At 28.9% G+C, this 144,179-nt stretch overlaps 7 protein-coding genes, 2 long non-coding RNA genes and 1 other non-coding gene across 16 annotated transcripts; 4 read left to right on the forward strand and 6 right to left on the reverse strand.

Moving 5' to 3' along the window:
* Positions 1-4,309: 4,309 nt before the first annotated feature.
* On the reverse strand, positions 4,310-4,864 carry LOC136079238 (uncharacterized). The gene has a single exon (XM_065794963.1). The coding sequence runs from the start codon at positions 4,862-4,864 to the stop codon at positions 4,310-4,312; it is 555 nt and encodes a 184-aa protein (XP_065651035.1).
* A 7,685-nt stretch (positions 4,865-12,549) lies between these two features.
* Positions 12,550-14,690, forward strand: LOC105846575 (uncharacterized). 2 transcript variants are annotated; one of them, XM_065795669.1, is made up of 3 exons: positions 12,786-12,945; positions 13,073-13,301; positions 13,413-14,690. In XM_065795669.1, exons 1-3 carry the CDS (start codon positions 12,925-12,927, stop codon positions 14,486-14,488), a joined length of 1,326 nt encoding a protein of 441 aa, XP_065651741.1. In that variant the 5' UTR covers positions 12,786-12,924; the 3' UTR covers positions 14,489-14,690. The 2 variants fall into 2 exon arrangements, with proteins under 2 accessions (XP_065651740.1, XP_065651741.1); XM_065795668.1 differs by having other exon boundaries at positions 12,550-12,945; positions 13,073-14,690.
* Positions 14,691-29,179: 14,489 nt separating this feature from the next.
* Positions 29,180-31,740, reverse strand: LOC136079620 (uncharacterized). The gene is made up of 2 exons (XM_065795670.1): positions 31,276-31,740; positions 29,180-31,121 (listed from the first exon to the last, which is right to left on the reverse strand). Exon 2 carries the CDS (start codon positions 30,814-30,816, stop codon positions 30,172-30,174), a length of 645 nt encoding a protein of 214 aa, XP_065651742.1. The 5' UTR covers positions 30,817-31,121; positions 31,276-31,740; the 3' UTR covers positions 29,180-30,171.
* A 5,812-nt stretch (positions 31,741-37,552) lies between these two features.
* LOC136079239 (uncharacterized) lies at positions 37,553-38,207 on the reverse strand. Its single transcript, XM_065794964.1, has 2 exons — positions 37,958-38,207; positions 37,553-37,881 (listed from the first exon to the last, which is right to left on the reverse strand). The coding sequence occupies exons 1-2, from the start codon at positions 38,205-38,207 to the stop codon at positions 37,553-37,555; spliced, it is 579 nt and encodes a 192-aa protein (XP_065651036.1).
* Positions 38,208-46,423: 8,216 nt separating this feature from the next.
* Positions 46,424-53,762, forward strand: LOC136079621 (uncharacterized). The gene is made up of 8 exons (XR_010638088.1): positions 46,424-46,511; positions 48,196-51,912; positions 51,996-52,109; positions 52,195-52,393; positions 52,511-52,566; positions 52,800-53,009; positions 53,283-53,433; positions 53,573-53,762. It is a non-coding gene; the product is annotated as an uncharacterized LOC136079621 (long non-coding RNA).
* Positions 53,763-54,509: 747 nt separating this feature from the next.
* On the forward strand, positions 54,510-86,110 carry LOC100200828 (pumilio homolog 2). Of its 6 annotated transcripts, none has more exons than XM_065795672.1 (10): positions 54,510-54,978; positions 57,206-57,462; positions 68,186-68,509; positions 68,587-68,690; positions 69,748-70,598; positions 72,256-73,103; positions 73,742-73,879; positions 75,676-75,923; positions 77,218-77,301; positions 84,328-86,110. In XM_065795672.1, exons 2-10 carry the CDS (start codon positions 57,238-57,240, stop codon positions 84,575-84,577), a joined length of 3,072 nt encoding a protein of 1,023 aa, XP_065651744.1. In that variant the 5' UTR covers positions 54,510-54,978; positions 57,206-57,237; the 3' UTR covers positions 84,578-86,110. The 6 variants fall into 6 exon arrangements, with proteins under 6 accessions (XP_065651744.1, XP_065651746.1, XP_065651743.1 ...); XM_065795674.1 differs by having other exon boundaries at positions 54,726-54,978; positions 68,587-68,684; XM_065795671.1 differs by lacking the exon at positions 54,510-54,978 and adding an exon at positions 56,585-56,725.
* Positions 86,111-88,419: 2,309 nt separating this feature from the next.
* On the reverse strand, positions 88,420-88,734 carry LOC136079240 (general transcription factor II-I repeat domain-containing protein 2B-like). The gene has a single exon (XM_065794966.1). The coding sequence runs from the start codon at positions 88,732-88,734 to the stop codon at positions 88,420-88,422; it is 315 nt and encodes a 104-aa protein (XP_065651038.1).
* Positions 88,735-89,336: 602 nt separating this feature from the next.
* On the reverse strand, positions 89,337-90,215 carry LOC136079241 (general transcription factor II-I repeat domain-containing protein 2A-like). The gene has a single exon (XM_065794967.1). The coding sequence runs from the start codon at positions 90,213-90,215 to the stop codon at positions 89,337-89,339; it is 879 nt and encodes a 292-aa protein (XP_065651039.1).
* Positions 90,216-94,812: 4,597 nt separating this feature from the next.
* On the reverse strand, positions 94,813-95,910 carry LOC136079622 (uncharacterized). Its single transcript, XR_010638089.1, has 2 exons — positions 95,270-95,910; positions 94,813-95,133 (listed from the first exon to the last, which is right to left on the reverse strand). It is a non-coding gene; the product is annotated as an uncharacterized LOC136079622 (long non-coding RNA).
* A 22,869-nt stretch (positions 95,911-118,779) lies between these two features.
* trnal-caa (transfer RNA leucine (anticodon CAA)) lies at positions 118,780-118,892 on the forward strand. Its single transcript has 2 exons — positions 118,780-118,817; positions 118,847-118,892. It is a non-coding gene; the product is annotated as a tRNA-Leu (tRNA).
* The last annotated feature ends 25,287 nt before the right edge of the window (positions 118,893-144,179 follow it).

Below are 144,179 nucleotides of genomic sequence, written 5' to 3' on the forward strand. Positions count from 1 at the left end.
AACGGATAATATGATTATTACATGCGGTGTTCCCCAGGGATCAATTCTAGGGCCCCTTTTGTTTCTAATTTATGTCAATGACTTATATAAATTTTCAAATATTTTAAACACAACTTTATTCGCCGATGATACGAATTTGTTTTATTCTCATGAAGACATTAATATTTTATTTTTAACAGTTAACAAAGAACTTGATAACCTAACCCAATGGTTTAAAGCCAATAAATTATCTTTAAACATTACTAAAACTAAATACACATTATTCCATCGTGTTCATAAAAAAGAAAATGTTCCACTTGATCTTCCAAATCTTTTTATTGATAAAAATATAATAAAAAGGGAAATATCTTTAAAGTTTTTGGGCGTAATACTCGATGAAAATGTTACATAGAGAGAACATATAAGTGTTATTGAGAATAAGGTTTCTAAAAATATTGGTATATTGTATAAAGCTAAACAGTTCTTAAACCAATCTTGTCTTAAATACATATAATTTTCATTTATACATTGTTACCTAAACTATGCTAACATTGCTTAGTGCAGCACCAATGTTACAAAGCTAAATAAACTTCTATGTAAACAAAAACACGCCATTAGGATTATTACAAATGAAAATCGCTTCTCTCATTCAAAAATACTTTTTAGTAAACTTAATATTCTAAATGTTTATAAATTAAATCTCTATCATGTTCTTATATTTATGTTTAAACTTTATTAAAAAAATGGCACCATATTTATTCAACTCTTTTGTTTAAAAAAATAAATCGTATATACAGCACAAGATTTTCAAATAATAACTATACTCAATCCAAAACGTAGGTTTTGGATTCTGCCACTAAATACTCAATCACAAACCGAGGACCTAAACTCTGAAATACACTTTTAAATAATGATCTTAAAACACTTTCTTTACTTAATCAATTTAAAACTAAACTTAAGCAAAATCTTTTACTAAATGACAATGAACTAAATTTCTTCTGAAGCGTTTAAAATGAGAGTGCTATTATTAATAATTTAGTATTAATAATTGTTTATTACTAAGATTGTTTATTCAAATACATAAATATGATAAATAATCTTGTCTCTTGTCTTGTTTCTGTTTATTTTATTTTTTTTTGTTTTGTCTTTTTTTTGTTTTTTTGTTTTTTTGTATTTTTCTTCTTTATTGGTGGTCTTTTTAGTAAGTAAAGTAAACTTAAGTGTTAATAAAAAAAATAATTTATAGCATATGTAACTTTTACGGTTTTTATTAGCATTGTAATTTACGGTATATTTATTACGGGGCTTAGTGATAAGGCAATATAGTCTTCTTTTTGCCCCGGTCATATATTGATTTTATTCATGTACATTGTTATTGTAAATACTATTAACGACAAAATATATTTAAAAACAAAAATCATCATGTTGCTAATAAAAAGCAATAAAGTTACTATTAATTTTACTACAAATTTATCTTTCTTAAAAGAAGAAAAAATCAATGAAAAAATGTTATTTTTTACTGAGGCTCAACGTTTTTTTTTAATTAATTTCAAGATCAAGTTTTCTTTTTCTTGTCATGAAAATCTTATTTTACGCTCCATGTTTTTTCTTTTTTGACTGAGATTTTTTTTTATTTCCTGAAGCTTCTTCAGTTCTTTTTGAACAAGAGTGGCTGTGTGTATTCTGACGCTAATGTCTTTTAACGGACTTCTTTTATCCAGCTTTTAGAAATAGTTAGTTTTTTCTAGACTTACTTGATGAGAGATTTTAATAGAAACAGTGGATAGTTGAATTCCAAGGTTAGATATAAGCTGAATAGGCAGTACACTACAAGCTGAACCTGATGACAGACTTGGCGTCAATGATTGATTAAAAGCTGGGGCATGAACAATAGCAGAAACTCGATCAACAATACATGGAAATGGGTTAGCAGTAATAGACTCTGGATGGTCTGTTACATATGAAGCCATTAACTCATTAAAGGGTTCAATTCCTGCCACAGCAAATCCTGAAGAAATGTTAGACAAAGTAAAAGCTTGTGCGTAAGCTTTCCTTACAACTGCAGCTATATATATATATATTTTTTTTTTTTAAGTTTACATTTTTTGTCCTAGTAAATAAATTACTTTCACAAACACAAACAAAATTTATCATTAGAACCTTTGCATGTGTATATAAACTACTTATTATCAGAACCTTTGCATGTGTATATAAACTACATCAAAACATAATCAACAAAATAAAATGTAATTAACAATAAAAGTTATAAAGAAAATATAAAATTACAATTAAAAAAACCTGACTACATCATCCATTAGGATAATTACATTTTTTTAGTTTATATTTGAAAATGGGAAAAGCAAAATGCATGCCGAAATTGGGCAAAACAATTTTAATCCAAAGATAAGGTGCACGATATGCACGATATGCACGATATGCACGATATGCAATACGAAACTGATTAAACTTGGTTCGACAAAAGGGCTCATGTATAAAATTGTTGTTTCTAAGTGTATATTTATTTATTGGTTTCAAACAAAAGAGATCTTTAAAAACGGGTAAAGATATGTCATTTTTCCACATATACATAAAGCACAAAACATTAAAAACATTAAGCTCATAAATATTGAGAACATTCATTTCAATAAAGAGTAGTTTAGAATGAGTATATCGATCCGCAAAGTTTATTAAACGGATCGCATGTTTCTGACGGCGATAAAGGCATTTTAACTTTAACATTAGCATAATTTAGATAACTATGAATTAAAGAGTAGTAAAGTTAAGTTAGACTTTTTTTACATAAATATGTTCTGATTTTATACAAAATTCCAATATTTTAAGAAATTTTTGTACTAATATAGTCGATATGCGTTTTCCATGTGATGTTTTTATCAAAAAAAACACCTAAGAACTTTGTTACAATACGTCTTTTTATTTCAACATCATCAATAAAAATTGTTTACGGTTGGATAAATAACTTTTCAACCATTTTATAACTTTGCAATTTATTTTAAAATTTCATGATCGACAGTATCGAATGCTTTCGAAAGGTTGATGAATACACCTATGTATATTTAGACTTTTCAAAAGAATTAGAGATTTCACGTACAAATTGGATAACTGCATGTTCTGTGGAATTATTTCTTTTAAAGCCGAATCAGTAGTTGTATAAAAAATTATTAGAATGAAGAAAATTGTATAATCTATTGTACATAATACGCTCTAGTATTTTTGAAAATGTGGAGAGGACAGAGATAGGGCGATAATTACTGATATTTTTTTGATCACCTTCTTTTAAAATTGGAGTAACCTTGGCAATTTTTAGTTGTTCAGGAAAAACTCCTTGGCGTATAGATGCTCCAAAGACCTTAAATAGAATATCTTTTAAGTATTCAAAACATTCTATGACTATATTGCCGTTTATGTAATCTGCTCCGGTTGATTTATTTATTTTTAATAGTTTTGAAAGCTTTTTCAAACTTTTGAAAAGATAGTTCAGAAGATAATTCGTTGGAACTAGTGCAATTATCCACTTGTACTAAAAAATCTCTAAATGTAGCATTTGTATAAGGAATTTTGTTTGCTAGTTTGGGACCGATGTCAACAAAGAATTTATTAAATTCATGAGCTATAGCTCTTGATTCGTATATGTTTGTTATCAACTATAATTGTTTGGGGGAGGGAACCTGAGCATCTTTTTTGTCTACCACTAATTTCATTCATTATTTGCCAAGTGCGTTTTGAGTTATTTTTAAATTTATCTATGAGTCTTGAGTAGTAATTTTTTTTCAAGTTTTTACGAACTTTTTCAAATAGGTATTTGTATTCTTTATATATCTCTTTATTTGCAGATGATTTTGTTTTAAAATATTCTATATAAAGCTTCTGTTTTATTTTTGATGATTTTTTAAATCCCCTGGTCACCCATGGGTTGTTTATATTTTTTGGATTTAATGTTTTTACAATGATAGGAAAATTAGCGTCATACACGTAATAAAATGTTTCAAAAAAATTATCGCAAATTTTGTCTGCATTATCATTAAAGTAATTATCCTTCCAGTGTTGTGAATATTTCTTTGTTTTTAACTGACTAAGGAAGATTGACTCAACGCATTTTTTTGTAACTTGTTTTTATATATTCTTATTAAGAAAACAACGTTATTTATACTAAATCTGACATAGATAGCAACTATCATTTTCAATTATCAAACTAAATTTAAGATAATAATTACCAATTTTCTACCATATAATAATTACTGTAAAAATACGTGACGTCATTGTGTGGTTTAACAAATGTTTATGACACACTCCCCCAATTTGTAGAGAATATCTACAAATTCTCATCAAAATGTTCATCAAGTGCTGTTATTTTAATAAGTTCCTCAGCCTTTGATTTCGCCATTCGTGAAGGTCTTTGCTTCAGAGTTTGGGTTTGCTCTGCTGATATGTTTTCTCTAGGTTTAGAATCATTTAGGAATTCCTTGATCTCAGTAGGATCTTGGCAAATTTTCAACGGATAAAGCATCTGAATCGGTCTTTCCACTACTTGATTATTTCCCGTTCTTAATTTAGCACCGCGGATTATATTATCTTCTCCGCGTACAAGTTTCGTTACCATACCAATTTTCCACTCACCTCTATTCTTTTCTTCTCCTTTAAGTAAGAAAATCTCTTCCACTTCTATGTTCTTTTGGTTATAGCCTTTGCACTGGTGATTTTCTCGCAATGGTCTTAAGTACTCGTTTGTCCACCTTTTCCACGCTAAGTTCTTGCATTTCGTGATATACCGCATTGCTCGTGTAGTCGTTTTGTTGTTAAAATCTTCATCATCCTCATCTTCTGCATTTTCGGAAGGGATCGTAATATCTTTTCCATGTAAAATCATGTTTGGTGTTAATATATGGAAGTTGAATATCGTTCTCAATATATCCTAATGGTCGGTTATTCAACGTATTTTCAATATTAATGAAAACTTCTTTAAGTCGTTCGAAGGTTAAGTTCGACCTCCCCACCATGGGCTTCTTGCTAAATTAAACTTCCACTTTATGTTCATTTTACCTAAGTATTCGTTTATCAGCGGGTCTCTCTGCAATCGTCGGAGCCACCTTACAGTACTTACAAATGTTTTAGCAATGTCGCTTATTATGAGTGCAGGTGTGCCCCTTCTTGCAATCATTTCTTTTATACTTCTTCGAAAATCTTCATTTTCCATTGTTTTTAGTAGATCCAAATGGATTGCTCTTGAAGTTGCACATGTTTAAAGTACAATGTACGATTTTTTGTAACACTCTTTGCTTACTTTATATTCGATTGGGCCAGCGAAATCCAAACCAATAGTTTCAAAAGGATATTTACTTTTAGTTCGATACTTTGACAAATCGGCTGTTAATGGAGCTAATAATGGTTTGCACCTGAATCTTTTACACCAATTGCAATCGTACATTATTGTTTTTACTTAGCTACGTAAGGTATCTGTCCAATAATGCTCACGAAACTTGGACATTGTTAGACCAACCATCCCATGGTGAGTCTGTGCATGTGCTCTTTGAATAACCAATTTTGTAAAGAGATGTTTGCGAGGTAAAAATATTGGGTGCTCTTCTTGTATACGACCCATGCATACTAATAATTCATCGTGATTTCTATGTAATCGTAATCTTTCTGAAGTTTCTTTGTATTGTTCGGATTTTACAAATTCGTATTCAGCAGTTTTGATCAGCTTCTGCAATGCGTTGTTCCTTTCAGTAGCTGATAGCACACCTCGACATTTTCTTTTACTTTTGAGATTGATAATTATTCTTAAGATCCATTCCATTATTCTTATAACTTTTGGGAGTTGATACTTGTTCATAAATTCAAAGTAGTTAAACCTCTCGACTGTGGCAAGGTTATGTATTTTTGTTGGATTAGCTTCTTTCATTACTTCTTCCATTTGTGTATGAGCTATATTTGTTGGCCACTCGTTTTTTTTGGCAAGCCATGTTGGACCGTTGAACCATATTTGTGGAATTTTTCCATTTTTAATTCCTCTACTTCCAATATCCGCTGGGTTCTGATTGGTTGGGCAATGACGCCAGATAATCCAACTTCGTTTATTAATTTCTTTAACACGATTTTATACAAACTGCTTCCATTTACAATTGTCATTAAGGATCCAATGCAGTGCTACTGAACTATCAAGCCAGCCGTAAATCTCCATAACTGGGTGCCCTTCAAGTGCCAATTCAACGTTTGTAAGAGCATTAGCTACCATGTGTCCCGAAATCAATTCAAGTCTGGGAATAGAACAACCTCGCTTTGATATGCGTGATTTGGCTGTAAATAATCCTTGAGTTACTTTGTTTCCTTGATGTACTACTGCATATATTGCACTGCAGCAGCCATCTTTGCTTGCATTACCAAATCCATGGATTTCGATCTTTTTTATTTTATGATTCAAAACAGTTATACTTCTTGGTATTGGTGTAAGGTCTTGTAAAGTATTTTTCCAAAGCATCCATTCCTTTGTTAATTCAGGTGAAAGTTTTTTGTCCTAAGCAAACATTAAATCACAAGTTTTTCTATATATAGGTTTTTCTGTTAGTGTTATTGGGGAAATCACACCAAGCGGATCAAAAACTCTAACCAAACTTTCTAAAATTCCTCTTTTGGTTGTGATGTTTGTTTGGCGAGTTGGTCTACAATCCATTAATAAAGTCTCCTCATTTTTGTCCCACAACAAACCAAAAATTTTGAATAACGTTTATTTTGTTCATTAATGGTAACTTTATAATAGTTCTCTTTTGAATCATTGGTTTCCAATACAGGAAAGTTCGAGTGCCATTTGTGAAACTGGAATCCTCCCTTTTTGAACAAATGAAATGCTGTTTGTTTCAATTTTTTAACACATTCCAAGTAAACTCCCCCAGTGATTATATCATCAACATATATGCCCTTGTTGATTATCTGAATTTCATTCTTTTTATGCGGATAATGTTTTTCATATGTCAATAAATGTTGCTTGATTTCTCCTCCAAGAATAAAGGGACTAGATGCCCAACCAAACGGGATTCGAGTAAATCTTAGAGTTATTACATCTATACTTTTCAAGTCCGATTCCCAATAGAAACGGAAAACATCACGATCTTTATTATTAACTCTTATTTGTAGAAAGGCTTGTTTAATGTCTCCAGTAAGACAAACAGGTTGCAATCTGTTTTGTAAAATAATATTGAATAGTAAGGGTTGCAATGGAGAACCAATATGTAAAAAGTTAAGTGAGGGTGATCCGTACTCTTTAGCTGACGCATCAAAAACAATCCTTAGCTTGTTTGTTTCGGAGTCCTCTTTTATCACTGCTCGATGAGGCATGTAGAATATTCGCTTGCCAGTTGGTTTGTTTGGTGCATACTCAATTATCCCATCCTTGAGTTGTTCTTGAATAATAGCATTATATTTTATGAGATCATTTGGTTTCTTTTCCAGTTTCTTTAGTAAACTATGCAACCTTGAGATGCTCCCACCTGAATAAGATGCCAGTTTTGAACATTCCTCTTTCCATGGTAATCCAGTGTGATAAAAACCAGTTGAGTCTTGTTGTAGCTGCTCTTTAAATTCTTCATATACTTTATTTTGATTCCCTTTGCTTTGATCTTCTAGACCAAGAACATCCAAGCTTATATAGGTCTTTGTAACAGTTGTTGGTTGACTTATTCTTGCAATATCACCAGCACCAATTATAAGATGAATTTTATGATCATTGTAGTCATCTTCATTATGAAAATGAAATCTCTCTAAGTGTTTGAATTTCCTTTTTAGGACGGATATTCTTTGATTTTGTAGTACAGTAAGCAATTTCCTTTCTAACTTGTAGAGTTTAATATCAAGGCTGTTGCGTCCGTTTATTGAATATTGAGTTGTGTAGAACAACGGAAGGTTTTGATGCACTGATTCCAATAATTCAATTCCCAATTATTAGACTCTAACTTTAGATACTTGATTAGCGTAGATAAAGCATACGAACTACCAGCTCCCGTAACCAAGAGTGCTCTCACTTTATAGTTGCCAACGTTCACAACAACTGTGGAATAAATAGTTTGCCCTTCGTATCCAGTCATAAGGATACCCTTTTTTGATTCGTCTTAATTAACCCCAGTGCATATAGATGAATGATGCCCTCCTTGACAACAGTAGCAAGAACGTTTGCTACGACAGTTGAATACTGTGTGGTTTGTTAACGTGCAGCTGAAGCAGTGATGGTTTTCTTTAATATATTGCTTCCTTTGCTGTGTTGAATGAAGTTTCGTACAATCTTGACAGCGATGATTTTGCGAACTGCAGTAGATATAGCCAATATTTCTAGTTTCGTTATGTTGGAAGTGTTTTTCTATTTGATTTTTGTGCTCCCAATTAATGTCGGGTTTTGAATTTTCTTTTCTGATAGTATTTCTTGGGTGTCCAATAGATGATTCTGGGTTTCGTAACGTATATTCACGTAGGGCTTCAATTAGCTGTTCAAAACCGCATTCCTGCCAACTTGGATCTGTTCGAGTAATATCAGCTTTAACAGGGCCAAGTTTGTCGAGAGTTTCACGTACCAGTATTTCTTCTTTCTCTAATTTGTTTAAAGTTTTCAACGAGTTTATGCTTTCATTTAATTTTCATCAGTGCATCACAGTGGAAATCAATCGAGGGAGCAGTAGAAATTTTGGCACCACTTAAAGAAGCTACAGAAACGTGGTTGGCTGAGTCTATTCCGAAAATTAACACTGTCGCCGATTCTATTTATTTAATCCATGACAAAATTGATCAATTTATTGAGACGAATTGAAAAAATGGCTATGGTGTCTTGTATGCAAAAAACTTGAAAAGCTGCATTGAGAAAAGATTTCCTCTTTGTCACACTGGAAACTTATTGAGTGCTGCAGCAAACTACTTAAATCCTGCTTTAAAGGGACTTCACTTGAAGCTCTTCAAAAAACAATAAAAGAATGGTTAGCCTCACAGGTTAAGTATAATGTTGAGTGCCAATCTGTTGCCAGAGTCCTTTCAGCAGATTTGTCCCCTAATTCAAAACTGAAGCGCAAGTTAAACGTCAGACTTGAAACACAAGAGCCAACATCTGAACTGAATTCTATTTTGAGCGAAATGTGCCAGTATGAATATCTCCCTGATGCCAAAAAAGACTTTCCGTTTCTTGATTGGTAGAAATTGCATTCAAATACATTGCCAGAACTCTCTTCATTAGCAAGACAAATTTTATCTATTCCAGCAAGTTCAACTTAATCAGAGAGAAATCAGGTGGAAATGTCGTCCGATCATCCAGACACAACCAGAAAAAGTAGAACAAATCATTTTAACCAGAATAATAATAAAATGTCACGCCTAAATAATGATTTAAATTTATAAAATTGAGTACAGGACGCTTTAAATCAAATAATGCTTGTATTGTTTTGCGTTATTGTTAAGGTAATCTATTTAACTTTACTCCTAGAGTCACTTTAACAACTCATGTTGTTGTGTCGGCTCCGGTTATAGCTCAATAAGCGACATTAGTTAGGAAGGACGCGTGAACTCTCTAGTTAAATACTTTTCCCCAGTGCTTTGTGATCGAAAAGAGTTTTGTGAGCACCTTTAATAACCATAACAATTAAAAGTTCTAAGCCATAACAATTAAAAGTTCTTTTAATTTCGAGTTCTAACCCAGTAATATCGGGCAATCAGTCCGTATAAGGATATGATAGCTCGAAGTTTAATTCGCAGTTCTCTAGCAATCATCTATTTTTTCTATACAAGTTTTTGAATATGACTTATAAATATGTCAGATCAGAGCTGGATATGTCTTGTCTTGAGCTTTAATGCAGCCTAATGTGGTTTCTTTCAGGTTCGTTCAATTAGGCTCCTCCCTCATTTTAAACATGTGACATAAAACAACTAATAAACTTTTTTATTTCAATGCCTTTCTTCAGGGATTGATGAATGTCTCTCTTCAGGGATTGATGAATGTCTTTCTTCAGGGATTGATGAATGTCTTTCTTCAGGAATTAATGAATGTCTTTCTTCAGGGATTAGAAAGTAGCTTAAAAAAACATAACTTGCTTACTGTTCCACCTTGCTGAATGAGAACATATCACTTTTGTTAGCAGCTTGATTATATAAGTATTCGAGTAGTGTCTAAAACCAAAGCATAAGCTGGAAAAAGAAACAATAAACGCATATACAGTGCCAACGTTTTTTTTTTCATTAAAATTAAAAGTATCTTTATCTTAGCTTTTTTGTAGAGGTATCATGTGAGGTATCAGCTTTTGTGCACATGATGGTAATTGATATTGTCTTAAACCAAAAATAAAAATAGATAAAAATAAAAATAAAAAATTTTTAATAATACTTCTCAAAAAAATTATTTCGATAAGTATTGTTGCTTTTGATTTAACCTTTCTTTTGGATGGTTTGACCAAAGGCTGAAAATTATCAGTCAACATCATTTTGTGAGCCTGATTCTGCACATAAATGGTACCAACTACCTTTTAGCAGGATGCTCATCATCTGTTCGGCTGGTTGATACGCAGCCCTTTTTATCAGTCATTTAATGATCATAAACTATCTGTTCTTCATTTTATTTTTGTTAAGGATATCATTATATATCCTTGACAAAATAGTAATAATTTGTACTTCGTTTTTGTATTTTTGTCAAAGATATATTAATGACTGCAAGCTAAACTTTATACTCCAGACTTGCTTTAAATCTTTGGATATTATTTGCATAACAGTTCTTGGTGGCATTGCCGGGCGTGAGATGGTGATTGTAGCCGAGAATGTATTGAGCTTCTTGAATAGCTTGAAACTAGCCAAACTTTTTGTACGTAATCCTCGTAAAGCTAAAACTAGCTTCCTACATTTATTTGAACTTAGTGATCTGAAGTTGTTTGCTTTCTTCATTAATGCATAACACTTATGCGGGATATATTTATGGAAATTTATTTATATCCAAAATAAAAAATTGAATAACATTACTTTATTTCTACTTCACCAATGATAGTCGAGCTAATTTTATATTATATTAATAATTAACTTTAACTGATTTAAAGAACATCATGCTAATTCCCAAACTTTTAATAATAATTTCTATATAGTAACTTTTTTGTTTTGATCTTCTAAAATGTTAAATTTTTAAATTAATTTATATTAAATTACTCTTAATGTACAGTTATTCATATTATAGAAAAGGTTTCCAGGCAAAATAAAAAAGAGCATCACACAAGCAAACAGTCTGTCAATACTTTTGTTGATAATTTTTTCATAGAATCTCTTGTGACTAAAAATTATCGATAGTGTTTCAGCACGACTAATACATATTACTAATAACATTGAGATAGAATGTTATCAAACAATGCCGTCTCTAAGATACATTGATATCAAACAATGTATCGTGACAATGTATCGTAGTTATGCCTAATCTTAACATAAGTTTATACTTTTAATGAAAAATAACTAAAAATATTTTATTGAGCAGGAAGCGAAAATCAAACACGATTGTTAAGAAGAAAGTTGTTTAATAGTTACTACGACTCCAACTTGTTGCTATCTGCTGTACCAATGGGATGACGTCACTTATATAAAATTCTACAAACAAAATTATACAAATTTGTATGATTGTTGAAAGTTATAAAGGTAAAAAAACAAGGAACTGTTTTGAAAATTTGTTTTGTCATCTAAAGAAAAAAAAAGAACAAAAAGTGGTATGTTGCTAAAGATAACAAATTGACAAAATATCAAAGCACGTTTCAACAAAGAAAGAAAATTTTGAAAACCAACAAATCTGAAAGAAGTAAGATAAATTGGAATGCCAAAGGTTGTAAACATAAACAACCATGTTTGTTTATGTTAATTTGCAGTAGCTAGTTTATTTAAACAATTAAGTTTTGTTAACATAAAAACGAAATCCGCTATTTTTAAAAACAACAAAATATCTGTCATTCTTATATCACGTTGTTGTATTAGAAAAGTAAATCGAACATTTCTACTTTCAATTAACCCGCTCAATAATAAAACAGTTTCATTTATAGACAACAATTAAAATGTAAACTTTGTGTCCGCTAAGATTGTTACTTAGCGGACGCAACATATTTGAATATTTTCTCTCACCTTTGCTTAACTGTGAAAATGTCGAATTGTAGACCGGAAATACAAGTGCGATTTTTTTATATAAAAATATAAAGAGAGCTTTTTGCCTAATGTTATAAAATTGACCAATATTCATACCAAAATAAATTTTTGCGGCCATATCCTTTCAGTCACAATTTTGGATTTTAAGAAAACGAGCAGGGTTGAAACAATAAAATTTTTTTATCATCAAAAATCTTATTTCTTATTATATATTTTTATTATTATATATTTTTATTATTATTATTTTTACTACTATTATCATTATTATCATTATTATTGATAAAAATTTTATGTCTTTCTATATTTGATAAGAAAAAAGAAAAGAAAAGAATTTTGGTAGAGTGTGGGTGTGTATGTGTAAACGCTGTGAGTGTTGTTTAAGTGTGTGTTTGCGCGATTTTTTCAATTAACATCAAAAGTTGTAGCAATGCTTTTGAAATGATTTGCACTCAAACGCTGCTAAAAAAAACCGTTTGACGCTAACGCTCACCATTTTCAATCATGGGTAATAATCATTATTTCAAAAAATTTTAACTTAATTACTGTCGGGTTTTAATTGCTTTTTAAAATGTTATCCGGAAATCGTTCTAAACCACAATTAAATTGACGTCGTCAAACTTACAATCAGTAACATGATCCAATCAATAAATGGCATATATATATGCAATGACGGTTGAAATTTTCAATAATTGTAAAAAGTTTATGTAGCTTGCTCAGAAAATACAACCATTATTGCGCTTTTTTAAACTATGGTTTAACAACAAATTTAAAACTATTATAAATTTATTTTTAATATATTACATGAAGATTTCATTTGGGACGGTGAGAACTTTTTTTTTTTCTTTCACAAGCAAATATCAAAATAATTTAATTATAAAACCTGTTTTTATAGTTTATTTATGTTACATATAAAGTTTGATGAAAATTTACTCAATATTTTTTTTCCTAGACCATGAATCTGAATACGCGACATCATGAAAAGTGGTTAAAGAAGAGGAAACTCACGTTTATTGCGTTTTCTATTCAACTTATTATCATCGGAATGGAATACAGCCTTACAATTTTAACATTATGGTCATATATCAAAGAAATGATAACTACAGACACACCAAAGCTGTACTATGGAGTTGTATCTGTATCTTACATGGTGGCATCATCTATACTGACGCTGATAATCGGTAGATTAGCTGATAAAAAAAGAAACGTCAATCATTATTTTTTAATATGTAATATGCTAATGATAACTGGAAATGTACTCTACAGTTTACCATTTTCTCCTTTCTTTTTAGTGGGAGGAAGAGTGATAGCAGGTTTTGGCGGAGCGTTAGAATCGGTAATTTTTAGCGAAGCAATTCGTAGCTACCCAGCCTCAGAAACAAGTTCGAAGCTTTCAGTTTTATCAATCATGTACAATTTAGGATTTATACTCGGTCCAGGGGTAAACTTCTTTTTTAAAGACATAAGTTTTTTTATAGGAAACTGGCATATACGAGATGTAAATTTTCCTGGGCTTTTCATGGGTTTTGTATGTATCGCTATGGAAATTCTTACAATAACAATGGTGTATGATGTATCAAAAGAATTTGATTACAAAGCTTTAGCGGAGAATACTGCAATTACTGGTACAGGCGACGAAGTTTATACTGATTGTGACGTCAAAGACAATGAGAAACTACCTTTAGTGCAATATAAATATCCTAACGAAATAAAAACAAAAACTTTATCCCTAAATTCAAACAAATTTACAATAATCAAAATTTTAAAAGTTTTGTTTTTGCGTTTTGATTCAGCACTTGTAATGTTTTCTAACTTTTTTCTATCGTTTTTTGTTATTAATACAGATATATGGCTACCTTTATTAGTTATAGAAAAAATGCACCTTTCAATGATGGAAATGAACATTTGTTTTTTGGGGGCTAGTGGGTTCTGTGGTTTTAGTTTGTTACTGTTTATTTGGAGGCCGTTTTCGGACAAAAAAATGGTTTTGGTATTATTAATCTGCTTAGGTGGGTTCTGCACCGTCAGCACAAGTTTTATTATTCTTTCAAACTATTCTAACAATAAAGTATTAAATATTATCATATGCGTTGTATATATGTTTAGCTTTGGAGGAGCTCCAATAATAATCGATGTTTTTTTTGTAAGCACTTTAGCTAAAATGGTAAATTCAAGTATTCTTACATTTGTCGACAGTATTCGATACTCAATGTGCGCTGCTGGAGCATTTTTAGCGTTTATTTGCTCCCCATTTATGTTTGATTACGTTGAAATTTTTGGAACATTATATGCTGCCATTATGATAACGATTGGAATCCTCTTCGTTGTCAGAAAAAATAACTTTATATATCCAAAAATGTTGTTTTAATAAACAGTTGTTATGATAAACTATTTTTATAAGAAACTTAGTAACGTTACTTAGGAATGTTACTTTTTGAAAATTCCTTGTATAAAATATGATAATACTTGTTTGGTACGATTATGTTTACGCAAATTGTATAGGTATGTGCGCGCTACGTATGTGTATACAATTATTATTAAAATATTTTAGAAAACGCATTCGCTTGAAAGAATAAGTTTTCCTTTTAGGTTTAAAAGACTTGTTGCAACATCTGCTAGATTTATTAGAGTTGTTGCAATGATTTATGAGATTTTTTGCAATGCCGTAAATAAAATGCATGAAATAAAAATTATGTTTTCAGTTTTTGACAATAATCTTTACGTTTTATTAAAACGCTCTAAAGCCTAGTTATGCCAAAATATTGTGGGCAAAATGTTTTTATATTATCCGTGTATTTCAGAGTTTCTTATAGTGTTTTATAAGATTTATAAACCTTATTTTACCTTTCAAAATGCCACAAGAAAATCTGAAATTTCAAAATACCACAAAAAACTGTGAAGTGTTGTTTCCATTAAAATAAATCAAATAAACAAACTCAGTATGATATGATTTCTAAATATATATTTCAAAGCACAATATAGTTTTAAAACTTATGATATGGAGTTTTTATTCCGTGAATGAAAATATTTTAAACTTTATTTGAACATGATTGTGCACATACCAAACTTTTTAAATCTGCCAAAATAACCAATGTATTACTTGCATTGTCTGCTTTGAATCATTAAAACTTGCAAGCGTAGCATATTTACAACAAAAACAAAATACGTCATTGGATATTAAAATATTAGTATAACAATAAAAAGTAAAAATACTTCATGGCAATGTTACAGAATAACAGCTCCTTTTAAACATAAGCGGCGCCAGAAGATACATTTTTGCATAGGAGATAGTGCACTCATGTCTGCCGACAACAAATACCCGATACGAAAATAATATATATATACTTTCAAACCTTTTTGGAAAAAAAGCGTACAATTGTCACAGATAAAAAGTGCCGACGTCGCGAATGTTTATTTTGTAATTTGTTTGCTTTAAGTAATAGTTTAAAAGATAAATAAATACTTTTAAAAAAATTTTTACAAAAGGGTTTGTGTCATAAAACTATTTAAAAAATACAAAAAAATTTTGTATTAGTTGAGTATTAGATGAAATATTATTGACACTAATAGAAAAAATGTTTGTATTTTTCTTTTGTAAAATGTTTATATAAAAACAAGACTTCATACAAGACACACACACACACACACACACACACACACACACACACACACACACACACACACACACACACACACACACACACACCCACACACACACGCGCGCGCGCGCGCACACACAATGTTTTATAACATACATAAAAGTTAGACTGCGGTTCAAAGAAGTTGAAGATAACTATACGTCATTGAAATCTATTCATTGAGCATCCGTTTAAAAAAATATCGTAATTGTATGAAAAACCATTATAAAAATAATAAAATTTACTTCGTTAGTAAGCAAATCAAGCAAAAAAGTTTGAAAAACATGACTTCAGAGTAGCAAATGTTTCTCAAGTTTGAATTTTTTTTATTAGAAAAACTTGAATGAATATTAGAAACTTGTAAATGTCAATTACTTTTTAATGAAAGTCATAAAAAATTTACATTTGCAACTAAATTGCATACAAATACAATTTTCTTTTTATATGTAAAAGCTATTCATAAGAGTAATCTTACGTGAATATAAAGTTCAAAAAGTGAAAGGTTTACTAAAGTGTCAAAGTCTTTTATTCGTAAATGTAGTTCTTTAAAAAATACAGTTAACACAAAAGAAAATTGAAAAAAAAGTTAATTAACTTTGAAAAATAAGTTTATAAAGTATAGTTTTGAAAAGATAAAAAGTAAACTTATATACTTTAAATATTTTACTTTACTAAGTAAAATAACAAAGTTCACGTTGCTTAAATACGCAAGTTGTAAGAAAAGAAAGGGTATTTAAAAGCATAGCCTACGTTTGGGTAGCGTAGAGCAGGGCTAGTTGAGCATAGGGACAAGTTGGGCAATTAAAGTATTTCAAATGCTACGCATCACACGATAAAATCTAATGGATGAAAATTAGGGAATTAAAATTTTAACACAATGCGCAACAAAAGGTTGCTTAAAAGCAGTTAGGGTAGAGGGGGGCATTTTGGGACACTTAAGAAACAAATGTTTGGTTACGGATAAACTAATCATAGTTTTTGTGTACTGTTTTTTATAAATTTTCTAAAATTTATTGATATAAGAAAATGAAAAATCAAAAAAAAATATTTTTAATTAAGTTACGACAACCAAAGTAACAAAACTCTTGACTAGCAAAACTTTTACATTTTGCAAGTGGGTGGGGCAAAACGGGACAGTTAAAAAGCAGCAGTTATTCATCAATTGTACAGCTTTAAAAATGATGATAAATGAAGGCTATCTATCGTTTAAATATGTTCAGACATTAAACTCTCAAAAAGCATAGAAATAGAACGCCCTTACACCCATACACCACAAAAAAGAAATAACAGCTAAAATAAAATTTTATTTGTGTTTTATAATAAAATACCTCCACTCTACTGTAACCTATATATTATTAAATTTGTTACTACTACTAAATTTGAAATTAAACAAAAAAAAAAATTATGGATCACATAAATCACACAAAAAATATCCTGATACAATTTGGCAACATATTTGGTGAGCTGGCTTATTAACAATATGCCAATGTAGAGCAAACTTAAATATGTCGTATATATCAGCAGCTATTCTAGTTCCTTTTTACTCACAGCTAAAACCGCCTTTGAGCTCATTTTGGATGATTGATCTTTCTTATATAGTTTCTGACCGTCTTTTTTTACATTAAACAATATATTAATAATCAAATTTAAGTTATAAAAAAAAGAATTTCTTTAAATTTATTATTAAAATTGCTTTTCAAAATAAGAAAAATAATATTTAAGATTAAAAAAAAATTATTAAATTGTAAACAGCGTCATCAAATGGTAGTAATATACTCAATTATATGAATAGCTTGTTGTCCCGATATTGTCCTTGTTGCCCCACAAAAGTCATTTACTGAAAATAAAACTATTCAAAAAGCTCAATTCCGAACCATGAGCGGGATCTCGTCTCGTTCTTGTTTCTCGTGAGAAATGGGACTTCTCGTGAGAAACGAGAAATAGAAATTTCTCGCGAGAAATAGAACGAGACTTTAATATTATATTATTTTCTAAATTAAAAATTATTATAGTTTTCAAAATGCTTAATAATTTGTTTTTTTAATTAATATTTTCACTCCGTGATTTTAATAAATCTAATTAAAAATTTAATTTGTTTTTGACAAAAAAGATCAAAAATGTCACCAAGAAAAAACAAAATCTGGAGATATTTTCAAAAAACAAGTGACGGTGCTGAATGCAAGGCGTGCAAAAAGTCTTTGAAAACAAAAGATGGAAACACAAGTGGAATTCATCGTCACTTCAAAAAAAAACACAGCCAAGATTACGTTGAGTATTCTGAAAAAATTGACGACTCTCTTCTTCCTCCTACTAAGAAGAAACAACGAACCATGGTCGAAATGCTTGAAACAAAATCCAAATATGACAAAGACAATTCCATTCAAAAACAGTTTGACTCTGCAATGCTGGATTACTTTTGCACTGATCTGGCATCCTTTTCAGCAGTCGAAGGAAGAGGTTTCAAGAAATTGTTTGACATTGCAAACCCTAAACTGAGCCTTCGTCACAGTACAACATATCCAAGAAAGCTTTCAATTCGGTCAAGAGAAATTTAAGCTGGAATGAAGAACTTAATAACGGTGATTACGCCAAATCTAAAAAGTGCTGCATTTACTTCTGACCTTTGGACTTCTAGAGCTCAGGACAGCTACATCTCTTGGACTTTTCATGCTATTGACGAAAATTGGATACTGCATCACTGGACACCCCATGTCCAATAGTTCCCAGGCAGACACACAGGTATCTTATTTGAAGGAAAGCTGAATTCTTTTTTAGAAAAACTAACTTTGTCTGCTGATTTGCCAATGTACTGCGTGAACGACCAGGCAAGAAACATGAAACTTGCAGTCAAATTGTCAAAGCGCCTTGACCAATACTGTGCAACAATCAAATTTTGCAATGTGCAGTTCGAGACTCATTTGGAATGACTGCTGGAATAGATGATGCGTTGCAAACATGCAAAGATTTTGCTTCTTTAACTCACCAGTCAACAGTTGCGGCTGAGTTGCTTGAATCAGAATCAGACGCTCAAGGAATCAATTTTAGACAATTACGCCAATCTGTTGACACAAGATGGAATAGTGAACTGGATTGCATGGCTTCTGTCCTACATCTAAAGAGTGCAATTATCAGCTTATGTGCAAACGAAGATATTTTTTCTTCATCAGTGCATCACAGTGGAAATCAATCGAGGGAGCAGTAGAAATTTTGGCACCACTTAAAGAAGCTACAGAAACGTGGTCGGCTGAGTCTATTCCAACAATTAACACTGTCGTCGATTCTCTTTATTTAATCCATGACAAAATTGATCAATTTATTGAGACGGATGAAACAAATGGCTACGGTGTCTTGTATGCAAAAAACTTGAAAAGCTGCATTGAGAAAAGATTTCCTCTTTGTCACACTGGAAACTTATTGAGTGCTGCAGCAAACTACTTAAATCCTGCTTTAAAGGGACTTCACTTGAAGCTCTTCAAAAAATTTCAAACAACAAAAGAATGGTTAGCCTCACAGGTTAAGTATAATGTTGAGTGCCAACCTGTTGCCAGAGTTCTTTCAGCAGATTTGTCCCCTAATTCAAAATTGAAGCGCAAGTTAAACGTCAGACTTGAAACACAAGAGCCAACATCTGAACTGAATCCTATTTTGAGCGAAATGTGCCAGTATTAATATCTCCCTGATGCCAAAAAAGACTTTCCGATTCTTGATTGGTGGAAATTGCATTCAAATACATTGCCAGAACTCTCTTCATTAGCTAGACAAATTTTAGCTATTCTAGCAAGTTCAACTAAATCAGAGAGAGTTTATTAGCTCAGGTGGAAATGTCGTCCGATCATCCAGACACAACCAGAAAAAGTAGTACAAATCATCTTTATCAAAGAAAACATTGTCTTGTTGGAAAAGTTTGGCAAAAAAATTCTGAATTAATACTTGAAAAAGTTGTTTACATTTGACAAATGTCATTTGTGTCTATTTGTCAAAACCATGTTTACATTTTTTTTTTTTTTTACTTGGATTTTAATAAATTTGTTTTCAAAAATTGTTAAATTTCTCGTCTCGTCTTGTTCTCGGTCTTACGAGAAGTACTTCTCGTCTCGGTCTCGTCTTAGTTTTTTGTTGTTATTTTTTTAATTTTATTTTCGTCATTTTACACATTTTACAATGTTATCTATAAATTTAAACAAATATATATAATTACAAGCTGACTGGGGCAAGTAGAAGTCAAAATGACTTATCATCAAGCCCCTTCGTGAAATACAAAAAAATACAATTAAATTTTACATCTTCCAATATTATATAAAAGAGTGAAATTGATAAGTTTAAAAAAAAAAAAAAATTCGGTTCGAAATTTCAGAAGATTAAATAAGAACTTAAAGTTAATAAAAGAACTTAAAGTTAAAAAAGAAGAAATTTAAGATAAAGTTAAAATATAAAATAACAAATAAAAAATTGCAAATCTGTACATATTCGTATACATATTAAAGACAATAAACAAAAAAAAAAAAATTTCATTCGCTTCATATGCATATACATATTCAATACAATATTAAAATTAAATAAAGTACATAAAAAATTAAAAATACAAAATTATTTCGATTTTTTTTTAAAAATTGAGAGAATGTACGTAATGTTTAAATTTAGTAAGTATTTTTTTATAGTTCTTTTAAATGTAGCAATAGATTTTATTTTTTTCATATTTTCGTCAAGAACCGAATTCCACAAGCGTGGTCCCCGGCATATAGTCGAGAAGTCAGATTTTTTGAGTGATGTTAGTGGGATGTAGTAATTACTCATTGAATGTCTTGTTTCATATTTATGATTAATTCGAGTGAAACTTTTTAAAAAATATTTTGGAATCATTTCATTTTTAAGTTTAAACATAAATAACAAGTTATGGAATATATTTAGTTTGTATACATTTAGAGCATTTATTTCCTTGAGTAACGGCTCGGCACTTTCGTATCTACTTGCGCCCAAAACTAATCTACTTGCTTGCTTTTGTTTTGTATAAATATTTTTCAGGAAAGATAAATGATTGTTTGCCCAGGCAATATTACAATAGTTAATATGACTATGTATAAATGAAAAGTATAAATTTTTTAAACATAAATTATTTAAAAGATGTTTTGTCTTGTACATAAACCCCAGGGTCTTTGAAACTTTGTTCTCGACTAGCTTTATTTGGCTTTTCCAATTTAAATTCTCATCGAAAATTATTCCTAGTATTTTCATTGAAAAAACTCTTTTTATTTTAATATTGTTAATTGTTAGTTCCGGTAATTTGAGTGGAAGGTTCTCGGATTTAGATGACTTAGCAAACAAAATATATTTCGTTTTTTCAATATTTAATGAAAGTTTATTTGCTTCAAACCACTCATTAAGATATATTAATTCTGTGTTTACAATATAAAAAATATTTTTTAAATTTGAGTCAGAAAAGAAAACATTTGTGTCATCAGCAAAAATAATATAATTAAGTATTTTTGAAGACAAATAAATATCATTAATATAAATTAAAAACAGCAGGGGTCCAAGTATTGATCCTTGGGGAACTCCGCAATTTATTGATTCAAATGGGGAACATGTTAAGTCAATGGTACTCCTTGTTTACGATTTTGTAAATAACATTGCAGCCACTTTAAATTGGAGTGAACTACTCCATAATTGTGTAGTTTATAAATTAGAATCTTGTGGTTGACAGTATCAAATGCTTTTGATAGATCTAGAAAAATTCCGAGTGTGTAACTGTTGTTATCAAAACCATTTAAATTTTGGTTGGCAAGATTAATTAATGCATGTTCCGTGGAATGGTTGTTGCGAAATCCAAACTGTTTATGATAAAGAATGTTGTTTTTTTCAAGATAATTGTACAGTCTGTTGTGCATAATACGCTCTAGTATTTTGGAAAAACAAGAAAGTATGGAAATTGGTCTGTAGTTAGATTTTATTGAGTCATCACCGCCTTTGTATATCGGAATTATTTTTGCTAATTTTAGTTGGTCAGGAAAAATGCCGTTTTTTAGGGAAAGATTAAAAATTTTAAAAAGAGGTTTCTATATAATATCTGAGACCGCTTTTACAACATCAGGGTTAACTTCATCCGGACCCGCACTTTTATTTGTTTTCAGCATACTAATTGCTAGTCGAAGTTCATCAATTAAAAGCTCCGACTCCTCCATAAAGGAATCAGATTTTTTCAAAAAAGATTTAAATGATTTTTTTCCCTCAGGAATTGCACCGGCAAGCTTTTTTCCTATATTTATAAAAAAGATATTAAATGTTTCAGGAATTTCTTTATTTACAAAAGCATCTCCTCTATTATCATCTCTTTGCAATCTTTTTGGAAGGTTATCACTTTTTACAATTCCCACTCCTGTTATTTCTTTAATTACATTCCATGTTTTCCTTGCATTTCCAAATGTTTTATTAAGTAACGAAGAGTAGTAATTTTTTTTTGGATTGCTTTTTTAATTTTTCAAAAGAATTTTTATATATTTTGTATTTTATTTCATTTTTGTAGTTCTTTTTTTTTAAAAATTTTTGGAAAAGTTTTTGTTTCCTTTTTGACGACTTAATGAGCCCTCTCGTCATTCACAGACTTAACAAATTTTGAGAATTAACAATTTTTTTTATTTTTGGAAAGGTCTTTTCGTATTGTTTTGTAAACATGCGAATAAAAAATTGTAGCCATCATTAACGTCATTGCAATCAGTCAATAGTTCCCAGTTTACTTCATGTAAGAGATCACGAAACGTGGCAATTGATTCATTATTTATTTTCCTTACGTATACCGTTTTTGTTTTTATTTTATTCTCAAGGGTTGCAGAATTTATTATCAGAAAACTGGAAAGTGATCAGTTAAATCTGTTTGAAAAAACAGATTTTAAAGTTAAATCTGTTTGAAAAAACAGAAGGTTTGAAAAAACCTAGTCTCGCTCATGGTTATCAATTCCAAGTATTTTTTTAAAACCAGATTTTAAAAGAGGATAAATAATAGTGTCGGAAAAATATAAACTTTTTATAAATAAAGCAAATTCGCAATAGTTCAAAATAAATCTTTTGTTGTTGAAACACTTAAGAAAATACGCAAAATTTGTTTTTCGCAAACCTACTGATGTACTTTGGTATTTCTAAAATTAATTTTTTTTACAAAAATTGAGCACAATAATTTAAAATGTATCAATATCAAATAAAATTTGAAAAAAAAAAATTTTTTAGCTGAGATATAAGGCTTCAGGCATAACTGTCCTGTAATGCCCCACAGTCCCGATATGCCCCGGTCTACCCTAAGTAAGATACACAGGCACTTTTTCGATTTTAAATAAAAAAATATTTTTCACTTTTTTTCGCTCGGATACTTATAAATTCTGTTATCTGCCATCACTTATTTTAATATTTTTACGAATTTATCGGACTTTCGATTAAAATTACCCGGTTTTTCTTAAGTCTGACTGGTCTATTTAAATCCTAATTAATTTATCACCTTGTCTAGATGGGTAAGTAGAGCACCTTAAAAAAAACAAAAACTGAACTATTGAAAACAAAGAAACAAATTTGATGAGAAAAAAGTTTTGCAGTACATTTTATTTTTTTTTAAAATAGAAGTTTTTAAATTATGCTTCAAAGTTCGAGGAAGTTTTGAAGGACCTTTTTTTTTGTCTCTAGCTGGCAAAAAATACATACAACACCCCCCCCCCCCAAGTGACCTCAGGACGGCTCTGTATATGTATATATATATATATATATATATATATATATATATATATATATATATATATATATATATATATATATATATATACATATATATATATATAAATTATAAATTATGTTAGTGTATTCTACAAATAGAGTGCTCAATGTTCTAAAAGAACAGAGCAATAATAAATTAGTAAAAACAATTATCTAATTTTTGATTACTTCAACACTGTGTTTCACCATCAGTAGGTTCATCATAGGTAGGAAGAATTCTTCCTGATGAACCTACTGATGGTGAAACACAGTGTTGAAGTAATCAAAAATTAGATAAGTGTTTTTACTAATTTATATATATATATATATATATATATATATATATATATATATATATATATATATATATATATATATATATATATATATATATATATATATATATATACATCTATTTCATTAACTTTATTCTTGTTTCATTTAAATCTAATATGTTGTTTTTATTTGTTTTTTATAATTTTATTTATTGAGTTTTAACCTGCATAGTATTTATATTTAAAATTATTTCTTTGTTTTCTATTTTTCCATTTAGGTTAAAATTAAAATATTTACTTTATTAGGCATCCTATACTTTTTTATTATTTAAAATTTAAGTAACATTTAAAATGAGATTACTATCAGATGCAGTTTTGATGAAAAAAGAGCTCATTTGTTGCCCAAAACTGGATAGCAACTTTGAGCAGCCGTGGCGCAGTGGTTAGGTTCTGGCTCAGAACCCAGAGGTCCTAGGTTCGACGCCAGCTCTAGCCCAACAAGCGACATTGGTACGGAAGGAGGCGTGAACTTCCTGTTAAATGCTCTCCCGCGGTGCTCTGTGATAAGACCGTAAGGACTTCTGGGAGCACCTAAAATAACTGCAAAAAAAAAAAAAAAACTCTTTTTACACCACAATATTCCTAAACTTCTAGAAATCCTTACATAATTAATTACTTCAAATAAAATTACATTGTGTTTGTTATGAATTTTGTACTTTTTACGTAGGTTTAGCTATAGTCCTTTATTGCTCTGTAGGACAACGTTTTTTCTACACAGTCTATGTCACATGTCTAAAAAAAAAGGTAAAAAATAAATTCCGGCATTCCGTCCTGAAATATTTTAATTACGGTCAGAACCTAAATGACCTAAAAGTAACAAATTTCGGCCGTAATTCCGGCCGGAACAGAATTCTGGTACAACCCTAGTTTTTATATAGTTTTATATACAGCTTTCATATAAATTGTTCCGCAGTGGATAATTTATGACGTAAGTGATTTCTTGGATTGATTTGGGAAATTCTTGCAATGGTTTGCAACCAATCGAAAATAAACTGCTTCTGTTTCTTGTTCATTGTCAGTGTGTCATTTTAATTGTCATGTGGAGCAATTATTCCACTTAACTTTTCGGTATGATTTTTGGACCACCCTATTGTACATAATGTTGTTTCATAACTTGCATATACTTTTAAATACTTTTAAATTATAGTTTAAATGGCGATTTAATATAGTATCAATACCAATTGCTTTTAAACGCAATGATGGTTTTGGTATACTACTAATAAGGTTATAATTGATTGACCTGATCCGTCTCCTCTAATTTTGTTCCATGAAACATGGCCAACCAGGTTTACATTTTTTAATTTTCCTTCCAGAAATTTTGGGAAACACGAACTTTTTTCTGCACTTGGTAATGGACAGTCTGTTACATTACCACTGGTGCACGAACCTTTTTCAATGTTTTTTAAATTGATTTATCATCTCCTGCACATTTTTTGTGGGTGGGTATTTTTATTGTCTATGCTGGTGTTAACATAAAATAAATTTTTAATTCTTTCAGTATATTTATACACATCAACTGAGACTTTTATTAAATTCTCTCCTCATATTCTATAAAAAAAGATTCAACTTGGGTAAATGGTCCATGTTTTCATGTTTCCGTGTTTACGCAACATCTAAATAGCAGCTATGTAAGATAAAAAATGTGCTAAAAGAAAAAAATATTGGAGTCTCGAGAATAAACTTAAAAAAAAGATCAACAAAGTGAGGAAAACAAAAAAACTTACTTTCAACTACAGAAAACTCGTTTCTTTAAAAGATAAGCTGTGTTATAAATAGCGATTTTTTCAGAGTTAACAGATACAACCAGAGCCGGTCTGTGGCATTTTGGGGGCCCCGGTACAAACTAAGTTTGAGGCCCTTCAAAAATATAAACCTAAATGGAGATATTTTTATTGATAGTCTTTAATTCCTTGTCAATTGTGTAATTTTAATGAGCAGTATTCATATAAATAAAGAAATAACCAAATAATAAAAAAATACAACATTTTGAAACAATATGTGTGTTTTAAAAGAAAATGAAAAGTATTGAAAAAAAATTCTTTATTATCGTTTACAAAAACACCTTTCAGTGAAAAATAGGAACTCTCCGTGTTTTGGCTTCGGCAAACTTTTTTTATCATCTTCATTAAATTACTGTTACCGGCATCTCATTTTCAATAGAAATTAAAGACAGTGCGCACAATCGATCTTGATTCATCGTGGTTCTTAAATAAGTTTTAATCAGTTTAAGTTTAGAAAAGCTTTGCTGCCCTGAGGCTATAGTACTTGGCATAGTTTTTATAATTTGCAGAGTCACAAACAGATTTGGAAATACATCCATCAGCTTGTTACTTTTTAAATATTTTAATGGTTTCACATTTGATGGAAGTACAGTTAAAATCATTTGTAGTTCCGAAAATAATTCTTTTCCATCAATGCCAGAATATCCCTCAAAAGACAGTTTATTTTGTAAATCAAGGCAGTTTTTTTTTAATTCTTAAGAACTTACCTTTTGAAAGAATGTACATTAAACAAAAAGACAAAGACTGATAAATAATAATTTATTTGATTAAACCTTTCCTTCAATGAAACAACTACATTATCAATAAGAACATTGAAGAATTCTATACGATAACGTTCTTTAGAATCTTGGATAGGGTCATCATTACTTTCGTAAAAAAAATAAACTTTTTTTTTACGCTAATTACGTTAATACGAAAGAGAATCTCACACCAGACAACTAGTGAAAACTAGGAAAGAAAAACTTTTCAACTGATTTCCATGCGTTTCAGCTTTGTTTCGGAAATTGCTACTAATTATTTCATATAATGTGTCATATATTTCTTCTACCAGGTAACTTAATGCTTTAACACTGTTTATGCGTGCTTTCCACCTAATATCTGAAAGTGACTTTAAAGTTAAACCTTCTTCTTGAAGGTGATTTTTAAGAATATTCCATCGCTTTGTTGACGCAGAAAAAAAGGTGTACAAATTCTGAATAAAACCAAAAAAAGACACTGAACTGAAGATTTTGCAGAATCAGACAAAATTAAATTCAAATTATGACATGCACAGGGAACAAAAAAAGTGAAAGGGTTTAGACTAGAACTTCTTGCTTGAACACCAGAATGGCGACCTCGTATGTTTGCTCCGTTATCGAAATCTTGACTTCGACAGTTCTGCATGTCAAATCCTAGTTTTTTTAAATCATTTAAAAAAACATCTGTTAAATGAGCTCCTATTTGACAATCAACAGATAAAAAAAAAATGAAATTTTCTTTATGGCAACTTCTGGCTCTATTTGAACAAAACTAATAGTCAACTACATTTGCTCAGTGTGAGAAAGGTCCGGTGTGCAGTCTAGAATAAACGAAAAGTATTTTGCTTTCTTGCACTGTATAATAATTTCATCTTTAATTGAATCAGCCAGAAGATTAATCATTTCATTTTGAATGTTTTTACCAAGGAAACTAGCAAAAAAATTTTCTGATTTGATTCGTCTAATGTGCTCCTGCAAAATTGTATCAAATTTAGTCAGAAGTTCAACTAGTCCCAAAAAATTGTCATTATTTTTTTGCTCTAGCTTTTCAATTGACTCAAAAAAAGCTATGTTTCTTTCAGCTAAGAAATATGTAACTGAAAGAAGTCTTTCGTACACAGCTGCCAATCGTTTACATGTCTCTTTATTTTTTTTCTTTTCAGAGCACCAGATTCATACTTTCGAATCCCAGGACTTGCCATTCCACCACTATTTGAACTTTCTCTTACGAGTTTATTTACAAGTTAACTTTAATTATTCCCGTATTCTGCACAACTCCAATAAAACATCAACAGTTATTGGAAATCCACGTGGATTTAAAACTTTAAAATAAGTGTGGCCACGCCTTGTGGCCACACAGTTTAGTTTGCACTAAACTTTGGTTTATGGTCGGAAACGTTTGTTTGTGCTCGGAAACCATGAAAACGGTTTGTGATTGTGATAAAAATTTCAGAAAATGTGAGAGTCAAAAATTTAACGAGATGGTGAAAATGTTAATAGACAAATATATTTAGAATTGAATTAGGTACAGAGCTACCATTTTTAAAATGAAATGTCTTTAAAAATGCAATACAATACAAAAATATATATAACTTAAATTGGTAATAAAAGTTGCCTAAATTTTCTAATGTTATGACTGTTACGCAAAAAAAATTTCTATAAATCTGGTTATGCATTAGTTTTAAAGTGATTAGATCGCCAAAAATTTATTCATTTGAAAATTCAAAAATTGCTGTAAGTTATTTACAGCTAAAGCGCATCAAATTTAAGGTTTGTTTTCCAGTTTTTGAAGAAAGGGTTTTCACCTTTTTTCATATAGTTTTCATAAAAAATTTGGAAAAAAGAAAGACCTTAGATGAACAACATTCTCTAAATCATAGTGATGGCAAAAACATCAAAAATTTATATTCATTGACAAATTTTAAAATTCACGCAATATTTACTTAGTCGTCGGTTTTTATGGCCCTGCAAAGTTTACAGTCACCTCAGTTTGAGGTGGCTGTAAATATATTGTAATTAGCTGCGAATGTATTTGCAAAGCATCGTTATTTGATATTATTATAAATATTTGGAGTATATATATATATATATATATATATATATATATATATATATACATTTATATATATATATATATATATATATATATATATATATATATATATATATATATATATATATATATATATATATATATATATATATATATATATATATATATATATATATTAAGCCACTACCAAAATCTACTTTTTTTCTCATATCATATTGGCTCATTTTGGGATTTGTTGTACATATTATTCTAAGACAATTCTGAAAATTTCAGACCAATTGGGTTAAGGGCAGTTTTGGGAAATAGTTTTAAAGTTTTTAAGTATTTTCTTGTTTTCAATAAATTATTCATTCTTATATCATTCTTAATATTTATTATACTTTAATACAAACTTTGATACAAATATTCTTTCCATTAGAATATTTGAATATTATGGAATGAATATTTACCACTTAATCTTAAACACTGGGATAAAAACAGGGGGCTGAAGGGCAAGAGTCCCCCCCCCCCCCCTTAAACTTTATTTTTATTTAAATTTTGTTTCTGGCTGCCTTAGCCACCTTTTATTTCTGAAATTACCGCGTTCAACATGTTTTTTTGCACAAGGGTGATTTCAAAGTTAAAGGTTGAGAGAGATTTGTCATTTAAAAAAATTATTCTTGACAGTAGTCAAGTCAAGGATGCCTTTGGACTTAGGTATGTGAACCAAATTAAAATGAAAAAAAAAACATTTTCTCGAGAAAAAAGGTATAAAATAATCAGTTTTAGATGAATTACATATACTTTCTGCTCTGCTTTGGTTTTTAGTTAGAATAAAATTATGTCTCTTTACTTGACCATAAACTATCTTTGATGCCTCTGATACAAGCTTCACGGACCTTCCCACTGACTGTGAATTGTTGGGTAAATCTGTAAAAATAGGTTTTTTAGAAGTTTGCAAAGCATTAATTCAAATGATGAAATTAGGATAGAAGTTGGAGGCTCAACCACAATTAAAGAAACATCAACTAAACTACTTTATGTATAAGCTTTAAAGTTAATAGGCATAATTAATTTTGCTTTGATTTTTGGTTTGACTTCAGGATTTACTTCTCTTGATTGTCTTATGTGCAAAACTTGCTTAATAGCTTGAGCCCTTATATCTTTTTCATCATCTTGCAGCATAGAATATAAAAAGTTTTCTTGAAGACAGCAATAAGAGTTTCCTTGAAGATTTTGAAAAACAATTTGTTGTATATTGTCTGCCTAATTTTTAACAAGCTCAATTGTCTTATGAAGAAGTCTAGGAGCATCTTTATAAAGACCAGACCTTTTATGGGCAAACCACACGGGGCAATATACTGGGACTATATACTTTGTAATTTTACACAACTCATCTGTAGGATTCTTCACTCTTGCATAAACCATCATTATTTTTAAAGCTAGAGTTAACCATCTGACATGGTAAACAGGTCCTGGTTTTTTTATTGAGCATTTTGGAGATATAAAGCCTTTAGATATTCCAATACAGTATTCGCAAAGTTTACGTTGATCTGTACTAAGATCAGATAAAATATTAGAGTTTATGTAGGAATCAATTTCTGAATGAATTGGAACAAAATCAACTATTGGTAAATTATGCAAATCACTTGCCGAAGCTTTTTGACCAATAGGGCCTTTATATTTCTTTGGATCGTTACTTTTACCATCTACTTCAGCTATGACATGGCGAAGTGGTAACTCATTTTGGTGAAGTACACATCCTATTAAATGGATTCGTCGGTTTAAAAGCCTTTCTTATGTCACAACTAAGCCATTATCTGCACCAGTATTAGCAGAAGTATTATCAAGAACAATGGCTTCCAAACTACTAATGCTGTTGTATTTTTCGAGTATTTTTAGTGTTTTGGTTGCTATTGTAATTCCTGTTCCATTTTTTATTTCAATGTGAGTTAAATATTTCTTAGAAAAAGGTCCACTTTCTGCAGTAAAAGTTAAGTGATGTTCATCCTTTACTGTTCTATTAATAATAGGTTCTGCATAATGATCATATCCTAATATATGTGCTAGTGTATTTTTATCTTTTTTACTATCTACTCCAATGACTTTCAAATGAAAAACTTCTGAACTATGTTTTTCACTAATCATGGTTGAAACACGCTTTTTAGTGTCAAATATCTTTTTTTCAGTGATAATTTGTGATCTGTCGTTCTGAGTTATAATTTGATAGTATATCAAGGTAGCAGTTGCTATGGCAGATGTTGCAGCATCACTAATTTCGAACCTGATAGCAGCTTTGGCAATGTTAGTTAAATCTGTATAATTTTTTTTACACAGTGGTTTTGCAAAAAACTCATGATTCTGATTTTTATAATCATCATTGTTATCTATTTCTACATCATAAATTTCACTGATACAATCATTATCTGAGTGAAGCGCCATGTCACTTATTAAATTAATTTTCTCCTTACTTCTTTTTCTTATGATCTTGGCTGTCTCTATCAATTTTGCCTATCTGCCAGGTTCCAAAGGACCCTTGCTTAACTTTCTGATCCTTTAAACACTCTCGTTCTAGAACTGGAACCTTAAGTTAAAAAAAATTCATTTTATAGCTTATAGAAAGTATTTAAAATAATAAAAAGCATAAAAAATAATTATACAAAAACAAAACAAAAAATTTCCCCTGATTGCTTTCTTCACAGAGACATACATAGTGCGTGTTAGTGCAACCCTTGCATCGAACATTTCTAAAGGGTAATTTGTATAATAAAATATAATGCAATAATTTGAGAAGAAATAAAAAACTGTACAGCTGTAAAATTTGTAGGCAGTTTAGTCACAAATTAGTTTGAACAAATATATTATTTAATATTGTGGTTTTTTGAAAATGTAACTTCAAACCTGTCATCACAATTTAAAAGAGGAAGTTCACATCTGCATGTTGATATATCAAATAACTTTAAAAGGTTATTTTCCAACCAACAAACGCTGTTTTTATTTTTTGAAGCTTTAGATCGTTCAGCTGCAATTACTTTGTGAAACGTTCTTTGGAACTTATTTTTTAGAGGTTTCTCCTTTATTAGTGGAAGATTTGGATTCACTTTTTTCCAAATTTTTAAAATTTCTTCACTTACTTTAAAACTATGGCAGGAGAATCAATTTTTTTAGTTGTAATCATTTTTTTTTCGACCTTATAAGCATATTGAATAATCTGTTTATATGTTGGAAGGTCACTAACAGGTAGTTCCTTTGGTTGCCCAGCATATCTTTTACTTTCATGTCTAGTTATTATATTATGCGTTCTTTTTCTTGTTGGTTTTCCAGATCCACATTTTGCATTCATTTTTTAATATTTAAATTCAGTCTGAAAAAGATTTTTTATAAACTTGTTGTATAAGATAAAAAAGTTGTAATTTTTTATAAACTTGTTGTATAAGAGCAAAAAGTATCTTTTTCCAACAGAAAAAATGGAAACACATTAAAAATGGCTAACTTGTTGTTATTATACTAATTTATGACGCGAAAATAACATTTTAAGCGACGTTCTGTTTTATTTTCGCAATACTTAAATGAAACCATGAAAATGTAATTTGTTTTGTTTTTCCCAAAAAAATGACTAAGTTTTGAAATTTTTTAAATTGCAAATAATTTTATTGAATAAAAATAGTACATTTCCCAAAGTGAGCCGAGGGTTGACTTTAACTTGGTAGTGGCTTAATATATATATATATATATATATATATATATATATATATATATATATATATATATATATATATATATATATATATATATATATATATATATATATATATATATATATATATATATATATATATATATATATATATATATATATATATATATATATATATAAATATATATATATATATATATATATATATATATATATATATATATATATATATATATATATATATATATATATATATATATATATATATACTGGTTTAAAAAAGTGAATATCGCGCATTTATAAAAGGAAATCATTGCAGTACAAAACGTTTTACTTTTGTCTGAATGCATAAAAATTAACTAACTTTTTCTAGCGTTTTGTTTTTACTGTATGTATATTTATGGTATTCGTATTTATTATAAAATCTTTTAAAATGATATTCTTATTAAACATTTTTTTCATATTTGTTGAATTTAATTCAGACGGCAGCGTATAAACTTTTTGTTCTAAATATATTCTGATGTTATTATATAGCGGTCAGCATCATCAGGTGTAATAATTTTTCGCTTTCTTTTTCATTTTATTTTTAGTTCATTTTTATTGAGAAAAATCAAAGTTATTGATTTTTTTTTAATAGGGAAATTTTTGTTTTTTTAAAATATTTTTTAGGGAATTAAAATCTACCAGGGCCAGATTGCCTTGGTAAATTTTCTTTAGAAGTATTTCAACCCAACCCTCAGAATTAGAAAGGTGGGTACCATATAATTTAAACCATCAGCAGAAATTGTCATTTTTTAAGGTTTGTTCTTCCTTGCTCATGCACAACCAAAATGTTTATTTACTTACATATATTTTGTTACAGGCCCGTAACAACCACAAAACAAAACTTGTACGGCAAGTTTTGTTTTGCGGCCCATGTACCTATTTTTAAAAAAAGAAAGAGATGATAAGGGGTCTTTTGAAAACAAAATCTTTAATAATTGGAATAAGCTTAAAGAAAAATTAGATTATCACAAAAATAGAGTTTATCACAAACGTTGTTTGAACGAATGTTATACTGTTCAATTAACACTTGAAAATGTTTTTTTTAGAGTTGACTAACTAGTTAACTAAGTAAAGAACTTGCTGAACGAATCAAATGCAATACACAAATTTTGAAATGTTTAAATAAAACTGTTATTCATTGCGGAAAATAATGTATAACTCTGCATGATACGCTTAAAAATGTAGATAAACTTAAAAATGTTGGTAACTTTCTTTCAGTTGAAAGGCTCCATGAGTGGACTGCTGAAGACAAACGCCAAGCACTGTCTTTTCTGAAAGCGTTTGAGAGTTTTAATTTTATTATATCACTAGTTACACTACAGCGAACAATGTGGTTTCTTCGTGAGCCTATTGTTAAGTTGCAGGAAATATCTATTGATATTGTATATGCTTTTAAGAGTGTTAAAACTGTCATCTCAGAAATAGAAATTATGAGAATAGATGTAAATATGTTTACCAAAAGCATATATAAGCATGCATCAATTCAAAACAAAAAATCAAATGTAAAGTCAGTAATGCCACGAATACACACGGACCAACAATTTCATTGAAGGAATCCACCCTTAAAAACGTTTAAAGAATATTTTGAAAGGTCTCTCATCATTCCATTTATAGATCATATATTAGTTGAACTAAAAAATAAATTTATATGATGGGATACATTTGAGTTATTGTTAAGTTTTGTTCCTTCATTATCTGCGTGAAAACTTCAGTGGAGATATCTCAAATGATTTATAAAGCTATGATACATTATGAAAGTTAACTTTAATGCACATCTACAATGATTATTTGATGTGCATGGAACTTTGATTTAGATGTGACCGTTAAAATGTTTTCAAAATTACATCCGAGATTAGAATTTGTCTCCTTTCTTTTATACAATTAGCAATTGTTTTTATCAATTGAATACTTATCGTTGAGAACAAATGTTTGTTGTTTATTAATTTTTCATCACTTACATTATATTAAAATTTGCGGCAAATTTTGTATTTAATTATAATATTTTTAAAAAATGAACTTTGAATTTTGTTTACAAAACAGTGGGCCGCCTTAAAAATTTAGTTACCCTTCTAAAAAAAGGTAACTAAATTTGCCTGAAGTACACCTTACTCAGGGTCAGTATATAAGGGGTGGCATATGTGCATTGGTGCCCGCAGGATTTTTTGATGTCCCAGATAGGACACTTTCTCACATTGCGCAAACTCCAAACTTAAGTATGTTTATACCTATGCCAAATAAGGAGGCTTTGTAAAAAATTAGGATGGTGGAAGCCTGGGTACAAAAAAGCTTTAAATCGCTTTCTCTCCCCCTGCCCAAATTTCAAAAAATCCTGCGGGCACGATATATGTGTGTGCATAGAGGGAAACTATACCCTCTACTCCCTATAACATACATCTTTTTATGTTGGCAATATAGTATCTTTAGTCAGAATTTTAACTTTTCTATTGATTAGCTGGATAATTGTAATAAATTAGAAAATCGATGCACGTACTTTTAAATTAAATCCTCCCCCCCCCCCATACGCTTTTGTACGCTTTTTGAAGACCTCCTTCTCCCCCCTATGAGCGTACGTACTTTATGGACGACCCCATATATGTATATATATATATATATATATATACATATATATATATATATATATATATATATATATATATATATATATATATATATATATATATATATATATATATATATATATATATATATATATATATATATATATATAAAGGCCGGCGCGATGGGAGGAGTATGTGACACCACCCATCAATTTTTTTTTCTTTCAGTCAGCAAATTTAACCCTTTTTGATAAGTCAGTCGACAAGTTAGTCGGTAAATTAAGACAGTCAGTAGGCAAATGTCGATAAGAAAGTCGGCAAATTTTAAAAAACGAGGACCTTTTTCATTTTTTTGACAACAATTATTTAAATATATTGCAAAACGTAATCTATCATTTTAAAGTATATTTTTTGCTTTTTATTCGATTTATTTTTTTCAAAACAACATATTTTTATTGGTGTCAAAAATTTACTTTCAGTCTCAACCAAATTAAATTAAATATTAGATGGCTGACACAATTAATTGAATGCTCTGTAGAACTGACAGCAAAACATTGCATATATTTTCAGAATAATTATAATTATTTGAATAACAAAATTTTGCATATATTTTAGGAATAATTATAGTTTTTCTAAAAATAGTGCTTCAATGTGTAGATTGGCAGAACAGTTGTGCATAAGGAGTGCTACTTTCAGGTCCTGAGCACGAAAAGATGAGTCAAGCTTCTTTACCCATTCTGTAAAAAGGCCTATGGTCATCCAACTTTTTAGCTAATTTAAAACACCCTGGGGCTTTAGATTATCCAATAACAAGCATTGGTACTTTTTCTTCCGTTGCACAACCTTCTTCCATGCCTGTTAGCCTGATTTTACTTTTTTTTTCCCCGAAACATTTTTCTTGTGATAAATGCTGCGTTTTGTTTGGCAGGCACTGTTAAAACTGTCCAATCTTATCGGCATTAAAAATGTTTTCAAGTTTGTAATTCGAGAGCAATGTCGGAAGCAATTTTTTAATATTTAACCCCGGTTAATATTTTGTCTTTTTGGACATACTTTTAAACAACCTCTTTGTTAGACACCCTCTCTCCTGGTGTTTTAATACCTTGTATTTTTTTATCATAGATTTGTTTGTAAGTTTTCGTTTAACAGGCGGCATGTTATCGCGGTTGACAAAAACAATAAATTAATCTTTTAAAGATAGTTTTCAATTACTAGAAGGGGTTGATGTTTGGAAGGAGAAATCGTAAATTGGATTGGATTCACTCGTTTAAAGGTTTAGCTAAATTTCTAACCAGAATTCCTAGAATCTTAAATCAGGAGTAAACAAATGCGCACACAACTTGCTTATCTAGCAAGATCAACTAAAGTCAAAACTAGAAGGACTTGATTTATCTAACTGAAAGTATAATTTTATTGACAAAAGATATTGACAAGCTTATGTTGAGCTTTTTTATTGAATTTAATGGAATGAAAAAATTGCCAAGCTGGTACAAAATAAAAGGTATTATATATTTTGTCCATGTTTCCTTTTTGGCAAAATCAAGAGCACGTTGGCTCACAAAGATTGTTTTCGGTCTTGGAAACACGCTGGATTAGCTCTCTCTGAACATGAACAGCCAGCAGAACGTAACCGAGTCAATGCGACTTTGATCAGGCACAATAACGCCAGTACTGAAGCCCCTTGTTTGTTTCTGCGGCAGTTTGAAATTGAATAGGTCTACTGGAAGGGAATGGTACTCCGGGTGTTTCTACTACCATGTTTTTTACTATCAGGTACTATAAAAACGATATGTTGTGGGCTTAACAAAAAAATGTTATTGAAAAATATCTCTTTGAATTAACAGTGGTCTGTTGTTCCGGTGCGAAAGTCGGCACATTGATTTAAAACATAATAGAAGTTATTTGGATACATTTTAGATTCTACCAGAATACAACCCAATCCTGGTAGAACATCTTAAGATCCGTGGCATCAGGGGAAAGAGTAGTGCTACTTATTTATCAGGCGCAAAGATTTCATTAGGGCTCTTGCTGATGATGTCGTGAAGACCATTTGTAAGATTTAATTTTTCCTCAAGAACCATAAAACCTTATAATTATGTTTGAATATTTATGTTTGATTATTTATGTTTAAATATTTATTTTATAACTGAATGTCTTAATTACCTCTAAAACACGAAAAGCTAAACATTGTTACTTTGATTTTTCGTAGTTTGCAGTTTGTGATGTTAATGCGCAGTGGCGGATTTACCATATGTGAGGCCATAGGCAAGTTTTCTATTATATTAGTTGAGTTTTTAATTCTTGTGTTCTATTGTGTTTTGGATATTTATTAGAACGTAACGAAGCAAAAAACGCACATAGGTTTTAAATGTACATTAGGTATTTTTTTTATTTTGGATGAAGATGCACTAATAAGAGTACTCAAAATGCGATACCATTTATTTTTTTCGCAGATTTTAGGAGGATCGATTACATTAACTTAAAACTTAACCTTTCTGACTTTTAAAGACGCAAACTCATCAATTAAATCAGAACAGTTCAAGGACCGACTTATTTTATTTTCAATGGAAATTAAAGCTAATGCAGATAAGCGGTCTTGACCCATAGTGGAACGTAAATAGTTTTTTATGAGTTTTAATTTGGAAAATGACCTCTCTGCGCTTGCCACTGAAATAGGGGAAGTTAGTAAAATTCGTAGGGCAATAAATAAATTTGGAAAAATTTCGATTAAAGAATTTGCCGTAATATACTTCAAAATTTCCAGTGCATCTTTCGATTCCGCCGAAGCTTCCATTCTTAAAAATGTATTTATTTCCGAGTATAACTCTTTATGGTTTACGTTCGATTCTTCTGTGCTAGAATTTCTTAGTGATATTTCTTAATTTTTACAATCATTCAACAATTCATTTGCATCTAAACTTCGCATTTTTTCGGTACGGGTTAAAAAACTTAATATTTTGTTGTATGAATCAAGCATTTTGAATCTTTCATTTAAGCTTACTAATGCAAAATCAATCATTGCATTAAAAAAATCTACTTTATATTTAGACTTTCCATTTACAGGTGTATCAGTTCCTTCATATTCAAAAAAACGTCGTTTTCGGCTAAGCCGCACTTGAGGGAATACTGGCTCAGTACCTAATTTTATAGCTATTTCTTCAGATTTTTTAATAATCGCTTCAAATGATTCATCACTTCTGAATGATTCTAAAAAAAATTTTCGTAGTTTCCACCAATTTTATCATAATAGAAATATCTGCCAAGGGATTCTGCATAACTTTACTTACTTTGTTAATTTCAAACAATAAATCATGCCAAATTGTAAGTGAAAGTATAAACTGATATGAGGATATCTCATTTGCAAGACCGTTAGCTTCAGAAACAGCAACTCCAATTGAACTTGAATCTGCAACTTTGTATAAAGCTTCTATAATTTGAACCAAATTATCTTTTACAACTTTTATACTATTTATACGGCTTTCCCAAAAAAAATCAGTCTTTGTTGTAAGTTCTGTAACGTTGAGTCTAATCATAAGCCAGCGTAAGGAGTGAATATAAAAGCCACAACAATAATAAGGGAAGTGCCAGTCGTAAATCAAAGAACCCAAGATGGCTTTAACAGCAATGCAAGGAGAGTCTCCAACTTTAGACTTCACCAACTCACCAAGGATATTCCCAGGGAGGGGGCAGCCCCGCTTATGGGACTATTATCAATAACTGTTAGCAAATGTAGCCATACTTCATTGAATCCACAATGGATAAAAGACCTATACATGGAATAAACACTGATCTATGGCTCAAAGAGAAACCGCTACAACAAATACCCGGAACCAGCATAACATCCCATCACTGCTCAGATTATGTCTTGTGCAACAGTAAAAATGTAAAGACAATATTATATAAAATAAATAAACAAACAAACAAAAAGTCATCGAGTTAGGAGGATGGAAAAACAGAAAAAGCTTTTGAGACGTGTAGGTGTATATGGGCAAAGATATATTTGTCACAGTCATTGTCAATGTATATGAGACTAGAAACCGCATACTCTTTCATATGGTTGCCAGGCATTATGTATAACGCAAAAAAAAAATTGCTACATACGTAATAATAGATGTATATGTAAAGTTGAATATTTTATAAAAATACTGTTTATAAAAATACTGTACGCATACATTATATTAAATTTTAATAAATGAGTTTCGTTGTTTATATTAATTGTACTAAGAAAATTTTTTTATATTACTTGTACTAAGAAAAAAAAATGCGAGGCCACCTGAGCGTGAGGCCACCGGCAAATGCCTGCTTTGCTTGTGCTTAAAACCGCCGCTGTTAATGCGGTTCGAACTTGTGATGTATTTATAACTTAAGTTGAGTCAAAAAGTCCCACAAAACGTATACGAAAAGATTTCAAAGAGATTCAAGCGAAAAATGTTAAAGGTACAAGTAAATTTTGAGTAAAACAAAGCTGAATTTATTAGCATTTATTATAAATGTTAGTTGAAAAACTACATAAGTATATAGTATATAAAGTTTTTTAACTAACATTTATTTTAGCTTTGTTTTATAGTCTATAATTATAGCTTTATATTAGTAGGTACGTAGAATTCCGTGTTTTACGGAACCGATTTTTGTGCCAAAATTCTGTTCCACGTTTTCTAAAGTCCGTCCAAAGTAAGTGTGGTAACAACGTGTTTTTAGTCTTTTTTTTTAGAATTTGATATCACTTTAGATATGTTTTAAAAATTAAAATAATTATACTTTCTATTAGTGTTTTTTATTTTTGAAGTTACTTACATTTATATTAAGTTTTTGGCTATCAAAATTTTTGATGTCGATTGTTCGTTAAATTCCTATCGAAGGAAGGTAGTGCGTACTATTAAAACTATTTGCGTTTGTTTTTATATCTATTTTATAAGCTCTTGCCAAATTTTATTGCATTATTCGGATGCACACATACATTACTAAAATGCACAAAAAAGGTACATAATTTCGGCAATTTTACGCCTCATATGGTAGAGGGGGTCTATCGGAAACTTCATATAAGAGCCGTTTTTTCTAAGAATCAGGCAAATTCCTGAAACTGTGGAAGTGACCTCCTCCAAATTGCTTGAATTTTTTATATATTGATCAGAATATAGAGAAAACCTGTTGGGGAAAAAAAAAATTTTCAAAAATGTTTCGTTCACTCGGAATCTGGGCTTAAATTTTTGAGATTTTTTTAAAAATTTTTAGAAATTTAGTTTTTGCCACCTTTGAACCCATTTTTTTGGCAAGGCAAAAAGTTGCACATAGCTTTTGTAGTTAATATCAGACGTAACCCAAAAGCTATCTCCAAAAAATATAAAAAAGTTGCGTGACACTGTGCGGTTGGCTAATTATCATAGTTCAAAAGTACAAAATCAATCAGTTTTGTCAACTTTTAATCGGAGTTAATTCTAGCGGCGAAGTGTTGCACACAATTTTTCTTTTAGGATTTGAAATTATCAAAGGTATTGAGTCTAAAAATGCAAAGAAAGTTATGTGATACCTAAGGCCTATTAATATATTAAGGCTTGAAATTGGAAAAAAATGTTTTAGTATACTTACAAAATGAACCATTACGGCAGAGGCGCTTTGTTTTGTAAAAATGTAAACATATCCAACTGTCAATACAAAAAGGTCCTAACATAATAATAAAAAAAACTCGTGTGATTTTGTCACACGCATGATATAACATGAATTAAAAACTGAACAAAAATCTAACATCAAGATAACTATATTGCTAATTAAATAAAACATAAATCAAACATTTAAATGTTTTTCCATTTAAAAATTAGTTTTTCATTTATTAATAGAGTCATTTACACACATTATCCACCACATCACACATAATTTCTACTCTGCTGCAGTAAGTTTCTCTAAGAATAATGATATGACTGTATTATAGTCTTCTTCGGATAATGAATAATCGCCACAACCACTGATTAGAAAAGGAGCATTTACTAAACAGATAATTTTATCAGTTTGGTTATTTATCTCCTCGGTAGTAACTGGCCTGCGAAAAGTATTCTTCTCTTGCCCGTTAATCATACAATTAACTCTGATCCCAGTTATAGATACCTAAAAGTATTAGCGCAACATTTAAAATAATATAATAAAGAGTTTATGATTTGTTTAATTTTGCTTACATTCAATAAAACTTGTAAAGTCTTATATAATGTCATTCTGAAATTATTTTTACATTTTATTTATATTCCTTTTATTTTAGAGCACTGTTTTGTAAAACAAAATAAAAACTTGAAACTAATATATACTTTGAATAATATTACCTCCACAATATATCCAATATTCCATTGTTTTTCATATGCAACAGCAACCCAATCATTCACTTTCCATACAAGACAAATTTCTTTTGCAAGATTGGCGATATCTTCCTCATATTTATTATCATCTTCATTGTCTCCTGCCAGATTAAAGTCATCATTTTCGCCATAAACTTCTTTGTTATCGTTAACCTGACTATTTTCATTATTTTCTGTTGTCGGTTCTACCAGCTTACCTTTTCTTTTCAGGTTACTAAATCTATAACAATATCAATTGTACATATTTTTAAACATATGTAAACAAACACACAAAATTATAACTTTCACCTAAATTTTAATTTCATATTTGTAAAAGAACTATTTAACAGTCAGAAACATAATCTAATTTGCAAAAGTTTTGATAGCAACAATGCCTACCTTGAAAATAAAGATCTTATCTGTTGGCTAGTTACATATTGATCAGGCGGAAGTTCTCTCCTCAGCTGCATGTGAACCTGCTCAGGGCTCATTTTATTACCTGATTCTTCTCCACGAATAAAGTATTTATACAACAGTTCTTTCTGCTGATTTGAAAATCTAAAAGAACTTCGAACTGGTAATGCCCAACCTTGCAATAGAAAAATGTTCATGCAATGTGGTTTGTCTTTTACGGAAGCACTGTTAGAGGATGAAGAAATTGGCATATTTAGTTGTGAAGTAATTTTCATCTTATGAACAAACGAGTTGCGAACTTTATCCAATGATGTTAATGATTTCGGAACTGTATGAAGACCGGATAGCATGTGTTCTTCTAACTCAGCATCGCTTTCAAATGATAAAGTACAATTCATTTCAGTGCAAAATCTTAATGAATATAATTGCCTGTCACTTCTTTTCTGTTTTTCCTTAAGTGACTTGTTACACTTAATTGAATTATCTGTTTTGCTATATGGCAACAACAACTTAATCGAGGGTTGAATTTTAAGATTTCCATACTCTTGTTCAATTCCCTCACCGATATTGAAATAACGCCACATCTTCATACTTTTCTCACCAAACTCAAATGAGTGATAGTTGCTAATGTTCTTAATCTTTGGTCCAGTAACTACAGTTTTATCATTGCTAATTTGAGCAACTGCTACTTTTGCATCTTTAGCGCCAAAACTATAATGCATAGCCTTGTGTATATCTTTAGCAGTCAAAAGATTATTACCAGAGTCAACGTAACTCCTTAAAATTGTCTTTACAACTGCACTCTCCCTGTCACATTGATCTTTTCCACAACAGGGTTCATTATAATCATATCTCAGCAACTTTATATCTCTCTCTTTGCATACATTGTAGATTGCTTCAGCTGAAAGATTTCCCTGATAGCAGCCGGCATTATCAGATTTGGTAAACATTTTCTTGATATGCGGTTGATCAATTCTAAATTGGTCTAAAACTGCAGTGGCTAACAAAACAACATCACCTATTCCCTGATCACACCTATACATTGAAGTAAAGTAAACACGTTTGAATAACTTTCCTGCTATTTTTATGAAGAATATATCCACATGTAAACTCATTCCTTTCTTGCCAAAATACTCTCTTTGGCCCTCTCTGTATCGAACCGGAAGAATTTTTTGACAAAAATCTTTAAGCCAGAAAGCAGTTTCATCGTTTAATTGCTTAAAAGCTTCGATTTTTGCCTTTTTCTGTTGAGAATCTCTCATCAGGTGTTTTATGTAGTTGAATACATCCTTTACAGCAATTTCCAAATCATAAATAGAATCAGCATCGTCAGAATTTTGAATTGTTAGTTCTTTGATCATCTCGATAGCTTTGCACAAATCATAGCAATCGGCACATACCACTTCTGATATCTCTGTGTTGGATTGAAGATTTTTTTCAGATGGATCTGATAAGGCATGTTTTGAGCTATGAGAAGAAATGTTTGAGTCATTGACACTACAATTGGTTTGATAACTTGTTTTCAAATACCTTTTTCCTTTTTCAAGGGCAGCTTCGAGAGATTTAGAACTAAATCTTTGTGCCAATTTTTGTAATGTTTGAAAACCATTCATGCCTGAAGCAGTAACATCATCTAATCCAGCTAAGCTTTTTCGACTTGAAGGTTTTATTGCATGCAATACTTTCCACAAACTTGAATCAGATAATGGTATATAATTGTTTTCACTACAACTTTTTCGATAGAACATGATAGCGTGGCTATATTTTGTCGTCAGTATTGCATGCACTATCTTTTGTTCTTCACCGCTGTCGTATTTTAATTTGGTTATTCCATAAGCAACATCATGCAAAATACCGCTTGTAAATATAAAGTCTAAGAAATGTTCACACTTTGTTTGATCAAGACTAGATTGGACGAATACTTTCTTCTCTGGAAATGCCAACCCTTTATGAGATGCATGCCATTTTCTTGCTGTTTCTATACGATGTTTGGTACACTCAAATGTGTTCATTATAAACTTTTTGGTATACTTGGTATGGTCTAATAATGAGAGGATAACTAACTTTCCCATGGAATCACTTTGCTTATATACTTTCTGAGCACGAATAATTTCAATTGGGAGAGGGCTATTTATTTCATCAACATTTTTACTGTTAAGAAAATCTATAGGTATTTCCTCTTGTCCAGGAGCAACAGCTTCCGCAAATTTTTTCTTTAATAAGTTTTCTAGGCGAACATACTTGCGTTTTAACTTATCTTTAGTAGTATCTTCCAGATATTCGAACTTCCTTTTTAATCTAAATTTTATTGGACTTGCATTAAGAACCTCAGTTACACTCTCACGGCTTCTTAGAGATTCGTCCAAAATCTCCTGTGAAACATTAATTTCACCGGGATCAAATTCTTCATCTGGAGTAGCAGGTGTCATATATGTTTGTTCTTGTTGTGTTTGTGTTTCTGTACATAAATTGGTGTTTTCGTTGACTCTAGATAAAGCAGTTTCTTGCTTTAAATGGGTAAAACACAGCATTGCACTAACTGAAAATACTTCATTGTATCGCTTTGACATTGATATGACGACATGTATTGGTGACGCCCTTAAAGCGGGAGATTTTTTTCCTTTTATATTTAGATGGTGAGGATGAAAGCATGTTTTTGGAGGACTCCATGCAATACCAAACGTGTACCGGTGAAAAGCACATATTTGTTCATCCTTTTCAAGATTTCTTTTAAGTCTATTTGCAATAAGTCCATTTTCTTCCCAAATATTATTATCGTTTAATCGCATGACCTAAAAACAATTTTTTAAACAATTATTAAGTGTGTCATTTAAAGCATTGTTTATAATCTGACTCTTAACGAAAAATGTTTACAAGTTTGAAATACATTGTTGTTATTATTAAAATACAATATTGCAAGAGTGTGATTAATTTAGTGATTATTTATTAAAAGAGTGAGGAATTAATTAAAAGAGCTTTTTTTTTTTGTTTAAAGAACTTTGTCTCAAAATCTTATCGCAGAGAAGTTATAAAGTATGTAATTATAAAAATTATATTACAGTCTGCGTAAATTTAAAATACATAATTACCTTTAAGTTGATGAGGTGTTTCTTAACATCAACATCTCCCAGCTGATGAATGTAGAACATTTTGTTTATAATTTTATGTTTTTTGAATGATCCACAATTTCCTTTTGAAAAGCAACAACAGTTTTCATAAAAATATTTGTTTTGTTTCATACTCAACTAAAAACAAGTTCTATTTATGCAGTACCTATTTCTCAATAGCAATGATAAAATATCTACTCTATTTATGCAAATTTTAAAGATCGTTAAAATAAAGTTAAGACATTTTTATGGTAAAGTAAACAACCGCCCACTAACTTGTTTCTCCACAATCGTGATATCAGCGATTCTTCTTCCATTCGATCACCACAAGTTATTTGGTTATGACGTAAATTTAAATAATTCACTTCTGATCATGTATTGTTTTTTATTATTATTTATTTCAATTGTTATGATTTCTATATCATAGTCAGAAACGCCTAAATTTTTTCTTAACAATACGTGCAATGTTTTGTGTAATGCTAAATGCTAATTTTGGATGATAGAAATTTTATTGTGAGCGAAAACCTCATCTGTGTGTCCAAAAAAATATCTCTTCGTACTTAATCATTTTTAACAATTTGTACCTTTATTATTAACTTAATATCTAAAGATCACACGAATTTTTTTTATTATTATGTTAGGACCTTTTTGTATTGACAGTTGGATATGTTTACATTTTTACAAAACAAAGCGCCTCTGCCGTAATGGTTCATTTTGTAAGTATACTAAAACATTTTTTTCCAATTTCAAGCCTTAATATATTAATAGGCCTTAGGTATCACATAACTTTCTTTGCATTTTTAGACTCAATACCTTTGATAATTTCAAATCCTAAAAGAAAAATTGTGTGCAACACTTCGCCGCTAGAATTAACTCCGATTAAAAATTGACAAAACTGATTGATTTTGTACTATTGAACTATGATAATTTGTCAACCGCACAGTGTCACGCAACTTTTTTATATTTTTTGGAGAGAGCTTTTGGGTTACGTCTGATATTAACTACAAAAGCTATGTGCAACTTTTTGCCTTGCCAAAAAAATGGGTTCAAAGGTGGCAAAAACTAAATTTCTAAAAATTTTTAAAAAAATCTCAAAAATTTAAGCCCAGATTCCGAGTGAACGAAACATTTTTGAAATTTTTTTTTTTCCCCAACAGGTTTTTTCTATATTCTGATCAATATATAAAAAATTCAAGCAATTTGGAGGAGGTCACTTCCGTTGACTGCCTGATTCTTACAAAAAATGACTCATAAGTCCATTCTTTAATCATTTTACTTTTAAATTTAATTTAAATTTTAAATTAAATTTAAAAATTTTTGATTAAAAAGCTTAATTTATACTTAAGGTTCTAAAGTGTAATTTTAATCTAATTACAACATATTTGTAGTGTACTTTAATAATGTTTACAAAAATTTAATAAAGTTATATTGTCAAAATATAACTTTACAATAAATACTTAAGTACTCATTAGATAAAGTTTTAATGTACATTAGATTACATTTTTTGTTTAATGCAACAGTTTGTTTAATGCAACATTGAAATAATATTTGGAATTAATATTATTATAATGTCTAAAGTAATTAAAAGGCCTAGTTTAATGAAATTATTAGGTTATTATAATAAGGTAACGTTTTTTTTAAAAGATTTTTTATAGTTATTTCTTGTATACATAAAATGTATTTGTTATATTTTGTATATGTGTATGAATATAAATATATTTGTATTGTATACACACACACACATATACATTGTATATGTGTGTGTGTGTGTGTGTGTGTGTGTGTGTGTGTGTGTGTGTGTGTGTGTGTGTGTGTGTGCGTGTGTGTGTGTGTGTGTGTGTGTGTGTGTGTGTATTGTATATTATGTATCTGTATTGTATATTATATATATATTTTTATATATGTGTTGCTGTTTCTAATTAATTAAATTAATTCATAGTAAACTAAAAAAAATAAATTGAAAACTTTGTTGTTGACTCACATTTGTTTGCAACAGGTATGTATTGTTTGCCTAGTGTTACAATTCTCAATGGCTTATAGTAGTCTAAGTAGCATATATGAATTTTATTTTTACTATTATGTTTAGTTAAAATAAGTTTTTTAATTATAGGCTGACTTTTTTATGTCTGCCTTTAGTTAAGAAATAAAAATATTCTTTAGGTTAAAGTATTTAAACTTTGTGAATATTATATATATTTACTATGATTTCAATACTTAATAAATATTTTCCTCCTAGCTATCACAGGTCCCAAAAAAAGTATTGTATTTTATGGTGCAGCCAAAAAAATTTTAATTGATAACTTCTCCTTGCCTGTTAAAACCAGTGAGTGTATGAATGGACACCTTTATTTTGTCTATGTTAGTTCCAGGGAATCAGCAACTAAAACTTATATTCAAGTCACTCAATATTTTAGAATCATAACATCAAAAAGTTAAATTGAAAATTTAGTAAATAAATCGAAAATCTGGGCAAAACATTTTTTCAGGATTAGTTATTATGAAATTTTTTTTGGCCGAGGCAGTGTTTCATCTCCAACTCAAAGTGAACAATTAAGCTCAGCTTTTAGTGAAAATGCGTCAAATAGATATACTTCACAAGAGAATGTGACACCTAGGAGAAAAAAACTAAGAAGTAGATTGTCTAATCTATCTTCAAATTTAGCTAGTATTTGCACAAAATGCCAAATTGAGATAGCTGAAGTGAAAACAAAATTAAACACTATGTCATACAAATTAAAAGTTTTAAGGCAAAGTGTTAAAAGAAAAGAAGACATTGTCAAAAGTTTAAGAGCAGAGGTTAGAGACTTGAAGAATAAACTACAAACATATTACTACAGTAGACAAATTGGAAATCTTATTGCTACTAAAAAAGCAATGAAAAGTAAAGAAAGAGAAAAGTTAAGAAAAGTAACTCTCAAGCATAATGCTGCTATTAGTACAAATAAAAAGATTATTACCAGCTTAGGAAATGATATGACCTAGATGGAGGAGGGCAATATACTTAATACAAATACGTCAGATGATAAATCTATCCATTGCAAATGGGAATGATAATTTAGAGCATATTATTGTCTAATGTCCCAACAAGTAACATACCATTTCTTGTTAAGAAAACAGGGCAATATTTAGGTGTTGTTTTTTCTAACATTCCTTACCGTATTACTTTTGAGCGAATGGCACGTGAGCTAGGCAGTATTGCTGACCTGCTAGTACCAGAATGGGCTATTACTAATAATCACCTTACATTAGGGTTTGATGCAAAAACGCAAAAAGACGTTCATATCAATAGCATTCACCTAACATCGAAAAATAAATGCCAGGTTATTGCTATTGACCAATTACCAGGTGGGACAGCAGTTGATTACGCAAACGATTACGACAAGAACATAAGCCAGAGCCGTCTATCAAAAAATTTGATTACGTGTCTATTGTTAACAATGATTTATATTTAGTTTTATTATTGGAATTTAATATATTAATCATTAACTAAAAGCCAAGACTTAAATTAATTCAAATATTATTTTAAAACTGACAAAAAAATATGGTCTGCGGGGGACACCCAGCTCTCTGTATGAAAAGTCCAACTTGTATTTGTTTTGTATTTCAATATATTATTTAAAATCATTTTTCTTTTTCTTTTTTAAACAAAATTTTGTATAAAGTATTTTATGTTTTTTTAGGTTGGAGGGGTGTGGACACGCCCCCTTCCCCCGAATCAATGAGTGTGCAGCTTTGTTTGCTGTAATGTTGTAAATAATAAATTTTATTTTGATGATTTTTAAAAAAACCTTTTTAATAAGAATCAAAATATTTATAATGAATCGTTTTTATTAATAGGGTGGGTTAAATCATTACCCCACATACACCCTAACTCAAAAAATGAACCTCTCCTATTTGGTGGCAGTCTACAAGGAAATTATAGCAGTTTATTGCATATGAAAATTAATAATTTATTTAAAATTGATCTTTTATGAATAAAAATTTCATTTTTTGATCGTAAAAGTGGCGGTTGGTTGCCCCCTCTAGCCCCTTGGACATGCCCGGTGACTAAGTACCTATATAAATTTGCAGGCTACTCTTACATCTATCTTTTGATACCAAGTTATAAGCATTTAGATAAGAATTGACAAAGTTATTAAACTTTTAGTTCATAAAAACATTTTTTTGACCACAGTTTCTTCAACAAATCCATATATCGAAAAAACGGTACTAAAAGCGACATAACTTTTTATGGAATTGTTCAATTTTGATAATTTTTTCACTTTTACAATATTGAATCAAAGCTCTTTCTAATGATATATAACAAACGAGAATTTAATTAATTTAAAATTTTCATGGCAAGTACCTAATATTAGTATAATGTATAGTATATTTCTAGTAGTATTTCTAGATTAAAATATCTACAGATATATTATTCTATTAGACTAAAATATCTATACTAAAACTATATGATAGAGTTTTCGTATAAATATTTTAATCTAATAGACTAAGATATCTTAAGATTATCTACATGTTTTAAAGACAGCTTCCATGTTTTTATCCTTTTTTGAAATTTTGGAGTACTTATTAAAAATATATATTAGTATTTTCTGGTAATCTTAATTCTAGGAGTCCTAGTGGTAAGATTCAAAAGATATATCTAATTTAATAGATGTATATTTAATTCTAAATGAGTTTTAAATTTGAACTAATTTCAATTTCATCTTTCCTTAAAATTTCATTTCAACTGTGTAATAATAAATTAATATTACATATATGAAAAAGTTTTTAATAATAATAATAATATTAGTTACAAATTGAGTAAAATAAATTTACCACTTTATCTCTATTTAAATCAGTTTTATTATGTGTATATTTTACACAAGTTTATTATTTGCAAAGTGTTTTCAGGAAGCGTATAACTAACTGGCATAATAACCATAGTCATGTGTATGTAATTTCACAATGTATTGATTCCCCAGCAAATGATTCAAATTTTAGTGAAAACTTAGCTTTAAAAACTTTTAATTATGGTCATTTGTTGCAATCAGAAAGTGAGAATAAATCAGATTGTGATCATCAGCCCAAAATAAATAGTGTTTCGCAAAGTTTTAATAGTTTCATTTATCCGTAAGATACTAAATTTTGTGAGTTAACGGATGATAGTCAATCACTATTAAAAGACATTCGTATTTGGGTATTAAAACATCAAACTACACAAGAATATATTAATGACTTATTAACTTGTTAACAAACTACACAAGAATATATTAATGACTTATTAACAAGAATATATCAATGACTTATTAATCATGGGCACCAACTTCCAAAAGATTCAAGAACAGTTTTAGGAACATTGAACAAAGTTGATACAACCAAAATAAATGAAGGTGAATTTAAATACCTTGGCATAAAGAAAGGCCTTAAAACAATTTTAAAGCGCAGTGCATATAACTGTGATGAAATTAAGCTACTTTTTAATGTAGATGGTCTCCCTATTTTTAAATCATCGGGATATCAATTATGGCCCATTACATCCCAATTTTCTGTTTTTCAACCTTTTACTGTTGCCTTATATGGTGGTCAGAAAAAACCAAATCCTATTGAGTTTTTGACCAATTTTACACATGAGCTGAAAGAGCTGCGTAATAAAACAGTTGTTTTATGCGGTAAATCCTATTATGTCTCAATCTTTGCAATACCATGTGGTTCGCCTGCTCGCAGTCTTCTGAAGGGTATTGTACAACATAGTGGTTATTATGCCTGTGAGAAATGTGATGAGGCTATTGTGTGTGTTAAAGGTCATATAGTTTATGGTACATTTAATAGTAATTTGGTTTTAAAAAGAACTGATTATGGGTTACGTTCGGGTCAGTATGCTTAACTAGATAATGAAAACAGATCTCATCAGCATATAGTGACTCCATTGTATGAAATTCAACAACTAGATCTTGTTCAACAGTTTCCATCGGACTATATGCATCTAGTTTGTTTAGGAGTAATGCATTGTATTTTATTGTATTTAAAAGGAGGATATCCACAGATATTTTCAGGAAGATTTGATTTTGCAGATCTGATAGAGATATCTCATCGTTTAAGTGAACTAAAAGGAAAATTACCTTCAGATTTTGTGAGACAACCACGAGAACTAACTGAAGTTAATCGGTGGAAGGCTACTGAATTTAGAGTTTTCCTTCTATACACTGGCATTGTTGTACTAAAGGATGTTCTGGAACCAAAAAAATACAAACATTTTTTGAGTTTAGCCCTAGCAATACGCATGCAATGTGAAGAGAAAACCATCTTACGATGCAGTTATCTAAATTCAGCGAGGCAACTTTTAAATTATTTTGTTGCTAATGCACATTAGCATTATGGTGATACTTTCACTGTATACAATATACATAACCTCAAGCATCTTACTGATGATATTGAATTTTTCAATCTTCTCTTGATGTTTTTTCATGTTTTCAATTTGAAAATTATTTGAAAACCTTTTGACCTTTTTAGGATTGGTACGTGGTAAACAGAATCCATTAATAGAAATAATTAAAAGGCTTCATGAATTAAAAGATACTTACTCTGAGAAAACAATTACTATTGCCAAAATTAATTGACCTACTAAATCTTGGTTTAATACTCAAGATTGTATATGCTTTGTGAATAGCATTTTGCCTGATGGTAGATTAGTATGCAAGATGTACAAAAAGGTGAACTAGACAATTTTTTTGAAGATTTTATTTTTTCTAAGACTCTTCAAATTTTTCTTATAAAAAAAGATACACTTAGGTCAAATCAAATAACTTGTACAAATATAAAATGGAGAAAATGTGTTTGCTCAGCACATGGAAATGATCAAGTTATCATACCATTACTAAATTGTGTAAATTTGGGCTGAAAAAAAAACCAGCTTAATAAACCTTTATTTATATTAAAATTTTCTATTTCTAAACCTTTTTTATGAGAATAGATTTATTTAAACTTTGGTTTTATTATTAATCTGTTAAAAAAACTTAGAATATCTGAAGTTAAATATGCGATTATATGTAAAAAAAAATTGAATGGTTTATGTTTCTAATTAAAAAAAAAGGAAAAAGATGTTTAAGACTAAGGTAATGTGTATGTACATTTGATTTGTTCTTTAAGTCCTCTTTTTATTCTCAGGCTTTTTATTATTGTTATTATAACAGAAAAAGGTCTACCAACCAAGACAGTGGTTCCTTCTCATTGGGTTAGTTTAGACAAATATATTGTTTATTTCCCACCCAAAGGATACAAAACTCTTGGAACTTATATTTCTTAGTGGGCTGTTCCGGAACCAGGCTGGAAAGAATATGAGTTTATTTTGGAAGCTGGAACATTGGAGACATGCAACCAGATGCTTGAATTTCAAACAGAAGATGAGTCAGAAAATCATGGTTTATATTTTTTTTATTATTTATAATTTCTCTTGATAAAAAAATTATGAGTGTATAAATAATTTTTTTGTATCAACTGTAAGGATAATCAAAAGAAGTTCGAGCGCCCAGTCCAGAGCTAGACTTGATTTTTAATTCTAATGAACCTGTAAACAGTGGATTTTCTCATAAGCTGAGCGATAGATATTCAAATACAGGTGACAAAGTTTTATGTAAAGGTATTCCAGAAAAACTATTTGTTTGATTAGTATTTATTTCAACTTTGTTATTTTTTTGCATTAGAAAAACTGAAACCAGCCCAAGCTCCAGGTCTGTTGCCTGATTTTTTTACCTGATTTCGTTAACAAAAATACTGGAAAACCTTTTAGAAAATCTAAAGAAGTTCGAGCACCTAGTACTGAGCTAGACTTCATTTTTAATTCTAATGAACCTATGAGCAATGGATTTACTCATAGGCTGAGCAATAAATGTTCAAATACAGGTGATGAAGTTATATTTAAAGATATTTCAGAAAAACTATATATTTTTTCAACTATCTTTTTAAAATAAAAATTTAACTATATTTTCAACTTGATTTTAAAACAGGTCATTTAAAAAGGAAACATTCAAATATAGGCGATGGTGGAGTTTCTTTCAAGGAAATGTCAAACAAGCGTGAGTACTTTTGTATTTACTTGTATATATTTTATCAATTGTTTTTCATTTATGAAAATTGTTTCATTTTTTTGCATTATATTGATAATAATATTTTTAATTCATTTTAGTTTCAGAATTAAGAATTTAATGTTATAAATATAATTCAAAAGTTGCAATTAATAATAAATATTTTGTTAATTTTGAAAAATCGCAAATTAAATATTTAATTAAATTTTCGCTTTTCTTTTCAGAATTTCAATATGCAATTTTCATGGAACTAACAAGTCAGTTAGATCAAGTTAAGGTGAATCAAAAGATTGTCTTGAGCTACTTGAAATAATGATGCGGGACCCAGTGGGTTCTCAAATATTGATATTTTAACAGAACCATTAGATACAGTGGAAAGGTTTGATGAGGAAGAAAATGGATTAAACTCCAGTAAAGCAGCTAGGTTTCGAAAGGTAATTTTGTCAATTTCTTTTTTTTTTTCCACCTTATAGAAAAGTAAATTTAATCAACAATTTTAAATGTTACTTTTAAAAACACAACTCAAAACTAAAAAAGCTAAATTTTTTTTTATAAGAAGTTTACAATTTTATTAACAATGTTATTTGTATTTACAATTCATTTTATTTTACAATGCAATGTTTTTGTCTTTCCTCAAATAGACACAAGATTAAGAGTTGTTTGCTTTTTTTTTTAAATAAAGTTTTTATTGTCTCTTGATTACACAGATTAAAGGGGTTGGTGGTTCAACGCCACGTCGACTTGTTAAAAATGTGTTAGACAGCAAAATGACACAACTTTTGCAAAGCTGCTTCAGTAAAGATGGGATAAAAGGAAAACGAAAATTTGTGGCCGCAACGTTATATAAATGTTTAAAAAGTTAGTTTACATACCTAATTACATCGTAATTAACTTAAAGTTTTTATTAGTTTTTATTATTTATTTTTATAAAGAACAAAAAAGTCATAATAACATTTAAATATAAATGAAAAATAGTTCTAAATTTTGCTTGTTTTAGAAGCACTCATCTCAGAAAAAGATGGTTTTGACGTGGGCAATATTGAGACACTTGTTGACGACTTGTTAAAACGTGCAATGCTGAAATTGCAAAAAGAAGGAATTAAATAATATAAAAATTCTTAAATTTTTTTCTATTATAGCATGTATTATAACATTTAAACAAGTTAATAAATTTTTAACTTGAAAAATGAAATTATTGCTAGATTTCGGTGTCATGCCTAAATACGAAGACCATATGTTTAATAGGACGTCTATTTTGGACGAATTTGGACGTCCGCCAGACGTCCTAATTCGTCCAAAAAGTGTCTAAAAAGGACGTCCTTGGACGTCCGCTATGGACGGACGAAAGGTGTTTCATTTGGACGTCTACCGGACGTCCATTAGACGTCCAAAATGGACGTCCTAGGTCCAATTCGGACGTCATTGGACGTCCAAATGCCCACTGGGGTAGGCAATAAGACAGAAAAACTGGATTTCATGTTTCCTTAGGCTTTTTTGTAGGTCTAGAGCTTAATTTTCTAGAAATTTTCAAGAGGGGCCAGCTGAAGCCGCCCTTCTTTTAATAAATATATCAGCCCCAATGGTGTTAATTATTTACAAAATATCGTTGTGTAAAAGTTTTTTACAATGCTATCTTTATTTTCATATGTTTTATAATACATAATTATAAAAACACAATTGCAATGTGCTAAATGATTGACTTTCTTTTTTAAAATAATATCAGTTTAAGACATTTTTGAAATTTCAAACATTTTTCAAAGTTTAAGCCGTTTGTTGTTCAGTTGCTTTCTTTTCTTTTATTGTGAAAATATTTATTGGTTTATTGATATTTGAGAACAATATCACAAAATAAAAAAACCTTTGATTTATAATAATTTTTTTTTTATACATAATTTATTTAGTTTTCTGAACTTTACTAGATGCGCTTGAACGCAGAATATTTTGTTGATAAACAAAAGCCATCAAAAATTTGCTGGCCGCTAAGTAAGTTCTGCACGAACAAGACAACCAACAAAAAAATGCTTAACATAAAGTAGCAGGTCTCTGTATAAGAGTTTCGAAAACTCATTGAATAGGAAAGTAATCAATCAAAATATTCACTAATCACTCACAAAAATAAATTAAAATAAAACATTTGAGATCTGTTATATGATTTTACTGATTGTCTGAAACGAGTTTTACTATCTCCTTACTTCATTAACAACAAACAAAAATGACTCGAAAAGTGCTTTTCATTTTAAGGAACTTAAGTCTAGCTATATATATTGAGTATACTTAGAGATCACGCCTTTATACTGAATAGTTAATTTTCGTTTGTATTGACTTTCTTCTCACTTTGTGTTTGTCTTACCTGATATGTCAGTCGTAATAATTGTTATAACATAAAGGCTACAAACAAACAAGGTAATTTAATTTATATATTCTTTAACAATAATATATATATATATATATATATATATATATATATATATATATATATATATATATATATATATATATATATATATATATATATATATTATTGTTAAAGAGCTTTCCACAAACGTCCAATTAAAAATATTTATCATAAAACTGCTACCGTGTCAATGAATTTTTTTAAGTTACTGTTAATACTACTTATTGTGTTGCTTTTTTGAAATAAAAAGCGCTTAAAAAATAACAGTTCTCATTTTTTTTGAAGAAAATAAATAATAGTAAATGTTTTGAAGTTTTAATTTTTTTAAAGCTTAAGCCTTATTCAAAATAGAAAATGGTTTTTGCAAAATAATAAGTTATAAAATTTTTTTTTTATTAAAATACATGCACCAAAAGACAATTAAGTTGTTGTGATTTTTGTATTTTAAAATTGTATATAATATTTTTTTTTTATTGTATAACTTTAGAAGAGCACTGTTCTTTTATTTATAGCTAAGCTCTACATTTGAAGTTTTTACATGTTTAAAGGTTTAATTAAATTTCTAACCAGAATTCCAAGTATTCAGGTGTAATCAAACACACACACAAAATAAATAAAGTAAATGTGTCAATATTTTTTTTTTGTCAATACAAAGTTGTTACACATTTATTTAAGATGAATTTAATAAAAAATATTAGTATAACTACAGTGAAGCAAAAATATATAAAGTATATTTATTTTAGTTGACACAAATTGCATTGATGCACAAATAAATACATGCAATACAATCAACAAAACTAAAAATCATCAAAATTATGTGTTCAAAAAATATAAACGCACGAAGTATTAAATTATAATAACCCTAATAAGTGGTGTTCATTTCCTAGTGTTTATACTTAATATCCGAGGTAATTAAGGTAATCAAAGCATTCAGTGTCGTAGCTAGTCGGTCATATCCCCCTTAAAAAAAAATAGTCATTAGGGTCCTTTAAATTTTAAAGAACCTTCTGCTAAGTAGTGCATAAAAAAAAAGCTCATTTAACTTGCACAAGGGCCCCTAAATAACTTCCTATACCCCTCCCCCCAGTTAGGAGGCGTGGTGTAGCTTAGCCTTGGTACTTATGGATTTGAAAATAGATAACTTGAAAGTAGGTTGGCTTAATATGAGAATATAAACCATGGCAGGAATTTATTTGAAAATAAATCTGAAAAAAAAATTATTTATCAAAATTAATTTTATTAAAATCTTGAAAAATCAGTAATACCATCAGTCAGATCAACTAAGTTAATCATCAACAAAGGACTGGAAATTTTAAAAGAAAGAAGCAGGAGCATGTAAATTTTTGAAATTAATTAATAATTAAAATTAATTAGGGTTATTTACATTCTATTATACTCCTAATTCCGATCCGAAACAGCTTGATTTTGAATTTTCGAGAAAAATTGGAAAACATGATATTGTATAGTGTCTGTCTACAAGTAATTAATCGATGATTTTAACAAAACAAACTCTTTATTCATAATTAAAAAAAAGTTTATGCACTCTAATGTTAGAAACTATTTTTCATAAATGAATTCAGAATGATCAGTTTCAATCAGAAAATGTGCTTTTTTATCTCCTTACCGCCAAAATTTTAACTGGAATGTATACGTCATAATTTCTATCACGCACTGTATCAAGGGAAAACATGTTAGAGTTAAAGAAACATGGTAGCGGATAATTTTAAGTGACCAAAAATTGTCGACCTTTATCTGGTAATTTCTTTTCCATCATCTGATTTTTTGATTTTTTGGTTTGTGATAGTATATGTTTAAGTGTTGAGAAAAAATGTTCTTTAAACTTTATGTAAAATTTTTACTGTAAATGAGCCTATTTTTCTTTTGCTCATTTCCAAATAAATATACTCATCAAACATTCGCTGGGTTGCTTTTATGGCTTTTTTAAAAATGAATTTATGTTAATTATGAGCTAGCCGTATATTAGCTTCAAAGAAATACATATATGTAATGATTTTAGTATGTTTCATACTTGAATAGACTTAGATATACTACAATTTAGATTGACTACTGTTTTATGATTCTTTACTTATAAGAGGAAAGTAGTAAAAGAGAAAAAGAGTCTTGAATAATTCTTTGCAAAAAAGTTATTTCGTATTAAAATGTGTTAAAAGAAATTTTCATTCAATTCTCATAGAAAAAAATCGCGTTTCTGAAATATTTCTCCATTTTGTTTAGGTCATTAAATAAGTGTATCCTGTATCGTTGGTATGCATGACCTTATTTGGCAACAGCAAAACAAATCAGTTGTCAACAACTATCAAGGAGAGAACACACGTAATGCACTTAATGACCATCCACAGCATATACATTTTAACGATTCTTCTGGTTGCTCTGTGAAAATTAGTGCTGAACAGAAAAATAATTTTTTAAAAAATAATATTGCAGCAGTCAATGATTGGAGTGTAAACATTGATGATAACCAAAATAGAAAAGTAAGTTGTTTGATTTTATGCTTTTTAGTTTAATTTGAATTATTTTATTTTATTTGAATGTTGTAGTTAGTTATTCAGAAGCAACGTAGTTATAAAATATTTTAACTATAATGCAGTTGGGCTGCATTAATTTTATTATTTTCCAAGCTTAAATAAATTTTAGTCAAAAATATAAGCACTCTAACTAAAAGCAATTAACTAGTAAATCAACTAAATTTAAAGTTCAAAAGAATTGACAATTAGACAATGTATTAAAAAATGTCATTCAATGTAGAAAGTTGAATTTTGTTTGTTTACAAATTATTTATGGGAGAAATTTTATATATATAAGGCACTACTGCAGTTTCTCCCCTTCTTTTTTTTATTGCTGATTATGATAGAGAATTTTATGCTGATTAAGAATCATATAAAAACAGAGGTCTAAAAATCAACTGAAAGTGCTCTAATTCGCTGTTAAATTTTAAAAAATTACACTAAAAAATGCTAATATTTGCCATTTTTTTAATACTCTGTGAAAATTAAAATCCTTTTCAAAGATTAATTTAAAAAAGCTTGGTTTCTATCAACAATGTAAAGCAAAACTGTTAAAAAAATGCTGAGCGCATTTTCTGATTTATCTCTGGCCCAAACCCTAAGTAACCCTTTAGTTGTACAATCCCTATTTGTCAGTCAATTTATGTGCATTTGAAAAGCAAAATCTTAAATTACTTTTTAAAAAATTAAAAGTATATAAAATAAATTCATAAAAACATTTAATTTAATTACAATTTAATTTTGATGACAATAAAAACCGGGTTGCGTAATAAAAAAAAGATTGTCAAACAATTGATTGCAAAATATAAACTTTGATGTAAAATGTTTTGAAAAAATGGCGAATATTAGCATTTTTAGTGTAATTTTTTAAACTTCAATAGCAAAGCAGAGCACTTTCTGTTGATTTTCAGACCTGTGTTTTTATATGATTTTTAATCAGCATAAAATTCTTAATCATAATCAGCAATAAAAAAAGGTGAGGGGTAAAATGCAGTAGCGCCTATATAGTATAGTATATATATATATATAGTATATATATAGTATATATAGTATATAGTATATACTATAGTAGCTATATATAAAATCCTGACTCTGTTTAAAGGGACTTTTTTTTAGGGAGACAAATTTAAATATATATATAATATACCTCACCCTAATGTGTAAATTGCATTTAATTATGTTTTTTGAAATAAAAGTATAAATAATAAAAATAGTACTTAATTCTACATTAATGTCAACATGGATTTGTTGCTAATTTTCATTTATAAGCTTATTTCCCTAGCTAATGTAAAAATCAAATTTGTTTCCTTATTGCTTCTCCCATGAGTACCCTTTATTGCAAGTATTTGCAAGACAAGCATTACAACTATAATGCTTATATATATTATATACAATACATTTATATTAAGAATTTATATATAATATTTATATATAATATTTTTACATAGTTATATAAATTATATAATTACTAGATGATATCGGACGTGTAAAAATACAGATCTTTGTAAGTCAATTCCAAATCAAACTTTTCTGTACTTTTTCTATATATATCCTAGCTTTCTGGATTCATAAAATACAGGTCTTTCTTTCTATATGTATCTCTTCCACACCAATTATTCATATCAGGGCTTGTGATGAAGAAAATCGTCAAGCGTGTTATATTGCGCTCGTAAAATTAGAATATGTTTTCATCGAGCGTGATTATGTGCGCTCGAGATAACGTCGGCGAGCGCGATCATGAAAAATGCTGAAGGTGATGCTCATAAAAAGCTTTTTATTTTTATATCTTTTTTTATTTTTTACATAATTATTTCGTCAAAAAATGTTTGAATTAGTATCACACTGATGAAGCTACTACAACGAAGTAGATTTTTATACTTCCAAACTTCTTGTATATTGTCAGATTGCGATTTTATTTTTAACTATTTATGTTATAAAAACATAATATCAAACAAAAACGCAACTTCTTATTGATTTAGTATTGAAGTATAATTTAGTGACTTAGTTTCGCTTCGTTGTTTTGACATATGTATTTTTAAATGTTATGCTGTAAACTTAATTAACGGTTAATGGTTTTTATATTTCTTAATATTTTTTATTCAAATTAATTATTTAATTTTTTTCTAAAATTTCTTTTTTAAATTACATTTTTTTATTTAAATAAAATAACAACAATAATTTGAAATAATAATAATTAAGAATAATAACTTTCCATTTAATTAATGTTGACATCATTACTTTGTTTCCTTTTCAAATGCGATTGCGAACATTCTAAACAATAGAAACGTTTTAAATTTGAGTTAAAATAAATAATAGTTAATAAAAAACCTACTATGAACAAAAACTAATTTTCAAAATTACTCAAATATTAATATTTATTTTTATTATTAACGATGTGTGGAATATTACAAACAATAAATCAATTCTAATTTTCTATTCTTATTTTATTTGCGCATTTTTGTATTCACATTGTGTTTCCATGTGCACATTCCATTATTGAAATTAGTGACTATTAACAACTTCAAACTGCTCATTCATTATGTTGGTGCAAAAGAGAACAACTTACTGCTTTTTATATTTTATATCAGTGCTTTGATAATAAGAATATCTTTAATGAAAAATCTTTTTTAAATATTTTATGAAAGTAAAAAAACAATCCCAAACTATTGGACGAGCGTTATTTTATACGCTCGTTATAAGCTGAACAAGCGTTGTTTATCGCGTCTAGAGGGTTTGAAAATACCGTTTACGGGTGCATTTTACGAGCTGAGCGCGATCGTGCTCGCTTCATCGCAAGCCCTGTCATATACCTAATAATATTTTTTAGTAAAACAATTTATTCTGAAAAAAACATTAAAGAGTTAAAAACTTAACATGTGCACCTTTTCCGCATATGAAGAGCCTATAAGAGACATAATTAGGTTTGTTTTTCTGCTAAATGTAGTTGATTGATAGCTCAGTGGTTAAGTGGACTGTCATCAGTTTTATTTTTTGGGGTTTAAGACCTTCCCTCAGCGTTATAAATTTTAATATTTTTTCAATCTTGCTTATATATTTATAGCAAGAAAATATTATAGCAAAAAAGGTTTCTAAAATTAAAAATAAAGTTTTAAATTTTTATCATTTTATAGATATATTATATGTGATTATTCCATATCTAATATTGGAGTTTCAAATTTTCCACTTGGATGATGATATCAGGCCTTGTTAAGAAGCGTTACACAGCTCACATTTTGCCTGCGAAAAGGCGATTTACCTACGCTTTCAGCAGTTTTGCGCTACAACAAAACTTTTGTCTTTTAGAATATTTAAATTATCTTTTGATGTCGTTAACGTGACGTTTATTTAGAAAAAATAAAGTCGTAAGTAAAAGCATTTAACCGCAATTGTAAACATATAGATTTTTTGTTGAAGAAACAGTTTGTTTAATAAATTTTTTGTTGTTTTAAAAATTAGTTAAAAAAATTAAGTGTTTTAAGTTTTATCTTAAGGAATTAAATATATAAATTCCTTTTAAATAAAAAAATTAATTTCTGTCATAATAGTTATAAAAAATGCACGATTTATTTTGATGTAAATATTTTATCAAAAAGATATTTTGTTTATTGTTAATTCAATAACGTAAAGTTTTAATGACGTTCGTTTAATTTATGAAAATAAATTATGATCACGAATATGTTGTTATCGGTAACTGATAAATTACTAAAAAAAAACTCTATTGTTTAAAAACATTATTAAAAAGAGTTCACAAAATAAAAAAAAAATATTTTTTAAATAAAATTTAGTTCATAGTTGAAAAGAATAATAAAAATGATTTTTCAAATAGGAACTTAGATTTTATTTGTAACATTTGTTATAGTGAGAGAGAAAAAACTGTATGATTTTTAATGTGTTAATCAAATAACTTTAATTACAATTTGGTACTTAAAAAGACGCTAGTGACACAATATAACACTTCTGACAATAAAAAATATATTTGCTGAGTTTAGTTATTTAGAAATGCATTACGTGTTTTCGTTACGCAACAAAATCTCGTAACAAGGCCTGTTTTATTTTTCGTGTTTTTTCAATCTTGTCAATTTTTTTAAATATAATTATATACCTACAAAAATCAAAACAAAACAGCTTGAGCAAAAAAAACTTGTAGTTATTAGAAAAGTTCACTTATATAACATATCGGGATCATATGTTATATAAGTGGTCAAATGTTATATAAGTGGATTTTTCACATTTTATAAACAATATATAAACAAATAGCATATTTGTTTACATTTATATTGTTTATATAGGGATGGTAAAGCGCAACAAAGTTAAAAAAAAATTTATATAAAAATGAAAAAATTTATGTCTCTTTGCAAACACCATACATGCAAGATACCACACTATAATTTTTAAGATCACTGAACTGCAATTACTTTTAATTTTTTTGGTTTAGTGGCTTTTGTTAAGAGCTTTTAAATTTTGCGTCAATTTATTTATTTCGACATATTTGTTGTATCATCCATACTGCAGCTGTTTTTCAAAACGCCTGAAGGTAAAAAAAAGCAGAAGGTAAAAAAAAGACTTTTTTTACAAAATAAGCTAGTTTAGATCTTCAAACATTTTTGAATACATATTTTCAAAGAGTTCTAAAAAAAATTCATGAAAGTTATTTGTTTCAAAAAATATTCTACAGAGTTTCTCCTAATAATTTTTTTTTGATTGCGATTTTCTCAAAATATGTAAAAAGCATATTAAGGCGTTTTGAAAACGGCTGCAGCATATATTTATAGTAGAAAAATTAATGTAGCAAAAAAAAAACTTTCAATTGTCAAAAGAAAGTTTGTTTTTTTTCCCTCCGTAGCACCACCTTCTGGAGTAGCAGGACTGACTTATTAAGTTTTTTCTTTATTAAGTTTCAGACAACTTTTTTTTCAGGCCATGCGAGCTAATCACCTAATTACCTGAGCATATTAATGAGCTCAACTTGTTTGTTCGCACAACAGCCTTGTTTGTCAAGGTTTGTGTTTCGGAGTTATAGAGATAAGAGAGGGTTATAACCACAATTAAGTAGCCTCCTTTTCTGTAGTGGCCTTCTCAGCTTTGGGAGGTAAATTAACAAAAATATATATAGAATCACATTTTTTTAGCAAAAACTCGTTTGAGATTTTTAACAAAAACTTGTTTGAGAGAGTTTGTCAGTAGCATTGTCAACCTCGCTTGCAGCGAGGTTGACAATGCTACTCTTATTTTAAATTTAATTATTTAAAAAAAAAACTATTTAAAATACATTACTAACAACTTTTATGAACAGATTTAGATAAATGGAATATAAACAGTATAAATAAATTTAAAAAAAAAACACACTATCATAAATTATAATTTAAATATGATAACAACTATTTTAATTGTAATAGCCTTTAAAATTTTCGTTTTTAATTTAAAAAAAATTCATGTTTTAAAATCTTAATTTAAATTTTAAAATGTTTTTATTAATAAGAAACGTTGAAATAAATCATGTGACTTGAAGGGATCCTAAACCTTAGAGACATATTGTGTTCATATGAAAGAGAATGTCTTTAAAAAAATGTTTGGGCCCAATTTTTTTGATTAAAACAAAAGAATAAATGCATGCCGTGAAAAATGAACTATTTTAATTTAGTCTAAGCGTGCCTTCTCTGTTTTGTTGTTGGCCAAAAAGTCAGCATAATATACACTGCAATCAACAGACTTAAATTTGAGCGCGTTTTATTCCTAAGAGTTTCCGTTGACTTCATTGATTTTTATTGTTTGTGTATTAGATTGATAATGTAAACAAACACAATAATTAATTACATGTTCTAAAACTTTCAAATAAAACGTGTTGGATTAAATTATCAAGTTTGTAGATTGCGGCTTATTATGCTGACTTTTTGGCCTACAATAAAATGGAAAAGGAGAGCTTAGACTATAATAAAAAAGTTAGTTTCATGGTATGCATTTATTCTTTTTTTATAATCAAAAAAGTTTAGCCCAAGCATTTTTTATCATTCTCTTTAATATGAATACAACACGTCTCTAAGGTGTAGGATCCCTTTAATAAATAGATGCAATAAATTCACATTAACTAATCATGTCAATAGCAATTTCAACTGACATTAAACACAAAAAGCTTTCAAGTAAACAAAAATAACTCTTGTAAACAAAATCAACAGAAGTAAAAATTTCAAAAGGCCAAAATGTTTAACCAAGGCTTAATTTTTAGCTTTAAAGCAAAGCCAAGGATTAACAACTCTGATTGGTATCAATATTGGCCTGGATTCAGTGCTGATGTGTGTGTTCCGCAGTGGAAAATGAAAAAGTAGTCAAATTTTATTCTTTATTTGTCAACTTTTAGCAAATGAATGTTGATCTAGACGCATTAAAGTTCATTTAAAATATCCCTTTAGTACTAAAGTTATTTTATTTAAGTCATTTTTTTGTTCCCGAAAGTTGCAGTTTTTCTCATTTTTACCCTATTAAAAAAGTATCATTGTAAAATTTTAATCATAAATTTATTATCTCAATTCAAATTAATTTAGCATGAAAACAAAGCTAACATGTTCAAATTGTTGTCGGTCAGATTTGATTCTTTATAAAATATATATAATTTAAGAAAAAAATAAAAGAGCTTATGCAATTTTCACGTAACATAACTTTTTATTAATATATGTGAAAGAATATTAAATGTTGCGTTTTTACATTTAAAGTTTTAGAATACACTAGTATGCTTTTTAGTGACCCCTCCCCATACTTAACAACTCTTAATACTAAATAGCAATCTTCTGAAATCATGGAAATAGCACAAAGTAACACTCGTAGTTAATTATCTAGAAGTATAGATTAATTTTTTCCAGGTTTGGTATCCACGCAAACATTTAACAGGAGTAGGAAAAACTTTCAAGTCATTAGTCAAAGTTTAGTACAAATTTATTGATTGCTGTCACCACTAGTTTTGAGTCTTTCTTTAGTGGCAAGTAAACTCAACATTAGTGAGAAAGTAATCAAGAGCCATAATCATTTAGCCAGATATGATCAGGTTGAAATTTAATATATATGTAAAATTGATTTTAAAATAGTAGCTTAGCAATTATGCTATTCTAGTCTTGAAATTGCTACTGTTGCAATTTATCTACTAAAGAGGATATAGACATGCTTTTGTCAACCTAAATCCACATAGTTTTTTAGAGGGAAAAAAAAGAAAAGTAAAAATGAATAGTTAGCATGTTATGTAACTCTATTGTATGTTTTTGCTATATCAGTCCTAGGATCTAAATAATTGGTCGCATATTACAATATCCGGAAATATTTCTGGTCATTAAACTCTTAGTTTATTAAACACAGTTTTAATGAAACCGTCAATATATTATATTGCAAAAACTAATGGAAAAGCAACAATAAATTTACTATTGCAAAAATAATAACAGTCCAAAATTGGGTATTTTTAATTTATTTTTTTTAAATACCAGTTAGTTTAAGGATTTAACATAAAAAGTTACAAGGCACAAATTATTACTAAACGTCCGAAAAATTTGCTCAGTAATTTAAAAATCAACGAATAAAATATTATGCTAAAGCTATTTGCTCATTGTATGAAACATTAATATCAATTTTTGTTAAGAAAAGTTAAAGCAATTATTTATTTAAAACTTAAGATTTTTGTTTATTTTAATGTCAATTAGAAATTAATTGATAATAAAAAAATTTTTAAGTAAGTTATTAGAGTTATTATGTTTTGTTAAGTAAGTTATTAGAGTTTTTATGTTTTGTTTTAAATTAACTATAAAGAGTTTAAATTAGTTTATATATTTTTCAATTCCTCTGTCTGTTAATTACTGTTAGTTAGTTACGAGCATTTAATTTATAAGAAAATATTGAATAAGATTTAAATAAGATATAAAAGTATTTTTTACCTTATTTAATGATTTCTATTTAAAATATTTGATCACTACTAAATTCCTTTAGACTGTTGTGATTTGTGGTTGTTTTTTGATAATTATATCATACTTTATCGTGCATTATTTTTCTAGTTTTATCAAATGATTTATAAAATTAATTATAATATTCACGTTTAAATCATCTTTAATAATAATAATAAAGTATAATAATAATATTAATAATATGGTTTTACGATAATATTTTATATCATGATTCAAGATCAACATTTTTTATTCACAGCTATTAAGTTAGCTAAAAAGCTAAAAATTTAAGGAATGGAAGCATATCCTGTTGTTGCAATTCGTGATCGCTTAATTCCAGCCCTGCAATCGGTATGCAGGCCTTGTTACGAGATTTTGCTGCGTAGCGAAAACGCGTAACGCATTTTTAAGTAACTCAACTCAGCAAATATATTTTGCGTCGTTAGAAGTTATATTGCGTCACTAGCGTCTTTTCAAGTACCGCATTGTAATTAAAGTTATTTTATTAAAGAGGAGGCTGAATAAGTACGAATTTCATAAGTGCGAACTGGCATAAGTGCGAACTGGCATAAGTGCGAAGCACTTATGCCAATGTTTGCAAATTCTTTTGGCGCACTTATGCCAGTTCGCGCTTGTGCTAGTTCGCACTTATGCCAGTTTTTGCAAGTGATTTGCACTTATGCCAGTTCGTGCTTGTGCCAGTTCGCACTTATGCAGATTCGCAGTTATGAAATTCGCACTTATTCAGTCGCCCATTATTAAAGCGTTAAAAATCATACAAACAGTTAGTTTTTTTCTCACTAGAACAAAAGTTACAAATAAAATCTAAGTTCTTATTTAAAAAATCATTTTTATTTTTTTTTCAAATATGAGCTAAATTTTATTTTGAAAAAATTTTTTTTTTTCATGAAACGTAAAATAATGTTTGTTTATTTTCTTATGATTTTACAGTTGGTTTTTGATTATTTTATCAACTGTTAATAAATTTTTTCTTATTTAATTTGTGAACTCTTTTTAATAATGTTTTTAAATAATAAAGAGTTTTTTTTTGTTATTTATCAGTTACCCATAACATATTTGTGATCGTAATTTATTTTCATAAATTAAACGAACGTCATTAAAACTTTACGTTATTGAATTAACAATAAATAAAATATCTTATTAATTAAATATTTACATTAAAATAAATCGTGCATTTTTAAAACTATTATGACAAAATAATTTTTTTACTTAAAAGGAATTTATATATTTAATTCCTTAAGATAAAACTTAAAACACATTATTTTTTTAAACTAATTTTTAACAACAATAAAAAAAATTATAAAACAAACTGTTTCTTTAACAAAAGATCTATTAGTTTACAATTGCGGTTAAATGCTTTTACTTACGACTTTATTTCTTCAGAATAAACGTCACATAAATGATATCAAAAGATAATTAAAAATATTCTAAAAGATACAAGTTTTTGCGTAACGCAAAACTGCTGAACGTGTAGGCAAATCGGCTTTTCGCAAGCAAAATGCGAGCTTCGTAACGCTTCTTAACAAAGCCTGGTATGTGTACTTAGGATCCTGGCCGCTCCCTATTTCAGTCAGCTGAATTTAGTGCTGATCTATTTTGATAATTAAAGGAAATAAGGCAAAATGTTCTACAAAAACATTTATGTGTAGTACTATATATTTAATATTATTTAAGAGTTATTTTTAGATATTTTAAAATATTGTTAATTTTTTTTAGAGAATATTAAAATATAATTAAACAGTTAAATAACATTTTTTGTATGTTTCCTACTAAAGGTTCATTTTAGCCTGAGAAAAGTTCATTTTAAAAGTTTATATTTTTTAATATTATTTTTTAATAATTTGTTGTCAATTTCTTAAACGCAATACAAGGTATGCAGTTAGGAGTTAACATTTAGTTTAAACAAAGAGAATAAAACCTCCACTTTAGTGTGATAAAAAAGATCGTGATTTGTTAAAATGTGTAGAATTACCCCATTTTGATATTTTGATCTCCTTGCAAAAAATTTGTTCTTCATAAGACTGGAGGCATAAACATAAAATTTAAAAAAATGAAACTAAGTGTTATGTAAATACAAACTCTTTAAATTATTTGTATTGCAGTGTGTTTTAATTAAATTTAAAGAATTACTCAGCAACCTTTTTAAAAAACCATTGGCTGTAATTTACCAATTGAACAATTTAAAAAACAGCATGAAAACTAGTTAACGGAGATGGCTAATGGAGAAATTTTAAATAAAAAATTTTTTGGAGCAGATAATTTACGAAGGCAAGAAAATTGCAGATTCATTTTTCTTTTGAATTGTTTAGGCACTTCATTATTTTTTTTCTTAATTTAAGTAGTCATTAACTAATTTATAATTAGTGAAAGTTATTAAATAACTTACAAAAAGAAGGACAATACTCTAATTAAAAAAAAAACTATTAACAAAATCGTTTGTTAAACTAAGTATAATATTTTGTAATAAAAACGATTTTCAATTTAATTTAAATTATAAAGGAAATAATTTAAGCCATAAAACTTTAATTCAATTTTTTAAATTTTGCTAAGGTAAATATTACTTTGGAGTCAAGTCCTCAGCATTTGTTTGCCCAAGCCAAAATAGCTGAATTTCGCATGCTGTATATATTTATATATATTTATATCATGTATATAATTTTTTATAAGTTGCTGGTATAAAAGCTTAAATAGATTATTTATTTAGTTATAACTTTTTTGTTTCCAATAACATTTAAAAATATATATTTTTCTAGCAAGTGTGGAACAAGTCAAGAGATAAAACTCTACATTTAAAAATGGCTAATAGTCCACCAACCATGTTTACTTTTGATGGCTGGCATGATCCATCTTGGAGCATAAATGATGTGAACAGTGATAAATCAGAACATGCTATATCTCAACCAATAACAATGGTCCAAAGAAGACACGAGCAGTATGGAGTATCACAACATGTGGTAACTTCTCCTAGATCAGCTGATGGATCAGTGCTCGGTGTTCATATGGTTGAATATGTTCTTGCTTCTTCACCAGGGGGTCATGATTTAGAATCACGTATGAAAGAAATGAACATAATTTCTGTAAGGTTTTTTTCATTTTTTAGTTATCAAATTTTTTTATTGAATTTTTCAAAAGTTAAGTCCTAATATCATGGTAGGATGGTGTTAACCAAAAAATGCACAATGGAAATACTATTTCTCAAACATTTGATGAAGATGAAGAAGTTGATCATATTCAAGATAGTGATCAGCAGATGTATGTGTAAGTATACTTTTATTTACAATATTCTTCTCACCAAGTTGTTTGTGGCTGTTTAAAGTGAAACCTTGACAAATTAAAAATCTTTATCTAGCATTTTTATTTTTTAAATTAAGAAAGGGCTGATAAAGGCTTTGTAAAGTGTTGTTTATGCATCTATTTAGTGATGTTTATTTTAAAATTAACCCACAATGTGCAGAAACCTTTGTTACTTAAATTAATGGAAAAGCAATTTTTATGAAGTAAACATGTATGCTGCTACTGTTGTTCAAGTTTTGAACAACAGTAACAGCATACATGTTTATTGCATAAAAGTAAAATTTAATAGAAGATTAACCAAAGCGAAGATATCAGTGAAAAAGTTTAGTTAACTTTTATTTGACCCAAAGGTATTTTTTTTCTTAACTTTCGAACATTCGAAGTTTTAAATTTTAATTGATATTTTTAAATTTTTTTATAATTGTCATTAATAAATAGAATTTAATGAAAGCTTAACTGAATGGAAGATATCAGTAAAAATGTTTAGTTTTCTTATAATTGATGCAAAGTTATTTTATTTTCAAGTGTTCAAAGTTTGGAAATTTGTTATATGCACTTATATGCTATTCAAAAAAAGGTTCTAGTTAAGCCAAAAAATTTGCCCAAGGCACCCCAAAAAATGGTTTTAGTTAAAAATGGTCTGACTGAACCAACTTGAGTGGATAATTTTATAGTAAGTTGATTAAAGAAGTTAAAGGGTAATTGAAAATCCGCTCGACTTTGTTATGATTATGCAGTAGAATCTAACAGGGTTCTACTGTATAATCATACCAGTTTTTTTTTTTTTTTTTTTTTTTTTAAATTTTATATTCAAACTTCCAATTATACATGATATATAAATTTGATGATAACTTTAATTATTTTATTATATTACCAAAAAAATATATAAGAAAATAATTCTTTAAAAATTTATTTAGCAAGTGCAAGTTAAGATATTTTTTCATAATTTTAAATTTTGATTTTAAAAAGCTTAATTGCTTTAAGAAAATTAACATTTTTATAGTTAGTGTTATTTTTTTAGTTCTCAGCATATAAATGAAAATCGCAGTTCTCCTTTGGGATCAAACCAAAAAGATGCGCTTGGTGTTATAATAGGTGGGCGATCTACCAGTAACACTCCTAACAAGTCTATTTCTTCACAAAATAATTCACAAGTTACTTCACCGGTACAAATTAATCATCAACTGGATCAAAATGATCTTAGGCATATGGACAATTCATATGATGGCAGTTTGTTGCATCAGTATGATATGAACTCATCAGCTATTATTAATGCAGCTGGTCAGCAACATTTATCTGCCAATCCACACCATTTGGTTTATGGATCAAATCATCAACAGCAGCAAAGTATAGGTATGCATAGTCCTTATTATGTTGCGAGTGCAGGAGGACAAGACCCTTATAGTCAAGGTGCTGGTATCCCTGTAGTTAATGCTCAAGGGCAAACAACTATGATTCATCCACAGTATGCTGCTTATGGAATCCAGTCAATAGTTTATGCAAATCAGAATGGTAGTCCTTATCTTCAACAACAGTCTCAGACAACTAGTGCATCTACAAGCACTACTCATCAATCATCTCAGCAACAAATGAATGGCCAACAATTACCCCCAGGTTACCAAGTTGTTCAAGCACCTATGAATTTTCCAACTGGATCAACATTTTATGATCAACATGGCAATCCAGTTATAATTAATGGTAGAATGTTAACTAATGGGGTTAATCAACTGGGGCAAACTGTACGGATGGTTCCTTCTATGATGTTAAATACAAATGCACAGTCTACTGTTAGTCCTGGTATGCATAGCGGAAATTCATCATCAATACATATGTATAATCAGCCTGCTCAGCCCGGGCAACAACAACAAAGAGGTAGTTTTTAAATTTTATATAATTAAAAAGTTCTGCTACATGTAACACAAATTTATTAGGAATATGATTTCTGTATAATTATTATACTTATAGATATTTACTTGCAAAAGTTAGCAACTCTGTTAATGCTTTAGCAGTAATAAGAAAAATTATAAAGTTTTCATACTAAAATTCGTTTTAACTAAGATTTTGAATTAAAAATAAAAAAATATTTTATTTAATCAATTTAAAGTCTAAAGCTAATTGTATATTGACTACTTTTACTTATATTTGAGTCAGTACATTGAGTGTATGATTTATGGTCTTTTTATCCAGAACAAACTCACATCTAAAGTGGCTCTAAAGCACTCTATTTGCTGATGGCTAAACTATATACTCCTGTTTTAATTAAGTCATTTTGATCACTTAAATAGGCAGTCAATCTTTAATGTGATCATTTTTCTGTAAGAGCTTGCGAACTTTAGCGAACTTGCAAAACTTGCAACTAGCGAACTTGCAAAACTTGCAACTTTAGCGAACTTGCGAACTTGCAAAACTCAGTAATTTAAATCAAACAATCATCGCAATACTGTTGATGTTCCTAAATATCTGTGTGCAAAAGGAAAAAGGAAATGAGTCATAAATGTTAAAAATAAGTTATACATGGCATTCAAATAATAATATTAAGTATCAAGGAAAAGGGTTTACATTTTAAATATCCCCTCAAATAATAAGCACTGGATTTTGTAAACAAGACTTGAAATTGTACTTTTTAAAAAGTTGCAACTGTACCAGATTTATGTTGCTTCTGCTGTAAAGTGACATTTTGTGACTCATCTCCCTTTTTTGTTTGCACACAGATATGGTGAATGAAAATACCCTTACTGGGTTTTCCAATTTCATGTCTTCTTGGATAATCATTTTTAGTAGATCTGTCATGGAAGCCATATACAATATATTGGTAAGTTTGCCATGTTTCCTTACTTTATCATATTTATCATTTTCTTACTCCCAAGTTCTACCTGTCCATTCATCCTGCAGATTGTATAGAATACCGTCATATTAATATATGAATTATCAAAAAATGGATCATTTGATTTTTTAATTGAATGATAATACCAAAAAGTATAATGCTTTACTAAAAACAAAACAATTGTTGTAGTATAGAATAACTTAGTTTATTAGTCAACGTGTGCTTTGCCATTGGAATAGTTAAAATGTCAATCTACAAAAAAAGTTGTTGACAAGCAAAAAAATAAACAATCACATTTAAAAACAAAAAAAAAACAATCATGGAAGTTTATTACGTCAATCTGAAGCACAAACTTTGTCTTTTTTTATTCAATGTAGTTGGCAGAAGAGTTATTTTAATTTTTATCTAAAAGTAGGGAACTTTTAATTACATTCTTGCACCTCAATAATACAATAACCAATTCTCAAATAACAATACAATAACCATTCAAAAAAAGAGAACATGCATAATTATTTAACAAATTTAAATTACTTTTTAAATGTATATTTATTTATTCAAAATAATTTTTATTATTATATTATTACTTTTCCCTGGTCAAAAGACTATTATAGAGGAGGCTATAGGCTATTAATCATATTGCTATTTAAATGCACTCTACCATGTGTTAATGTGTTTACTTATGTATTTAATGTTTTTATTATTCAGGGATAAATCTTGGCTATTTATCTACAGGCCAATTAGGACCTCTACCTGGTCAGAGTGCGATGCAGTTGCAAACAACAGGTCCTGTTGGTGTTATAGGTGGACATTTGCAATCTACTGGAACTGGTCCTTTGCCATCACCAGGCGGACAGCGTGATGTCTACAGTGCCCTTGGCCCTAAGCGCTCGGGAGGAACCCCTGTGTATACACCAGGGATGGTTGGATCATATAATTCATTAACTGTTAACACTCCACTTGCAAATTCTCTTAACATGACTAATCCTAATACATCTCCTTTGCATTCACAGGGTCAAGCTTCTTTTGAAATCGGAAGTCCCGCTAATGGGAGTCGATTATCTAATTATATGAGTTTTTTAAATCCACAAGGTGACCGCAGATTCAGTTCCTCAGCATTGTCTGGTTCATTTCTAGGATCAAGTGGTAGTTTGTATAGGCGGGTTGGTGCAAGAGATAGTGGTCGATCCAAGTTATTAGAAGATTTTAGAAATAACCGTTTTCCTAACCTTCAACTTCACGATTTGCAAAGGCATATTGTTGAGTTCTCTCAAGATCAACATGGTTCAAGGTTTATTCAGCAAAAACTAGAGAGAGCTAGTGTTTTAGAAAAAACAATGGTTTTTAATGAAATTTTGTCTGCTGCTTATAGTTTAATGACTGATGTATTTGGTAATTATGTCATTCAGAAGTTTTTTGAGTTTGGTTCCCCTGAGCAAAAGCTTTTATTGGCTCAAAGGATTAAAGGTCATGTTCTGCCTTTAGCTTTACAAATGTATGGATGTCGAGTTATTCAGAAGGCTCTAGAGACTATACCTTCAGAAATTCCAATTCATGTAAGTTATGTTGTATGCAATTACTTTTTAACTTAATTTACATATGAATCGATGTATACAAAAATGTTATAAATCAATAAAAAATATTTTTAAGTCAGACAACTTTAACTATGTATAACACATATATATAACAAATTTTGATATATTTTTTAACAAATCTAATATTTAAAGATGTCAGATAGCACCCAGATTTTTTTTTTTGAATTTATTAAAGTAATAATTTTGAATTTAATAAGTTTTTTCTTGTTTCCCGAAAAAATAGTTTTTATGACTTAGAGCGTTTTTGTATACATCGATTCATATAGTATCAGGGATTATTTTAACTAATACTAAATAAACAAAAATCTTAAGAAGACATTTAAAATTAAATAATTAATTATGAAATTTTGAGGATTTTTTTTTAAGTTGAATAAAATATTGGCATTTTAGCTTTTGACAATATTAAGTTTACTATAACTATATAGTTTTAAATCAGATTTTATATTGAAAGTCCTAATATATGAAATGATTTTTCTCTACAACAAGAAAGTATTAAAATTGTCTTTGTCATTAATATAGTGGTACTACTACTTGGTGATACTCAATTTCACAGTTGATATCTTTATATGATTTTTTATATTTCTTCGCTTTTATCACAGGGTGAGTTAGTTAAAGAGTTAGATGGCCATGTCTTGAAGTGTGTAAAAGATCAAAATGGAAATCATGTTGTTCAGAAATGCATTGAATGCATTGATTCTACTCAACTCCAGTTTATTATTGATGCTTTTCAAGGACAGGTATTACATATTTTATATTAGAATAATATAATTGATTTTTAAATAATGTACCATAGCTCCAGTATCTTTTGCATGTTTACATTTTTGTTACAGGTTATATTTTAACAAAATGTGATTTAAAATAAAAGGTTTTTTGATTAGTAAAATCCTGTTGTTTTGTTGTAGTTTTTTGGTTTTTATAAAACTTCATTAAATTTCAAATTCTGTTTAATTTTTAATCCAAAATTAAATTATGAACATTTTTATTTTTTTCAATCTACTATGTGACCGCAGACTATTAATGCCCATTAAGATTTAAATCTAACAACTAAACTTCTAAAATATTCTGATTCCTTTATTAGATATTTTTTAATGCTTACAACACCCTTAAATTTTTATATTTTTATGATCATTTTATATTTAGTAACTTGTGAGATACAATTACCATAATTGTGTGACTCAAATTTTCTGTTGATAAATTAATGCATTTAAGTATTTAAAACATACCACAAATAACGATTTATTTATTTTTAAATCATTTCTTAAGGTATAATTTTTTAATGCTACGATACACCTATGCAATATTATTTCTGCTCTTCTGATATAAATGGTGACAAATTTATTTGCATTACTGAAAAAAAGTATAGAAAAAAAAAAGATAACAAAGAAATATTTATAGATAAGTTGAGAGGCTAAAAAAATTAAAGGTAAGTTGTAGTTAAGTTGAATTAAATTAAAAATCAGTTCTGCATTAAAAAAAAAAAATTTATGTTACTTAACTAAAATAAAAATTATGTTACTTTTATTGTTACTGAATTTTAAAACAAAAATTTTGTATACAAATGTTTCTATTTGTTTTTCCATATATATATATATATATATATATATATATATATATATATATATATTATATATATATATATATATATATATATATATATATATATATATATATATATATATATATTATTTTTTACTTAATATGCAATAAAATATTGTAAACTAATAACTATAATTATTTAATGAACAATTTATAATTTTGAGGACAGAAGTATTGTCTTAAAAGTTCTACAATTGTTCATCAGTATTTTGTCAATACTGAAAAGCTGGTATGCCAAATATAAAAATAAAAACAATTCTTTTAATAAAGACCATTTTAAAAAATTAGTTTTTTAATTCAGTGTTTCAAATGTGAAAATTTATTTTTATTATTATTATTATTTTTTGTAACTAATTAATATAAATACCTACCTGTAACTAAATAAATAATTGACAAGGTAAGTTGTAGGTAATGTCATTCTTTTTCTTTTTTTTCTCCTATAAAGTTTAAACACATAAGGTATTGCTATTGTGTTACTTTAGGCAATTAATATGAAAGATTTCAGTGAACTAAAATTATTTAATTTTAAGAGTAATGCAATGCTAGTTTTTTTGATCTAAAAAACAGTATTGTGTTATGGTTTTAGTATTAAAAAGTTAAGTTTAATACTGGTTTTTAATTCTGGTTTTAAAGCAATGAAAACTCTGTGCAATAAAAAACTTTAAATTAAGTTTTTAAAAATTAAATTAAAATTTGAAAATTTTTTAGTTGAAAGTAATGTAAACTAAATAAAAACAAAAAAAATTAAAAGCAATGAAAATGTTTTTTTATTAACTCCGGTTAATAAAAAAGTCAACACAAGAGTTTTCGTGGCTTCTAATGCTAGAATTGAAAACCAGTATTAAGAAATTTTTAATAAAAATTCTAGACCATCCTGTTGATCTAGAATTTTTATTAAAAATTCAAGATTCTGTTCATTCTATTGTCTAATTTTCAGGTTTATGCATTATCTACGCATCCTTATGGTTGCAGAGTGATTCAGCGAATTCTTGAGCATTGCACACAGGAACAAACTGCCCCAATATTAGCAGAGCTTCATGAACACACGGAGCGTCTTATTCAAGATCAGTATGGAAACTATGTAATACAGCATGTTTTAGAGCATGGTAGTCCAGAAGACAAATCAACTATAGTTAATATTGTGCGTGGTAATGTCTTATTACTGAGTCAGCATAAGTTTGCAAGGTAATTTTAATTATATTGTCATTAATATAATACAGGTCTTGTTTTAAAGCGTTGTGCCTAGAGCGATATTTGTATGCCTTAAGTGATTTTATGTCAGCAGTAAGCAGTTTTGGTTAAGCGACTTTTTATCATTTTCTTAACGTAAATTATTCTATAAGTGGTATGATAAAAGAAGTAATTAATTTTAAAAAAAAGTCACATTAACTTTGAATGACATTTATGTAAAAATATTTGTTACAAAAGTTTGAATGACTATGTTTGATATGAGCGCTATTTACTAATGAAAAAAACTCAAATAATATTCAAAGTTAATTTTTATTTTGTTATTATTTTATTGTAATGATTGATAAGCTTGAAGCTAAAATCATAAGAACATAATTCAATTCTGATAAAAATATGATTTATTTTGAAACTAATTTAATTAAAATTTTGTAATTTTATTGTGATATGAATTTAGGTAAGTTATATAAAAGATATTTAAGTTTATTAAGATTAAAGTTAATGCTTTGGTTTAACTCAACTGTCAAATTTATTTAAAAATATTACTTAATATTATTAAATAGTGAAATTTTATTTTTTCTTTAAAAAATAGCTCATTTTTATTGCAATTGTTTTTCATTTTTCCTTCCTAAAAAAAATTTTATTTTCTTAAATTTTAAATAAAGCATCAAAAATTTGCACAAAATGTAAGTTAAACTTTTTTTTCTTATAAATCAGGTTAAATCGCAGCAATTATTTTTTAACAAACAATATATACAGCGTTTTGATAATAAAATAATAAACTTTTAATAAATTAAGTAAATATATTAACCTAATTTTATTATTTGTTACTCGCTAATTTTTTTTAAATAAAAAATCATTTGTAGTTGCAAGGCCACAATAAAAAATTTTAGAAATGATCACTTTAAAAATTCAAAAATATATTTTAATTCATTTATGCAAATGTCAAGAAAAAAAGAAAATTTGTTAATATCAAACATTTTTAAAATGCAATATTAAATTTAATTATTTAATATTTAAAAAAAAAATTTAATAAACAAAATTTAATAAACATTCCCTTATAGTAGTAATTAAAAAGCTGTTAAATAACATTTAACTTATTTTGCGGTAATTAATATTGCCGAAATTTAAAAATGTCTTTAAAAAATAAAAATAAATTTATGGCATCAAATATCGTGTTAAGCTAATCCAATAAGCTTTTTTTTTATTTGAAACAAGGCCTGTAATATAGACCACATTTTTTTAGATTCTAGTTATCTTTTTTTTATTATGTATAAATACTAAAAAATTTCAGCAATGTTATTGAAAAGTGTGTTACTCATGCTTCAAGACAGGAAAGATCACTTCTCATAGATGAAGTTACAAACTATCCTGATGGGTATGGGTTAATCTTTTTAGTATTTAATTTATTAATAAATTTAAATTAACATTTAAAAAAATATTGAGTATAATAAGGTTTTACTTTATTATAATAAAGTCTCAAGATAGAATTCAATATAATATTAGTTATAATATATATATATATATTATAATTATATATTATATTATATTAGTTATAATATATATATATATATATATATATTATTAACTCAAGATAGAATTCAATATAATATTAGTCTAATTTGGTTGTATACATATTTATAAAATCTAGTTTATACAAAAAATTGTTATGTTTTTATTTTAAGAAAAGTACACTAATACTTGTATATATATATATATATATATATATATATATATATATATATATATATATATATATATATATATATATATATATATATATATATATATATATTGTTGAGAGTTGAGTGAGGGTTATGACCACAATTAAGTAGCCTCCTCATCTGTAGTGGCCTTCTGGGCCTTGGGGAGGTGAAATAATAAAAAATTAAAATATATATATATATTGCCCACACTCCCCTAAAATGTTCCCCTAAAATAGTTGAATATTCTGATTTCCTTTCAAATATCGATATTTGAACAATAAAAACCGGCTTTTAAATTTTACAAATTTGTCTTAATATTTACAAATTTATATTAAAATACAAAAGATGACTCAAAAAAGAAATAAATTAAAAAATAAATACTTAAATTTAGACTCTGACACAACTGCAAGCAAGTTGACTCTGACAGCGGCTTTTGATTTTTGTTAAATTTTTACCGCAAGCCGCTGGTAGTAACTTTCAAGTGTGCTTTGCAAAAAAGGATTGATATTCTTTTTTGTACATTAATTTTTATTCTAGACACATAATTTTTTTGTTTCTAAAGTTAAATTAATTCTCTACAAAAGTAATAACAAATATTGTAGTAATTAACAATCACTTTACAAAGTTAAGAAATATATGAAAGAAAAAACTTTAAATTTAGTTTTAAAATAAAGCAGCACAAGGACTTAAAACAAGATTCATTATTATATAAAATATTATTAAATAATAATAAAATTATTAAATTTAAAAAATAACATATAAAATCGATTATTGTCCTTGAGTGGCTTAAGTATTTCAACGGTAAACTTAACTTGTTGAAGCGTATAAGAATTTTGTTAAGTAATTAGTTTTAAAAAAAACATTCTTATTATATTTGTAATAAGTTAAGACTAGTTATTATTTATAAAACAATTGTTTTCAGCACGTTGCATTTCTTGTTGTTAAATCAAACGGGTTAAAAAGTTATATAAATTAAGTTAAGCTTTTAACGAAGTTTACTATTCAAATTTCAATTAGTTTTCAGTGTAATGTCATCCAAATTTTATTTTAAAAAATGTGCGGTTGCAGCGAAGTTTTTTTTTGATTATAGTGGCTGGTAGCAAATGAGTTTAATAATTTTTTACAACTAATTTTGACTTTATAAATATTTCTAATTTTTCCAATTAATTATGACTTTATAAATATTTTATAATAATAGCTAATAATATTTTATTAAATTATATTGTTTTTTTTTATTATAAACTCATAATGCTAAAACTTTCGTAAAAAATTTTAATGAAAGTTTTAGGCTTAACTTCAACTTCCTAATAATAAAACTTAATTGCATGAATATTGAAACATATAATCTAAATGTTACTTTTTTCAATTTGATACTTAATTTGTTCAGAGCATAATGTGCGTGCACCACAATAGTATATATATAAAATATATGTCATCACCAATATTACTTAGTAGATAATTTGAGGTCCAACACGAAAAATGCTTGTCTGAAGTAAATGTCAGTCTCCATAGGGCCCTTTTTAGCATGTAGACTGACGTGACTGCGTCACCTCTTATCTGGTCCTGGTTAACAACAGTTACAATACATCATTAAGTCATAAATGCGTTAATGGCATATTTTAAATTATCACTAACACTATCTGGGCCAGATTGAGTGTTAGTGACAATTCACTTTGGCGATATTAATATGATAGCAATAATCCTGGTTACTTGAATTAATTGCAAGTGCTCCAATCATAGGATACACATCAGTTGTCACATGAATAACTTTGCAATTTCATGAAAAAAAGGCATCCATTTTTGCCGAGGTGCAGGAAATTATGGGACAAAGGAACTTATATCCTTGCCTCACAATAGATGCATGGACATCAAACTCGAATGAGAGCTTTATAGCGGTTTCAATACATTTGATTGACAAAAACTGAAACCTTGTCAGTTATTTAATCAACCTGATCCACTCTCAAGGGTGTCACACAAGGGTTAACCTACAGGTAAGCCTGGAGGAAGCAATGGGTGCTTGGCGAATTCCAGAGGCCTTTGTGGTGGTGTCAGATGATGCTGCAAACATTGTGCTAGCACTAAACTCAAGCAAACATGCAGTATGTGGTATGGTGTGTCGGGTACTCTAGCCAATTAGCCATATATGACAGCATCAACGCTGTCCAGACAGTGACAAGTGCGCTGAAAGCCATCCGAAGAGTTAGGAAGTTCTTTAGAAGTTCAAATCCGTCCTGGAATGTCCTCAAACAAGTTAAGAAGGATGAGATCAAGAGGAATGCTAACTACTATCAAACTCCAGCATCCAGGCTTCCCCAGCCTGTTTGTCCTATCATGGACTAATAGTAAGGCTGCAGCAGAACATCATTGCTACCATACAGGTAAGATAAACTGTTATAATTTACTATACCATATCTAACTAATTATTTTAATAAATGTTAGTTATATAAAGTTTGATGACCCTTTTGCAGTAAACTGCTTGCTCCCCTCTCCCATATGCACATTTTTTAATAAATATCTCCTTAACAGGGTACTCAAATAAAGAAAGACATGACCAGATCGAAGTATGCAGTGCCCAACGCTGACCATTAGGGAGTTGCGCAGACTGTGGTAGAGGTTTTAAAACCATTTGCAGATCAGGTAACTTTCTGGAGTGGCCAGCTGTATGTTACATATTCATATTTATTCAGCATTATTCGGATTGCTAGATTTCCTAAAGCCAGATGAGGGGAGCGAGACGTGGGCTGTTGTACAGCTGAAACAAAAGCTTGTTAGCGAAATAAACCAGTGGTTTAGTTTGGTTGGCAAAGACTTTTCTCGCTATTTAGGCATGGTTGCTGCCCTCTAGGATCCTTGGTTTAAAAGCCTTACATTTTTGACTGCCGAAGACTAAGCCAGTTTAATAATGTATTCAGAAAAGTTGTACTCCACATTGCAGCCACAAGTTGCCAACCTTGCACCAGCTCATGCAGCCATCAAAAAGAAGAAAACAAAAGTGGATTTATTTTCACGAATTTACAAGCCAAGCACAATTACCAGTTCACCTCAACCCACTTTCAGACAGGAGATGCAAATTTATATTGCAGAAGCTGATGGACCACTCACGGGAGATCAATTAATGTGGTGGAATTCAAACAGTTCTTGTTTCCCCCTTCTCTCCAGGTTGGCTGCACAACTTGTTTGCATCACAGCTGTCCGAGCTAGAAAGTGTTTTCAACTGCAGGAAGTGTCATAAACAAAGAAAAATCAAACTAACGCCTGAACATGCAAAGATGCTTGTTTTTCTATACAAAAATTCAGAGATGCGTTTGGTAAACTTGGTTGATAAAAATGACGATAAAGAAATGCAAATCAGCAGCCGTGTCAAACTGGCGAACAACATGACAATGATTGAATGATGTGTACATTATAAATGTATTAATTATTAATTTATGATTTTTATGATCTTTTGTGCAACTTTGTAAAGTTTTACATTAACATTATTGTTGACTATTCATTCATTATAAGCTAAAGTATTAAATTCATTCATTCTGAATAAGCCAAAGTATTAAAATAAAATTTGTTTATTATATATTCTTATAACAATTTACAATAGAAATCTCGGCAAAAACTTATCAAATATCAATTATACAATTTTTAAGAAAAAATTTTCGGATCACTCTAAAACTTTAATTCGCTTAGTTGGTGTATTTTATTAACCAATAGATTTTTTTTCTAGATTTGGTGGGTTTAGTGTTAGCGAATATTCTTTCAGCAACAAGATGTTTTTAGAACATTCTTGTTAAGTATGTTTCCATGTTTTTCCGTATAACAATTTAAAGTATGTTTCCATGTTTTTAAGATACATGCTAAAAATTAACTTCATAACTTTAATCTTTACTAATTAAGTGTTTTTTCAAATAATCAAATAGTAGCAAATGCTTTTAAAATATTCGCATATATAGAAATATTTTTATATAAAAAAAATTATATATATATATAAAATATAAAAATCAATATAAAAATATTTGATTAAAGTTAAAGGTTAAAGTTGAGAAGTTAATTTTTTAGCGTATATTTTTAAAATTAATTGTTATGTGGACAAACATGGAAACATACTTAAACTTCTTAAAACATCAATGTCGCAACTAAATATTGTATGCGTGGTCAAAATTAGAGTGCAATCGCAGGCCTTTCCTAACCAAGCCTAGTGTAATATATTATTTTTAGTAAATTTAAGAAAAACAGTTTATTTATTATGCATTATGATTAACAAATAAATATATAATAAAATAATTACATTCTAAAACATACAATGCATGTGTACACTGTTACCAAAAAATAAGGGCATCATTCAATAATGAATAGTTGGTTAGCTGTTAGTTAATGAAGACGGTTAACCGTTTTTCCAAAATAATAACCGACAAAATCACTAAAGTTTACAGGATATATCACTTACACTCCCCTAAATGGTTTATGAGAGTAATTTACGCCTCTTGCTAAAGTATAATTATTGTTGTAACTAAAATAAAAAACTCAATGTCGTTTGAAAAAAATTTGCATAATATACTGCAATGCTTTTTAAAAGGCATGGTTTTTGCGGGCAAAAAAAAAAAATTAAAATAAAAAAAAAAGCCTAATCAAATGAGGCGTAGCTGGCATAGCACCACAAGTTCGTTTTATGAGTTTTTCTCTGCTCTCGTGCTTATTTACTCCCACCAAGATTATATATTTAGCGCATTTTTACATTACTTTCAAAATCTACTATAAGTTTAGTTTTAGTTATTTTCAAAAAAAATTAATTTTAAAAACAACTTAAAGCTTATTAGGCGTTCTATATACTGATATTTTTATAGAGCTTTGTAATTATATTTATTTACTTTGAGGTCGATGCGTTTTTTGGTTGTTACTTAAAAGGATTCCAAATCATGTGTTCATATGAATGAGAATGATAAAAAAAATTGAGCTAAATTTTTTTTTTGATTAAAAAGAAAGAATAAATGCATACCAAGAAAAATTAATTTTTTTATTTTAGTCGAAGCCTTCTCTGTTTTGTTGAAGGATAAAAAGTCTGCATAATATAGGATGCAATCTACAAACTTGATAATTTATTCAAGCAAGTTTTATCCCTAAGAGTTTAAGTACATGACATCATTGATTTTTTTTGTTTATATAATCAACATTACCTTAGTGGATGCTCATATAGCAATTGGTTCTATATATGGTTATATAGGTCAATAGTAAATGATAATCCAAGAAGACATAAAGAAGAGGACTCAGTGCGATCGTTGCCATTTATTAATATAGGAGTGTCAACAGTATTGCGATAATTGTTTGCAGGAAATAACTGAGTTTAGTTAAAGAAAGTCTTCAAGTCTCTGTGAGCTCCAATCTGTTGCAGAAGTGAGATCAGATTCAAGATCAGCTGCTTGTTTTTAGTGCTAAAAAAGAGAAGACTTTGTCAAGACAGGAGTTTAAAGTTGATTTTTCTACAAAGAGAGGTACTTTAGATATAAGGATGTCTGGAAGATCATTAATGTAGATAAAGAACAAAACAGGATCAAGGATAGAATCTTGGTGTACCTCAGAATTTGAAGAATAGTGTTGACCTTCGAGGATATTTTTAATAAAGCAATTAGAAAGGAATATTTGATTATCTCAAAAACTTTTCCATATACATCGTATGAAGCAAGTTAATGGAGAAGATCAGGGTGCCTTTAACCCTCCTTTAGATAAAAAATCAGAACTCAGTTTTTTTTCTTGTGCTGTGGTTATCTTTTGTGAATAATTAAAAAAAAAAATTTTGAAAATGCTTAGTACTCTAATTAAGGGAAGTTTTATATAAATCCAAAATATAAATTGTAATAAAAGATATCAGAAAACTTTTAGAAGTTCGTGTTTTTTATTTTTGATATAAAAACTGTAGTTTTTCTGCAATAGAATCTAAAAATGGATTAACACAAAACACCACACCACATTAAAAACACTGAGATGTCATTTTTTATATCTGAAGGGGTTTTAAGGCACCATATTATCTCTATATACATACATATGTGTAGAGAGAAAGGTTACCTTAAAATATTTAAGTGATTTCTTATTGTTCTTCTTGTTCGTAATCAATTATGATTAAGTTCTCTACAAGGACATAAAACCTTAGTTGCCCATTAATTTAAATCTCTAAACCTAAAATGTAGAATGTTCCTTTTGCATTAATGTTTTGTCTAAATATTGAGCTTGAACAAAAATTGAACTAGAACAACAAATGATGTTATAAGATTTTAGCAAGTGTTCTGATATAGTACTATATAAAAATTTCTAGATGAATAAATCTAGAAAAATTACAAATCATCAGATGAAGATGGTCAAGGAAACTCAGTCAATAATAATAATTCAAAATTTTTAAATTTTTCTTGAAATTTAGTTTAGTGTGTGTAGGGCTTTTTTTTATAAGGGCCTTCTAGTGATCTTTTATTATTTTGATCTTTTTATTATTTTTTGATCTTTTATTACTTTGAATCACTATTTTTTTAAAAGACGGATCAGATACACTGATTTAGCTATTGACTCAATAGATCCGTCTTATTAAAAGATACAGGCAAAAAATGTATTTCATATATCTTCAATTCAAGTTAAAAGATAAGTATTTTATTTTATGGAAGTATTTATTATGAGAAAATTTAATTTTATGAAGAAATTTTTTTTTTTAATTTTGTTATTTAAAGTCCTCACGGAGCATTGTACATGATGATGAAAGATCAATATGCAAATTATGTTGTTCAAAAAATGATAGATATAGCAGAGCCTATTCAACGCAAAGTGCTTATGATTAAAATTCGTCCTCATGTCTCTACATTGCGAAAGTATACTTATGGTAAACATATTTTAGCCAAGTTGGAAAGTTTTGAAAAGTCGTACATGCAGACCCCTGATCTGTTGTTTTTACCAGTTAATGCACCTATTACTTCTTATTAAATTTTATGCAAATTTGACGTGAAATCAGTGTGTACACATTTTTTTTTTTTTATGTGTTTGTGTTTCAGTGTAAAAAAAGTTGTGCGTGTTCCTGATTTAACTGTTAAATATTATTTTTAAAATTCTGTTGAAATAAATGTTTTTCAAATATGGCCTTTGGTTTTTGTGAGAAATCTGTTTGTTGCTATGTCTATCTGATTCTTTTTGAAATCAATTAAATAAACCTGTTTTCGTATGACCAGAGGGCATTTTGAAAATACTTTTTTATTTCTACATTTTATAATTTTACTCATTGGTTTGTTTTGATATTTAAATCTGCTCAAGATTTGTTAAAAGTTATTATTTCTGTATTATGTCTTTAGTGTGCTTTGTAATAGAGTGAAGTAAAGTTTCATATCAACCAAATATTTTAGCATAAAGTAACGGTTGATTACATTTTTACTCCAATGAAAGGTTATATTGCTCACTTTCAATAATGATTTTTAAAGTACTCAAGAAAGATTTATTTTTTTAATCTTTAAGAGATATTTTTATTATTACCTTTTTTATTATTACATAATCTTGTTCTTTATGTGACTAAGAGAATTTTATTTCGTAGTGTTATTGCAGTTATAGTTTTGTGTTAAATGTTTTTATGTTATACCCTTTGAGTTTTAACCTTGGCAGTAACTTGACATAAATTTTTGTGTTTACATAAGTTGTATATATTAAAAATGATCTTATGGTTTTTGAGTGATTTTGATGTAGTATATTTATGTTATGCTCATATTTTTTGTTCGTATACAAACATTAAAAAAACTTGTAATGTAAATTATGCGCATAGAAAAATACAGGTTCGACCTGTTATATATATAGCATTATATAAATAACGTGTAAATATAGACTTATTAAATGTCTATAATTCTTTCTAAAACTCTTCCAAAATAAAGTTTTTTTTGACTCTTAATTAAAATGAAATAGTCTTTTTCTTTATACAGAGTGAGTCTTTTTGGAGGAGTATAAATTGTATGAATGTAACATTGTAAATGACGCATTTAAATAGCGCACGCATTGTATATCTAGCTCGCACTAACTTGTAAAAAAAATGGTTGTACGTAGATAAATATTTTTAGCAAATTATTAAAGGCAAAACATTGTAACCTTTTTTTCATTGTAAGCATTTGTTAAAAGTGTACAGCATTCACGAATTTGCTTTCTTTTTTTTTCTTTTTTTCTCGCTAATAAATTTTCGCTTTTCTCTCGATTGTGTTTTTTCGAGACTGCTTAATAAATGGATTTTTTTCTTGTTTTTGTAAAATAAATAAAGTACCTTAAACGCTCTTACGTTTTCTTTAGTTGCTTTTTATGTAACAAGATTTCAACTCTTACTGTAATTTAGCTATTTTTTAAAAGAGTATTATATCTTCAGAAGCGATTGTATAATATTGTAAACATTGTAAACTTGGAAATAAGAACGTGTTGTAATTTAATATACGTAATTATTGCTTTATATATAAACTTGATTTAATATTTGAAGTACATTGAAGTTATTCACTTTTGTGATCATGTATTTTTTATTGATCGGTAACTTAACTAGTTCAACCGTTTATTATTGATAGACAAATCTAACCTTTAACATGACAGTGTCTGCCATTGTTTAGCTTCTAGTTTTTGCATAATTTGGTATTGTTTTGTATCGAGTACAAGTCAAGGCAGTAGATTACGGAGTCTGTATATTTTACTTTTTTAATTTATTTCCATTAAACGACAATTATAACGACAGGAAAAAAAAACAGAATTTTTTTAGTTTTGCCGTAACAAATGTAAAACGTTTGTGGCGATAAACTTCAGATCAGAGACTTGGTGCAGATTCGATTGAGATTTTGAGTACTTAGATGTGAAATAACCATAGTTAATAAATACATAAAAATATACTGTAAACTATATAAATAATAGATATATTGTTAACTTCCGGTTATTCGAACCTTCTAGGGGAATTAGAATTTACTTCGAATTACTGAAGATCTATTAAGTGACATTTCACGTTACAATCCGATTTTAACAGAAGCATAGAGTAAACTAAAGGAAAAGCTTGAAATAAGTGCCGTTCAAGGTGGCAGACCCCATAAAACCAAAATAACTTTTTTCATAACATTAATGATGAATTTAATAGAAATCTGTTAAGTAACACCTATTTTAAACTAATTTAGTTTCTTTAAAAATTATAGTTTAGTGCATTATAGCCCTATAGTTTTTCAAACTTCTGTAGCAACGGATTTGTTTATTGGTTATTTAGTTTGGTAGTCAAGTTTGAGGAGAAAACTTAGCCAAATAAACATTCTGTTTGCCTAATATTTAACCAGAGCTCAAAAAAGACTGATAAGTTTCGCTGTTTAAAGTTCACTAATAATACCACGTTTTTTGGTTATATTTGCGTGCTTGCTTAAAAACTATTTTCATTACAAGTTTGTTAGCATTTTTTATATAAAAATGACTTGTTGCAACATTAAAAAATGTGAATTTAAATTCAAAAACAGTTCACATCCAAAAAAAGCAAACAAATACCACAGCTTCATTACTTATTGTAAATTTTTCAAGTGTAAAGGAGTTTTTTTATTTGATAATGCTTATAAGACAAAAAAAGACTTCCACAGCAATTTAGTAATAGTGTTTAAACAGCAGGTATCAGCAAAAAAATTTCTTCTGCTGACACCTTATACAAACTAAAGTTGATAAAAGTTATGAAAAAAAGGTTCATTGACAAAAATATGAAGTAGGAGTATCATATTTTGCCAGTGACTTTTAGAACTATTACAATTTTATGACTTTTTATTGCGCAATCTTTAAAAAGGTTTTTCTCGCGTTTTATTTTTTAAATACTTTGCAACGCATAAAACACGTTTTCTCAACTTCTTATAAAGATTTTAATTTGAAATTTTCTGGAAATGTTCCTTATTGTGTTGTCTGCGGTTTGTACCTCAATCAAAGTTCAATTTTTATCTTAAATATATTTTTTATATTTTTGGGTACCTCATTTTGCTACTTTTTGAAAAAAATTGAATAACCTAAAAATAATTATCCGTTTTAACATACGTGGTAGAAACCCCTGTTAATAGTACTCTAATAATACCCTAAAATATTTGGAGTTACTAGCATTTGTAAAATTTTACAATCATGCTTGAAAATTTTTAAAATGGCAGCTTAAATGTGTTATTAGTCCTTAACTATATTTTTTTTAAATTATATATGCAATAAATAGAAATTTTATTAATTTAAAATAAAATTTAATCGCAATTAATGTTCTATAACAAAAATTTAAGCAACTTTATTTTAAGGGGATCTGCTACTTTAAGTCTAAAGACTTAAAGTAGCAGATCTCCTTCTAAAAAGCAAATTTAAAACAAAATCTTAACAATTTATCAAAATAATTTATCAACTTGCTATCCAAAACTTAACTTTTGTCTCTTATCTCCAAATTGATTAACTCTTTATGATTATGTCTTCTTAATGCTTAATCCTGTAAGTTAAAATGTTTTGAGGAACACTAAACTTTTCGGCTACATTCTTTTTAGTTAGACCTTTTTCCAATCTTTAAAAAGCAAGATATTTTCTTTGATTGATAATTTAACATTTTCCCTCAATTTTTGCTATAAAATTTGGGTGAAACAGAGAGAGTTTATTATAAAACAGGGATGTCCAACCTTTTTACAGTAAGGGCCATTAATTCGTTTCAAAATCAACTTGAGGGCCACAAACATAAAATACCCAAAATAAAAATTATTAAATTTGAAGTTTTTATTTAAATTTAAATAAACAGTTATACTCATAGTTAAGGTTTAAAGTGAAGTTATACAAAAGTTCGATCAATGTGAAACTTGACACTGTTTTTTTTTGCATAAATCTATGTCTGCTTTTATATTTGATGATGCAATTCGAAGGGTATTAGTAAGGTGTTCATCTGTCAATCTATTTCTCTGTTCTGTTTTTAAATGCTTCATTTTTGAGAATAACTGTTCGCAGTTGTATGTGCTTCCAAAAAGTGAAAAATATTTAATAGCATGTCTGCACAAATGAGGAAAAACTTCAATGCTCGTGTATTTTTTATAAAATTCTAACAATTCTAGTTCTTTGTAGGCTTCTTTAAGATCTTTATTGTTTTGCAATTCTATTAATTCCATTTGAAATTCATTTCTAACTGTCTCAGCTTTGATGGAAAATGGATGCGCAAGTAAGTCTAACTCATTTTTTTCCTTTTTAAAATCACAGAATCTTGTGTCAAATTCATCAATTAATTTTAAATAAGAGTACAATATCTTTCAGAGTCAATTGTACTAATATTTCTTTCTGATAATGCCTTGAAATGGACAAGTACTTTAGAACTTAATTGTTGTTTCAGAAGTTTTAATTTTAAAACAAATGTTTCTATATTTTCAAACAATTTACTAATAAGTTGATCTTTACCCTGCAACTTAAGATTTAATTCCATTAACATCTGAGTCATGTCAATCAAAAATGCCAAATCATTCAGACAGTCAATATTTTCAAGCAAGCTTGTGTCTTTCCCTTTAATTTTTAGAAACAGCACTATTTCAGGTAATAGTATCCAAAATCTTTTCAGAGTAGCAGCTCGACTAAGCCATCTAACCTGGCTGAAATAAATTGCATCTTCAGCCTCACTACCACAACCTTCAAGTAATTGTTTGAACTGTCTGTGATTAAGGCTACGACTTCTTATAAAGTTAACAGTATGAATAACAAATTCCATAATATTCTTCATATCCTATACTTTTGCACATAACTGCTCTTGGTGTATAATGCAGTGATATGAAATAATTTCATAATTAATGGATTTCTTAAGTAATGCAATAAATCCAATATTTTTTCCTGTTAGTGCACTTGCTTCATCTGTAGTGACACCACAGAGTTTCTTTTCTGGTAATTCAAATTTCACCAATGTTTTTTTCACTTCAGAGAGAATATCTTCTCCTCTTGTTGTGTCCTTCATATGATTGATATCTAACAGTTCTTCAATTACTTCAAAGTTACTAGTTATACCTCTAATAAAAATGGCTAGCTGAGCAGTATCACCTCTGTCTGTTGATTCATCCAGTGCCAGACTATAGGCTTCACATTTATTTAATTTTTCTTTTAATGATAATTCAATATTTTTTGATAGATCTTCAACTCTTCTAGCAATAGTCTGGTGTGAGAGGCTAAGATCTTCAACAGTAGGTATTTTTTCAGGACATATCTCTTTACAAAATATTTTTAAACAGTTTTTTAATAAATCTCCAGTACAAAAAGGTTTACCACTTTTTGCAATAGCTTCTGCCATTAAAAAACTTATTTTGGTAGCAATATAAGAGTTAATCCCTTTAGTTTTCATCACTGATTGTCGTGCAAGAAAAGTTTTCTTCAACAATTCAATCTTATCAATTCGAAATTGGCCTTTAAATTTGTCATAACTTACAGCATGTTCTGTAGTGTAGTGCCTGTTCACATTATAACTTTTACACAGGGCAATTTTTTCCATACAAATTAGACATATAATAGAATTACTTTGTTCATGTACAAAATAGTCAGTTGTCCAAGAAGGATTAAATACACGACCCCCATGACCGCTTTCAGTATCACATCTACGTCTTTTAGCTGAAGCCATCTTTATTAAATATATAAAAATAATGTTTTTTCTTTAGCGCGCGTTTTATTATTTCAAATGCGGATTTATATAGTGAAAGTATAATCGAAATCGAATGTATAATTCGAATTATAAATATATAAATAATATGCTGTTGCTGTAGAACTTATTTTATTATTGTTATTTGAAATTTTTATTAAAATAAAAATTCAAAATTAATGGACCGTGATATGCGGGCCATGCCATAGGCTGACTAGGGCCACCTTCTGGCCCGCGGGCCACGCGTTGGACAACCCTGTTATAAAAGGTGGTCGATCACACCACGGTACGGCATGGTGCTGCCTTCTTTCGCGTTGCCGCTATGTTAAAATTTTCATTGCACTACGATTTATGTGTTCAATTTTTTTATATTTTGATAACTTTGTTTTTTTTTACGTAAATACATACATATATTTTGATTACATTCGATAAAGTTATATTTCGCATTGCCGGGAGTTTACTTAATCTGTATGATTTTTTATTGGCAATTTATCTTAATTATAAGCTCTTGGTCAGAATTTTTAAATTTTTCGTGAAAATTAATAGCAATGTTGCATTTTGACAATTATTTAATATATAACAAAACATATTAGAACTGCGGTTTATAGTGGGTTAACGCACTTTTCCAGAAGATTTTAACAGTTTTGTGGCCGAAGCTCTTTTTAGCAGTCATAGCGTTGTGGTTAGCGCGTTTACCGCAGAAACTAAAGATTTGCCACCTCTAGCAAGTTTCATAGCACCAATAAGGAGGTGTGAGCTTCCTTTCAAATGCTCTTTTGTGGTGCTCTGTATTAAGACCGTAAGACTTCTTAAGGCATCTAAAATTTAGAAAAAAATTAGAATTTTTTACGCTAATAATTATATTTTCTCTTTTCACCCTTTTTCTTATCACCCGGCAATAAATTAAAGGTAAAATAAATTATAATAAAATTGTCATCAATTAAGCTAAAACCAGCTAAAACGGCACGGCTTTCGCAGTTGTTAGCATTAAAATGCTAATAACCAGCCGGTGTGTTTCCGCAAATTATTGGATCAGACTTCTCGGAATATTCTCCTCCATTAAAATTTTAAACGACTTTCTCTTTTCTTTCAAAATTCCAAAACAGGAACGTTTCTTTCAATATTGACACAGCATCAGCTTGTAGGTTTTCGATAGGTTGCGTGAATTTAATTTTTTTGCCGTCTTGCACTGGACAAAGTTTAAACCAAGTGTGTGGCAGGCTTCAAACACTTCATTTGTAAAGAATTTTTTATTCTGTATTGCCTGTATTTGATTATATAGCAAGTTTGGTTTTTATTCAGCCTGTTAAAGAGATTTACTTTGTTCCTAAGTAGAATTGTTGAAATGTCCCCTATTTTAAAAAACGAGTGTCGGTAATTTTTCCTGTATTCGAGACACAGAAAAATGCTTTTAAGACTGCTTTAGTATCACTTGAGGAATTTTAGTTTCACAAACGTTTCCCGAAAGTGAACCTCAGTTGTTTAGTTACAGCAAAAGTGATTACAATTCAATATCAAACTTTATTGCATCAATCAACTGGAGTTTTTTATTTCTACATAAAACCGCGGATCAAATGTTTAATTTATTAATTTATAACAATTGTATTGTTTGCAAATATTTTATCCCCAAGGATAATAACAAAGAAAAGTATAATCCTTGGGTTACTCTACATATTAAAAATCTAATCCGAGCAAAAAAGTCTACTTGGTATATAATAACTGATCAACTAAGTAGAAGAATATTTAAAGCAAAAAGAGCATATAAACAAAAATAATATTAAAGTCCCTCTAAATAATTTCCATCGTTAAAAAAGTGAATTTAACATGAATGAAATTTAGTGACAACTTGGGTTTTTTTATTTCAGACATTATTAACTTACCAATCAAAACCCTTATAAATATTTTTTCCATATGCAAAAATCTGTGCTCTTTCCATCTTTTCCATACACAAAAATTATGTGCTTTCATAAGTACTTTAATTCTGGAATACTACTCACTCTCTAGAGTTTTGCAAACTTTAGTCCGGTCTATAAAAAACGGAAGATAAATTGCTTGCTGAAAACTATCGAGTCATTATTTCAAGTAACCCCAAGTGGAGCACACATTTTTGAACAATTGTCTCAAAATTAATATAAGTTCTTGGTATGCAAAAAGACATTCACTTTCATTAATGAAAATATGGTTCTCAAGTTATATAAATTAGAATAAAATAACATATTATCATTAAAGTTGCACATTTAAAAAAATAATAGTAACACTAATGTTATATTTGACATTACACATTAGCGTAGCAACTGCAAAAAATCTTAAGTACATTAAAGTATATTTACGGACAACAATGGCGCGAATCACTTTGTGTGTACTTTACCTAATAACTACTGAAGCAGAAATAGCAGCTCAATTAAATTTAAAAGATGTTATAGACCAATTTGCTGAAATAAAGACAAGATAAAACTTTCATTATATTTTCTACTTACTAAACTTCCATGGTATAACATTCTGGTTTATATTTAATCAAATTAAAATTGTATTACATATAAGGTTTTTGTTTTCTTGTAGATTTTCTGTCAAAAGGGAAGGTAGAGGGGTAGCAGAAAGGTAATTTAGGCGCCCGGATTAAAATTTTGCGGGGAGGTATTTTTTTTTTGTCGCTACGCTTCTGCATGAATACCTATCTACTGAGGTTTCTTTCTATTGATTTTTAATGTAATTTTTTATTGGATTTGCTTTAATTGATATGATATCAATGTTTCAATTTTATATTTTGTGGATCAGGTATATTGCTCTTTGTAAAAGTGATGGAAAATCCTATTCGAGTTTATTAAGTGCTTTATTAGTTGCAGCCAAAAAAAATTTTCTGAATATTCATTGCTTTTAGTTTTTTATTAACTATGCATCCTTGACAGTTAAGAAGACTATGCAACATTTCAAAAAGGCTATGCAGCATAAAAGTAAGCTCTGTCTTCTTGGGCATTTTTGATCTAATTCTCCTTCGTGCTTTACATGCTCAACAATAAAATGGCCTTGTGTTTCAAATTGTATATAATCATTATGAAACAAAAGATTTTTTCCAGTATCTTTTTTTTTTTTATGACTTAATGCCTTGAAGTAGTAGGAAATGCGGATTCTAGCTCATGTGTGAGCTTGAAAGTATGATACATCTCCACTATTTTTTAACATGTATATTATGAGCTCTTCAACTAGAATGACATTGTGTTAATTTAATTATTATTTCAACAAAGAAATAATATTTATAAGGTGAAATCTAAGCATAAAATAAAGCATATCCTATCACAATAAAACTTCCAGATTGTCATTCTTCTGTATTCGCAGAGGTTAATGTTACTACTAATCTTCTTCCAGTAGGCATGGAATCAGCAAAATTTCTGTAAAACGAGATAGTAGTTGTAGAATCAATTGTATCTTTTGATTGATACAATAGTCCAGATGACTCATTATTAAATGTTTTAATATTAGCACCTTTCCATGAAGAAAAATAAAAGTCTTCTAAACCAGATGAACAGTATATACATACACTATTACAATCAAATCCTTGAAATACCGTATAATTAGTATCGTTACATGGTATCCAAGGTTGTACAACAGAGTTAGTATTTACTGAAGAATTGTATGCATCATACATGCGTACTCTAGATTCCCACCAATTCCCAGAATTGCCAATAACATGCGTTCTAATATATTTAAGATAAACACCTTGACCAGAAATGTCTGGAGTATCTAATATTATATATTCTTTACTATAAATTGTGTTTGTAAATCTAAATGTTTCTGAGTATAATTTAATAGATGACAATGAATGAGGTAATGATGCAAGGCTGTTTCAAACCGAGCTTAACGGCTTCTTGTTATTTTTTGAAAATATTGACTTATGGGGTGTTACTAAAACTTCTATAACTTTTAAAATATTAAAGATAATTTTGTTTTGTAAAAAAAATAAAAACACCAATAAAATGTTTCATCTTACGACATTTAATGCATTAGTAAAAAAACTTCTTTAAGTTTAAAAAAAATTCAACAAATGATGAAGTTGGTTGAATTCAAGTAATTTGATGTTACTTTTTATCAAAAAAAAATCAGAAAAATTTATTTCTGATAGTTATTCTCAAATATACCCATTGTTTGACCATTATAAAAACAAAAAAACCTTAATTGTTTAAGGATAGCTAAAACAGACTTTATTGAGGTCTGAAAGCAAACCTTACTTTTCGCAAAGTTATGAAAAATGTAGTTAAAAAGGGGATTAGCTGTTAAAAGAGTACATTTTTAAACCTAGGAGTTCTTGTTTTAAAAACTTATTTTCCTAAGCCAATAAATTCATTGCATTGCAAAATAAAGCCAGATTTCGATTTTGGAATATTTAGTCAAAACATTTAAAGCTTAAGCATTTATTTTTTTCTGTGCATACAGTTCTAATAATATGGTGTTAAGTTGTTAATAAATAAACACTCACCAAGTCTAATAAAATAATTCATAACCAAATTTATTTTATAGCACTTGAATCTTATAGTCTCTTCTCTCAGTAAATAAAGTGTTTAATAATACAAATAGCTAATTAAAATCTTTTGAAAATTTGTTTTTATTCCCATTAAAAACTGTTTTATAATCAGTTGGTTTACTGAGAGGTTCTTTAAGTAGTAAACTATCTTTGTACATCCAATTGATATCAGATTCATACTCATGCTAAACCAGAAAAACAATTGCTCCACTCAAAATTTTGATAACGTTTACAAATTCTTAATTTATTGAACTAAATTTTTACACCAACTTGATATGAGATTTATATTCCATTCTTTAACCAGCGAGGAGGTATGTAGAGCAGAGGTACTGCAAAGATAGAACTAACTTCTGGTGATAAACATCGAATGGATATGTAATATATCTATAAAAAAATGTAACATATAATGAAGGACAATACATTTTTTAAATTAAATACACAAACATACAAGATCATACCCAACCAACATACCGGTTGCTCTGATCACAAGTTAATATATAAAAGCTAGATTTTTACATACATTTGATGCAAGACTAGAATTCCATTCTTTAACTTGAGCGAAGGTATTGCATAGGTATAAATAACTTCTGAAGATAGGAACAGAATGGGCACCTACCTAATATATAAAATCAATATATTAAAATATAATATTTTAAACTAACATTACACAAATATTAGAACAGAATAAAATTATCTTATATATAAATTAAAGATCTCATATAATTTATCTTACTTGTAAATAGTTTTTTTTGTTGTTGTTGTTTTTAATTTTTTAAGTATTTTAACTAAATTTGATGACCACAAACAAGACAAAGGCCTTGTCTATAAAATGAATTTTCGCCACGCTCAGAACACAAAACACACTTTCTCACCTCAGAGGCTTGAAGCTTCCTATCAGCTTTGCTGTGCAATTCAAAGCGTTTTAAAACAAGATGCAGCTTCTGCTCCTGATTTCTTACTGAATGCAATTGTCTTAATTCCTTATTTACGCTATTATGCAAACACTCTCCCTCCTCTTTACTTAGCAACCCAGTAGTTTTATGGAATTTTATAAATAGTGGCACATTAAAAATAAGTTCATGCATTTTTCGTGCGATACTTTCATTTGGAAAGCAAGCATGAAACTCAATAGCAAATAAATTTATATATTGATGAAGCTCAGTAATTAGCCAATACTCATAGTCTCTAATTGAGAACTTAATGAGTTACAATGTGTGTTGAGAGCCCTATTTTTAGAATTTAAATCTGTAATTTCAGCTTCCAACTTAAATACTTGCATTTTAAATTTTTCTATTTGCTACATATTTGTTTTATTTTCAGAAGTTAATTGATCAATTTGATTCAGTAACTCCTGACTGTTATTTAAAGTGAAAAAGTCATCTGCATCTGCTGATTTTTTTTTTTTTTGGTGGAGCTTGCGACAGTTGCATTTTAAAAAATTCTTTGTTTTTTATAGCTTTAAAATTTTTTTTATATTTCTTTTTTTTGCGTGTTAACTTTAGGCACATTTTATCAAACTCGTCATTACTAGGCATATCAAAATCAATTGGCAAAAGAAAACTCATAAAACTAAATAAATCACCTCTTATTTTAAAGACTGTCATTAAAATGGAAATGACATTGTTACTGATCTTATCTGTCCTAATTAATCGCTTAACAAAAGGAAAGTTACACCTTTCTTCCCAACCATTTTTCCATCCAATATGTTGTTTTAGAATTTCCCTATCAGTTGAATACATTGTTATCAAAATAATATTGACTTATTAATAAATATAATAAAAACAAATAAAATAATATTAATTAACAAATATATGCACTAGATAAAAGTGGATTTAACAACTTACTTGATATTAGTTTGATAATCCAAAGAGAAAAATTCCGCGTAACTTTGTTTACTTTTATACTTCAAAAATTGACTCGCCGAAACAGTTGTTTGGAGAATATTGGTTAATAAATAGTTTGGGACGTAACGCATAAAGGTTACGTCATCGCAAAAAAACGTCAACACAAATGTACGCCTAAAACTAACAAGATTAGTTGTAAAACATGAGATTTTTAAAAACATATTTCATAACATAGCTGAAGGCACGTAAAATTAATTTTTTTATTTTCATTTGCATAAAAGGTTGAAATTTCATTAACTTACGTCATCCATCAAAAAAGTTACGTTTTGCATTTAAAAACGAACAATTAAAAAATATAAACGCTTTAAAAACTTTTGTCTTTTTGTAAAAAATTCTCTAGGATGACGCAGGAATCTGATAGAATGGACATTTAGGGTTAAGTGTTCCAAATTTTAAATATCAAGCACAAAGCTATGTTATGAAATCTTAGTTGGCCCAACTCATGTTTTCCGGAAAATATGCGAAAATTAGAAAAGTGGTTCTAAATTATTAAAAATATTTTGGCAATATTTATTTTTATACCAATTAATGTAAACATTTATTTCACAAGGAAAGATAGATCTTTTATATTTTTTTAATTGCCAGATGAAAACATTTATATAAAAAAGTTACTATTAATTTAAAGTTTGTGAATTTTTATACTTTTTATGCGGAAATCCTTTTTTTTTTTTTGATAAACTCATAACATCACGCTCGTTTTTATATTGAGTGAAACAGCCGTGGATATAGTTCTTGTAATAAAAGGTTGTAACCGATATTTTATTTGTTGACTAGTTTTATTGTATTAGTGTTCGAACTCTCGATTCGATAAAAGCTAGTTCGAAACGGAACGGAATAAAAATTTTATTCCGACTTACGGTAAAAATCTGTTTCGAGAAAAAAAATCTTTCTCGAAAGTCAGAAATTTATCGAATTTTTCGAGAATGTTCGTAATGTTTCGGCAATCATACTTTGTCAAAAAATTGTAAGTTTATCGTTTTTTGTCGAATTTTTTTTATTTAATCCACAACATTTTTTGAAGTAATTAGCTTATAGGAGATAAAAAGTCTAAGGCATAAATTAACAGTTCTAACTGTTAGTTTTTAATTCCACAGCTTTTTACAGAAATAAAAAAAATATTTTATGATTATGCAAACTTTATTTATTGTAATAATTAATCATTGGACCTAAAATTCAACTTTTTTATCACTTTTTTAATCTTTTATATCACAAAGAGGAACTCCGCATTTGAGCTTTGACCTTCTCTGGCTTTTGACTGGGTTTGGAACAAATTCACTGGTTTAATGGACACTCTTCTTTTTTTCTGTTGTGAACCTTGTTTTGATGATTTCTTTCTCTTTAGAGGTTTTGAGGTTGATGATGCTTCTAGTGGTTTGAGTTTATCCTCCTTCTCTTCAACTTCCTCCTCCATCATTGCGTCGGCCTCTTCTCTCCCCTCATCATTTAACAGATTGACCTTAATTTTTTTAACCACCAACTCGTAGTTGACCTTGATGAGGGTTAATTTCTTGGAGGTGGAAGGATCCAAGTTCTGCCTTTTTGAACTGATGATGTTTCCACTCTGTGAAAAGAGCCTTTCACTACTGCTTGAAGCTGCTGGGACACAAAGCCAATCTCTCGTCAATTCTGCCAGTAGAGACAGATGTCCTTTGTTTGCTTTCCACTATTGTAATGGGTCCACCTTATGTCTGTATGGTGCTTGAGGCATTGCTTGGTAAGCATCAAACTCTCTCTGCGGAGAAGGCTTTTGTTGGCTGAAAGGAAAAATTTATTTTAAAATTGAATTTGTTTTAACTAGATCTAAACAATGGTTTTTTCTCTGGTTATATTATATCAGAAAAAAGTTTATTTTCATATATCTTAAAAAATAGTAAAACTTTTTACTTCATACAATAAACAATTATTTTAGATCCGATGTATATTTTATCAGAAAAAATGACTTAACTATATCGCTCAAATTTTTCCGATCTGGGGTATATTTAATTGTAAAATAGATTTACCTAATATTGTGTGGTTCTTGATTTTGCCACAATGCTTCCACTTCCTCCATAAATTCATTGTCATCCACCACAATATCAATGTCACTCGAATTAGTAGATTCCTTTCTTTGCTCATAAAAGGTTTGGGTAGAAGTATGCTCATCTATCAACTTGCTGACAACCTCCTCATACAACCTTGACATGCCAGTGATGATCTGTGGACTTTGTTTGACAATTTGGTCGCATTTTCAAGCATTTCCTTAAGCTCTTTGATGTTGTTGATGGACCTGCTGAAGGCTTTGTTTAACAGGTGGTCACCACACAGCAATGAAGAACAGCCACCAACAGTCAGTAATGGGATTGCAGCTTTCATTGGTGCTACTGCATCATGAACAATTATTTTTCGATTTCAAAACAGGGTGTTCTTCCATCATTTCATCATGACCCTATATTTTTTAAGAAATTTTTAATTTGTTCAAGATATTTTTGAATAACATGAATTGAACGATAAGTTGATCATTTTAGTTTTTAAACATCATATTATATTTTTGAAAATAGATAAAATATTTTTAAAAAGCGTTAAAAGTTATGGAAAAAAAGAATAAAAAATAATTACCTTGGCAATCATGTAGGATGTATGGCGGCCAGTAAAGTTGTCAAAATTCAAAATAAATTTTTACAACTTAAACTCCTTGCTGATGTAGTGAAGGGTAAGTGAAATAAATGGATCTTCAGCTTCGGAGGTCCAAGAGTCAGTAGTCAGTGCCACACCTCTGCAATCTGGAAGATCCATTTCTAATTCAGACTTATTTACACCCATGACAGCTGAATACAAAAGTGGCAACTTGTACTTCTTAAAAGTGGTTGGGTCCTTGATTGACACCCTAGGATTAAAGTACTTGACAAAGTCTTTTAAGGCTGGGTTACTCGCAACGTCAAAGGCCGATTCTTAAAAAAGAAAAATGCTAACCATATTACAAAACCTGAGGCATTTTCTGGATTTATGCTATCCAAGTTATTAAAACATTTTAGATTAATTTAAAATGAATATGAAATGCGTTTTGAACTTTTAAAAAATATATGACTTATAATGTTTTCATTAAAAAGGACTTTTAATTGCGCTTGTTAAAAAATTATAGATATCTTTAAAAATAACTGGTAATTTTTATCTCAATCTAACGCAATTTAAATTGTACTTTTGTTTAAAATACAACTTACAAATTTTTTACCTGTTCTGGCAATGAACTTCATAACTTCCATGTCAGCCTCCAACTGTTTCTTGTGTTGAGAGGAGTACTTCCAAGGCCATATTCTGCGAGAGTTTTCTGAGACCCCATGGCTTTCATTTTTTCATTCTGAGAAAAGGTATAGTGGGCTACCTTGTCTTGAGCCTCGTCAAGGCCAACAGTTGCCTCATGGATTTCTTTGAGGTCCTCAGCCCTTTTCTCTTCCCGTTCAGCCATCAGTTTGGTCAACTTTGCAAAGTCTTGAGGGTGTTTTGACTTAAGGTGGTACCTGGCACTGGAGGTTGAAGATTGCTGCATTTTTAATTTTTGTCCACACTTTTTACATACAGCGAGGGGGTAGTCTAAATTAGGAACAATTTCCTTGTCAAAGAAATTCCAGAAAGCATTATTTGATTTTGGCATTTTGATTTGAGTTCACTTATAATTTTTTAAACTTTATCACAAAAATTTCAACGAACAACAAAAAGTTTTTTTTATTCAATATTTTCATCAAATTTTTGGCTTCTTGCCTTTATCAAAACAAAAGTAGACTGAAGAAAATTGTCTTCATCCTTTATATTCAACAAACTTAAAATATTTTAATTTTAATAAAATCAAATTAAAATTAAAAATTATTAACTGACTAGAAATTATTATGCAAAATTAAATTAGAATTAATAATTGTCTAGAAATTATTAAACAAAGATTACATCAAATTTTAACTTTTACCACAAAAAAATTAAGAAGTAAATTCAACTAAAGTTATTAATTAAAATAAAATAAAAATAAATCATAAAATAAACAAAGAACAATAAAAAATTTGTTGTAAAATTTAAAGGTAAAAAAAAGTAAAATGTATTTAAAAACATAGTCGTCAAAAATAAAAATTATTGTAAACAATAATTTTTTTCGAAAATACTCGAACAGAAATTTATAAATATTTTATTCATTCCAACGTTACGAAAAAACTCGGAAACGAGAAATAATAACTTATCGTTTTCGAATTTTTCAGTTTTTATTAGCCATGAGCGAGATCTCGTCTCGTTCCGTTTCTCGTGAGAAATGGGACTTCTCGTGAGAAACAAGAAATAGAAAATTCTCGCGAGAAGTAGAACGAGACTTAAATATTATATTATTTTCTAAATTAAAAATTATTATAGTTTACAAAATGCTTAATAATTTGTTTTTTTAATTAATTAATATTTTCACTCCGTGATTTTAATAAATCTAATTAAAAATTTAATTTGTTTTTGACAAAAAAGATCAAAAATGTCACCAAGAAAAAACAAAATCTGGAGATATTTTCAAAAAACAAGTGACGATGCTGAATGCAAGGCGTGCAAAAAGTCTTTGAAAACAAAAGATGGAAACACAAGCGGACTTCATCGTCACTTCGAAAAAAAACACAGCCAAGATTACGTTGAGTATTTTGAAAAAACTGACGACTCTCTTCTTCCTCCTACTAAAAAGAAACAACGAACCATGGTCGAAATGCTTGAAACAAAATCCAAATATGACAAAGACAACTCCATTCAAAAACAGTTTGACTCTGCAATGCTGGATTACTTTTGAACTGATCTGGCATCCTTTTCAGCAGTCGAAAGAAGAGGTTTAAAGAAGTTGTTTAACATTGCAAACCCTAAACTGAGCCTTCATCACAGAACAACATATTCAAGAAAGCTTTCAATTCGGTCAAGAGAAGTTCAAGCTGGAATGAAGAACATAATAACGGAGATTACGTTAAATCTAAAATGTGCTGCATTTACTTCTGATCTTTGGACTTCTAGAGCTCAGGACAGCTACATCTTTTGGACTTTTCATGCTATTGACGAAAATTGAAGACTACATCACTGAACACCCCATGTCCAACAGTTCCCAGGCAGACACACAGGTATCTTAATTGAAGGAAAGCTGCATTCTTTCTTAAAAGAACTAAATTTGCCTGCTGATTTGCCAATGTACTGCGTGAACGACCAGGCAAGAAACATGAAACTTGCAGTCAAATTGTCAAAGCGCCTTGACCAATACTGTGCAACAATCAAATTTTGCAATGTGCAGTTCGAGACTCATTTGGAATGACTGCTGGAATAGATGATGCGTTGCAAACATGCAAAGATTTTGCTTGTTTAACTCACCAGTCAACAGTTGCGGCTGAGTTGCTTGAATCAGAATCAGACGCTCAAGGAATCAATTTTAGACAGTTACGCCAATCTGTTGACACAAGATGGAATAGTGAACTGGATTGCATGGCTTCTGTCCTACATCTAAAGAGTGCAATTATCAGCTTATGTGCAAATGAAGATATTTTTTCTTCATCAGTGCATCACAGTGGAAATCAATCGAGGGAGCAGTAGAAATTTTGGCACCACTTAAAGAAGCTACAGAAACGTGGTCGGCTGAGTCTATTCCAACAATTAACACTGTCGCCGATTCTCTTTATTTAATCAATGACAAAATTGATCAATTTATTGAGACGGATGGAACAAATGGGTATGATGTCTTGTATGCAAAAAACTTGAAAAGCTGCATTGAGAAAAGATTTCCTCTTTGTCACACTGGAAACTTATTGAGTGCTGCAGCAAACTACTTAAATCCTGCTTTAAAGGGACTTCACTTGAAGCTCTTCAAAAAACAATAAAAGAATGGTTAGCCTCACAGGTTAAGTATAATGCTGAGTGCCAACCTGTTACCAGAGTCCTTTCAGCAAATTTGTCCCCTAATTCAAAACTGAAGCGCAAGTTGAACGTCAGACTTGAAACACAAGAGCCAACATCTGAACTGAATCCTATTTTGAACGAAATGTGCCAGTATGAATATCTCTCTAATGCCAAAAAAGACTTTCCGATTCTTGATTGGTGGAAATTGCATTCAAATACATTGCCAGAACTCTCTTCATTAGCTAGACAAATTTTTGCTATTCCAGCAAGTTCAACTAAATCAGAGAGAGTTTTTAGCTCAGGTGGAAATGTCGTCCGATCATCCAGACACAACCAGAAAAAGTAGAACAAATCATCTTAATCAGAGAAAACATTGTCTTGTTGGAAAAGTTTGGCCAAAAAATTCTGAATTAATATTTGAAAAAGTTGTTTACATTTGACAAATGTCATTTGTGTCTATTTGTCAAAATCATGTTTACATTTTTTTTTTTACTTGGATTTTAATAAATTTGTTTTCAAAAATTTTAAAATTTCTCGTCTCGTCTCGTTCTCGGTCTCACGAGAAGTACTAACTTCTCGTCTCGATCTCGTCTTGGTTTGAAAAAACCTAGTCTTGCTCATGGTTAGTTTTTATTGAAAATTTCTCGAAATTTCTCGTTAACCGGAATTTTATTCAACAAAGTCCGGACACTATATTGTATAATAGAATTACTAGACTAGTAGTAAATGATAAATTTAGTGTAAAGTACCCTCCTAATGAATTAGTCGTATGTATATTACAATCTTGTAAAGAGTTTGCATAATATGAATGAACAAGTGGGTCAAGTGGTGTAAATAAAAAAACATATACTAGAGGAATATTATTATCTCCAACACTGTAGAAAGATATAAATCTCCAATGCAAAGTGAATGATCTGCGTATATTCTAAGAAATACGTTACCTGGTACATTATAATTAGTATCAAACCCTTCAAATTTTAGCCATATTTTTCTGAGAATACCAGGACCAGAAGGTTGTACAAAAATTGTTGTTGCATCAGGACCTGTAGTAGGTGGAACAAGCTTTTGTTTTAATCTAAGGCATGTTAAACTTAAATTTGGTATTATTCCTAATTCATTAAGATTAAGTGTTTTATGATCATCATAATTTTTTGTAGCAGCATCATGTGAGCTAGTAGGTTCTGCTACATTTATTAATTTATTATAATTAATATTAATATTACTAATTGCATTATTACATCCATCTCTCCTAATAAACAAGTTAGTAGCTCGAGATAATGTTAAACCGTCTACAGCTACAGATGAATTAGTGTCGCGTCCGAATTTATCAACAGGCATTTTATATAAAAAGAAAATTTTTTTAACTATATTTAAAAAAAATTACCATAGATAATTAATAATATTCTGAAAATTATATCCTTCATCTAGTTTTTTTAAAACATATAAACACAAGTGTCCACAGAATGAGGTATTTCCAAATTGAACTCTATCACTATTATGACAAACAGGATAATTAACAACTTCAACTGGTGGTGGTAGTCCATAAGAGTCAAAACTGAGTTTTTTATCTCCGTCTTTGTACCAGCAAATCCGGTGAAATCCCTGCGTACTTGAACCTCCTGCATTTTAATATTCCACATTCTTTTTTTTTATGTATTTTTAGGTAATTCTCTTACAAATTAATTACAAACCCTTAAATTGTTTTAGTTTTAGTTTTTTTGCTGCTTTTATCAATTGAAAATTTGTTAATGGTTCATTTGGTAAAATTATTCCATCTATATTGATAAGTTTATGATAATTGTTATTAATTTTTTCCATTTTTACTTATAAATAGTTTTTTCTTTTTAAAAAAACAATTTTGGGCTCTTTGACTTATTTTGGCTCTTTGACCTCTTTGACCTCTTTAACTTCTTTGACCTATAAATTATTTTCTTTTATTTTATAGTGTTCATATGCTAATGTGTGTATACCATCCTCTAAAATAACTCTTTTATTGTCTTCTGCGCTTAATGCTATGTTATTGACTACTTCTGTGTAAATTTCACGTATATAAGATCTTATCACATTCATTCTCCTAATATGTTCTCTTTTAGTTAATAAACAATCTTTGCAATCTTCATGAGTTATTCCTTTTTTAACAAAATTTTTTTTAACTCCTTTACATTTTTTCTTTTCTTCTCCGTTTATTGAGAATGAATACAACTTAGATCTAAGTCCTACAAATTCTTCAATTTGTGCTCCTTTTGCCTCATCTTTAAACATTCCTAATACTTTATTATTAGCTCCAACTTTAAAACCTACCTTATTAATTGCAGGATGATTCTTATTAAAATCACTTGTATCAAATTTGGTTTCATATTTCTAAGTAAATTGGTTTAGTATATTTTAATTTTGTTCTTTTCATATGTATTGCTATTAAGTTTTCATCAAATATTGTTCTACTTTCAAAGTTAGGTTTTGATGCTAATTTAATAGCTTCATTTCTGTCTGTTACTAATCTAATATCAACTCTGTTTTCAACATTCTTCATTGTTTTTCCAAAAAATGAATTGTTCATGAGTTTAAAAAAATCTATTTCAAACTTACTAGTTGCTTTAGTTCTTAGATCTTTATTTTTTTAATGTCTTCACTTAACCAAGCTCTTTATTGAAACTTTACTCCTCTATGAATTTTAGTAATCTTTAATCTTAATCTTTCATATAATTTAAGATTTTTATAATGAATGGCATAATTTTTCTTATTTATTAAATTAGGAACTAATTTTTCAACACGATCAATGGTTATTCTTTCAGGTGCGAGCGGATAATCATTATGCCCATCATGTAGATATTCAGGATAATCTAAGTCTACTTCTAGTATACTTGGAATTAATTTCCAGTTTGTTAACTCGTTTTCATTCAACCATTTAAAATCATGTGTAGGAAGTGGTTTACTCATCGCCCATCCATATAAGTTATTAGCATCTAGATACTGTATAAAGGTTGATGGTTTGCTTTGATCATACGAATTACCCATATACTTATTATTAGAAGTTCCAAATCTATTAGATATCATACTAATTCCACCTCTTATACCTTTCTTTATCATTAGTAATATATCGTAATTACTCTGCAACTCTTATTCTATTTCAGTCATCTTCAATGCTAAGCTAATCCTGGTGGTGTCCATGCAGGATCTAAATCATAATTTCTAATACAAAGATTTTTAAAATTTTCAAATACATCAGCGAGTAACAACACATCTGAAACATTGTACAAATCATGATAATCTCTAAATGTTTTACTATTAAACTCTTTCCACACATTTTGCGCGTGCAAGTAATCATTACCACTTATTCCTTCACTATTTAATCTAGAATAGAATGATTCTTTTGGCGGTAATTGTGTCTTATTAAATCTATTAATAGAATCAACCCAATCATATGGGTATACACCTTTTCTTAGTAACAAATCTAATTTTTTACCTGAATAAAAAGTTTTCCAATATTTTTGCACTGGTCTTTTGCTAAATTCTTTGAAAATTCATCTAAACTATCAGACTTATGTCTGATAGTTTATAACTATTTATGTAACGAAGTTCACGTTTAACTTCAACATTCTTTCCATCTTTAATATACTCACCAACTTTAATTTCTCTAGAAAAGCTAATATACTTTTCTTCATTGTTTGGTAACTCAACTTACGTCCTGATAATTTCTTTATAAATAAGTGAGAATCATAACCAGATAAATTGTGAAATAGCACTGGAAAGAATCTTGGAATTTTATAATTTAAATTACAATCTTGATAAGCAGCACCTCTATATTTTTCAGTAATATGACATTGGTTGCGTACTTTATCATTTTCAAGTTTTTTTCTATAAATGTGGCATGATATTGCTGCATTAAAGTCATGCTTGTTTTTATCAGTAAATATCATCTTTTTTGAAAATTTAATAATGCCACAAATCTTCCTAATATCTTTTTCTAAGCTGTCAACAAAAATTTGCGCAACATCATCCGTTTCATTAGTCGAAGTAAATGTAACTGGACTACTTTGATAAATACTTTCGTCAAAACATTTAATAGAATAACAGAATTAACTTGGAATATGTTTTTGATATTGTTTAGTATAAGATTTATTCGGATTTGGTTCACAAGTGTCGATTGATTTGATAAAACTTTTAAAGTCAGCATATACTACAAACGGAACTCTCATTGATTTATTGTGATTTATAAATTGCATTGTCGAATTTGATTAATAGTAAATCTAATAAATGTTTACGATCATTATTCTTTGACACACGCAAAATATGAACTTCTGAGTTTTCATTACCAAATACATTAACATTGATATCTTGATTAATATTTTCAAATTATGTGATTTGGTTTAATGATGCTGGATATTCTATTTTATCCCAGTTTATTTTTTCTGCTTGATTTTTAAGATCATTATCTATTTTTTTAGGATTTTTATCTTAAGGATTTAATGCTCTTGCAACGCACCACTTAAAACATTGATTACCTTCATTTTTCATTTTTTTTTCAAGTGGAATATATGATTTTGCTTTTATAGGATTACACTCGATAATATTTATTTCCATCTTTTAAACAGAAACAAACTTCCTTCCTGATCCTAAATGTTGAAAAGAAGATAATGATTCCAAAATTTTATGCTCAGCACTTTCATATAATTCATTCAAATCTGTTGATTCTAACACAACTGTATTATTAGTTCTAAATATAGCAGTTTTGATTATAGTTCCTCCTGTTAGAATAGAAGTGCGCTCCATTATACAAGTTAGAGCTATATAAACCTTTGAATTTCTATTACTTTAATCGCACTTTTTTTAGCAGCATTTATGAATGATAAAGCATCGTAACCTTCTATTCCTTTAGCTTTAAATTGTTTTGTCACATTTTTAATAGATAATTGATTTAATTAAAATATTGTTGTATTTATTTCTTTAACTTTATCTTCAGGTTCAACTTTACTTCTAACTTCCAATTTATTGTATAAATTTTTTAATGCGTTGATTTTATGATTGACTTTATTTTTAATTGTATCAGGTACGTATGACACAATCCAATCTGCAATAGAAGTAAGTTTACTTTTTCAGTTGATTCTTTTTTTGTTGTCAATGTATTTTTTATTGTATTAGGCACATATGATATAAGCCAATTCGCAGATGTGTTGACTGTATTTTTAATTGTATTAAGCACATATGACATAAGCCAACCTGCTGTAGATTGCCATGGTCTTTGCTCAATCGGTGAGTTACTAACTGCTGTAGATTGCGTTATAACTACAGGTGTGTGCACTAACGCTTCTAATAAATCACTTTTTCTCATTCTATAATAATGTTTAATTTTTTGCTCTTGTGCGATTTGTTTTAATTCTCTAACATTTGTTTTTTCCATTTTTTATATAACTAGATATATTTTTTGATTTTCAGTTTCCTTAAATTATTTTTTTTTTTAAAATCTTATCATATTTTTATGATTTTTAAATATATCCAAATCCTCGTATTCTACAATAATAAGTATTACTTTTATATTTTGAAATCTCATGCTCTTTTGTAATTGACAACGTTCTATATACAAAAGGTGTAGAAGTTAAATATTTTAAAGATGTTATATCTGGAATAGGCTCATCTAGTATATTTTCCATTTTTTTACACGACAAGATCTTATTTATTAAAAATATTTACAAAGCACGTGAAATATTTTTTTAGCATATATTTATTATAAACATTCTATACGTTTCCACCCTCTAATTCTATAAGAAGGTTTTATAACTCTTTCTATTTTAAACTCACCATCTTTTTCAATTTTAACTGCTTTATTTGAAAAAGGTAAATAATCGTTAGATAATTCTATAGTTATACCATATTCTGTGACATTTTTGTTTTCCATTTTTATATGATAAGATTTTATTTATTTTAAGAATCTTTTTTTTCAGAATTTATTTTTTCAGATTTTAATATTTTAATCTTAAATCCATTATCAATTTTTCTATCACGTAATTCAAGATATCTCCATCCATGCTTAGTTTCACGCATAGCACTATATAATGATTTATATATTATAATTTCTCCAGTTTCCATGTTTGTTAATTTAACAGTGACTGGTTTTTTCTGAACTGTTCTTAATCTTTCATATTTTGGATCTATTTCTTTTTTTCTTGTTTTTCACGATGAAATTCTAGAATTATTTTTTTCTCATTTGTTTCTTTCACTGGATGTATTCTAGATCTGCCAACTGGTTTTTAATCATTTACTTCTTTCACTTCAGTCATTATTGATTCTTTATTTAACAACACATTATTTATTGCAATCATTAGCAATGAAGCGATATTGTCAGATGTTTTTGAAATGTTATTTTCTTCTAATAAGTTATTTAAATTTTTCTTTGTGTATTTCATTATTCTAATATATAAAGAAAAAAATATTTAATTAATTCTCAAAAGAATTTAATTTTCAAAAAATTTAATAAACAGAATAAAAATTTCTTCCGTCTGATTGCAGTTGTAACTTTTATCAGATATTGTAACTGCAAATACTTCAGTACCTACTGTAACAGTTGTATTAAGTGTTACTGTAACTTTTATTTGTACCAAACCTGATAATAATTTTTCTGATTATTTACTAACATCAAAAACAAAAATTGGGTATAAATCTTTATAATCAGAAAGATTTATATTGCTGTGTGTGATCAATTCATTCATTCCATAAAGTTTTTCATTGAAAACAGCTGCATCTCTATAAGCTCTTGAAAATTGCTGATTTGGGAATGATAAATTATAATCAACAGCAGGATATCTTTCAGAATTAAGAGAAATGTAGATATTTGACAACTAACAATGATCGAATGTTGAAAGATTAGCATTTTGGTTGCCACTTTTATTTGTTTGCAACAATAACGTATCTTGGTCTTTCAGTACCTATCCTTAGGCACACGTCCCAAGAAAATCTAGTAGATTGTTGAACAGATATAGTATCACACTGACGTTGACGATAACATACTGGAATTTTCGTTTTTGATGCGACTTGATTAAAAAGTTTAAGCCATTCTGCATTTGCTGGTAGCACATGTGGTATAAACAATGATATTTTATGAGAATTAACTTTTGCATCAGCTACAGTAGAAAGCTTAAAAATTGCGTCATTTTCAGGTTTTCTTACAAGAGTTGTTGTGTGTTTACATCCAAAAATAACTTTGTCGTAATCATCGTAGAATCCAAAAATGTTATCAGTAAGTACTGGTGTTGATGCAGTATCTTTATACCACAATTGATTTAACCCTTGGGCTAATTGAAAGTCGTTTGGGTATTTAAGCATTCCTGACATTGTAGTTGCTTTACCTGGGTGAATAATAGTTTCTACATTTTGGTTTGATAATTGGTATGATATTTGACTAAATAAATGCATAATACCATTATTTGTCAGTGTCACTGCATCTGTATTAGCATAAGCTGTTCCATCAGATAATTTAATAAGTTGTCCTTCAAATAAGAGATAAGCTTCAGATGGAAGTATGTAAATATCTTGTCACAACATTGATTCTAATTTCTCCAGGACTACTTAGATTTGTACGAACAACTGGCTCATATTCATGGAATTCAAGTCTTTCAATTCCATTATCCACAGTTGGCATTTCTGTAAAATTTAATAATTTAGAAGTTGTCATTTTGTTTTTTTATATACAATATAAAAAATTTTTTTCTGATTGACAATTCTTAAAAAACTAATTGTATAAAAAATTTTGCAAATCTATTCAAGTCTAAGCAAGTCAAAGACCGCGTCCTATTTTGACCAGATCTTCTATTCTTATAGCATTTTCATTTAATACTTTTTTTGCTGATCTTTTTATTGATCTTATTGACGAGCCCATCATCATTTTATTTATATTTGTTGTCACCTCATCTAGATTATTTTTTTTAGATCTTTCAGATCCATTATTAATCAGATCTATAGATCCAACCAAATTTGAAATTACTTCATTAATTTTTTTTATTAGTAGCAGGTTGTGAAACTATTTTTGAAGATACTTTATCAATTATTTCTTTTTCTTTTTCAACTGCAGCATTTCTAGCAGTTTCTATTGCTGATGTTGAAAGTTCTTTTCCTGCTGATTTAGCAGCAGTTATTGCAGTTTTTTTTTTAAATCAATAGCAGCCAACTTCTTCAACATAGCTGATGATACTCTTGTTCCATTTGACGTTTTTATTCGTTTAAATAAACCTCTTATACTGTCGAATATACCACTTCCTCCAATAACATGTTTCTTTACATATCCCTCATTATTAACAATTAGCATTTTTTATGTACTATATATTTTTTTTATATGCACTGATATATAATTATAAATTATTTTGTACCGCTTCATACTGTGAACTACTTTTTATACCTTGTCGTAATAATTCATCACAAATTGCAACAGCTTCATTTCTTGCTCCAGTGTTATCTGCTTTCCATGCAGCCATACGTAACTCACGCATTTCAATTGATGCATTAGGATTGCTAGGAAGAACTATAGTTTGTATTTTTGTTCCTACTCCTGTTCCTTTTGAATTACGCTTCCTATTTTTTTTATATCTTTCCAAATGAGTGCTATTATTTCTCTGTATTTTCCACTACGAGATGCCTTTGGTCTGTATGGATTTGCATCTGAAGAAATTGCATCTGTTTGTATTAATATATCTCGATAATTTTTAAGATCATTTTTATTAAATATTTCCTTATTAGGATTAGACTTTGTTATCAACTTCCAAAGTCCAGGAGTACCATAACATTTTTCATCAACAATAATTTTATCATCATGGTTAACATGTATTGGCTTTTTTCCAATATATAATATAGCATCTTTAGAATGTATTCCGAATGTAGCATCTATAGATTTTTCACTAGTAGTATACATTGTTAGATAATCTTTTGCAAATTCTCCTATCCTCATAACATTATTTTCTTCATGAGAGGGTAATAGTTCTTTAGAGTCAGATTTCATTATCTCTCTATTTGCTTCAGGATAAGAATTTGAAAAAATGAGTGCAAATTTATTAGCTTGATCTTGCAATTTATTTATATTTTCTTTTATTCCATCTTGACTATCAATTAATGGCTCGTACAATTTTTCTAAGTCTAACTGTAAATTAGTTTCACCCATCTTTTCATATAAACTATTATTTTGTATTCTTTTTTTAAGATTTAAAAATTCTTTAACAATTTTATCTCTTTTTCCAGGATCTTCAATTTTCAGAAATGACATTTTGCTTTTAAATAAAAAAGATATATATGACTATCAATCACCTATTTTTCAGAAGGCGCACTTGGTACACATGGTGTAATATTTGAATATATATTATATTTACTCATTTTAATAAGTAAATATAATGTTTAAAAAAATATTTAAAAAAAATATTTACAAAAAATTAACAAAACATAAATTCCTTTTTTAATCAATACATCAGAATTAAAATTATTAACAACATTTACTACAATATGATCAACAGTCTCTGATATTGCAGAATTTTGTAAACTTAACTTTTTTAATTTAAGTTCTTCTTTTAATGAAACTAACGCAACACCTTCATTAACTTCTACACCAAACTTTAAAAGAATATATTGATGTGAAAGAGATTTCACTGTAATGTCTTGTTGTGCAAATATTTCATATTTATTCTTATTTATTAATACTGAAGGGTGCTCTTAATCTTTGTGCACCTAAGAATGAAGAAGTATTTTTATAGGTTCATCTGGTATATATTTGTTTATAAATTTATGTAATGGCGGATTATTTCTTTGCATTTCTTTTTATATGCAATATAAAAAAATAAAATTTCGAAAAATCACAGAATCATATTCAAAAATGGAATATTAGCAAATGGTGAGTTTGTTCCTAATAATAAACTCACCATTTGCTTATATTCAATTTTTGTATTGATCCTGTTGATGTATATCCATTTCCATTACGTAAACACAATCCATCACCTACAAAACCTCCTTTACTCCATGGTGTCAAATATAAAACATTTACTGCAGCTGTCATTTTAACTCTTTTTCCATTCTTTTTTAAGTACACAATACCCCTTCCAGCAATTTTATCAACCATAGCTGATCCAGCTGCTGAACCTACTCCTGTTAATAAACCTGTTGCATGTGCTGGAGCAACGCTTGAGAAACTTGTGGAAATAAAAAAATTAAATTTGTATTTTCTCGTATAATCTGCCTAGGTAACATAAAATAATTTTTTTCAAGATAGAGACAATCTACATTACTATGTCTTCCTCTTATATAGTATTTTTCACACTTATTTTGCTTTGTTAATTGTATATCATCAAATATCATCAAATTATTTTTAACAATTATTGCCAACGAACTTCATAGGCCATTTGTAAATAATTTCATAAAAAGAAAAGTTATTGTAAATATGGGCTGCTGATTTAGTTGACATGCAATCTTTTTCCAAAGTTAATGATGGTATAAAATACTTATTAATGGTGATAGATGTTTTTTCAAAGTACGGATAGATTGTTCCATTGAAAAGTAAAACTGGAGTTTATGTTGCAAATGCATTAAGTAAAATCTTTAAGATTTCAGAATTTTGTAATAAGCATGTTAAAGCGTTAGGTGTTGAGTTATATTCAACTGAAAATGAAGAAAAAAGTTATGTAATTGAACGTTGGAATAGAACAATGAAAGATAAAATGTTTAAGTACTTTTCAGCTTATTCTACTAGAAAATATATTGACGTTTTAGATGAAATGGTAAATAAATACAACAACACAAAGCATTCTTCAATTAAAATGACACCAGTTGCGGCTAGCGATAAAAAGAATGAAAATACTGTTTGATTAAATCTAAATGGAAAGTATCCGTAAAACCAAAGTTTTCAATTGGTGATAAAATTAGGATAACTAAAAAGAAAGGAACGTTTGAAAAAGGATACACACCGAGGTGGACTGAAGAGGTTTTTACAGTGTCACAGATTCAGTTCACAGATTCACCAACGTATGAAATAACTGACGATAATGGTGAAGAAATACAAGGTACTTTTTATGAACAAGAAATGCAAAAAACTGATCAAAACATGTTTAGGATTAAAAGTTATTCGTAAACTCAAAAACAAATCATTAGTAAAGTGGTACGGGTATCCCATTCAATTCATGGGTTGACAATAAAGAATTGACAAGTCTGTAAAATTGTTTATTTAATAGGATATGCTTTATTTTATACTTAGATTTCACTTTATAATTATTATTTCTTTTTTGAAATAATAATTAATTTAACACAATGTCATGCTAGTTGAAGAGCTTATAATATAATGTTGAAAAATAGTGGAGATGTATCATACTTTCTAGCTCACACACTTTTTTTGGAAATGCATTTTTTTTATGAGCTAGAATCCGCATTTCCTACTACTCCTTGATCTAAAAACGTTATGATTTTCATTTACACGTCAATTAAATGAGAATCATATAGTCTTTAGATCAGGATCAAAATAATCAAGATAAAAAAAAACAATATAAAATCAAACATCATTATTATTTTATTTTATTTTTTTTAGTTAAACTATAAATACTGCTACTTATTAAAACGCTCTCGCTATTAAAGGGTAATCAGTTTCTATCTGTTAACCAGCCTCGCATCCCTTCTTCATCTATTAGGCTGGCTGTTCTGAGGCCGGCTGGTAGTCAGGTTACCCGAACTCTGTGGTAGCTCTCAGAGAGACTAATTCTAAAAATAGCTAAAAAATAATAAAGTATTAACAGAGCCATGTTGCGCATGGATGGTGTCCCTGTTCATACTTTTGGTGTGCATAGTCGAGGCCACATTTGGAACCCTTTGTTACGGCTTAGGGTTTATTAATAGTAATGAGGCAATTGCTTGGACTATCAAATAGTTTACTAAGTACTATCTATGCTTTGAGTCAAGTTCTTTAACATTTAAAAGTGACTAAAGTACCAAAAATTATAAAACACAAAAAACCATTTTCATCACCTAAAACATTCACTAACAATTTGTGGTCTTCGAAGTAACTTTTCTTCTGTTGAGACTTATCTCTTGAAAAGTTCACCTGACCTGCTTGCTCATTGTGAAAATAATTTGAGTTCAGCGGTCTCATCTTGTGACCTTAGTGATGATGGTTATCTTCCTTTAATTCGCGAAGACTCCAATAGTCGCATGCTTAGTCTGGGCATTTATATTCGTAAGAATTCACCCATTTGTTGGGAAACTAGATTTTAATCCACAGACTGTTCTTTTATGTGCTTTCGTTTAGCACCATTTTACTTTTTCGCCTTTCTCTTTGTTCTATATTGCTCTCCTTCATCTCAAGACTGCACTCTTTTTGATGCTTTTTTTGATCAAATTGACCAAGGCCTCTCTATTTATCAATCAACCAATCTCGTTGCTGTTGGTGACTTTAATGCTCATCAGACTGAATGGCTTGGCTCTACTGTCAGTTACTCTGCAAGCGTTTAGGCCCACAACTTTTGCTTTTCTCAACTCTAACTCAAATAGTCAACTTTCCAACTCGATTTCCAGACAATCCGAATCATTTACCTTCTCTACTCGACTTATGTCTTGTTTCTGATCCTAGTCAGTGCTCAGTTTCTCCACATTCATCCTTAGGTGCTATTAATCACGGTTAATCTCTCTAAAACTATTATCACATTCTTCTTTATAATCAGAATCTCCTATCATCGTATCTCTTACAACTACTTTTAAAGGACTCTTCTACCTTGACTACTACTCTTTCCGTGATTTTCTTCATGACGGCCCTTAGGTAGTCTTCCTGCTGACAAATGTGCTTTTTATACATCTTCTTGGATTCATGCTAGCCCGAAATCATTTATTCCCTCTCGATAATTTCAAATTTAGTCCCACTCTTCTCCTTGGTTTACCTCGCATTAAGCTGCTGCTTCCAATCAAAACTATAACTTCTATATCTATCAGCAAAACAATTCTCCAGAAAACAGACGTCTTTTTACTATGGCTAGAAATTATTGTAAAAAAGGTTTTGTCTGACGCCAAAGCCCGCTATTCTCAGGTCATAAAATTTTGTATTTAATTACAAAAATTAGGCTCTCGACACTTCTGGAGAATCTTTAACAGTATCAATAATAAGGGCAAATCTGTTATTCAATCTTTCTTGTATGGATCAGACTTTATCATCTCACCTAAAGACAAAGCTGAATTGTTTGCTAAGAACTTTTCATCAATATCATCTCTTGAATCTACTAGTTGCATTCTATCTGATTTAGCCGTCAAACAGGTTGATCCATTGCTTGACATTCGTTTCATTCCAGCTTCTGTATGTAAAGTACTTATCAGAGTCTTGTTTTCCAGCCTGCTGGAAAGCAACATCTGTTATCCCTACTTTCAAAAATTCTGGAGAGCAATCTGACTCCTCTAACTACCATCCCATTAGTCTTTTTCCCATCATAAGCAAGGTTTTTGAATCTTTAATTAACAAACACTTAATCTCTCATCTTGAATTTAATAAATTGCATCTGATCATCGATATGAATTTCGATCTTCTCATTATACAGCTGATTTTCTAACAATAACAACCGATAGGTTTTATCGTGCATTAGATAGAGGTGGAGAGGTTAACACTATCGTTCTTGACATTTCTAAAAATTTTGAAAACATTTAACATCTGGTAAAATCTTCAAGATTATTAAAACCCTTCCTTTTCGAATTGTAGTATAAAAGTTGTCCTCGATGGACAACACTCTTCTTCATATCCTGTAACGTCAGGGATCCCTCAAGGTTCAATTCTTGACCCTATACTCATTTTAAGTTACATAAACAATCTTCCAGGTATTCTCACTTCTAAGGTGGCATTGTTCACTGGTAATACAACCATTTATTGTTGTCATGATAAGAAGCTAACACTCTGATTGCTTGGAGAGGGCATTTGAGCTTGAAAAGGATCTCACTTCTGTAGCAGAATGAGGCTCACTGTGGCTAGTGAACTTTAATTTTGATAAAAACTCAATTTTTTCAGCCAATCTTTCTATATTTATGAACGGTAATGTACACGATGAGTCTACCCTTCATTCTATAGGATTAACTACTATTTCCAATCTTTCTTTGAAACCATATATCAAATTTTTTTTTTTTTTAAATGCCCCAAGAAATCTTAACGGTCTTGTCAAAGAGCACCGCGGAAGGGCATTTAACCAGGAAGTTCACGTCTCCTTCCTTACCTTGACGCGAAAATATATCCAGACCTCGTTTCGAACTGGATTTCCTACTTATAAAGCAAGCGCTCTAACCACTGCGCCACGGCCGCACAAATTGCTTGCAAAATTAGCATCTGCTAAGGTTGCATCTCTTTATCGTGTTCTACACTTTATTACTCCGGATTCTATTCTTTATCTCTATGAATCACAAAGCCGTTCTTGTATGGAATACTGTTGCCATATCTGGTGTGGAGCTTCTAATGATGCCCTTTCTCTTTTAGCAAGGTGCAAAAACGCGTTGTAAACATAGTTGGACCTGCTCTTGCAGCCAACCTCCAACCATTGTCACATCGTTGTAATGTTGCTTCTCTTTCTCTTTCTCTTTTCTTTCTACAAATACTATAATGGGCGCTAGTATAAAGAGCTAGGGTCTCCTGTGCCATCTACTAAAATTCATTCTCGTGTTACTCATCATTCAATTAGTCACATCTTTTTACTGCGACTGTTCCTAAATGCTCCAAAAACTCTTCTTCGGCTAGTTTTTTTTCTCGAACACCAGTTCTTTGGAATTCGCTTCCTTCATCTTTCTTTCCAACTGTTAACCGTATACAGACTTCATCTTTTCTACATTCAAAATAATCTTTATATAAAGATTGTTTACAGCCTATAGTTATTGCTGGTAAAATAATTATAACTCGACAAGACCATACTTGTTAACAATGATATTATTATCTTGTAATTTAATGTCAAAATTAAAAATCAAAAAAGCCATCATAAAAGCGCTATATATTACGCACAATAACCACAAAATTTAAAGTAATTTTATTAAAAAATATAGGTCATACCTTTCTCTGCCATGATTAGAAGTTTAACTTTTCGAAACTGAACAACTGAATAATGTCACAAATTTTTTAATTTTTTTTTTCTCATGAAAGTTCAAATAACAACGCCGCGTTCTAAATAAAAATGTGACAGAAAAAAAGAGATTTGAATTTTCTATGACGTAATCTAATGAAGCAGTTATCTAACTTGAAAATAATAAAGTTAAGCCAACCCCTATCTCCATTGCAACTCTTTAGCAACAAGTACCGTACGAGTCGTCACAAAACACAATCCCTTGCCCCTTTCACTTGAGTGTGACGTAATTTATTGACCATCCCTAATAAGATATTAATGACTTTTGAGCGGCTTTGTTATACAAATACACTGTGCGATGTTATGATATTTTTAGACATTTTAAGCGTTTTTAAAAGTTCTCTCCTTTTGTTTGTGATAGTATATGATATCTTTACATACGGATGACTTAGCGCCAAACCAGCCTATACAACGAATATGTTGAAATGAGATAATTTTGACGCAAAGTCTTTAACAAAATTCTCTAAACCGAAAAAAATAAAAGTAATTGCAGTTCAGTGCACTTAAAAATTTTAATTATAGTATTTTGGTTTTTGCCAAGAAACACTACATAAACCATTTTTTAATATAAACTAATTTTTTTGAACTTTGTTGTATAGGCTGGTTTGGCGCTTAACCATCGAGATGTTATGTATATTATATTTATAGAACTTTAAAAATGTTTTATTTCGTATTTTAAAAAATTGAAAAAGATTTAAAAAAAAAAATCAGAATTCCCGCAATGCACATCGGAAGCATAGCGAGCTAACCACTTTGGCTACTCAAGCATAATTCTTATATTTTTTAACTCCATAGTTTTTATTTATTAAAAAATTCTATTACTTTATAAAACGGCAAATAAATGCTATAAATTAAATTTAAGGAGATATTGCCGCAATGCAAAAGTACTATTGTAGTTGATATAATTTTTATAAAACTTGATATAAATTTTATAAAACTTGATATAATTTTTAACATTAGATAATTTGAAGTTTGCTTTAGTTAGATATTTGCAACAATAATATTTAGTCTAAATGGGAATTTTAAGTTTAAATAAACTTTTAGCAATATTTGAAATGTTAACGCAAGTTTAATCTAAATTTTAGTTAACGTAATTTTAATCAAAATTTTAAAATAAAATTGCATCAATTATTTAAATAATAATGAAGTTTATGTAAATTTAAAACTTCACTTACATACATGTCAGGTTGGCCGAGCGGTCTAAGGCGCCAGACTCAAGGTGTGAAACCTTCCTATCGATTAGGAGTATTCTGGTCCACGAATGTGGGCGTGGGTTCAAATCCCACATCTGACAAATTTTTTTCATTAAAATATTATTTATAACAAGGTTGTAATTATAAAATGTTTTTAAATATTTTATTAGATTTTAATAAGATTGTAACAAATATTTTTTAAATTCATTTTTATAAAGACATTTGTTGTATATGAAACAAACGTAAAAAAACTTGTTCATTCATCTACATCAGCGGTTCCCAACCTGTGGATCGCGACCCCGACGGGAGTAGTTTGACAATTTGAAAGGGCTTGTCATTAGAGCTTCTGAAAATAATTTGTTTACACTAATCTCAGTTGAGACTAGTTTGGTACTCTAACGTTTATCACTAGAAAATTGGGTCGCCGTAATCAGTTTTATGCGCTTGTTATACGTTGCACTGTCGAATATTTTAAACGTGACTTTTTTTTTTTTTGTAATTTATTTCGTCATACAACATTTATTTTACATACAACATACAATTAATTTTAATACATCTATAAATACAAGTATATTTATATGTATTCATTTATAAATAAGATAAAAAAAAATTAAAATAATGACAGTAGAAAGTAGAAGACTGCAGTCTTATCATCAGGCCCCTTTTATTTGTAACTTTGCAATAAATTTCACGTGAGATTAACGTGTCATTAAAAATTCATAAGTAAAAATAAACCAATAACAAAGCCTTTGACGTAACGATCTGATAGATGAGTATAGAAAAGAAAAGAAACTATTTGTATTGTGCTATAATCATCGTTTGTGGTCATTCAAAAGGGGTAAGTTCGTTTTAGTTAGTAATTTGATCTTTAAAAATAGGAGAGTGTGTTGACGTCACTTAAGTTAAATAGGTCTGTTTGACTGCTGCTTTAAAAAGATTTGATGACTTCACGTTTTTTATTTCCTCTTTTAAGGATCGAATTCCATAACCGCGGTCCTCGAGATAAGATGCAGAAGTCAGTTCTTTTAAGTAGTCTTCGGAATTTTAAAGTTTTGAAAAGAGTACTTCGTTGGGTATTTGTGATCAATGGTGGAAAATTGATCTTCAAAGTATTTTGGTAGCAAGTTGTCATGCGATTGAAACATAAATAATAAATTTTGGAGGAGGTTCAGTGCATAAATATTTAGAGCTCCAATTTCCCTGAATAATGATTTGGCGTGGGTATATCTGTTAGCATTGCATACTATTCGACACGCTTGCTTTTGTTTAACGTATACTTTTTTTAGTACTGAAGAGTATGAGCTTGCCCAAACGATATTGCAATAGTTGATATAACTGTGAATGAACGAATAGTATATATTTTTTAAGCAAGTTTTATTTAGAAGGTGTTTCATTTTGTGCATAATGCCAATTGACTTGGAAATTTTATTTTCGATATGCAAAATATGATTCTTCCAACTAAGATTTTCTTGAAAAATTATTCCCAGGATTTTCATTGAATGGCCTCTTTCTATACTAATGTTGTTGATCATAAGCTAGTAAAGTTGAAGTGGCAAATTAACAGTCAGATGGTTCGTGAAATAAAGCATATTTTGTTTTGAGGACGTTTAAGGAAAGTTTATTAGCTTTGAACCACTCATTTAAGTTTTGCAGCTCGTGATTAACTATAGAAAATATTGTTTTTATATTTGAGTGAGTGAAGAGAATATTCGTATCATCAGGAAAAGGAGTAAAATTAAGAATGTTTGAAGTTAAATAGATATCGTTCACATAAAGTAAAAATAGTAAAGGTCCAAGAATTGAGCCTTGGGGTACACCACAACTATTTGTTTGTAACTGTATACATGCTGAGTTGTACGACACACCTTGTTTCCTGTTATTTAAGTAACACCTGAACCATTTTAGATTGTTGTTTGTTACTCCATATATATCTAGCTTGTGTAGGAGGATCTCGTGGTCAACTGCATCAAATGCTTTGGTTAAATCAATAAACAAGGCTAGAGTATATTCATTATTTTCAAAACCATTCAAAATTTTATTGACTAATTCAACTATTGCATAATATGTTGAATGGCTCTTGCAAAAACCAAACTGTTTGCTATAGAGAATATTATTTATTTCAAGATAGTTATGCAACCTATTATACATAATACAATCGAGAAGTTTTGAAAAACAAGAAAGAATTGATATAGGCCTACAGTTGGATGCTAAAGAGTCGTCGCCATTCTTATAAAAAGGGACTGCTCTTGCTATTTTTAATTGATCAGGAAAAACACCAGTTTTTAAGGATAAATTTAATATTGTTAAAGAGGCGGTTCAATAATATCAAATACTGATTTCAAAACAATTGCATTAATTTCGTAGTTGCCTGGACTTTTTATGGTTTTTAGTAAATATAAGGCTTTTCGGGGTTCATCCGGGGATATTTCAAACTCATACATAACTGAGTGTGTTTTTTTTTAAAAAGACTTAAACGTTTTGCTTCCTGGAATTATTTTTTCGGCTAAATTTTTACCAACGTTTATAAAGAATTCATTAAACATATGAGCAATTTTGTCTCTGTCAAAAACATCTGTGTTCATTTTTGTTTGTAAACGCTTTGGAAAAATAGTGTTTATGTTTAGTTTTTTTTTCCAGTTACTTCTTTTATTATATCCCATTTTTTTCTACCATTTTCTATTGAATTTTTGAGCAGATTGGAGTAATAGTTTTTTTTTATTTATTTTTTTAATTTTTCAAAAGAATTTTTGTATTTTTTATATTAAGTTTCATTATTTAAAGTTTAATTTTTTTTTAAATTATTGTAGAGCTTTTGCTTCTTTTTTTGATGATTTTTTAAGCCCTTTTGCCATCCAAGGGTTATGAGACAATAAGCCACCAAAAAGACAACAAAACGTTCGAACTGATTAGAACATTTCTGCGGCCAGTGTTGCTGTTGCACAGTGGAATAAAATCGAATTTTTTGTGCCAAAATTATTTTCGTATTTTTTTTTATTATTATTAGAAAAATTATATTTTTATTATTAGAATATTTTTATTATTAGAATAGCTATATTTATATATAAAATGTATATCTTCACAATCATTGCACAATCGCCTAAGTCATTTTTTGGGGGTTTTGAGTTAATAAACATGTAATTATATAATATTAAAAAAAATTATAAAAAAATCAAATTTTGGTGAAAAATACAAAACATTTTTAATGGACAAGACTTTTATTAGTGTAAACATCAAAAATATTACTTTTCAATCCATGTATTTTTCGGTAAGCAAAATTTAGAAAGGCTCGAAATGAGGTTTTTTAGCTTTCAAAAAACGCAGACCAGACATTATGTTGATATAATGAGAACTTGTAAGAAGACGCTGCTAAATCGACTGATTTAGGTAGAGCATGCAAGGGCATGCTGCTACATTGATTGAGGTCTGGAGTCGGGGCAGGTATAAATGGTCTGCGTTTTTTTAAAAATTCAAAACCGCATTTTGAACCATACTATCTTCTGCTTACCGTATTTTTTATCAAATAATTTTTTTAGATTTATATTTCGCCAGGTTAGAATTATTTTGTTCTATTTCCATTCAAATTTTCAAAATGTTAACGTTGTTTTATATACTTTTGTAATCTTAGTGTTTACTATTTTATAGTACCATGTTTTTTCGAAGTGAGAAAATCAAGTTCAAAGTTTTAAATGGACCTGCAGATCAAATAACATAAAAAACGTATTAATTTCGTATACAAGCTACTACAGTTTCAAAGAAATTGTATTAAAATATTTAAAGTGCAAGTGTCTGAATTACAGCACCCTGATGTTGAGATAGAACAATGTAATACACACTTATTTCATAAAATACAGTGTTATTTTGTTCTATCTCCATTTTCTGTTAAAAAATATAATACAAGCTAGTATTTTTTATATATATCGTGGCAAGATGATTGTAAACTTTGGCAATTAAAGTACTGTATTGCTGTTTTATTAGAAAAAAATCTTATTTTACACTTGTGAAAAAATAATATAAACACGCAATTTTGTCTAAAATTTAATTCTACAGAGAAGATTAGTATTATATTATCATTACGGTTCTCAACATTAGAATTTTTTAGGGGGGGCTTAATGATAAGATGAATTTTGTCTTCTTCAAGCCCCAGTCATGTAAATATTTGTTTTTATAAATTACGAGTGTAAATTATTTTCAATCGGCAAATACAATACTAAAAAAAAAAAAAAAAAAAAAAAAAAAGAATTACGGTTCTGTAGTAAACGGATGTGCTTTTGCTACGAAAGAAATAAAATGATAAAATTGATATTGCAAGTTTTATTTATTTATTTATTTTTCAAATCTTGTCAATAATGAGTTCAAAACTTAGCATTGAAGTCTCAATAAAATTAGTTCGTGAAATATTTCAAGAAATGTTCCAAAAACAACAAAAATATATTTTAGCGTTAATAAGTGCAAATTTAAAACTGGCTAACGTTCGAATTGATGGATTGCTAAAAGAAATATACATTAAAGAATTCTTGTGAAGTTTTAAAAAAGGAAAACGAAAACCGAAATACCGATCTTAAAAAAACAAACAAGCAGATGATAAAGTATGAAAAAATACAAAAAGACATTGAAGAGAGTCTAATGTTCTATCACGATTGCCATGATAAAAAAGTCAGCGATTTAGAAAAAAAATTGATAAATGATAAGAAAGTCAGTGATGTGGAAAAAAAAATATGGTCGAATGCAACCATAGGGGAGAAAGAAAAAAATAGATTTAGACAACTAGAAGATCGTCAAAGGAGAAACAATCTTCGAATCGAAGGAGTCAAAGAAAATGATAACGAAAACTGGGATGATACGGAAGTAAAAATAATAAACCTTCTTGAAAATAACCTCAATGTAAAAGATGTAATCATAGAAAGAGCGCACAGAACTGGTATTATCGATATTAAAAAGCCTAGAACAATTGTAATTAAGTTACTAAATTATAAAGACAAAGTAAAGATTTTAAAAAACGCCAACAAACTAAAAGGTTCTGGAATTTATATTAACGAGGATTTTTCGCTAGAAACTACTATAATAAGAAAGAAACTTCTTGAAGAAAGCAAAACGCATAGGATAAACGGTAAATATTCTGTTGTTATATATGATAAGCTCATTGTTAAAGAATTTAGAAAAAAAAATCATGTTAAATGATTTTTTTTTTTTTTTTTTTTTTTTTTTTTTTTTTTTTTTTAAATATTTTGCCGTTTAAAAATATTACAATAACCAATTATATTTTACAATTTTTACATTAGTAACGACAGGACTTCTAGAAGATCATGTGGATCTTGTCATGAAGCCCTTTACAATATATGGTTAATTTTTGATAAAAATACAATGTCTTAAGTGAAATAATAATAATAATACAACTTTATGCAAAAACATGTAAAAACCAAGATAAAATTTTAAAAAGCCAAGATTAAAAAATAAATAAAATATACAAAATAGAACAACAACGAATAAACAAACAAACAAAATAAAAAAACAATTAAAAGTAAATCAAAATATTTTCAATTAAAAATATAATTCTTTTAAGTTTTTGTTTGAATGAGGCAAAGTCAGTTGGGTAGAAAAATCAAAATTTGGTAAGACTATTTTGTTCCAGAGATAAGGACCTCGATAAGAAACAAAAAACTGGTCTTTGCTTTTATGGCAAAAAGGGGCAATAAGATTGTTATTAATTCGAAGATTATATTTGTTTTTAGGTTTCATACAATAAAGATTTTGTAATACGTTTGGCAACAAATTTTCTCTACATTTAAACATGAAACATAAAATGTTAAAGACATTTTGTTGATATACATTTAAAATATTCATTTCTTTAAAAAGTTGTTTCGTATGAAAAAACCGATTTTTAAAATTTATTGCGCGAGCTGCGTGTTTCTGATGAAGGTAAAGAGATTTTAGTTTTGTTCTATGAGTGCTTCCCCATATAATATTCGCGTAGTTTATATGACAATGTATAAATGAATAATATAATTGTGTTAACTGGTGTTTACATAATACATTTCTTGCTTTATAGAGAATTCCAATGCATTTAGCGATTTTATTGGAGGTATTATCAATATGATTTCTCCAAGATAGATTCTCATCAATATATACTCCAAGAAACTTAGTAACTTTTTCTCTTTTTATTATTATATTATCAATTAAAAGGTCTGGCATGATATGAGGCAGTTTCTGTTTTTTTGAAGGTGGATAAAAAAGTGTCCATTTAGTTTTTTCTATATTTAGAGACAATCTATTTTGTTTAAACCAAACAGATACTTTTTTTAATTCATTTGTCATATTAGTAAAAAGCATATTAATATCTTTATGAGACAAAAACAAGTTAGTGTCATCTGCAAAATTTATTGTTGTTAAGTTTGATGATTTATGAAGATCATTTATGTATATTAAAAAAATAAGTGGATAAAGTATGGATCCTTGTGGAACACCACATGTTATATTCATTAATAGATGAGATATAGAATCTTTATTGTAAACAAACTGTTTACGGTTAGTAAGATAACTTTCAAACCATAATAGGGTTTTATCTTTAATACCATATGATATTAGTTTTTTTAACAGAATTTGATGATTGACAGTATCAAATGCCTTAGACAAATCAAGAAACACTCCTAGTGTAAAACAAGAGTCTTTAAAAGAGTCAGTTATATTGCGCGTTAGTTGAAGAATGGCATGCTCGGTTGAATTATTTTTTTTGAAACCAAATTGGTTTTCGTATAGAATTTTATTTTCAACAAGATAAGAGTAGATTCGGTTGTACATTATTCTTTCTAAAATTTTTGAAAAAACTGGAAGAACTGAAATAGGGCGATAGTTTGTTATATTTGTACGATCCCCCGTCTTAAAGATTGGAGTTACTTTTGCTATTTTTAGTTTATCTGGAAAAGACCCTTGTGCAATCGATGCTCTGAAGATTTTATAAAGAATATCTTTTATAACATCGTAGGAATCAATCACAATATTTGTGTTAATATCATCATACCCAGTAGCTTTATTACGTTTTAATGACTTAAAAGCAACCTCAAATTCATTAAAAGTTAACTCAGTATAATTTAGATTAGAACTTATTGATGTTTCGAACTCATCAACAGATTTATCTTTAACGAACGAAATACTATCGCTTAATTTTGTACCGATAGTGGTGAAAAGCTTATTAAATTCAAATGCAATATCATTTGAGTCATTTATTAATTTGTTATCAATTTGTATAAAATTTGGAAGTAAATTTTTATTTGGTTTAAGTTTTCCAGACACCTCCTTCATGATTTGCCAGACGCGTTTTGAGTTGTGCTTATATTTATTAAGCAAGTTTGAATAGTAGTTTTTTTTTGCACTTTTGCGAAGCTTTTCAAATAAGTTTGTATAAGTTTTATAATTTTGTTTATGTTTTTCAGATTTTGATTTTAGGTATTTTATGTAAAGCTTCTGCTTAATTTTTGACGATTTTCTGAGACCTTTAGTAATCCATGGAGATGATATTTCTTTATCGCTTAAAACTATTTCAATTAAAGGAAAATTGGAATCATACACTTGGTGAAAAGTTTTGAAAAAATTGTCGTAGATTATGTTGATATTATCATTAAAGTTAATATAACCCCAATCTACAAGTGATAGTTGTTCTCTGAAAGAATTTAAATTATTATTATTGATAAGCCGTTTTTTTATAAAAACTTTTCCCTGCTTTTCTTTTTTTAAATTAACACATATAGAAAAAAAAATCGGGAAGTGATCGGAAACGTCGGTTTTTATAATTCCTTTTTTTAGCGACTTATTAAAAAAATCGGTTGTTAAAATGTTATCAATTAATGATGATGAATGACTTGTGATTCTAGTCGGGCGATTAATTAAAGGTATTGTTCCAGTTTCAAATAAACCATTAAAAAATTTTCTCGAACTTTGATTTTCATAATAATCAAAGGAGTTTATGTTGAAATCCCCAATCAAGTAATTTTTTTTCTTTTCAAGATCAGTTTGCTTTATTATGTTTTTTAGTAAAAATTTGCCAAAGTTTTCAATTCTTCCAGCTGGTGGCCGGTAACAACAGCTTATTAGTATATTTTTTGAACGCTTATTGATAAGTTCTATTGTTAAAATCTCTTTGTTTTCGTCAGAAACGCACATTTCGCTTCGAACTTTATACAGAAGGTTATTTTTAACAAAAAATAAAACTCCTCCTCCTCGCTTATTAGTACTTCGTTCTAAAATTACTGGATCAAAACCTGGGAGATGGAGATTTGAATTATTTTTAAAATCTGCTTGTAAACACCACGTTTCAGTTAAACAAATTAAATTAAAAGAACTTTCCGCTTCGCTAATAAAATTTAATAAGTTTTCAAAATTCCTTTTTAAGCTACGTATATTAATGTGGACTGCATTAAGATAATCACTTTTATTATCGCCTTTTAAATATTTGCTCATGTTACTAGTAAGCATCGGCGTTACCGCACCGTCGGTAAAAATGCGTAAAAATGCGTAAATTTGCGTAAAATGCGTAAAAATGCGTAAATTTGCGTAAAATGCGTAAATTTGCGTAAATTTGCGTAAAAATGCGTAAATCTGCGTAAAAAGCGTAAAAATGCGTAAAAATGCGTAATTACCGCGGTAATTTTGCGTAAAAATGCGTAATACGCAATTTTACCGCATTTATCACTTTTTACCGCATTTATCACTTTTTACCGTTTTTATCACTTTTTACCGCTTTTTATCACGATTTACCGCATTTTATCACAAATTACCTCTTTTTTTGCTGATTACCGAAAAACTAAAAAAAGATACTTTAAATTGCTTTTTGTATTTCTATTAGTAAATATTACATTTACAGTTTTAAACAAACAAGTTATTGATAAAAAATTAATCATCAGATATATCATCATCTGTCTCTAATAAAATGTTTGCAAGCTCAGATGCTCTGTACTTTTTTTTCTCATTCCCCTTCTAATTCGACTTCATTATATTACCTAATTTTGCTTTTTTGATTCTACTTTGATTGTGCTGGAGTGTCATTGGAATAAACAAAGAGACACTTTGAGTTTGGTCTTTACCTTGAGTCACTTCATACCCTTCTTGTTGAGCTAGAGTCCTTTGACTCTCTAGAGTATCTAACTGTAGCTGTTGTTGCTTATTAGGTTCAGGACCAGTTTGAGTATCTGATAAAGTTGGAGAAGCCTTTTCAAGTGCACCTCTTTTTTTAGTTTCAGTTTGACTATGTGATTTTCCCTGTTGGTGAGTCTTCTTAGTTGGTGGTGTGACATGTGGTAATTCATACGGCTCTTCTTCGCAAGTTTTTTCCCAATCGTTGAGGTTAGAAGGAACCCTTGCGTAATTTTGACTCACAAAAACTAACATGCTAGTGTTTTCTGGTTTTACATTATGTCTAAAATCAGTAACTGTCCTACCTCCTACTGAAAACATTCTTTCTGATGAAGCAGAAGTCACAGGTATAGCCAAGTAACTTCTAGCCAGACCAGCTAGCAAAAGTAACTCATTTTTATTTTGCTTCCACCATTCTAAAGCATCCACATCCCTTTCAGGTAAGGCCATAGTCTGATACTTTTCAAATTCAAGCATCAAGGGTGGCTTGAGCTTTGATTGGCTAGGCTGTGAAGTCCCAGGGCGATGCGCTGAAACCTGCCTCCTGTCTTTCAAAAACTCAAGGTCCACTGGATCCATTGTTTCGTCAAGATCTGATGTTTCTAGCGAAGTATGATCATCAACCAATGACTCGCAGAACTGGATTGTGGTTGGGTGATTGTCAACCAATTCCTTGATGGCGGCTTCCCTTCCTTCCTCACTGTTTGCAATATTTTTGAGTGTATATCCTCTATAATATGGGTGCAGAAGTGAACCCACATTATAGTATTTGACTCCAACGCCATAATTAGGTAAACCATTCTCAAATTCTTTCATGAAGTTGTGTAGGCACTCTGCAACTTGAGGGTCACGCTCTTCAATGTCATTTATGGTTCTTTTGCAAAGCAAGTGGAGATTTAATATGTCTTTTTGAACTTTATGCATAGTCACTAGATTTTCAGAAGACCAGGAATCAGAGCATCGCTTACATTCTGCCAGAAATGGTAAAATGTTGTAAATACTAATAAACTCTAACTCATCCGGAATCAAACTTTGAAGATCTGGTTTGTTTAGAGTTTCTAGAGCAACCAGTAAACCAGCCTTCAATCTGAGGATTGACTTAAGCATCATAAAGTTAGAATTCCATCTTGTTACAATTGGCTGAATGATCTTTACTGGTTCTATATTTGCTTCCACGCACGCTTTCTTGATGTCCTGCCAGTCTAATGAACTTTGGTGGGTCCTTTGAGCAAGTCCTTTACATTTCTTAATTATACCATTGATTTCTTCTGATTTTTCTACAGCCTTTGTTAAACAAGTGTTGAGCAGATGATCGGCACAGGTTAGATGATCACTGATCTCTTTGCTTTCCGTGATTGCTTTCTTCATGTTGGCTGCAGCATCAGTAACACCCACTTTGTAAAGGTCTTCCCTCTGAAGACCAGGAAATTGAGAAATCATGTGGTCTATTCCTTGTGCAAGCAAAACCCCTGTATGACTCCCAATAAAGTTTTGGCAATCCAAAGATAAGTTTTTGAGTTCAAAGTCTTTGGTAACATAATGCAATGTAAGGGAGACGAAGGGATCACCATTTCTTGCAGTCCATCCATCTGTAGTGAAAGCTGCCATTTCGCAATGCGGGATGTCTCTCTCAATTTGCATTTTTACATCACGTCTTAGATTGCGATAAATCATTGGTAGCTTGAATTTGGATAAGGTGGTTGGACTTTTTAGGTTGGCTTGTGGACAAAGATAATTCAGCAGCATTTTGAAGCCAGCAGTTTCAATAACGTGAAACGGGAGGTTAGAGAGAACTAGTGAAAGGGTTAGGATGATATCAAATTCCAACTGTTGAGCACTTTGTGAAGGCCACTTTATTGTTTCAGTAAAGTCGTCCATTTTTGTTTGGTGACTTGATGATGCATCATGTGGGAGGTTATCAAGCCTTTTGTTTTTATTAATAGGACCAAAATATCTTCTTATGGTACTGGACTTATCAGCCTCTGCCTGAGCATTCCTCTTTTCTTGAAATTTCTTCTCTTTATTTTCGTTATCGACTTTTTGCATCTGGTAAAAAGATAGCGGATTGCAGGATCTGAAATAAAATAGTGGAATTATATATGTTTAAAAGGATGCGAATTACAATGTTTCAGTAGTAGATAGTTCATAAAAAATAAATACATGAACCACAAGACACATTAGTGTTTTTTTAAAAATTCTAAATAATTTTTTTTTTATCATGTTGCATTTTACCATGGACATATAAGAAATGGACGTGCAACCTATTGTTTTTTTTGCGAACCATGCTCGTTGCGCATAGTTAGAAATCTTTTGTTTTAAGCAATAGAAATTAAATTATATTAAAGTCTGTCGGATTTAACGAAAATTTTTGGACTCGTCTAACCAGTCATTTCAACTTCCTCTCATTTATTAAAGATAACAGCAAAAGAACCAAGTTTTAAGCTTAATTTTATATAGATAGACATTCTTAATACCTTAAGAAATAACGCGGACAATGAAAAGAAATTGAGATCATTTGTTTGACTACCTTAGTACATGTATAACTTGAGATAAAATAAATAATACAAAATCAAATTGTTTTGTAGCTACCTAGAGCACAATGGTTTCATGTCTAGGGAATTACTCCATCTATTATATTGCTGTAGACATCCAGTTTATGAATATTATAGAATTTTCTATTTTTATGTTTAACAACAGAAATATATACAGTAAAGGATAAATAACTTATACATAAAATGAATGTAAATACAATAAAGAAAAAAATAATTTGTCACAGTTTTAAAGAATTTAGCAAAGTCAATTTATGGCAAACCGCAAGAATAACTAAGTATTTAATATTAACATAAAATGATTTACCAGCTATATATAAACTAATTTTTATTTGACAAAAACAAATGGGTTATTATGAGCTTATTATGACAATTGAAATAATATATGAAATATGAAAAGCGAAAACATGAAATATCTGACCGCATTTTGCAAGATAATTATAAATTTGAATAACTTTTTAAAAGGTTATGCTTTATCAAATGAATTATAAAAAAGTCTATAAGAAAATACACCTACTAAAAAAATAATGCATTAAGGAATATAAATTATGGAGCTTATAAAGTAGCCGAGGCAAAAAATGGCGACATGTCGGAAAAAATACTAAAAAAATACACAAAATTAAGGCTGGTGAATGAAGGACCAAGGAGTTGAATGAAACCAGATCTTAATAAAAAATTTAATTTAAGCTTTTTTATACTTCGCTATACTTTTTTTAGTCATTTTAAAATTATCCATACAGATCTATTTTATCATTGACAGACTTTGTTTACACGAAAAAAGTTCCCAAATTTACAAATATTTATCTTGAAAAAATGATGAAAATCTGTTCGTGCCGACAACTAATTTCCTTTACCTTATTTACCTGTAATTTGTTTAGTAATTTGTCAACGCGTGAAGTAGTTACTTTATCCTGAAGTACAGTCTTATTAAACAAATGCTATAAAAGTTTAAACTAATACCACGTGATCAGAGGTTCTGTTTTTAAACTGTGGGCAGCCATTTTAATAGATTTTTTTGTTGACTGATGAAAATTTAGAGTTAGGGCCTCTTTATATGGAAAGTGGGCTGGCTCGGCAAACGAGCCAGCCCGTTTACCGAGATCTCGACGTTGTCCTTATTTCAACTTAATTTTATTTTGCGTTTATATGAATAAACAAACTAGCCCGGATCGCTATCCGGGCCAGCTCGTTTATTCATATAAACGCAAAATTTTTCGAAGCCAGTTTTGGCCTCTCAAGAAGGCGGCGGATACAACGAACGGCTATATGAAAATTAAGAAACTAATGATAATCAAATTTTATATCTTAAGCTCAAATATTGATAAGTTTCAAATAAAAATCTATTTTTTTGTTTAGCATAAGATTTTTTTCATAAAAATAACGGAATATTACATAATTACATAAACTTCAAGTATAAATATTTTTTTATTTAACAAAACATATTCTTACAATAGCTTGTTGTATGTTAACTTTCTGCTTTTCGTTTTTTAGAATAAATATGAGCCCATAATTATGAAAGTGGTCTAAGTCATATTTCTTATTTCGAGATATTTAATGATTCGCATTTGAATAAATTAAAAATTCCGTATAACGTTGTAATTACAACTACTTTTTAAAGGTTCATTTTTGACGATATCGTAAAAATTACATTGAATATATTTAGTTTAAAATCATGTCGTGTGAAATAAGTGATAAATTCATTTTTTTTTGAATTTTGACTTAGACCACTTTCATAATTATGGGCACATATGATAAAACACAGATTCTCAGTAAAACTAAGTAGGAGTTTTAATTTTAGTTTGTTTCAATTTAGTTTGTTTAATAGTAGTGAAGAAAAAGTATTTGTTTACTTGTGCAGAAATCTCAAATTTAAAATAATTAGCATTTGCAATATAACTTACGTACCTTTTAGTTATTAACTACCCAATGCTTGTGCTAGAAGCAGGGGCCTGTACAGGAATTTTTATTTGGATAAGTCGCAATTTTAACCCCTTCCCAAAAATGTTAAATTTTAGCATCCCCCCCCTTCCTCATTGAGAAACGCATATATGAGGTAAGACGGCTTAGTGTATGTACAAACGTAAGTCCGAATTTAATTTTTAGTGTTTAAAACCCTTACTTTCTTTTTATATTGTTCAAAATGCAAGTAATTAAAAAGATACACAGCTTTGTATAAAACAATTGGGGATGTCCATTGATATATTTTAATATATGCTTGTTGTTAACTGTAGTCTTCTTCTCCTGATGATAAATATCAAAAGAATTTGACTAAAACTTTACTAAGGGTTTAATTGAAATGGAAGTCCGGAATTTGTTCTCTAAGAAATAATAACTTTTATTTTTTTTAAATTAACAAAAGAAAATATTTAAAAAAAGAAGTACTTTATAACTTAATAAAAAAGGTATGTCCATTCAAGTTTTTTATTAATTTGTTTAAGTCAAAAATTAAAACAACCTCCGTTTAATATATAAATCGTTTTTTAATAAACTTTAGACCGTTCTCGATTTGAAAAGCGCTATAATAAAATACCAAATCGTAAATCTAACTGTTATCCCGGATTAATAACTTCTTACCATCCGTTCGAACAATTAACCTTGTATAGTTTGCTTAATTATTGCTTTAGTTTGCTATAATTATTCGCTCTGTTTGCTTTTATCTACCGACGCATCATATTTATTCAAAATATTGAAGTTGTGAAAAAATATATAAAGATACATATTTTGGGTATGTCCAGCGACGTAGCAGACATCCCCTAGACACGCCCTGAGAAGGTTAGTAGCACAACTGCATGTTGCGTTATTGAAAATATAAAATTTGTCAAAACTGTAGGTAGACACCACTGCCGCTTACCATTCAGTTGTGTTATCAACCTTCTAGCACACTGTATTGGGTAACTAAGAACTAAAAGGTACATAAGTTATACATAAATATTAATTTAATCGTAAATTGCACATAAAAAAATTATATCAAATATTTTGAACTTTAACATTTAAATTAACAATTTCTTTAATTGTCTAATTTTTTTTAAATCATTTCATTTCTATAAACTTTTTAAAAATTTGTTTCATTGTCTTGTTTTTCTTTCAAAACTGTTTAATTATTTTCTTTCATATTGCAATAGTCTTATTAGATGTACATCGGTTCACCGCTAAGAGCTCTGATCGCCGCCATCTTGGAAGGCCAATTTTTGCTTCAATATTTTTTCGAAAACAACAATAGAATACGCTATCTAGTTATATTTTGAGATCAGTGGTTTAAAATATACTAAATTATAGTAAGAGTAAAACACTTACTTTAAATGAGCTTTAACTCCACTGGTGCTACCTTGAGACAGCTTAATCACTTTTTTGCACTTATTGCACTCAGCAAATCCTGATTTTCTGCCAGAGCCAGAGATGTTATCCTCTTCTCTGTCTAGCTTGGTAAAATAATTCCAAAGAGACATTGTTTCTTGAAGATGGTTTGATTCGGTAGTGATTTTGGTATACTAATCAGATCACTGAAGAACTTTGAGGTTGTTAGTCTTTCTTGACTTTTGTCAAGCTTATATAGGAGACTAATTTAATTTTAGAGGGTAATTAATTATTTAACAACTATCTGACTTGATAAAAACAAAGTAATTTTTTACCATAATAATTACCGCTTATGCAAACTTTTATCACAATTTACCGAAATTACCGATTTTTACCGCTTTTACGCAGTTTTACCGTATTTACGCAATTTTACCGTTTTTACGCATTTTTACGCATTTTTACCGATTTTACGCATTTTTACGCAATTTTACCGTCTTCTGTTACAAGAAAGCGTAAAAATGCGTAATACGCATTTTTACCGCATACGGTAAAAGTGCGTAATACGCATTTTTACCGCACTGCGGTAAAAATGCGTATTACGCGTTTTACCGCATTTTACCGCATTTTACCGAAATTTTTTTACCGCCGGTGCGGTAACGCCGATGCTTAGTTACTAGGATAAAAATAAGAGGTTTCAAATTCAGGAGAATTAATTTCATTAAAATAATTAATATCCGGATCGGATTCGTCGTCTAAGTGTAATCTATACGTTTCAAATAAATTAACTTTTTTTTCAAAATCATTATTAGCTGTTTCCATTTTCGCTATAATTTAGATTTAGCAATAAATAATAGTATGCGACAATTTGAAAATCTTTTAGGAAGACTTAGTGATCAACTTATTGTAGACCATAAAAAATAAAAAATAAATTTAAAAAGATAAGATATTACTTTTTTTGGAATTCCAATCTCGTACAATAAGTTTGTCGTATGAAATGTACGCGTATTTGCCAGCTTGTCTTTCTACTTTCATTTTTTCACGTAGTGTCTTTCGTATAACATTCGTTTCGTTACAGTAATCTTCATATATGAAAATATTTTTACCTTTTAATTTGTAAGAGTTGTTGAGAATTTCAGTTTTTTCCTTAAAATCCAGAAGTTTTAGGATTATTGTTCTATGTTTGTTGTGAACAACTTTGCCTATTCTATGTGCTCTTTCAATGTTTACACTTTTGACTCCTAATATGTTGTTGAATATTTCTTTTACCTTTTTTTCACATTCAGCCCAGCTTTCATTGTCATTTTCAGGGACACCATCAATTCTTAGATTATTACGCCTTGACCTATCCTCAATCTCTCTGAGTTTGTTATTTATTTTTATAAGTTCATGGTTGTTATTTTGTACTTTGATGTTTGCCAGATTTTCTTTTGCGAGACAATCAACGGCGGTTTTTATTTTTTTATCGAAAAGATCTTCATGAAAATTTAAACTTTCTTTGATTTCTTCTACTTCCTTTGCAATTGATGCTATTTTGGTTGAGTTTTGAAGGATGTTAAGTTCAACTCTGTCTAATCGATCATTTAATATTTTTGTGTTAGAACTAACTATGTTGATAAAAGTATTTTCTTGTTGCTTCAGCATTTCTTCCGTCTCGATCTTAAACTTCATAAACATTTCCGTTATCAATTTTTTAACTTCAACAAGTGTGATAGACATGTTTAATAAGTATAAATTATTATAATATAAATATCTATTAATACTATTAACGATTTTTTATTTTATTTTCTTAAAGCAGCGAAAAAAGCATGCGTTCACTTCGGCGTTCTTTTATCAAAAAAAAAAAAAAAAAAAAAAAAAAAAAAAAAAAAAAAAAATTTATATTGATTAATTTTTTTATTTAAAATGGCTGATAATATTGTTTTATCAAACATAAATTTTAATTCACAGAAAAAGCCAATAATTTTAAACAACTATTCGGATCCCGATTATAATTTTTTTAACGATAGTCAAGTAATTAAAAATACTAGCCCGATATACTATAACCCAAATTCAAAAAAAATTGATAAAGGAATGGAACATAATTCGTTTTCAATGCTTCACATTAATATTAGAAGTATTCAAAAAAATTTTTGAGTCATTGAAACAATTTTTACACAAAATTGACATTAGATTTCAGGTAATTTGTCTCAGCGAGACATGGTGTAACGATGTAAGCATTGAAAACAATTCTAATTTTCAATTACCTAATCATAAAGTAATTCATCAAGTTAGAGCATCAAATAAGGAAGGTGGAGGTTTGTGTATATACATAAAAAATTCAATTTTATTCAAAAGGAAACCACAGTTAAGTTCAACCACTAATGATTATGAATCTTGATGTGTTAAAATTATTAATAAAACTTCAAGAAATATCGTAATTTATGCTTTATATAGACCGCCCTCAGGAAGTATTAAGGCATTTGAAAATCGCATTAAAAGTATAATTAAAAAAAAATCATCCTTAAATAAATCGGTTTATATTGTTGGTGACATTAATCTTAATATATTAGAATACGACAAAAATAAAAACGTTAAGAACTTCTTTAACACAATTTTTCAAAATAGTTATATTCCCCTATTCAATAAACCAACGCGAGTAACTAGAGAAAGTGCAACATCTTTAGATCAAATTATTACAAATGATTTCGTAAATATTAAAATAAGGACAGGTATATTTAAATCTGACATTTCTGATCACTTCCCTATTTTTATTCTATCGCAAAAATGCATCGACTATGACGCTCTTAGTGATAGAAAAAAATTTATTACAACACGGTTAGTAAACGACGCTTCCATCAAAAATTTTCATAAACTTCTTACTGGTGTCAACTGGGACACCCTACAACTAAATCTAAATGCCGATAAAGCATATGATATCTTTTTAACTGAATTTCCTAATCTTTATAATAAAGCATTCCCGGAAGTTACTAAAGTTATCAAAACAAAAACACTTTTAAACCAGGGGTTTAAAAGTATTTTTTGAGGGGCGGGATGTGAGTATGGATGCTAGATGAGTTAAAAAGGAGATCATGTTTTCATCAGAAGTAAATAAGAGGTCAATTGTAGAAGGATTTTGATTTTGTCTGATGTGTGTTGCATTTGAAATATGTTGGGTTAAAAAAGAATCGCGAATATTTTCAGTAAATTTAATTGATTTAGAGGAATTTGTAATAGGCTGTTTTGGATTTTGCCAGATGATATCTGGGTAGTTAAAATCTCCTATAATAAGAATGTTTGGATATTTGTTTGAAAGTTTGGCAATGTGTTGATTTATGCAGTTAGTGTTTTCATCGTTACTATTTGGTGATCTTTAATATAAACTTAACAATAACTTAGAAGTTTTCGTTGCAATTTCACAACTGAGCGATTCAGATGGAAACATATCTAGGTTTATTAGGGATGACTTTAGTTTGTTATGTATAAATATTGCTAAACCTCTTCGGCAAGAACTATTCTTGTGATTTGTATGTAGTAAGTAATTTTCAATAACAAACTCGAGATCATTAACTTCAATTTTTTTATTTTTAGGCAGAGTTTCTGTTAAAAAAATAATTTCGGGTTTCAGATTGTTTACAATTTGTTTGAGCTCGTGGCGTTTATTTAGGAAGGAGTCGATGTTTGTGTATATAGCTTTGACGGATTTAATTTCAGTAACTTTTTTAATGGTTTGAAAATTAATCCAATTTTTTATAGTTTTTTTATATTTTTTGTTTACTGAAATTAAGTTTGATGACTTCGTTGCGCCTAATGCACCATCGAAAGGGTGAGTTTGGTTTATTTTCAAGGAGAATTTGGTTTTTCTTATTTCTTTCTTTTCTAAGTTGAGAATCGATTTGCCTTTCGGCGAGTGTCATATCTGGATTAATGAAGACGTTTGTATATTTTATCTTTTTGCGTAATTCCCTAGCGGCAAGTAAAACTTTATTACGTTCGCTGTTTTCAGGAAGTACTGCAATAATGGGCGGAGGAGTTTTTGAGTCTTTTTTGTTTTTTAATCTTATTATTTTAATAGGTTTTTCATTGCCTTTACCAATTTCCTCAAATATCTCGTCAATTATTTTTTTTGTCGTCGTTGTTTTTTTCAAGTTCATTTATTTTTTTTGATTCTGGAATTCCAAAAACGATAATGTTCTTTTCGCGCTTTTTTTTTTCTTCCTGTTCAGATAATATAGTTTTGGTAATTGAGTTTATTCCAAACATTAAACAAAGAACGAGACAAACTAACCCAATGGTTTAAATCAAACAAGTTATCTTTAAATATCACTAAAACAAAATACACTTTATTCCATCGCCTACGTAAAAAATCAGATATTCCCTAAGAACTTCCGGACCTTTTTATTGACAACCAATTAATAAAGAGAGAGCAATCAATAAAGTTTTTAGGCGTGTTTCTAGACGAAAATGTAACCTGGAGGGAACATATAGGTGTAGTTGAAGATAAAATATCAAAAAATTTAGGTATAATGAACAAAGCAAAGCAGTTATTACATCGATCTTGTTTAAAAAACATTTACTTTTCTTTTATTCATTGCTACTTAAGTTATGCGAACATTGCTTGGTGTAGCACCATCGCGACGAAAATAAAAAAATTGCTTAGCAAACAAAAACAGGTTATAAGGATAATTTCAAACGTAGATCGCTTCTCACACACACAAACACTATTTAATGAACTCAATATCCTAAATGTATATAAACTAAACCTCTATCAAGTTCTTATTTTCATGTTCAAACTTGATAAAAATATATTACCAATCTCATTTTATTCAATTTTTGAAAAAATAAATCACATATACCCTACTAGATTTTCAAAATACAACTACATTCAATCCAAAACTTATTATTCCGCTACTAAATTCTCTGTTGTAAACTGAGAACCAAAGTTGTGGAACATAATATTAAATAATGAAATGAAATATAATTATTCTCTAAACCAATTCAAAACAAAACTTAAGCAATTACTTTTGTTAACTGAAAATGAATTAAATTTTTTCTAATAAAACTTCTTTATATTCGAAATCAATAACTAATAGCTAATTAATTAATTACTTTAGATTATTAATACATAATTAATCAATAATTGTACATATATTTTTATCATTTTAAATGATAATCTTCTTTTTGAGAAATTTATTTTTTATTTTTGCGTTATTTATTAATCTTTTACTTTTATTTTATACTGTTTATTTGCTTTTACTTAATTGGCAATGAAAAGTATTATAAATATAATTAAATAAGTTAAACTATAAAATGCTCTACCAATAAAATGTTTTTATATAAAATCATATCTTCTTATTTTTCAAACCAATTCTTAAATGTTATTTTTGTCATTTAATGTTTTAATAAATTTTGTTTCTTTTATTTTACAAAGCAATTGTTATATCTTATTTTTTGAAAAACTATAAATTTTAAATGATATGCGATATATTTAAATTTTCTTTTATAATATATATCAGAGATATATACATTGAAACTATATTTTATTGTCAAACTATATTTTGTCTAGTAATGACGCATTTTTTGGGGCTTAATGATAAGACTAAATTTGTCTTCTTCTAGCCCCGGTCATGTAATTATTTTTTTATAAGTTACGACTATAAATTTTTTTTTATAGGCAAAGTGTAAATAAAAAAAAAAAAAAAAAAAAAAAAAAAAAAATTATCTAAAGTATGTATACCAAGATCTTCACAACAAAATAAAACTTTAGTTATAAGTTCTAAAAGCATAATTTCTAAAATACATCTAAACATCTAAAATACATTGCACAATAAAAAGATATCTCAGAGAATAATTAGTTAACCAGCACTTTTGGTAAGTCCATTAAAAATATAGCATTTCAGTAAGAAACCCATTTAACAACATAACATAAAACATTATTATTTTGACAATAAAATAAATTACTTTAAAACACTCTTATAAAATGCAATATTTTCCGATGCTTTATCTGAATTTGGGAAACAATCTTAAAATTCAAATAGTCTGCAATAGCTGAAAAATGTTTGAAATCCAATTTTAGACAGAAAATATAAATATTTTTTGAAGAGCATGAACTGCTCTTATTACACTTAGGAGAATATTTCAATGTACTATCAATTTGATATTTGTTCTATCAATTTGATATCACTATTGATATTGTCAACCTTTTGTATACTAGAATTCCCTGGGTCAAAACTTTTGTTAAATTACTCTGATTTTTGGGTAGCATATCAAAAACTAACATAAGGCGATGGGAAAATGACTATTTTATTGATGGTTTGATGAAGTTTCTTCTTAAAGTCGTTCAGTTCAGTTTTTACATGTTGTCCATAAACCAAAGATCAACAATTATACGTGTTCATTTTTCATCACTGATATTTTGTGTGTATTTAGTTGTTGTGTATATATAAGAATTTAAATACTTTTTTTTTTGGTTACAGACTTGAATGAAACATATTCTCCCTATCTATTTTTATACGGCAGATCAGATTGTCTTAGTTGCTTTCTCATATTCTGCGTCCAAGTTTTACCTTTTGTTTTACGATGTTTTACCTTGAAAGCTTTGTTTTTCTGTAATAACAACTTCCGCATTTTGACGTAAATAACTTTTGATCGGATAAAACGGAGATAGCACATTATTATTTTAATTTATAATCAGGCTTAAGGAGATAGAAAAAATGCAATGTCAGGTAGAGTAAGTTATTTTTTTTCTTTTTACTGATTTATTTATAAAAAATAAATATTTTATCTATGAAAAGAAAAAAAATTGACCTTATCAATTTTTTTGATTTGTGGAGATAAAACAAAATAATTCTAACCTCGCGAATTACAGAACTTATATATTATAACAGTAATGAAAGATTGTGTAGATATTTTTTGTGTACAAAATATCTTTTTTACATGTTCAGTATTTCTCATCAACATACCATTAATTGAAGACAAATGTTTTGTTATAACTTTTTTTATTGCAGAAATTAGCAAAATATTTATGATTCATGGCTATTTACATACATTTAGCATTAGATTTACATAATCAAATGTACGGAGGATATTGGAGAATGGTTTATCTGATACCTAATAGTAAAGGTTAGTAGAAAAAAAAATATCGAAAACTGTCTGTTTTTGATACATAAAACTAAGAACTAAACTTACGTTAAATTGTTTTTAAAAGTCTGAGCGAAAAAAAAAATGTTTATTAAAATAATATATTTTGAAATGAAAGTCAATAAAGTTAATTTGAAACAATAGCGTAAGAAAGTTGATAAATAAAAAATGCAAAATAGCGTTTTGGAGCACATGTCAAATTTACGAGTAAATAACCGCATAAAATAACCCTTAAATTATTATTTAATGTTATTTTAACTAGATATTTCCTCTAATGAACATGTCTTCACCATTATGACAAATTTTCACTGTGCAATGCCGACATTGATTTTTTGATTTTTTTGGCACACTCTATCCCACTGTGCGTTGAGCGAAATTTGTCAATTTTACGATGATCGCAACTACTGGGGCTCAGTACGTCAACTTAGAGAATATTGCGTAAGGATCTGGAATTGCATCCTTATAAAGTCGTATTGACTCCAGAACTAAAGCAAAATGATTATAGATTGCGTTGAAAATCTGCTAACTGCGTACATAAGCATTTGAAACACCTTTCTAATTTTTACAAAAAATCATCTTCTCAGACGAGGCACATATTTTATTGAATGGCACTGTAAATAATTAGAATTGTTGTTCTTGGTGCAAGGACAGGCGCTACGTGTCATACACCTAACTATACTCTCGCTTTACTGAGGGAACAATTTAGCAATTAGATTGTCTCACTACGATGATATGTGAATTGGCCGCCCAGGTCATGTAATTTGAAATCTCTGAATTATTTTCTTTGGGGCTATGTAAAAGCCAACAAGCCACAACCTTTGGAACACTTAGGAGAGAGTAATTGTAAACTTATTGGCGGAATACGGCCGGAATTATTGGAAGAAGTAATCAGATATTGTTGAGATTGGGTGCGTTAGTGTCTACGAGCCCGTGGTGGACATTTGAAGAAAATCTTATTTCAAACATAACTGCATTGTCCAAGTTTTAAAATATAGCAGGAATTAAGATAATATGTCAAACCTTTGTTTTAATCAAAATTAAAATCCTATAATGAAAACCTTTCTTAATAAAAACCCTTTACTATGAGTCACACACAATCGAAAATTTTATTTTGAGACAATAAAATGTTTACATAGTAAACATTTTATTTCTTTGAAAATATTAAACAAAACATGTAACAAATTGCTTTGTAGATAAATTATTATAAATCAGTCATAAATAAATGAATCAAATATATATATATCGATTTAGGAGCAACTTTATTTATTTTATTGTTGGGGTCACCACCACTTGACAAATAATATCAAGGGGTCGCGGTATCGAAAAGTTTGGGAATCGCTGATCTACATGAATGGGAAAAGAGAATGGAAAAAAAATTCACGTGAGAGTGAGCGGAAAAAATTAAAAAGGGTGCACATGCTTATATTCAATTTTTCTTAGAAAACTTTGAAATGTTTAATGCATATTGTAAACATTTTTTTAGTGCTGTTATCGACTAAATCGACTAAAAGTCAACTTGTCAAAAGCGTCCAAACTTGGCTTTTCAAACACAACAAATCATGCAATCACATAGTGATTCTCTTGTTGCAGGACAAATTTCTATGTTTTATTAGTAAGGCAGTGAGGGAAGTTAAACACCTTCACTATTGTTTCTTTTTCTAAGGCCTACTTGACAGTTTTCGTTGATACCAATGGGAACTCTTCAAAGTTGATGGCTTGACCAAAAACTTCTTGACAGTGTTTAACCATAAAGCCAGTCAGTTGTTTCATAGCTTTTTTCAAACAGAGAAAACAGACAGTTTTTTGGTTATCATTATGAGCTTTTGCTTGATTTGGCATTTTAACTGGTTTTGCACTTGTTTTTTGCTTAAAAGAAACAATAAAGCTGTTCGCAGGCTTTATCCAGAATTTTTAAAATAATAAAGGGTCTAGGAACGTTTACTTTAACAAGTTCCTTATCTTTGTTAGTAACGTATGTGACAAAAATATTTCTTTCACGGACAATGATAAAAGATTTCAAAACCAACTCTAATGCACTCATACATACTTTTACGATAATACCCCAAAGATTTTTTTCGGGAAAAGAGGTTCAATTTAAAAGTAATTTTGTGACACAGTGTATAGTAATTTGTTAATTCTTTTTAAAATAAAATGTTATTCTTTGTAAACAAAATCAGTTAAGGATACAAAAAAGATGAGAATTTTTATAAATCTGCCACCCAAAAAATATTTAACCAGATCTTCTTTATGCTACCTTGCACCATGCTACGCCACAAAAATTAGGCCTTGCAAATTTATTGCTTTAATTGATGTGAAAAATGGTATAAAGATTTAAATTATTCGAAAATTTTATATTGAGATTCAATTGAAATGTAAATATAAAGATACTTTAACAAACAAAATTCGCAACAAGGAGAAATACAATAACAAAACTAGCTCAATTGCAAATCATTGTATAGTAAACATATAGTATTAATATTAAAGAGTTTAAGTTTCTATGTTTAACAACTGGTAATGTATCTATCAAAGCTGTATTTGCAAACTCTCACATATATTATTTGCAGGATTTTAGGGATTTAGAATAGCCTGTGTTTGACTTCGTTTTTCAAATACGTCAACCACTCTCGATTGTTGATAATAAGTATTTAATTAAATGATTGTTTTTTTTGATAACAAATACGAATTGCCAGCTAGACAAATGTTTTCGTATGAAGTTGTGCCACTTTAATTTGAATCATTTAAAGTAAAGGTAACGCATCTTTTAAATGAAGCTGATTTTTGCCATCTAACAACAAATGGACGGACATCACAAGCCTTGCATTCATATACGGGCGCCACTATACATTTTGTTGGCCAAAACTTGTTTGAAATTGCATTAAAGCATAGCACAAAAGCTCATACCAACCCATATTTAAATTAGCTAATCGAGTTAATTCTAAATGAATGGAAAACAATTGATAAAACGCTTTTAACAAGTAGTGACACTGTTACAAATATCAAGCGTTGTCTAAAAGTTCTAATTAATAAATGTACATACCGTGTTTTTGCCATATAACAAATTTAATTGTCAAAGATGTTCGCAAAAGAGAATGAGCTATCAACTGAAGAAAACCATCGTGTTTTCAAAATTTTCAAGAAATGTATGAAATTGGTTGACTTATTCAAACATAATAACATAAAAATAAGCTTTCTACTCAGCTAGTGCCGAGTTAAGTAATATGAAAATTGATAATTTGAAAGATAAATGTTCAATTAAAAAATTAAAACAAGACGTGCCTATTCGCTGGAGCTCTTCCTTTTTAATAT

Source organism: Hydra vulgaris, chromosome 04 (genome assembly GCF_038396675.1).
Source record: "Hydra vulgaris chromosome 04, alternate assembly HydraT2T_AEP".
NCBI lineage: Eukaryota > Metazoa > Cnidaria > Hydrozoa > Anthoathecata > Hydridae > Hydra > Hydra vulgaris.

What these genes read in the sequence shown, in the direction of transcription:
- LOC100200828 (XM_065795672.1), top strand. Translation starts at nt 57,238, where the DNA reads ATGCATGACCTTATTTGGCAACAGCAAAACAAATCAGTTGTCAACAAC. An exon ending in ATGATAACCAAAATAGAAAA is followed by an intron (nt 57,463 to 68,185) that starts GTAAGTTGTTTG and finishes ATATTTTTCTAG; the next exon opens with CAAGTGTGGAACAAGTCAAG. An exon ending in GTTACAAACTATCCTGATGG is followed by an intron (nt 77,302 to 84,327) that starts GTATGGGTTAAT and finishes TGTTATTTAAAG; the next exon opens with TCCTCACGGAGCATTGTACA.
- LOC136079620 (XM_065795670.1), bottom strand. Translation starts at nt 30,816, where the DNA reads ATGGCGCTTCACTCAGATAATGATTGTATCAGTGAAATTTATGATGTA.
- LOC136079240 (XM_065794966.1), bottom strand. Translation starts at nt 88,734, where the DNA reads ATGGAATTAATAGAATTGCAAAACAATAAAGATCTTAAAGAAGCCTAC.
- LOC136079241 (XM_065794967.1), bottom strand. Translation starts at nt 90,215, where the DNA reads ATGGCTTCAGCTAAAAGACGTAGATGTGATACTGAAAGCGGTCATGGG.
- LOC136079238 (XM_065794963.1), bottom strand. Translation starts at nt 4,864, where the DNA reads ATGATTTTACATGGAAAAGATATTACGATCCCTTCCGAAAATGCAGAA.
- LOC136079239 (XM_065794964.1), bottom strand. Translation starts at nt 38,207, where the DNA reads ATGATTAGACTCAACGTTACAGAACTTACAACAAAGACTGATTTTTTT. An exon ending in GTTTGAAATTAACAAAGTAA is followed by an intron (nt 37,882 to 37,957) that starts GTAAAGTTATGC and finishes AATTTTTTTTAG; the next exon opens with AATCATTCAGAAGTGATGAA.
- LOC105846575 (XM_065795668.1), top strand. Translation starts at nt 12,925, where the DNA reads ATGAAGATTTCATTTGGGACG. An exon ending in TGAAGATTTCATTTGGGACG is followed by an intron (nt 12,946 to 13,072) that starts GTGAGAACTTTT and finishes TTTTTTTCCTAG; the next exon opens with ACCATGAATCTGAATACGCG.